The sequence below is a fragment of the Indicator indicator genome, chromosome 9 (assembly GCF_027791375.1).
Source record: "Indicator indicator isolate 239-I01 chromosome 9, UM_Iind_1.1, whole genome shotgun sequence".
Taxonomy (NCBI): Eukaryota; Metazoa; Chordata; class Aves; order Piciformes; family Indicatoridae; genus Indicator; species Indicator indicator.
Genome location: NC_072018.1, coordinates 32,068,493 through 32,211,534, shown reverse-complemented (window position 1 = coordinate 32,211,534; position 143,042 = coordinate 32,068,493). Strand labels below are relative to the sequence as shown.

Genomic DNA, 143,042 nt, shown 5'->3' with positions numbered 1-143,042 from the left:
GTTTTATTTTACTTTATTTCATTTTATTTTGCTTTTTAATTTAATTTAATTTAATTTAATTTAATATTTTTATTTCATTTTATTTTATGCTAGATTTTATTTTCTTTCATTTTATTTAGTTTTATTTTACTTTATTTCATTTTATTTTGCTTTTTAATTTAATTTAATTTAATTTAATATTTTTATTTCATTTTATTTTATTTTATTTCATTTTAATTTTAAATTTTATTTAATTTAATTTTTATTATTTTTATGCTATATTTTATTTTATTTTATTTTATTTTATTTTATTTTATTTTATTTTATTTTATTTTATTTTATTTATTAATGGTCGAAGCAATATTTTCTTCCTCCACCCCCGCAATAGTTGGTCCTACTCACTCTTGACTTTGGAGACCTGTGCTCTAGAGGAAAAGGAAGACTTTCAGGAATGACAGCCTCTGAGGCATGGGGCAGAAATGCAAACACTAAGTAGGTCACTGTCTAGCTGGAAAATTTGTAAAAATTTTTTGGTTTGCTTAGAAAACTCAAGATGTTCTGTAAAAGCCATGCTCACTTCTTGTAATTACAGAGAGAAAATAGACTGTGAAAAAATTAGGAATGCTATAAAATCCAGGCCACCTTCAGGGACTCTTGCACACCTAAGCTAAGCATCAAAGGAGTTCCTCTCATCTCAGGTCTCCATCTCGTTGGACTCCATGGTTCCCTTGAGAGTCAGAAGAACAGTCTCTGTGTAGCAAAAAAATGATGTCCTACAAAGGTTTTCTTATCTCTGTAGATAGCAATGGAGCCCAGGGTGATCCAACACCACGGAGACACTTCTGCTGGTCAAATCACAGAATGGTGGGGGCTGGAAGGGACCTCTGGAGATCATCCAGTCCAAACCACCTGATAAAGCAGGGTCACCTCACAGGTTGCACAAGATCACGTCCAGATGGGTTTGGAATCTCTCCAGAGAAGGAGACTCCACAACTTTTCTGGGCAACCTGTGCCAGGGCTCTGTCACCCTCACATGAAAGAAGTTTTTCCTCATGATCAGATAGAACCTCCTGGGTTCTAGGTTGTGCCCATTGCCCTGTGTCCTGTCACTGGACACCACTGAAAAGAGCCTGGTCCCATCCTCTTGCCACCTGTCCTTTAGATATTGCTAAGCATTGAGAAGCTCCCCTCTCAGCCTTCTCCAGGCTAAACACCCCCAGGTCTTTCATCCTTTCCTTGTAAGAGGGAAATGTCAGCCAAACCTTGGCACGTTTTTATGTGCCTAAATTGATGTCCTGTTGGTATGCACCTACAAGGGGACTAAGATAAGATGTAACCACCAGGACTGCCCGAAGGTGACCCTGCCTGTGTCCACGTCAGAGCGAAACTCTGCCAGCTGCTCACCTTTAAGGCCTCAGAGGCTGTACATTTTTTTTTTCTGGGTGTAAATAGATGACTTCACCCTCCTGGAGAGGCTCAGGCCTCTTTCAGCATCCTCACGTGGAAGAATAGCAGTGCTGGAGCTTCTCCCCAGGGAGGGAGTGCTGGCCGGCGGGGATGCTCCAAAATAAACACCATGGTGAGGAGCAGCTGCTGGGTTGCTCCCCAGTGCACCAGCAAAGCCACCTGCAGCCAAAAGCTTGTGGCTCTTAGTCTGAAGACACCCCAGGGATGAAAAGCAAGGCTGAATTTGGGGAAAGTGAAGGGGAAAGGCTTTGCATCCCAGATAAGGGAGGATAAAGGACCACTTTCTCCTCACCATCCTCCTCCCCAGGGCCACCACTTGCAGAACTCTTTCTCAAGCCCTGCAAGCACTCAGACCTCCCTCCAGAACCAGGCCCCTGTGCCTGGGATGGACACGAAAGCTGTCAGGAGGCTTTTATTGTCCAGATCTTCATGCCACTATCAGCAACTCCCACACACTGGAAGTGAGATATGTGTGACAACATTTTTTCCATCAGTGACCTTATCGTTACTGAGAAGAGGGGAAGGAGCTGGGAGGGTGATGAGGAGGACTGGGGAAGCAAGGGAGGTGCATGGGCATGAACATCCACCTACCCCATCCTTCACTCATCCCATCCTTCACTCATCTCTTCCTTCACCCACCCCATCCTTCACCCACCCTATGCTCCCCCAAACCTAGGAAAGAAGGAGATGAAGGAATAGGGCTTTGGAGGAATGTGTTGACAAAGCAGTTGACCTACAACCCCCTGGCCCACTTGAGACCGACCTAAGTAAATTCCTTGGGTGAGAGCCGAAAACACTCTTCCTGAAAACATCTCTCTTACTTCATCTGGGTGTACACACAAATGGAGAGACCTTCTGTGAGGATGCTGGCTGGGCTAGCAAGAGCCCAAGTGGTTATGACCTCTCCTTGGTGTCAGACTGATCCTTCCCAGGGCTGGGGGATACTCCAGCCAGTGGGAAAGATATTAATGCATTTAAATCTCAGCTGTATCAGGCATGGACAGAGGAACTGTTATGGGGTGCATAACTGTGGCTGCAGTTGTGAACTGTGTTTTGCATCTCATTGGGTTTTTGTAGCAGTCACTTTTATCAAGCCATATGAAGGCAAAGCCTTGGCCCATGCCCCTGTTTTGCAGAACAGAACCTGAAACCTGATTTTCTAGGTCTTCTTTGTCTGGACAAGACAGAGTAAGAAGAAGCCAGGCATGCTTCTTCAAATCCAGCAGTCCATCTTCAGTCTGGAGGACCTGATGCCATGATCCTGAGGCATTAGGAAATAGCAAGGTCTGTGCAGCTACAGAAGCTGTGGGGACAAAAACCAAGCCTACAGCTAAGTGTAAAAGGCTCTAGGGAGCTACAGGATTTGGTGAGTCTTCTGATAGAGATCTGAAGCTGGCAGTCAGTCTCAGTCATATCTTGCAGAACAAGGAGCTGTGGATAAAAGTGTGATTTCAGGAGGTCTCTTCATTTCCTCTGGAAACCACTCAATTTATTTCAGGGTAGGCAAGTTCAAGCATAGCCCAAGTTTGCCTTTCCTCCCAGGTGCTGGGTTTTTGCTTGGCCCATAGCAGCCTTTGAAGTGGTCTCCTCAAATAAAACATTATTCCTGTGATGAAAAAAAATATATATATAGATTAAATAACCTCTTCAGCCAAGCTGCTGCTTCCAAGGAAAACCCAAAACAACACAGCCCTGGTTTTGCTCCAAGACAAGAAGTTTGGCAATGCTATCTTAGGACCATGGGGATGTGATTGTCCAAAGCAGCCATCTCTGAAGACAGAGGTGAAGCTGAGGTCCCCCCCTTGCTGGCATGTGAATAGATTTATCTTCCCAAGGACAGTTATGGATTTGTCTGGCTTTGTTATGGACTCTCCAGGCTGGTGTTTCCCAGGATGGGGCTGGGTGACAGTACAATCTCGTAATGTATGGTCCACAGTCAAGGGGCAGCCCTATCTGAGCAGCAGACATCTCCTGGCACTGAGCACATGGAAGACAAAACACATGGAAGCTCATGGTGGGGGGAAAAAATGTACTCATTTTGTCTGCTTAGTGATGTGATTCCTTCTGGTAGCTGGCGTGGGGAGGTGTTGGTTGTGCTTCTGTGATCGATGGGAGGTTTCACCATCGGCATCCTTGCTCTCAGGCCCCTGGGGAGCTGCTATCTGCTCAAAGATTATGGGTCTTCAAGCACAGTTCATTAGCACAGTCCCCTTGGGAGTGACTGCCTGTGGTGGGTTAAGCACAGGCTGGAACAGGGTCACTTGCATTTAGTGAGCTGACACCGTGGGGGACGAACCAAGGTCCTGCTGATTTTAGGCAGAAGCAATTTGGGCTGGAGCTAATCCAGTTATCAGCCCCCACAACAGCCCTGTCACTCACCAGTCACATGATGAAAACCTTCCAAATGCCTGCAGAGAAAGGCAGGATCACCCCATCAGCCTGTGCCAGCCTCCAAGCCATCAGCTGGACCATCCTGAGATAAAAAATGGATCTTGAAAGATGTGTGGAGACCTTCTGTGACTTGAGCGTCAGACAGAGATGAGTGGGTTTCTCATGGATGAGTCTGCAGCAGTAATGCTCTCATGAGGGCAGTGGTCATCCTTAGACAGATAAATGTGGTTTGCAAAGGAAGGTGGAACTAGAAGTCCAACAAATATCCTACAGTAAACTGGGAAAGGAGAAGGTGCCTTAAAACTGCTGGAGTGGGTCCAGAGGAAGGCCACAAAGATGATCAGAGGGCTGGAGTACCTCATCTATAGGGACAGGCTGAGAGAGTTGGGGCTGTTCAGCCTGGGGAAAAGAAGGCTCCAGGGAGACCTTACAGTGACCTTCCAGTACCTGAAGGGGGCTACAAGAAAGCCAGGAAGGGACTTTTTACAAAGGCTTGTGGTGATGGGATGAGAGGGAATGGATTGAAGCTTGAGGAGGGCAGATTTAGACTGGAGATTAGGAAGAAATTCTTTACAGTGAGGGTAGTGAGAGACTGTAACAGGCTGCCCAGGAAGGTCATGGATGTCCCATTCCTGGAGATGTTCAAGGCCAGGCTGGATGAGGGCTTGAGCACCCCTGGGCTAGTGGAAGGTGCCCCTGCCCATGTCAGGGGATTGGAACTAGATAATCTTTAAGATCCCTTCCAACCAAAGCCATTCTATGATTCCTCTGATGATTTGTGCTCCTTGGGGACTAACCCAGATCTTTTGGACTCATTTAGTCAAAAACCACCCACACAGGTGCCTCCACCAATGTCTCCTGTCAGGGAGGTGATGCCTGTCTGGGGGCGTGCAGGCACTAGTCCAGAAATGTTCAGAAATGCTCCTTCCAGACTGCAACAGAAATGCTGCATGAAAAACTCAGTGAGTTTTTTTTTTTTTTTCTGATCTGTGCCTGTCTGAGGCAGCATCCCAGCAACCAGGAGGTCAGCACAGGCTTGCTGTGGGAAACAACCCTGTTGAAGGTTTGGTAGATGTTCAACTTAAGAACAGAGCTTTTCCTACAGCATCTGACCAGGCACCTGGAGAGCTGGTCTCTACTCCAACCTCTGAGCAGCTTCACAAGCATTTCTGCCTCAGTTTACCCATCTGTAAGATGGTAACTCTTTCTCCCAGAGGTGAATGTTGGAGAACAGCTCATGAAGACACTCAGGACATTTGTAACCCATCCCCTGCTCCAGCTAGGGCAACCTAAATCAGCTGATTTGGGGGCAAGTTGAAGGAGATGCCCCAGGGTCTCAAACACCATCTATTAGATTTTGTAAGAAATATCTGATGTGCTATTGTGGCCAAGAAGGCAAATGCCATTCTGAGGTACATTAGAAGGGCTGTGGTTAGTAGGTTGAAAGAGGTTCTCCTGCCCCTCTACTCTGCCCTGGTGAGGCTGCATATGGAATATTGTGTCCAGTTCTGGGCCTCTCAGTTCAAGAAGGACCTCAGGGAATTGCTTGAAAGAATCCAGCACAGAGCCACAAAAATGATGAAGGGAGTGGAACATCTTCCTTATGAGGAGAGACTGAGGGAGCTGGGGCTCTTCAATGTGGAGAAAAGGAGACTGAGAGGTGACCTCATTCATGTTTATAAATGTGTAAAGGGTGAGTGCCAAGAGGATGGAGCCAGGCTCTGCTTGGTGATGCCCAATGACAGCACAAGGGGCAGTGGGTGGAAGCTGAAGCATAGGAAGTTCCATGTGCACAAGAGGAAAACTTTTTTTCACTGTGAGAGTGATGGGACGCTGGAACAGGCTGCCCAAGGGAATTGTGGAGTCTCCTTCTCTGGAGATATTTAAAACCCACCTGGATGCATTCCTGTGTGATCTGGTACAGGTGATCCTGCTCTGGCAGGGGGGTTGGACTGGATGATCTTTCGAGGTCACTTCCAGCCCATAACATTCTGTGATTCTGGGATTCTCTTTCTAATAATTTACAATATGATATTACCAAGGCGGGGGGGAGGGAACAGTTTATCAAGGAGTGCAGTGAAAGTATGAGGGGTAACAGTTTGAAGCTTCCTCTTGCAGCCAAATGTCTGCTGTAGAAGTCATGATCTTCATTTCCCTCCTACCCTTCATTATTCCTCTATATTCTTCTTCCAGGATCTTTTCCTTATCTGCCACCACCTTCCTGTTTTTCTTCCTTGCCCAGCACCCTCCAGCCTCCCTGGCTCCTAGACCACAGGCTCCTGTCGAAGTGCTTCCTCCTTCTCCTTTGGCTGATGTCCTCCCAGCGATAGCCCCAAGCACCCCGGGGGCCCGCAGGCATCCCACAGGGCCCCATCAGGAGAGGGTGGTGGTGCTGACCCCACACCGAAGGAAATGGTGCTGGCAGGAAACGACAGCACTGGGCTCCCAGAATATCTCCACGAGGGGTTACCCCAGGGATGCAGAGATAAGCAGAAAAAGCCTCATTTGTGGGGAAGGAGGAGGAGGTCAGGGCTGTTTGTCTGAGATGTTTGTGTGTCTTTGGCATAAACACTGGTCTGGGCTGTCCCAGTGGGCTCAGCATCCTTTTTGGAGTGGGGGCAATTGTTTATTCAGCCTCTGCTCACCTTGGGACGTGCAGCTCAGCACCGTGGTGGCAAGGGAAACAATATTAGGAGGGCTGAGCCCTGACACAGCAGTTCCTAAGAGAGACTCTCCTCTTTTTTGATGATTGTTGCCTTGGGTGGGTGCCAATTCAGAGTCAGAACCTCACTGTGCCTGAGGCTGAAAAGATTCAGGGCTAACCTTTGCTCCTCAGGTGGGACCTAGAGGCACTTGGTGCATGCATTGGACCACAGGGACACAGCCCATCCCATGGGACAGCTGCCTGCTTTGTGAGGGCTAGCACAGGTGGTGTCCACCATGCACCTTGGTGGGCCAGTCTCAGGAGCCCATGGTTCTTGCAAACACCAGCACACAGTATCTGTTGGCTACAAGTCTTCAGAGAGGCTGAAGATGCTCCCTGAGCTTGGAACATGCAGTGAGACCCCTCTGGGAAGACCTCACACTGTTTTCTCAGCCCTCAAACACTGAGGTCCATCCTCCCATGGGAAACTGGGTGCCTCAGTATAGTAGAGGCTGCAGCCAGAATACACAACCACCTCTTTCCCAGAGGATCTCCATCCCAAGAATCTCCTGAAGCCAAGTGGTGCCTCAGGATGGGGAACAGGAATGAGGACCCGTGGGAAAATCCCTTTGGCCTTCACTGCACAGGTACAGTTGGAGATACCAGCAGGAGTGAGTACCAAGGCTATGCTAGGACACCTGCCTCCCTTTTCCCAGGTTGAGGAGGCCACTTCATAGCAAAAGAAAACCCCTTTCATGTGGTTATGGAATGGTTCGGGTTGGAAGGGACCTTTAAAGGACAATTAGTCCAAACACACTGCAATGAGCAGGGACAGCTTCCACCAGTTCAGTTTGCTGACATCCTCATCCAACCTAATCTGGAATGTTTCCAGGGATGTGGCTTCTACCACCTCTCTGGGGACTCTGTGCCAGTGTTTCACCACCCTCAGCACAAAAAAATGCCTTCCTTCTGTCTAGTCTGAATCTCCACTCTTTTAGTTTAAAGTCTTGTTCTGTCTCTACAAGCCCTTCTAAAAAGATTGTTCCCATCTTTCTTGCAGGGCCCCTTGAAGTACTGGAAGGCTACAATAAGGTCTCCATGGAGCCTTCTTTTCTCTAGGCTGAACAACCTCAAATCTCTCAGCCTGTCCTCACAGCAGAGGTGTTCCAACCCTCTGATTGTTTTTTGTGGCCTCTTGTTTACCTGCTCCAACAGGTCCATGTCTTTCTTGTGCATTTGAATCCATCTGACTTGCTCCATCATCAGCTAGGAAATAACCCAGCAGCCAACTTCCCCTCTAAATCCCAGGACTTCTCCAAAGTCCCAGAACAGCCTAGTTTTACACTCAGGTCTCAGTTTAAACACACATGTGTGACTCCATTGCAACGAGCACAAAGCACACTCCATGTCTCTGAGCCAACCCCATCCACTCCTCCCAAGCCAAACCTGCTGCCTTCCTCCTGCTATATTTATCAGTAAGATTTGGCTGGTTGGAAAGTGCTTGGGGAGGTAGCAGGGGTGGAGAGAACTTGGAAAGCAGCCATGGGAGAAAACTTGCAGCCGCCCCCATCCTGATGTGGCTGTTGCAAGATGCTCTCACAACCCCCTCGGGGTAATTCCAGTCTAAAGCTGGGAGGCTGCTCATCATTTGTTGAGTTGCTTGTGTTCTGCAGATAATTTTTGTCTTTAGAGTCAGCTAAAGACAACAGCTGGGCTTGTTGTCCTTGGGCTGGAGACTTGCTCTCCTCCCAAACCTTCACAATCCTCATCTCTAACTCCAGGTTTCCAGTATGAGCTGCTGCCACTTTTCTTCTGCCTAGGAGATGGTCCAAAGCAATCTGATGTCTCCCTGTTCTTTGAACCCAGATTGGGAATCCTTACTAATGCAAGTGGGATTTAAGTTCCTAAACCAGTTTTGACACCTCCACGCCATCCTGTAGCAGTGAAACCAGAGGAGAGCAACAGAGGAAACCACCCCAAAACCCACAGTGAGAAAGGACATTGGGAAGCTGCCTTTTTTCTCCTCACTTTTTTGCACCCCTTAGTAAGAACTGTTCCCACCTGTGCCAGCCAGGAAGTACTCACTCAAATCTCTGCAGCTGCAGATGTTGAGCAAGCTTCAGGAATGATTTCTGCTGTACACCACAGCACGTGGACTCCTGTTGGGCAACCAGGCTTGCAGCAAAAAGGGTTGAATCCTCTCTGCTGCGGAGATTTTACAGTGCTCAGCTTCCTCTTCATTCCCGAAGCACCCCTTGCACTTGGGTCACTGTTGTAGCTTTTTCTTTCTGTGCTGTGATGAAGCAGGGCTCTGCAGAACCCACTTTAAATGCTTCCCACCAACACTACTTGCTAAATGCTGTGTGAGGAGCCTGGGCAGCTCTTCATACAACTTGAATATTGGGTTCAGTTTTGGGCCCCTCGATACAAGAAAGGCATTGAGCTGCCCAAGCATGTCCAAAGAAGGGCAAAAAAACTGGTGAGAGGTCTAGAGCTTGTCTGCTGAGGAATAGCTGAGGGAACTGGGATTCTGGACACCTTCTCACTCTCTACAGCTACCTGAAAGGAGGTTGTAGAGAAGTGGAGGCTGATCTCTTCTTCCCAGATACAAACCATAGGACAATAGGAAAGAGCCTCAAGTTGCACCAGGGGAGGTTCAGGTTGGACACTAGGAAAAAGGTCTTCACAGAAAGGATTGTCAAGCCCTGGAACAGGCTGCCCAGGGAAGTGGTGAAGTCACCATTCCTGGAGGGATTTAGAAGCTGTGTAGACATGGTGCTGAGGAACGTGGTTGGTGGTGTCATGGCAGTGGTGGCTAACAGTTGGACTTGATAATCTTAACATTCTCTTCCAACCAAAACGGTTCTTTGATTCTGTGATGGGGCTGGGGTTTGCTTGAGTCTCTGTAGACACAGATAAGGATACTGAAGCTCCAGTATCTCATCACCTCCTGATTTTCCTCACCTCTGAAATGGATTTGCCTTTGTCTCATTTAGAGAAGGGCAGAAAGGGGAGGGGAACATCCAAACCCTCTCTGTAGGGATAGAGGTCGTCTGGAGAGGGCTAGGATTGAAGGTGAGGTGAACACTTCCTGCCCATCTTTCTCCACTCCCTTGGAGGGATGTTGGAGTGAAGAACCTTCCCCTGTAGGAGCTTAAAAAGAAATGGAAGGAGTGAGCCATGCTCCCTAGGACGGCAGTTCTCAGATATGAGATGAGGTGGTGCAAATCATCCTTCAGGAATGAGACACGGTGAAAGTGAAGGGGCCAGGGCCAGCTTTCACAATGCCCTGGGGAGTAGCAACAAGAGCTGCCTGACCGCAGTTTTCTGCCTAACCAAGGAAATTTGCTCCACGCCCCCCTTTGTAAAGCCTTCGCGGACCACGAGATGGCATCCAAAACCAGCGCAGCCTCATTGGTTTCGCCTCTGAACTGGCCTCATCCAGCAAGCCCAGAGGTCCTGAGCGACATCCTGCTGGGGTGGACGGTGCAGGGTGTCTCTCCGCTCAGGGACACCCCTTCTGCCCGTGGGAAACTGCCCACCAGCTTCCTTACCCTACACTATTTTTTTTTTCTAAATAAATTAAAACGAAATAAAAAGTCCTTCCAGTTTCCCCTATACCCCAAACAGGCTCAGGCTGCCTTCTAAGTACCCATCTCACCCAGTCCACAGACCCTCACTGCTGACCCTTAGAAACCCCTCCAAGCACTTTGCCCTTCCTGCCCCAGCTCCTCACAAATGACTCTGATTTCCAGTCCCACCAGTCCTCCTCCTATTTCCATTTCCCCCCTGAGGTTTGTGTATAAACAAAGCAAAGAAGAGGGTAGAACAGGGTTACCAGGGAAAAACAGGTCCCAGGCGGCCCGGCAGCATGTGATGGACCCTCACACGTCACTGAGTGCCTGGCATGATGCCTGCTGAGATAACCTTTCACTGGAGCACACACAAACACCCATTCCTGAAGAACCTTGGGAGGGTTCCCTTCCTTGCAGGAGCCAACAACCCTTCTAGCTTTGCAGACAGCAGAAGGGTGTAGGCAGCATGATCAGGTGGTTGCAGCAGGACTTCTGCTTGCACCATCTGGGCTCATCATGAGGTGGACTCTTTATGCCTCAATTTCCCTTCTGCAGAGTGGACAATGGTAATGGCTCTGCAGAAAAACTGATACCTCCCTGAACCTGAATTACAGAATGGTGGGGGTTGGAAGGGACCTCTGGAGATCATCTAGTCCAACCTCCCTGCTAAAGCAGGGTCACCCAGAGCAGGATGCCCAGGATCACATCCAAGGGGGTTTGGAATCTCTCCAGAGAAGGAGACTCCACAACCTTCCTGGGCAGCCTGGTCAAGTGCTCTGGAATTCTCAAAGGACAAAAGTTTTTCCTCATGTTCAGATGGAATTTCCTGTGTTCCAGTTTGTGCTCATTGCCATTTCCTGGAACATCCCTGAAAAGAGCATTGGTGAGATCTTCTCTTAGTCTTTTCTTCTCCAGGCTAAACTATAGGACACAGCCTTCATCCCTAGATCACCTACCAAACCCAAAGCCAATGCTGGACAAATATTTTGGCCTAAGGAACCCTCCACAATGTGTGTTTCATGCTGGAACAGGAGAGACCAAATGATGGAGATAAATTCAGTGGCACAGACAAGGGACCTCAAGGATCATCCAGTTCCAACCTCCCTGCCATGGGCAGGGACACCTCACACTACATCAGGTTGCCCACAGCCACATCCAGCCTGGCTGCAAACACCTCCAGGGGTGAGGCTTCCACCACCTCCCTGGGCAACCTGTTCCAGTGTCTCACTACCCTCATGGTGAAAAACTTCTTCCTAACATCCATTCTGAATCTCCCTACTTCTAGGTTTTTTTTTTCATTCCCCCTAGCCCTATCACTACCTGACACCCTAAAAAGTCCCTCCCCAGCTTCCTTGTAGCCCCCTTCAGATACTGGAAGGCCACAAGAAGGTCTCCTCAGAGCCTTCTTTTCTCCAGACTGAACAGCCCCAACTCTTTCAGTCTCACCTCATAGGAGAGGAGCTCCAGCCCTCTGATCATCCTCGTGGCCCTTCTCTGGACACCTTCCAGCACCTCCAGATCCTTCCTGTAAGAGGGGCTCCAGAACTGGATGCAGTACTCCAGGTGGGATCTCACCAGAGCTGAGTAGAGGGGGAGAATCACCTCCCTTGACCTGCTGGCTATGCTTCCCTTGATGCAACCCAGGCTCTGGTTGGCTTTCTGGGCTGCAAGTGCACACTGGTGGCTCATGTTGAGCTTCTCATCCACCAGCACCCCCAAGCCCTTTGCTTCAGGGCTGCTCTCAAGCCAGTCCCTGCCCAGCCTATATCAGTGCTTGGGATTGCCTCGACCCAGATGCAGGACCTTGCATTTGGTCCTGTTGAACCTCGTGAGGTTGGCTTGGGTGCAGCTCTCCAGCCTGTCCAGGTCCCTCTGGATGGATCCCTTCCCTCCAGCCTGTCTGCTGCACCACACAGCTTGGTGTCATCAGCAAACTTGCTGAGGGTGCACTCAATGCCTCTGTCCATGGCACCAACAAAGATGTTGAACAAGACTGGTCCCAGGACTCATCCCTGAAGGACTCCACTTGTCACTGGCCTCCACTGGGACATGGACCCATTGACAGCCACTCTTTGGGTGCAGCCATCAAGCCAGTTCTTTACCCACCCAGTGGTCCATCCATCAAGCCCAGACTTTACCAGCTTGGAGGCCAGGATGTGGTGCAGGACAGTGTCAAAGGCTTTGCTCAGGTCCAGGTAAATCATATCAGTTGCTTGCCCCTCATCTATTAATGTTGTGAGGTTGTCATAGAAGGCCACCAGGTTTGTCAGGCAGGATAGACAAGGGCAAGCAAAGCCCCATTCCTTAGCCAGATCCTTTGGGAAAACATCCTTCCAACCCTGAATTGGGAGGGAAGACTTCCATGGGCATAGGAACAACCAAGAGCCCAGGTGCTCACCTTGCTTATGCTCGTCTTGGCCGTGGCCAACCTCTGAGCCTTCAGAGAAAGGCAAAATTGTTAAATACTCCCCCAAAATGCTGTAAAGTCAAGAGACCAAAGCTGCTCTCAATAAGAGGCACTGGCACACTGGTCCTGCAGAACAGCAAAGAACATGAAAGTGTAGGCTTGGCATTTTTTTGCTTGTTTATCTGTCCCCCTGTGCAGCACCCACAGAAAAATGCTTCGGATGCAAATGTTCGTGGTGCATGTCAGCGTCCTGCTTTCCCTCTCACTTCTTCTTTTCACTGAATTTCCTTCTCCAGGGACAGCTGGAGGTTTCTTTTTGAAGCACAAGAGCTGTTGCCAACTGTGGTTTTTCTTACACAAGTCTGTCATCTGAGTGGGGGATGACCACAGAGTGTGATGGAGGGGAAGTCAGCTCCCACATTCCATCCCAAGCTGGGGCAGATCTGATGGACAGAGATTGCAACTGAGCAGCTCGAAATTACAGGCTCAGCAAGTGATGTGAGGAGGTCAGGATCAGGTGCCCAGGGAGATCTAAGAACTTGCAACTGCTCTTGAATTTCTTGCAGGCTGGGGTACACAAGGAGCAAAACCAGGCAAGTCTGTATCACAGTGGGAAACGAGGCCACAACATCTGCTCCACACTGTCTGAACCTGCCTGATATCTCCTATGGAAAGCACAAGGGACAGGTTTCCTGGAGGTAGGATGTTTCCCAAGAGATTGGACATCCTGGTCTACCTGGGACCCTCTCAGCTACTGAAGTCCCCTTCTGTCCCCCTCTGAAGGGAGGACAGCACTGGAGAGCTGGCCCAACCCAAATGGCTGAGGAAGAAGACCCTTTCCTGGAGGACAGAGTAGATGTAAAGAGTTCCCATAGACTAAAAAAATCACCCAGACTCATGGAGGAAAAATAGTAAGTCCTGGACTGCTAAACACAGAGGTCAACTGCTAAACACAGAGGTCAACTTCTGGGTCCAAGAGTATCCCAGCCAAAAATTGCTGGGAGAGTTAGCAAGACAGGTCTGGTAATGTTGAATAAATGAGCAGCAATGTCAACACCTGGATCATAAAACTATAGAATTATTTAGGTTTGAAAAGACCTTTAAGATTCAGTTCAGTTGTTAAGCCAGCACTGTCAAGTCCACCACTAAACCATGTCCCTCAGCACCACATCTACACAGGTTTTAAATACCTCCAGGGATGGTGACTCTACCACTAAGCCTCTTCCAGGGCTTGACAACCCTTTCTGTGAAGAAAGTTTTCCTAATGTCCATTCTAATCTTCTCCTGGTGCAACCTGAGGTTGTTTCCTCTTGTCCTATTGCTTATTACCTGGAAGAAGAGACCAACTCCCACCTCACTGCAACATTCTTTCAGAAGGTTGTAGGGAGCAAGACGGTTTCCCCTGGGCATCCTTTCCTCCAAGCTGAACAAGCCCAGTTCCCTCAGCCACTCCTCATAAGACCTGTGCTCTAGACCCTTCACAAGCTTCATTGCTCCAGCTCCACTGTAGTGAGAACTCCAAAACTGGATGCAATATTTGAGGTAAAAAGGTCTGTCTCAAACTAGACGTAGGAAGTTTTGCTCTCCGCCTCTCCTACACACCACACATGGATAAAGACATTTCCACCTTCAGATGGGAGCAATTTTGCAGCTCCTCTGGTGCAGCACAGACTTAGCACAGCTGATTGTGCTTGCTTCAATCACAGAATGTTAATGGCTGGAAGGGACCTCAAAGGATCATCCAGTCCAACCCCCCTGTCAGAGCAGGATCACCTATGCCAGATTACACAGCAATGCATCCAGGTTGGTCTTGAGTATTTCCAGAGAGGGAGATGTCAAAGGAGGGGAGACACCCCAGTTAGGACAAGATGGATGAAGCAAGGGAACCAAGGAGAGCTTTTCAATAGAAAATATGAACAATTCTATTAATGTTTAGTTTAGAGAAGGATTTTGCCTTGAGGGGAAGCCAAGATTCAATTTTGTCTCTGTGCAAAGAGACACAAATCCTCCAGGAGGAAATGACAGCCCTGCCATTGCCTTCCCACATCCCGCTAGGGTCATCTCTCTGCTCACCCAGATCTGAATTCAGTCTGGGCCAGTAATGGCAGAGGCAGCTTTTTGCTTATGTCACCCATCCCTGAGTCCCCCCTTGGCAAAGTCAGCAGCTCCCTCGTGAGCTCGTCTGAGTCACCAGGTGCCGTGGGGTTGCACAACTGGAGTTTCCCGTTTGTGAGAATTTGCAAGGGAGCAGGAGGGAGGATGGTGCATGATCCTCCAGGGCTAGAAGGAGCCTTCCATCTCTTAAAGAATGTCAGCAGCATAAGGCAAAAATGGTGCACAGGGGTTGGAGGACCCCAAGACCCCCAGGTGTCACCTGTCTTGCTGCATGGATGGAATGTGTCCAAAGAAAGGCAACAAAGCTGGGGAGGGGTCTGGAGCACAGCCCTATGAGGAGAGGCTGAAGGACCTGGGGGTGTTTAGCCTGGAGAAGAGGAGGCTCAGGGGACACCTTATTGCTCTCTACAACTACCTGAAGGGTGATTGTAGCCAAATGGGGATTGGTGTCTTCTCCCAGACAACCAGCAACAGAACAAGAGGACACAGTCTCAAGCTGTGCAGGGGGAAGTTTAGGCTCTGTCTTAGAAAGAAGTCCTTCACAGAGAGATTGCCCATTGGAATGGGCTGCCCAGGGAGGGGGTGGGGTCGACATCCCTGGAGGTGTTTAAGAAGAGACTGGATGAGGCACTTAGTGCCATGGTCTAGTTGATTAGTTAGGGCTAGGTAATTGGTTGGAGTTGATGATCTTGGAGGTCTTTTCCAACCTGGTTGATTCTGTGTTTCCATGGTTCTGAGGTCGGTGAAATCCAGGCTCAGCGTTGGATTTAGTTCTTCTGATGCCTTCATGGCACAGCCAAGCTCTGCTGCCTCTTGCTCAGATATTCTCGGGGATAGATATGAACCAAACATGCAAACAGGGAAGGAGCAGAGCTGCAAAGCCAAGGTCTGCTCTCAGAGCAACCCACCCTATCACAGGCTCACAGGATGTTAGGAGTTGGAAGGGACCTCTGGAGATCTTCAAGTCCAACTCCCCTGCCAGAGCAGGACCATCTAGTGCAGGTCACATAGGAATGCATCCAGACAGGTCTTGAAAGTCCCCAGAGAAGAAGACATCTCTCCCCCATGGCCAAAGAGACATCACCATGGCATTGGGGCAATTTACTTATCTCTTATCAACAGGAGCATGCAGCACCCTCACCTGGCCAGCAGCCGGGGCACTCTGAACAGCTTCTTGCTCAATGCAGGCAGCAAAGCTCATTTTCTGTCTGAGCCAAAAAAATCTGGTCAACAAAGTCCCAGCTGCCAATGGTCAGGCCAGTAGAATCAGGCAACAATTGGTGCAAGGCAAACTTCAGTGATTTTTTTTTAAAGCCATAGAATCATAGAATCATTTTGATTGGAAAAGACCTTTAAGATCATTGAGTTCAGTTGTTAACCCAGTACTGCCAGGTCACTGCTAAACCATGTTCTTCAGCACCACATCTACAGATCTTTTCAATCCCTCCAGGGGTGGTGACCCCACCACTCCCTGGGCAGCCTGTTCCAGGCCTTGACAGCCCTTTCCATGAAGGAATTTTCCCTAATATCCAACCTAAATCTACCCTGGTGCAACCTGAGGTAATTTCCTCTTACTGCTTTTTACTTGGGCAAACAGAGCCACCTCCACTTTGCTACAACCTCCTTTCAGGCAGTTGGAGAGGGAGAGAGAAGGTCTCCCCTCACCCTCCTTTTCTCCAGGCTAAACAACCCCAGTTCCCTCAGCCTCTCTTCACAAGACTTGTGCTCTAGACCCTTCACCATCTTTGCTGCCCTTCTCTGGACACACTCCAGGATGCCAATGTCTTTCTTGTAGTGAGGGGCCCAAAACTGAACCCAGTATTTGAAGTGCAGCTTCACCAGTGCCAACTACATGGCCATGATCACTTCCCTAATCCTGCTGGCCACACTATTTCTGATACAAGGCAGGACAGTGGCCTTCTTTGCCACTTGGTCACACTGCTGGCTCATCAAAGTCTTAGTGTCAACTAAAACCCCTAGGTCCTTTTCCAGTGGGCAGCTTTCCAGCCACTCTTCCCCAGGCTTCTGGTGACCCTAGTGCAGGACCTGGCACTTGGCCCTTGCTGAGCAGATTCAGAGGAGGCCACAGAAATGATCCAAAGGCTGGAAAACCTCTGCTGTGAGGACAGGCTGAGAGTGCTGTGGTTGTTCAGCCTGAAGAAGGGAAGGCTCTGGGGAGACTTTATTGTGGCTTTCCATTACCTAAAGGGGGCTTACAGGAAAGCTGGAGAGGGACTACTTATATGAGCATTTAGTGACAGGACAAGGGGTGATGAAGAAGGGTAGACTTAAATTAGATACAAGAGAGAAATTCTTCACTGTGAGGGTGGTGAAACACTTAAACAGAATTCACAGAGAAGTTGTGGATGTCCCATCACTGGAAGTGTTCAAGTCAAGGCTGGATGGGGCTCTGAGCAACTTGATCTGGTTGAAGATGTCCCTGCTCACTGCAGAGGTTGGAATGAGATGATCTTTAAAGGTCCTTTTCAACCAAAATCATCTTATGACAAACTGGCATGTTCCTAGCCCAAGGAAACTGAGAAGGGGATGGGAACTTCAACATTTCCCCATGGAGGTCAGGAAGACCAGCAGCACATTGTGCAAAGTTTTACTTCATCCATTTGGTTCTTGAAAAAGCTGCAAAAGAGTTGCAGAAAAAAACCAGGTGGCTTCTCCTCCTGGAGAAACAGCAGAGGATATTGATATATCCCAAAGGACAGGCTCCATGATGCCCCAGAAAAAAAATGACAGATCTTTCATAGGTCTGCACAGGTTTAAAATGGCTAATATGCAACTTCCAAGCAAAAACCTGTTTGGAAATAAAGCAGAATTGGGAATAAAGAGGTAACTGCAGCAAGTTATGGGGGAAAATAAACATTGTGATGTCTTCTCTGCAGCTCCCTGGCATCACACAACATTCTCAAATGGCTGGAGGCACCGAGGACCTCTGAGCCACATTGTACAAAGGGCAGGACAAAAATCAGGTTCATCTACCTGTGCTTCATGGCAACAGAACCTCACAGGCAAGACAGAAAACTACAAACTCAAAAGAGTAATGAGCAGAGCAGAGGAATCCTGTGTGAGTCAGGGGGAGGTCAGGAAGGTTTACAAGTGATTTATTTACTTTTTTATTATTATTTTAATTGCCAAAGCACAACTGAAAACAGCAAAGAGCTTTAATCTTTACTGGTTAAATATTATATGTGAAGGTGGACAACGGTCCAAGGGTCTTTGCAGACTGTGTATTGGAACATAATACTGAAGAAGGGATTCAGTGGATTAAATATTATTATTCTGATTTTTTTTCAAGCTTTCTAAATCAAAATCGATCTTTAAAATATGAAAGTGACGAAAAGAATGATTGCATATAAATGGCAGTAAGACAGAGAAAAACCAAACCAAAAAACCCCAACTCATTGATTTGTGAGGGAGGTGATTCCGCCCCTCTTGCTCCACAAAAATTACCAGAAGGCAGAAACACTTCTCCTATGAGGACAGGCTGAGAGAGTTGGGGTTGGAGTTGGAGATGGGAAGGCTCCAGGGAGACCTTATTGTGGTCTTTCAGTACTTAAAAGGGCCAATAAGAAAGGTGGGGACAACCTTTCAGCAAGGTCTGTTGCCAAAGGACAAGGAGTGATGGTTTTAAACTAAAAGAGGGAAGATTTAGACTAGATAAAAAGATTTTTTTTTTTTTTTACACTGAGACTGATGAAACACTGGCACAGGCTGCCTGGAGAGGTGGTAGAAGCCCCATCCCTGGAAATATTCCAGGTCAGGTTGGATGAGGCTCTGAGCAACCTGATCTAGTTGAAGATGTCCCTACTCCAGTACCAGGTGTTTGGACTAGGTGAGCTTTAAAGGCCCCTTCCAACTCAAAAGAATCTATGATTTTCTAGATAAAATATACAACAAACCTCCCAAGCAGCAGAATGCCAGTACTAAAACATATGTAAAAATATGCCTGTGAGGCCCAGTACTCATAAAAACCCAACAGAGAGAGAGGGATCCCACCAGCTGTCAAGGGATGCATTTGTTACCTTGCAGAAATGGTGAGTGGAAAGTTTGGAGCAGCCTTGCCTATGCACCACAGATGAAGCTGAGAAGAAATGAGAATGTATCACCTACTTTTATTCCATCCTGCCTGGCATTTGCTTGTGTCCTGCCATAAAGCCTAAGCTCCTACAAGGCATGGGAAGCTTCCTGAATGTCTTGAGAAGCTGGCCAGTAGCACTGCATCTCTCTGGCTTTTGCAGTCTAGCCCTCCTGCTCCATCCATGCAGTACCATGGACTATCCCTGCTGCTCTCTGTTCCTGCTAAGGAGGCCTGAGAGTTTCCCTTTTCAGGGAGATTCCCTCTGCCAGTTTAGGTTTTCCACACTGGCTGCTGGATGTCAGCAGACCTCTGTAGATTTTTTATTTCCTATTCCAAGTGGTCTGTCCATTTCTGAGGGTGGTGGTGAACATGTTTTATCCCTATCAAAGGAAAAAAGTGGATGGTCTTTCTCATTAAAGGGAAGCTTTAGCATCATTGTGCTTTAGAAAGGGCTTGAAACTGGCTTTCAAGATGACCTTTGTATTGCTGTTCATACTTCTGAAAATCAGTCAAAACCACAGAATCATAAAAAGGGACCTTTAAAGGACAACTTTTCCAAACTGTGGTGAGTAGGGACAGTTTCCACTACATCAGGTTTCTCAGAGCCCCATCCAACCTGGCCTGGAATGACTCCAGGGATGGGGCTTCTATCACCTCTCTGGGCAACCTGTACCAGTGTCTCACCATCCTCAGTGTGAACAATTTCTTCCTTCTGTCTAGTCTGAATTTCCCCTCTTTCAGTTTAAAACCATCACCTCTTGTCCCATCACAACAAGCCCTGTTAAAAAGTTGTCTCTTTCTTTCTTACAGGCCCCCTTCACATACTGAAAGGTTCCAACAAGGTCTCTCTGGAGCCTTCTCTTCTCCAGGCTGCACAACCCCAACTCTCTCAGCCTGTACTCACAGCAGAGGTGTTCCAGCTCCCTGATCATTTTTTGTGGCCTCCTCTGGACCCACTTCAACAGATCCATGTTAACACAGCAACAGCAAAAACTTGCTGTACTTCCTCATGGAAACATCAAAGGACTCTATCAGAGTCCTTTGAATTTGATAGAATGGAGGTGGGATGGGCAGCGGAGGGAGATTGGATACAGGAAAGGAGCAGGCAGGATGGAGGCTGGTTAGAGGTGGAAAGATGTCAGGATGGAGTAGGGATTCAGGTGCGATGGAGGCAGAATGGAGACAGGATGCAGGTGGGAAAAACGCAGGATGGCAGAGAAAAGCAGGTTAGATGAGAGTGGGATTGAGAGAACACTTGATGGAAGGAAGGCAGGCTGGCAAAGGGAAGCAGGAGAGATGTAGATGAGATGCGGAGAGGTGAGATGGAGGTTGGATGGAGGTGAGATGAGGCGGGATGGAGGTGAGATGAGGTGTGATGGAGGTGGGATGCAGGAGGGAAGGAGATGGGATGCAGGAGGGAAGGAGATGGGATGCAGGAGGGAAGGAGACAGGATGCAGGAGGGAAGGAGACAGGATGCAGGAGGGAAGCAGATGGGATGCAGGAGGGAAGGAGACAGGATGCAGGAGGGAAGGAGGTGGGATGGAAGTAGTATGAGGTGGGACGTCAGTGGGATGAGGTGAGATGGAGGTAGGATGGAAGTAGGATGGAGGTGCGATGCAGGAGGCATGCAGGCGGGCCTGAGGTGGGATGGGAGCTGGCTGCAGCAGGAAAGCAGGAAGGGAGTAGAAGGGAAGCAGGAGAGAAGCAGGCGGGCCAGAGGCGGAGAGCCGGCAGGATGCAGTCACGCCGGGGGCGGGCCGGGCCGCGAATGACTCAGCCGCCGGGAGCTGCCCCTTCCGCGGCCACCGAAGAAGAGCGGGGCCGGTGAGGACCGTTCGGGGCTGTGCGGGGCGGTGAGTCCCGGCGGGCGTGGGTGGGCCGGGGCCGGGCCGGGCTGGGCTGGGCTTCGAGGGCATAAGGAGCGGAACGGGGCACGGGTGCGGACACTGCAGCGGGGGGCAGGTAAGGGCGGGGAGGGAAGGGGGGTGCTGCGCTGCGCGCCCCCGGGGGCACACGCGTGGGGAGGGTGGCGGTGGGACATCTACTACTGTGGTGGGGGAGCGGGTGGGGGGAACTCCAGCCCGGATCCCACGGGGGGCTTCGAAACACCCTGTTGGACCCGCAGCAGCAGCATTTGCCATGTTTCCCAGCTATATTTTGGGGTATTTTTGCCTCCAGGAGGGATGCTTCTGGGCTCGGGGGTGAGGTTTGGGTGCAGGGAAAATGCCATTAACCCTCCACAAAGCGGCCACCTTCCTGGAAGTGGCAGGGGAGGGGAGAGGAAGCCTTGTTTTCATGATCAAGATGGCAAAAACAAAACCCCAACCACGCCGTCCCTGCTGTCAGCTGACGCTGAGGAGGTCGTTTTGGCACCGGCTTGGAGCGCTTCTGGGAACATCCCGTGATGTGCGGCCAAGCTTGGTCTGGCACCGGCACCACGGCTCGGAGATGGTGCTGGATCTGTCCGTCCTGTCTGTGATATATATCTCTCGTCCCCATAGCTCACTTCCAGGGTCGTGCTGCGGGCAGGCTGCAGCAAAGATCGGCTTCCTTCTGGTGTTTATTACCTCCAGGTTGCAAAAGTGGAATGCGAGGGCAAAGGATTTGGGTAGCCCAGGGTGCCTTCTGCAGCTGCTGGGGTCTTGTGCAAGGCTGTGGTTTATGGAGTGGTTTGTAAGCAGAAGAGAAAAAAAAAAAAATCAGTGCAGCCCCATTGGGGAGGAATCTTGTGCTTGTGGTGAATGCAAGCTGGAGAGGTGAGCCATGCAGCTTGTCTCACGGTATGTTTGTTTTGCCAGATATCTGCTCAGTCTGGAGAAGAGAAGGCTTCAAGGAGACCTCATTGTGGCCTTCCGGTATCTGAAGGGGGCCTACAAGAAAGCTGGGGAGGGACGTTTTAGGATGTCAAGGAGTGATAGGACTAGGGGGAATGGAACAAAACTAGAAATGGGTAGATTCAGATTGGATGTTAGGAAGAAATTCTTCCCCATGAGGGTGGTGAGACACTGGCACAGGTTGCCCAGGCAGGTGGTAGAAGCCTCATCCCTGGAGGTTTTTAAAGCCAGGCTGGATGTGTCTCTGAGCAACCTGCTGTAGTGTGAGGTGACCCTGCCCATGGCAGGGGGGTTGGAACTGGATGATCCTTGACATCCCTTCCAGCCCTAACAATTCTATGATTTCACTCTGTGCTGATAATTTGGCTTTCCTGGGAAGGAATGGGGGAAAAGGTGCCTCATGCTGCTTTCTATTTATTTTTTCCCTTTTCTAAAAAGGCCAACAAAATCAAGCTCTGATAGTGGCTATAATGGAATCACCAGACCATGAGTTTAGGGCCACCAAGCTAACCCAGTGTTGCAGCAAGCCAAACCGGATTGGATGGTTCATAGGCTTGCTTTATTGTGGTTTAAAGTCACCAACTGGCAGCTAGAACAAAGGACAAAGCTCAGCTTGGGGAAAGGGCTGCTTGCAGGAGGAGGACACATGACTTGGGCTTTTGCTGAGTAGCTCTGACTCTGGAGGGGTTGGGAGGGTTACAGCTATGAGGTTGGGAAGGTTTTTATCTTCCTTAATCTCTTGCAGAAGGGTGTGTGAGTGCTTCTGTCTGTGCCTGGAGGGCTTTGGCCCAGACGGTGAGGAGCTGAGAGGTGCCTGAGGGCTGTGACTTATCTCATGACCTACTGAAACTGAGTCATGTGAGCTGGGCTTTGAATAGCCTGTTCGCAGGGTTTTATTGACTCTGCTGAGAAATGCCCAGGTAAAAAGCTTTGCTTCCTGGGTGATAAAGAGAAGACCTTTGTGGTGGGACTCTGCAGTGGTGAGCTGCAGAGGGGTTTGCTCCTGGGGCACTGGGCTGCTGCTTCGAGACCTTGCTGATCTGTGGCATAATGTGGTACAGCAAGTGGGAGCCCTGTCCCTGAGAAAGCAGGTGGGCAGCTGCCTCTGCCTGCAAGATCTCCTGCTCAGGATGGATGGAGAAGGCATCTGGGTGATGTCACCACCTTCCCTCCTCCCCATCCCTCGGTGCAGAGGGACTGCGGGTGGGTGGTGCAGCATCAGCTGCAGCCATCTCGCTCCCGAGCTGCAGCTGCTCTGCTCAGAGCAGCTCATGTTGGAGAGCCTTCAGCCTCGGTGCTTCCTCCTCACTAGCTGAGGGGGGCTGCACTCGGGTGGCCCAAATGCCCTCTTTTTAAGCAACCAGCTGGCTGAAGTTTGAGAGTCCTGCCCAAGGTCAGGCATGCTGGTGGGTAGCAGCTTCCTGGAGTTTTATCTTGCTCATCATTCAAGGAGTTGTTCTATCGGATAATTCAGATCACAAAGCAGGGAGCAGGGGCCTCGTTCTAAGCTTCCAGGTCTGCAAAAGAGGTGGAGCAGCTTGGGGGACTCTTTGCAAGCCCCAAACATCCTCCTACCACCTGGAGAGTTTGCTGGGGTGAAGCTGATCTGTCTTAAGAAGTTCGACAGCTGAGCTTTGCTTAGATTTTCAGGTTACTAAGGTATGGTGGGATGTGACCTGTGAGAACAGCTTTTGCTAGGGTCATCCTGAAGCTGCAAGGGACATCCAGAGCCTTGGAGGGTGCACAAGGAAGGGATCTTCTGGCCTGTGCACTATGCAGAGAGAGAAGCAGATATCTGCCAGGTGCAGCAGCTGTTATGTGGGTTTTGGTGCTGTTTTTTATTGGTGGCATTTAAAACAGACGTGGGGGTTGAGGGGGAGGGAGGCCTGTGTGGAAGAGATAGCAGTGGTGGGGGAAGCTTGTGCATGATAACACCAGGATGGGAAGCATCTTGCTGGTGGAAACCAGCAGCCTTTTCTTACTGGCTCTGTTGCTGCTGGGGTCAGTGTGACTTCATGTTGGTGGAAATTCATCTTGAAAGTCTCATCCCTGTGCTCTCTCTCTCTATACATTTGCTATGCACAGGGTGCTTGCTGAAATCATGGGGTGGGCAGAGAGGAAGAGATGGGCATGAGATGGAGGATCACCACTTCTTTCTCCACACAGCTCTTGGGATGCTCTCTGCTGTCCACAAAGTATCAGCTCCCCTCCTGAAACTTCAAGCTCATAGGAGACTTCACAGCATCATAGAGTGGTTTGGGTTGGAAGACACCTCTAAAGGTCATCTAGTCTAAGCCCTCTGCAGTCTGCAGGGACATCTTCAACTAGATCAGGTTGCTCAAAGCCCCATCCAACCTGTCCTTTAATTATTTTCAAGGATGGGGCTTTTACCACCTCTCTGGGCAACCTGTGCCAGTGTTTCACCACCCTCAGCATAAGCAATGTCTTTTATTTAGTCTGTCTCCTCTCTTTTAATTTCAAACCATCACCCCTTTTCCTGTCACAGCAGGCCCTGCTACAAAGCCTGTCCCCATCTTTTCTTATAGGCCCCCTTTAAGCACTGGAAGGCTGCAATAAAATCTCCCTGGAACCTTCTCAAGGCTGAACAACCCCAGCTCTCTCAGGGGCTGTAGGGAGGTTTCATGCCCATAGCAGGCTTGCCAAGAGGCTTGTTTGTTGGAACAACCAACTGGCTCCCAGCTCTCTGGGTTGCACTGGGCAACGTCTCGCTGCTGCTGCTGCTGCTGCTGGGTGTGCTGGCTGACAGCCACCTGGTGGGAGGGATCTGATGCAGCAGAGCTTAAAAGGCGAGCGGCTGTCAGAGGAGAAACTGCCTGGTATCTGTTTCCAGCTCGGGCTCAAGTTGCCTGGAACTTGCAGTCTGCAGCCAGCGTGGTCTGGTAACCTGAGGCTGTGAGATCTCTTGTGTCCATCCATCAGGAGCTCGGTGCAAGGAGGGTTAGCTGGGAGAGTTTCAGTATGTCAGCAAACTTGGAAGCATCCTGCTGAGAACAAAAGTGTGGCTTCTGGCCTCCCTTCTGTGCTACAGGGATACAAAGTCAAAGACAGGAAGTACAGAGGATTTAGGGGGTTGGTTTGGTGGTGTGGAGTGTTTTTAAGTTTTTTTTTTTTATTTTTTCGTGGTTAGAAAAGGTGCTTCAGCTCAGGCTGGTCACTGCAGGCTTCCTATGGCCCTGTGGAAGGGGCACCTGCAAAAAAACACAGTAGGAATGTGTATTGGTTTTTCTGTGCATAGCCTCCTGTGTGGGGACACCAGCAGTGCCACCGAGTCTCATGTCTGCAAGAGTGACAGAATCTCAGCATGGTAAGGCTTGGAAGGGACCCTCTGAAGATTATCTAGTCCAGTCCACCTGCTAAGCAGGTTCACCTAGAGCAGGTTGCACAGGATCGTGTCCAGACAGGTTTGGACAGTCCACAACCTCTCAGGGCAGCCTGTCCCAATCCTGCATTGCTCTCCCAGGGGAGAAGTTTTTCTTCATGTTCAGGTTTGTGCCTTCTGGTTTGTGCCCATTGCCCCTTGTTCTGTCTCTGGGCACCACTAAAAAGAGTCTGGCTCCATCCTCTTGACCCCTCTCCTTTAGATATTGATAAGCATTGATAAGATCCCCTCTCAGCCTTCTCTTCTCCAGGCTAAACATCCCCAGATCTCACAGCCTTTCTTCATAAGAGGGATGTTCCATCTCCCTCATCATCTTCTTACCCCCCTACTGGATTCCTTCCAGTAGCTCCTTGGAGAGTGAGAAACCTCTAAGCAAGCAAATGTACATGAAACCTTTTCAAAAAGGTGAGATTTAGGGGCAGGAGGACTCGAGTGCTGGTGAAACTCAACAAGCTGTTGGTCCAAGCATCTTGCTGAAAGTGCAGAGTGGGAAGAAAAATAAATAAATGGTGGGAGGAGGAGAAGGAAGTTAAAAAAAAAACAAAACCCAAACCTTTTTATACAGTTAGCTGCAGCTGCCTGGGCTTGTTGCTGGCAGAAAGTAGGACACTCCTGCTGGGTTTTCTTCTCTGGGAAGACTAAACTTGGCTGTGTGTGGGTGGCAGCAGCCTGTGTGGAAATGTGTGTGGATCTCTCCATCCCCTGCTATGCTGTCACAGAACCAGAGAGCTGCTGGCAAGAGCTGCATGCCTGGCTCAGGCATATCTGTCCAGAAGGGTTTAAGCCCAGGCTTGCAAAGGTGATTATATGTTGGGATGATTGCTGAGGTGTCTAGGAATTAAGGTCTAAATATCTGCTCTTCAGGCTACTGTGGAATATTTGAGGTCTTGGATCGCTCACCAGGCTTGGAGCTCGTCAGGGTGGATATGGATATGGTAGAAGAAGAGCCCTGGAATTGTTGAAGGCCAAGCTGGATCTGGATTTCAGCATCCTGGTCTAGTGGAAGGTGTCTCTGCCCAGGCAGGGGGAGGTTGGAAGTTGGTCAAACCATTCTATGTTTGTAGAGATCAAGCAGCTCATGGTCTGGCTGGGTGTCTGAGTCAGGGGAATGTGTAGCAGGCAGGGGCTGCTGGTGTAGGGAATTAAGCTGGAGTTGGGCAATTTCCTGTGAATCAGGTTAAAGGAGGCAGGAGAACCACAGAGTCAGGCAGCATTTTTGGACTGGATGATGCTTGTGCTCCTTCGTGGGAAGCTGTGGACCATTCTTGCTGTGCTCCTGGATTTCAGGGGTGACAGGACACTGGATGAGGATGCCCAGAGAAGTTGCAGAATCTCCTCTGGAGAGATTCCAAACCTGTCTGGATGTGATCCTGTGCAACCTGCTTTAGGTGACCCTGCTTTAATAGAGGGGTTGGACTAGATGATCTCCAGAGGTCTCTTTCAACCCTACCATGCTGTGATTTCCCCAGCATCTCTGTTCCCTGAGCTGGGAGTTTCCTGGTGCCCCATGCCAAGGAATGGGGCTTCCCCCAGCCTCCATCATGAACAGGAAGAGAGCACAGCAGCTTTGGTGCATGCAGACCCACCTCTGTGTGGGTAGTGTGTCACTACCCCACTGCTGTGACCCTGGTCAGACTCCCTGGCTGGCCAAAATGAGGCCATAAAGTCCAGAAATGTGGTTTGGTGTGACACCTTCCAAAGAAAGAGCACTGCAGTGGGGCAGGGGCTAGCAAGCCCCCAGGGCTGCAATCCCTGCCTGCAGTTTGCCATGGAGGTTGGCTGTCACTTAGTCCTTCTAGACTCTCTTCTCCATTTTTGTGGAAGTAAACACAGCTTGTAATACCCTCCAAATCCCTTGGATCTACTTCAGAAGATATCTTCCTGCTGCTACTAATCCTTCAGTGCTCAGCAAACAGGGTTGCCTCACCTAGTTTCTTCTGAGCTGCAGGACAGGGTTATTAGCCTGCTCCTGTGGCTCTCCTGACCTCTGGAGCAAATCTGGATCATGAGGGACATTGTGCAGCCACATGTTTATGTACTGCCATGTGGTGCTGAGGCAGTTTTCCTGGCAAGCCCTTCTCTTGCAGTCTGAGCCCTGCTTGGGAAGGTTTTCAGTTATGTCCAAATCTGACTGCAGGTGGAGTGTCCTGCTCTGTAGCCAAGATGTGGCCGTCCCTGTCCATCCTGTGTGTCCTGCTGGCCTTTGCCAATGCTCGCAGCATTCCTTACTTCCCTCCTCTCTCCAGTGATTTAGTCAACCACATAAACAAGCTCAACACCACCTGGAAGGTGAGTACTGCCTTGGTTTGTTTTTTTTTTTTTTTTTTTGGGGGGGGGGAATGCATTACTCAGCAGTCTCATTTTAGGACTCAGCAGCTGAGCCTTGCAAGTTTCATCACAGTAATTGCATTAAGCCAGCTGTCCTGGTTGGAGACCCTGACCCATGACACCAGCCTTGGTCTCAATTGACTTCTCCAATGAGTTGTTATGGTCAGGGATTCTTGTGGTGACTGTAACTGTGGAGTTTCTCCTCTTTGGAGCCAAGCACTAATGAATTTATTGAGTAGGAGCAATGCTAAGAGGAGGAAACTAGAGGCTAGGAACAAGCAGCAAGAGTCAAGCTGCATTGATGACCTTGGCCAAACCTTCCTTGACTGGGCTGCTGTGGCCAAAGCCTAGGGTTGGACTTACTGGTCATGATGCAGTGATTCTGAGTTTTATAGCAAGTGTTAGACACTGGCTGGTTTTGAGGGAGATCTGGAGCACCAGGCTGGTCCCAGCACTGCACTGGATGGTTGTGAAGAGTCATGTCCCATTTCTCTGTGTTTCTTCCCAGGCAGGGCACAACTTCCGCAACACTGACATGAGCTATGTGAAGAAACTCTGTGGCACCTTCCTGGGTGGGCCCAAGCTGCCTGAGAGGTGAGTGCTGGGAGAGGATGCAAGCCCTGTAAAAGCTTGTGTGGATGCTCCTGGTGCATCTGGAGTGGGTGAGGCTGTGAGTGAGATTCCCCTGGGTGCAGCTTGGTAGACATCTTGCATGGAATGAAGCAGAGAAGCATGGAATGAAGCAGGGAAGCGTGGAATGAAGCAGAGAACCATGCATGGGAGGAGTATCTGTCCTGCCAGATACTTGACCAGTTGTGCAATTTGTGCTCCTTAAACTACTGAAGGAGCTGCTGATCTGCTCTGAGAACTTCAGAAGCATTTATTCTCCTTCAGTAAGCAAACCAAAGAACCCTCATGCTTCAGGTTTCCTTTAGAAGAGGTTGGAGAGAGTCCTGTGCACCCAGAGGTGTTCCTGTAACAGGGCTTCCCTCTTGTCACTTGCAGGGTAGATTTTGCTGCAGACATGGAGCTGCCTGATAGCTTTGACTCACGGACGCAGTGGCCTAACTGTCCTACCATCAGTGAGATAAGAGATCAGGGCTCTTGTGGCTCTTGCTGGGTAAGAACATGGGTGGCTTTAAGATCATACTGATAGAGAGCTTGCTGGACAAAAAAACATGCCAATGAGTTTGCTACTGAACTGCAGAAGCTGGGGAGGCATGGGGGGATCCTTCACCAATCTATTCTTGGTGCAAACAAAATTGCCCCTCTGGTGGTAATGAGCACAGAGGCTCCTCTGCTGCTCCTCTGGCATCTGGGAATGCTTCCCTTTAGCTTCCTGGTGACAGCTGAATGATAGTGAAGTTATTTAACAATTATTATTTCTATGACATTGGAGTAACAGTTGTAAGGCATATTGTTAAGTGCTGCCTGATGCAGCTCGTTATCAGTCAATCCTTTTAAACCAAAAAGATTGACAGCAGACTTCTCCTGAGCACCAAACCCACCACAAGGCTTTGTGTTCCTACTGGGGGTTAGCACATGAGAAATCCGTTTCCAAAATTAGGAAGAAGAGGTTTTCTTATGCATGAGCAATGTAGTTTTGGGTGGAACATCAGCAGGGAGCTCTTCTCATTGAAGGTGGTGAAATACTGAAACAGGTTGCTCAGAGATGTGGTGGAGGTCCCATCCATGGAAGCATTCAAGGTGTAACTTGATGGGACTCTGATCTGGTTGGAGATGTCCCTGCTCACTGCAGGGGGTTTGGACAAGATGACCTTTGAAGGTCCCTTCCAGCCCAGTGCATTCTGTGATTCTGTTACCCTGCAGCATCTGAGCTTCTCAAGGGTTTCTCCCAGCCAGGCACATGCCTGTTGCCAGAAGGTTGTGTGGTTTCTCTACTACAGCCAGCTCTAATGGTTTTCTCTTGGGTTTTGGGGGCTGTCCACAGGCTTTTGGTGCTGTAGAAGCAATTTCAGACAGAATCTGTGTGCACACAAATGCCAAGGTGAGCGTGGAGGTCTCTGCAGAGGACTTGCTGTCGTGCTGTGGCTTCGAATGTGGCATGGGGTGAGTTGCTTTTGGTTCTTGTGCACTTCAAAGGTGGGAGGAGCAGGGGCACAACCAGGGGATGCTGACTGTTTCAGCCCTGTCTTCCTGATCTTCCTAGTGAGCAGGAAGCCCTACCAGTGCTTTGTGCTGTAGCTGCTGGGGTTAGGTGGGAACATAAAGGTGACTGCATGGACTGAAAGTCTCACTGGGCCACAACCAGCCCTCAGTAGCAGTGGATGATGGTGGCTGGGGGAACAGTGGTTTGTGCTGTAGCTGCTGGGGTTAGGTGGGAACATAAAGGTGACTGCATGGACTGAAAGTCTCACTGGGCCACAACCAGCCCTCAGGAGAAGTGGCTGGTGGAGAGAGGGCAAGCACATAACAATGCTTTCCCATACAGAGCTGGCAGCTGCCTAAGTCAAAGGATGGATCTTTTAATAGCTCCAAAGCCTTGGTCTGCAGGCACAAAACTTTTGCCTGTGGCTTTTGCAGTTGCTGAGAGAAGGGTAGGGAGTTGAATCTTCAAGTTGTGTGGCCTCTGCTGCTCCTGGCAGCATGGGCTGACCAGGGCCTTGGTAAGGAGGCACCATTGCTTTGGGGTTTGGAGGCATGGATGCATTTAGCTCCTTCTTGCCCCCAGGCTTTGGTTTCTCAAGGCTTAGAAAAGCCTGGAGAAGGCAGGGACAAACTTGAAAATGTTCAGTGTGCTGAAAGCTTCCCCTTAGCCATCCCAAGCTGGCTGCATTGCCCCCTGCCTCACCCCAAAGGGGATGGCTGTGATCAGGCTGAAGCTGGAAGTGCTGCTTCTTTCCCCAGGTGCAATGGGGGTTACCCCTCCGGCGCGTGGAGGTACTGGACAGAGAGGGGCCTTGTGTCTGGGGGTCTCTACGATTCCCATGTGGGTAAGTCCTGGCAGACAGCCTTGTGAAGCAAAGAGGAGCATCTCTGCTATTGGAGGTTCATGTGCTTTGGGGTACTTCTCTCCTGCTCTACATCCATGTGGCTGCTCCTTCTCCTCTGCTTATCCCAGCTGGCTTCTCTTGTTCCTAGTGGCTCCATCTTTGGGGGTTGAACTAGATGACCTTTAAAGGTCCCTTTCAACCCAAAAAGTTCTATGATTCTGGTCACTCTTTTTGGACAATGGTCCCTGAGCAGCACCTAGTGTCTGGAGACCCATCTAGGAAAGGAGCACAGCAGCTAGACTTAACCACCTCACAAGGTTCTTGCTTCCATAGCAAGAATGAATCAAACTGTGATTTGTTGTCATTGCTGGTTTTGGACCAGTTCAATACACTTTGGATGAGGGTGGGAGTCTTCCTGGTGTCTTTCCCCTTCAAAAGGTAACTTCCATGTTGGAAACCTCTGCTTCTACCTAGCCTGGCCATGAGCTGGTTCATGTCTCCATCTTTTCAATCACTCTGTCAAGAGGAAGGTGGTAGGAAGCAGGTTCAGAGGGAAACTCCTTGCTGATGGGTTTCCACAGCAGGAGCTCCATTGTGGGTTTCCATGATGATTGCTCATCTGGTGGGGACACATCTCACTGATCTGTAGAGTCATAGACTCATAGAATCATAGAACAGTAGAGGTTGGAAGGGACCTTCAGAGATCATGGAGTCCAACCCCCTGCCAAAGCAGGATCACCCAGGGTAGTCTGCACAGGAATGCATCCAGATGGGGTTTGAATGTGTCCAGAGAAGAAGACTCCACAACTCCCCTGGGCAGCCTGTTCCAGGGCTCTGTCACCCTCACTGCAAAGAAGTTTCTCCTCATCTTGAGGTGAAAACTTCTATGCTCAGGTTTGTATCCATTGTTCCTTGTCTTAGTACAGCACACCACCAAAAAGAGCCTGGCCCCCTCCACTTGACACCCACCCCTCAGATATTGATAGACATTGATCAGATCCCTTCTCAATCTTCTCAAGACCAAATGTAGGGTTTCTGGGTCAGAAAAGTCATGCACTTTCTCTAGACCATTTACCAACTTCAGTGCCCTTCTTTGGACCTTCTCCATCATGGCTGTTGGGGACAGGGATGCTTAGGGACAGCCAGTTCACAGGATCACAGGATATTAGGGGATGGAAGGGACCTTTGCAGATCGAGTCCAACCCATCTGCCAAAGCAGGGCCATAGAATCCAGCACAGGTCACACAGGAACACATCCAGATGGGTCTTGAAAATCTCCAGAGGAGGAGACTCCACAATCTCTCTGGGCAGCCTGTTCCAGTGCTCTGTGACCCTCACAGTGAAGAAGTTCCTCCTCCTGTGGAGGTGGAACCTCCTGTGCTGTAGTTGATATCCACTGCCCTTTGTCCTGTCACAGGGTTCAAGTGAGCAGAGCCTGTCCCCTGCCTCTTGACCCCCAGTTCATGCTGCCTCTGTCCTCCCCAGGCTGCCGTCCCTACTCCATCCCTCCTTGTGAGCACCACGTCAACGGCTCTCGGCCCCCCTGCAGCGGGGAGGGTGGGGAGACCCCCAGGTGCAGCCGGCACTGTGAACCTGGCTACTCCCCGTCCTACAAGGAGGACAAGCACTACGGTAAGGAAGGTGGCCTCCAGCACTGCTGGATGATGCACAGCAGCTCCAGAGCTTGGGGGAGGTTTGCAGGGCTGGACCTCTCTCTCTTTCCAAGCAGCTTTCTGGTGGTTAGCTTCTGCGCCCTCAGGAGAGGTGGTCCTGGAGCAAATGTAAGCCTGGCTGAGGCACAGTTGTGTTGGCTGAGATCTCAGCTGGTGTGGGGAGAACTGATCTGAGTCGTCACAGTGCACATGCCTGAGTTGAAGAGCCTGGTGCTGAGCCCTGTGGTGTCAAAGCCAGCTTCTTGTTGCTCCTTGGTGGTAGCCAGATCCATATATGAAGGCTAGTCTGGCTGCAGCTTGGAGATTTGTCTTGAGCAATTTGGATCATTACAGAAATGAGGATATACAGAGGGAAAACTTCCCATGGAAGGTGTCTGGAGTAGGTCTTTGGGTACAGAACAGGACTCAGGTTAAACCATTCCCTCAGGAAGGGAGATGCTTGTAGCCCACTTCTCTTGCCTGGCTGTGTGAGTGCCTCTGGAGCAGCTGGGTGTGAACTTAACCTTGAAGTGGAGCAGGCCTCATGCAGGGGCACACTGAGCACTCTTTGTCCAGCTGTCCCAAGACCCATGTGGCCTGACAATGCTGTCCTAATGGTGGAACTTTTTTCCTCCCTAGGCATCACATCCTATGGTGTCCCTAGCAGTGAGAAGGAAATCATGGCTGAGATCTACAAGAATGGCCCAGTGGAAGGAGCCTTTATTGTCTTTGAGGACTTCCTGATGTACAAGTCTGGTGAGCATCAGCAGTGGGGCTGTAAGGAGTCCTGTTGCCTACTTCATCCCTTAGGGTCTGTCATTTATGGCCCTTGTCCCTCTCTTCAAGTCTGAAAGGAGACCTCAAGGTCACACTTGAGTATCTGGCATTGCAAGAAGATGGGCAGGTACCATCTCCTTGGTTTGTAAGAAGGGGAATAGGTTGTTTGGGAATGGTTAAGGGAAGAAACCCCAGGGAAGAGCCCTCAGAACTGCAGCTGACAGCTGGGATTTAAGGTGAAATCCTAGGAGATGGTATGGACCCCCGTTCCCTGTCCTGAGTTTCTGGGGGTGTGCTACCTATGGGACCTTCTCCAAGTGTTTCTGGGTATGCAGTGTGCTGAGCTGACACTTGACATCAGTCTTTCCTCCAAACTCCACACTAAACTTCAGGTTTACAGAATCACAGAAACATTCAGGTTGGAAAAGACCCTCAGGATCACCAAGTCCAACCAAGAACTCTGCAGGGTTCACCCCTAAACCATATCCCCTAGCACCACATCCAAACCACCTTTAAATACATCCAGGGTTGGTGACTCCTCCACCTCCCTGGGCAGCACATTCCAATGCCTGACTACTCTTACTGGGAAAAACTTCTTCCTAATGTCCAGCCTAAACCTACCCAGTTGTAGCTTGAGGCCATTCCCTCTTGTTCTATCACTAATTACCTGTGAGAAGAGACCAGCACAAGCCTCTCTACACTGTCCTTTCAGGTAGCTGTAGAGAGCAATGAGGTCTTCCCTCAGCCTCCTCTTCTCCAAACTAAACAGCCCCAGCTGCCTCAATCATTCCTCATAAGATTTATCCTTCAGGCCCTTCACCAGCTTTGTTGCCTTCCATTTAGCATCCCCCCACCCCCCAAAAAATCTTCTCAGCTGGTCTCTGGGCTTTGATCTCACATGTTTCACAAGCTGGCATGTTCTGAATCATAGAATTGTTAGGGCTGGAAGGGACCTCAGGGATCATCCAGTTCCAACCTCTCTGCCATGGGCAGGGACACCTCACACTACATCAGGTTGCTCAGAGACACATCCAACCTGGCTGCAAAAACTTCCAGGGATGAGGCTTCCACCACCTGCCTGGGCAACCTGTTCCAGTGTCTCATCACCCTCATGGGGAAGAATTTCTTCCTAATATCCAATCTGAATTTACCCATTTCTAGTTTTGCTCCATTCCCCCTAGTCCTATCACTCCCTGACACCCTAAAAAGTCCCTCCCCAGCTTTCTTGTAGCCCCCTTCAGATGCTGGAAGGCCTCAATAAGGTCTCCTGGGAGCCTTCTCTTCTCCAAACTGAACAGCCCCAGTCTGTCCTCACAGGAGAGCAGTTCCAACCCTCTGCTCATCCTCGTGGCCCTCCTCTGGACATGCTCCAGCACCTCCAGACCTTCCCTGTGATCGGGGCTCCAGAACTGGCCGCAGTACTCGTGGTGGGGTCTCAGCAGGAGGGGGAGAGGTGGTGCCTGTTGACATGTGGGCCTGTTGCCTTGCAGGGATCTACCAGCACGTGACTGGCGAGCAGGTTGGAGGCCATGCCATCCGCATCCTGGGCTGGGGGGTGGAAAACAACACTCCCTACTGGCTGGTCGCCAACTCCTGGAACACCGACTGGGGGGACAACGGTGAGGCACACCCCCCAGATCCTGCGGCTGCTGCTGCTGCTGCTGCTGCTGCTGCTGCAGGGAGCCCCTCCCCTGCTCTGGGCACGATGGGGAGGTTGACCTTTTTTGTTTTTTGTTCTTGATGTGCTCCCAGGTTTCTTCAAAATCCTCCGAGGAGAGGACCACTGTGGCATCGAGTCTGAGGTGGTGGCTGGAGTGCCCCGGACGGAGCAGTACTGGAAGAGGATGTAACCTCCTCCTTGAGCAGACCACACATAATTCTGAGCCCCTGATGCTTTTAACAGATAGTGGGTTGGGTGCAGAGCTCCCCCCCCTTCTAAGAGACTATAGTTGAGGTTACTTTATTAAAGCTTTTTATCCTTTGGGTGGGGTTTTTTGGTTTGGTTTGGTCCTGTTTTATTTTTTTTTTAATGGTATGGTGGAGCTGGGGGTAGACCTGCTCTCTGCAAGCCCTCTTCTCCTGGTGAGTTGCAGCTCTGGCACATTCCCTGCTCAAAGGACTGCTGGAGAGCTTGCTGGCCTCTTGCCATGTGGTATTGGGTTAGCCTGGACCCCTTCCAGCCCAGTCTGTTACTAGGAGGGGAGGAAGCAGTAGCTTTGTGCTGGAAATAGGGACTAGGAGGGGGACCCTGCTGGGGGAGGCCATGGCCAGGTGTGATTTGTGCAGCCTTGGCTGGGTTGATCTGACTGTTAGCACCCAAACCAAGGAGGGTGTGTTAGTGTGTGCCTTGAATTGGCTAACCTTAGACCTATTAATGACAAAATACTGATGGACTTGATGTGGGGCCAGCTTTGGCTGGACCTGCAGTGAGGCTCTCCTGCCTGCAACAAGTCCTTTGTGCATCACTTGCTCTACTCCATCCATTGGGCTGCTGTTTTAAAAACCACTCGTTGTTCCTCAACTGTTCATTTGCTTTTATTCTGCTGTAGTCTGGGGCTGTTGATCTTAAGGGAAAGGCCTGCCTGGAGCTCCATGAGCCATTGATCAGATGTTCTATAAGCATCTAAGAGGATGCTGGAAAGAGCAAACCACTTCTCCTCCAGCTTGGGGTGAGCAGCAGCAGGGTCACTGTGTGTTGCATCCCAAAGTAGTGTGGTGCTGGAGGTGGACTGGAGGTGCTGAATGCTTAGCAGAGATAAGGAATGGGCCCCAAGGTCTGCTGCAGGGAACTCATGCAGATGCTTGGAGGTATCTTTTCTTTTAATTTTCTTCTTTTTTTTTGAGCCACAGGCACTAAGGAAGAAGATAAAACCCCTCATTTTTGTAACTAGGGGGAGGTATAATAGCTGTGTGGGAGGAATCGTGATTTGCCAACACTGATAGAGTAGAAGAGCTTTTCTTTTTTTTTTTTTTTTTAAACCCCCTCAATTAGAGCACAAAGTACATTACTGAGGCTACAAGCTTGAAATATGTGCTGCAGGCTCTCCCTTGCACTGTAAAATATCCCTTTCCCTCTGCTTCCCTGGCCACCAGTGAGACAGCCATGGTGTATGTGAGTGGAACAACTGTGCCAATAAATGGTTTCTCCACTGTCTCATCTCCTGGCCCTTGGTTGCTTCTGCTTGACTCTAAACCACCTCAAACTGTTCTTCTGTGTGTGGGGGAAGCCAGGTAAGAAACCTTTCTGTCTTTATGCAAGTGTGGTCAGTCCCAGCCCTGTCCCCTGGCTGTGCCTTGTGATGTGACTTGTGCTGATTGCCAAGGAGCCCCTGGGTATTGCTTAGTGCTGGTGATGGGGAAGGTGTTTCAGCATGGACTAGAATGCAGCCAGGACTACCTCCATAGACCCATAAAATCAGTTAGGCTGGAAGAGACCTTTAAGATCATCAAGTTCAACTGTTAACCCAGCACTGCCACGTCCAGCACTAACCAGTGTCCCTCAGCACCACATCTACATGTCTTTTAAGTCTCTCCAGGGATGGCAATGTCATCACTTCCTTGGGCAGCCTATTCCAGGGCCTAGCAACCCTTTTGTGGGAGAAATTGTTCACAATGGCCAACCTAAACCTCCCCTTGTGCAACTTGAGGCTGTTTCCTCTTGTCCTATCACTTGTTAGTTGGGAGAAGAGACCAACCCCCACCTTGCTACAACCTCCTTTCAAGTACTTGTAGAGAGCCAGGTCTCCCCTTTACCTCTTTCTCTCCACTTCAACCCCAGCTCCCTCAAATCTTGTTCTCTAGACCATTCACCAACCTCAGTGCCCTTCTTTGGACCTTCTCCAGCACCTCAATATCCTTGTAGTGAGGGGTCCAAAACTGAACCCAGTATTTGAGGTGCAGCCTCAGCAGTGCTGACTCTAGGGGGATGATCACTGCCCTGGTCCTGCTGGGCACACTATTGCTGATACAAGCCAGGATGCTTGTATTCAAAAAGCATTTTAAAACAAAAAGCATTTTGGTGAAGCTTCACTGGAACTTAATGTAAATATTTATTCCTTTGTCTTTTTGTTTGGTGGTATTTTTTTTTCCCTTATGACCTTGGAATTGAAGATCCTAGCATCACAACTTGGAGAGCATTGGTAGTGGTGATAAGCAGAGGAGGGTCTTCAAAAATCACAGAGTGTATAAAAATTAAGCTTTTTCTCCATGAATTCAGCAGAGGGAAAGCCAGCTGCACTCAGAGCAGATCTTGTGGGGGTGGTTTTTGAACACAGCATGAGTTTTTGCATTTCTAAAGCCAAGCTTGGTTGGTTTTATCCTTAAAGGCTGTTTTCAAGGACACGAGGTGAAATCCAGTAGAAACCAGAAAAAATAAAATTAGGAGAAGGTTGTGTTTTGTCCTTTATAGAATGGTTTGGCTTGAAAGCAACCTTTAAAGATCACCTAGTTAAATTACCCTGCAGTAAGCAGGGACATCTTTAACTAGATGAGGTTGCTTAAAGCTCTGTCCAACCTGGTCTGGAATATTTCCAGGGATGAGGCATCTGCCACCTCTCTGGGCAACCTGGGCCAGTGTCTCACCACCCTCAGAGTAAACAATTTCTTCCTTCTCTCTAGTCTGGATCTTGCCACTTTTAGTTTAAAACCATCACCCCTTGTCCTGTCACAACAGGCCCTGCTAAAAACTCTGTCCTCATCTTTCTCCTTTAAGTGCTGAAAGGCCATAAGGTCTCCATGGAGCTTTCTCCAGGCTGAACCCCAACTCTCAGCCTATCCTCACAGCAGAGGGGTTCCAGCCCTCTGACCATTCTTCTGTCCTCTGGACCCACTCCAACAGGTCCATGTCTTTGCTGTGCTAAGGACCCCAGAGCTGGACACAGCATTGAAGTGAGGTCATACCAGAGCAGAATCCCCTTCCTCACCCTGCTGGCCACAGTGCTTTGGATGCAGCCCAGGATATGGTTGGCTTCAGGTGTGAGCACACTTTGCTGGCTCATGTCCAGCTTTTCACCCACCAGTACCCCCAAGTCCTTCTCTGCAGGGCTGCTCTCAATCCCTTCCTCTCCCAGCCTGTATGATACCACCACACAGGTGTAGGACCTTACACTTGACCTTGTTGAGCTTCACAAGGTTCACACTTCCCAAGTTTCTCCAGGTCCCTCTGGATGGATCCCATCCCTCAGCTGCACCACTCGCTTTGGGTTCATCTGCAAACTTGCTGAGGGTGTAAAAGAAGTGACAACTGAAAAAAGTAATGACTATGAAACATGCTTTGTTGTTGTGGGGTTTTTTCCCCCAAAGAAAACTTTGATTTCCACAAGACAGGAAGCTGCACAAAGGGAGCTACCACAAGTTTCTTTTCAACAACAGCTTAAAACTATTTACATTGGTACTTGTCTGTCCACAGGGGCTTGACCTTCTGAAGGCCACTGAACTGCACCTGGTAGACAGCTTTGCCCTGCACCTGAACATAGCCTGTCCTTCCCTTCACAGAGGCAAAGCAGCATTTGAGGGGTGAGGGAGGGTACTGAGTAGGGACCCTGAAAAGAAAAATCTACCCCAGGGAAAGAGGACTTGCCTTTTAAGTGTTCTTTTGTCTTGAAGTCCAGCCTGATGTGTTTCATAAACAGCAGTGGAAGGCTCTTCCAGTTTGCACATCAGTCTAACCCTGATGCTTTCATCATCCCAAGCAAGAGCCATGTGGGCTGGGGAATGCTGCCCTCACTACCTCTCAGTGGCTTAAGCTTTCCCAGCCATTGGCAGGGATCACCACTGCCTTTCAGGATGGCCAGTACACACAGGTTCCCCCAGAAGCATCCCATGAAAGACAGCATGGTCCAAATCCTCATTCCTCAGCTTTGCAGAGGCACCTGGTACTGCTGCCATGATGCTGTTCTGCCATGGCATCTTGTCTTGGGCTGAAGAGAGGTGGAGCCCAGACCCTGCAGCAGGCAGGCACAGGGTTATGAGCTTGGGGCCACACAAACAACTCCCTTCTTTAAACAACCTTCCCAGCTGCTAAAACACAGAAGCTTTGCAAGTGCCACATACCATCTGCTACAGCATGGAGCTGCAGGAAATGGCTTTCAGCTGGGAGCATGCTGGAGGTGCATGCCACCCCCTATTTTTTGTTTAAAGGGCTTGTTTTAAGCCTAGGAGCCACCTTCAGCAAAACAGAAACCTGAAGGTTGCTTCTGCCCGTGTCCAGGATATCAACCAGCCTGGGCTGAGAGCCAGAAAGTGGCCAGAACTTCTCTTCCCTGAGTGAGGAAGGATGTTCCTCTCCCAGATGAAGCACCCACCAGAGACAATAGGGATGAGGATGGAGGCAAAACCCAGAAGGTTTTGCTCAGCTCTGAGCTGGAAAGGTGTCTCAAACGTCAAGCAAGGGGAGAGTCAACTGAGTTCCTATATAAACCAAAAGAAGATGAAGTTGGATCCATGGTCCAAAGGGAAAGAAGTGATGAACACCTATTCAACCTCAAGCAGCAGGACTCTGATTGGCGTTTGGAGCCATCCAAGAGGATGGCAAGGGCGGTGAGGAGCAGGGTCCAGCAACACTGCACCATCACCCCGGGCTGCAGCTCACCACTGACCCATCCTCGTCGCTGTCCCAGGCCCTGTGGTGCCCTGGTGTCCATCCATCCATCCATCCCCACCGGCAGGGGACGAGGAGCCTCCTGCCTCCATCCATTGCCCACCTCTCCCCCTGCCCACCTGCTGCCCCTCAGTTCTCGCCCGCCTGCACGTACTCCTCGGTGGCCTTGGAGATGGTGCTGAGGTACTGCCAGCTTAGGGCAGCCAAGAGCATGGCACAGGACAGATAGATGGGGGAGTAGTGGTGGCGGGAGGCCATGGGGCTGCCCGGCAAGCTCATGGCCCGGATGGAGGAGATGATCTGCTGAGTCTTGTTGGATGATGGATCTGTGCTTGGGATCTTCTGGTAGATCTGGAGAGAGAGAAGGGTTATGGTTCCTACCCAAGGTTGTGGAGACAAATCACAGGACCACAGAGTGTTAGGGGCTGGAAGGGACCTTGAGAGATCATCCAGTCCAACCCCCCTGCCAGAGCAGGATCACCTGTACCAGATCACACAGGAACTCATCCAGGTGGGTCTTGAATATCTCCAGAGAAGGAGACTCCACAACCCCTCTGGGCAGCCTGTTCCAATGTTCTGTCACTCTCACACTGAAATAATTCTTCCTCCTGTTTCCACCCATTGCCCCTTGTCCTGTCCTTGGGCATTGCCAAGAAGAGCCTGGCTCCAGCCTCTTGGCATGGCTACATGGAAAAGGAAGCCTTAACAGCTACTGGCCTCAAGAGTAACCTCAGTGGTAGACTGCCATGGAGCAAGGATTACCTGCAAGGGATGCCTGGATGGGGCCAGGACCCATTTCCCTTGAGAAGTGCATTAAGCCAAGCAGCCTCTTGAGGGCACCCCATGATGGGAGATGGGCCACACAGCCTCAGACAAGCCCTCAGCCACAGCTGGTGTTACTAGGACCCAGGGTTCTTGTCCATCAATCCTCACTCATTACCAGTGTTCTGCAGCCCACCCCAAGCTAGTGAGGACACCCCAGTGTGATCAGTGCGAGGGAAATCCTGCACTATGACAACTGACTCCTCTGGGTCTCTAACAGAAGGACAGTAGGATCATGGTCTCTGCTTCTTAAGAGAGGCACAGACCCGTGGCATCTTCAAGCACTCAGTTTGGTCCAAGCCAAAAGCATATCAGGGTCACTATGCCCTGCCACCACTCAACTGAGAGATACAAGGAAAGGATTAACACACTCAAATGTCTTCCCAATTCCACACCTTGAACGAGCATGGGACCAGCCAGAAACGACTCAAAGCAAGTTATTCCACATACCTCTTCCACATACTGGTACATGATGGCTTTGACAGCTTGTATGCTTGTGGCATCCATCATCAGAGTGACAGCTTGTCCCTTCCGGATCTTCACAACACCCCTGAACACCTGCTTGTTGTTATAGCAGGCAGCCAGCGTGGCAATAGCCATCACCTAAGGAGGAACACCAACAGCTCTTACTGCACTGTGAGGAGCTTGCCAGAGGAGGAACCTTGCCCCTAGTGAGAGCCGTGGCAAAACACTCCAGAGTGAAGCCACGGTCTCACTGACAGCAGAAAAGGCAGGAACAGGAAAGAAGGAAGAGACAGAAGACATGGAGAATAAAACAGGCGAATACCAACATGATAGATAACCTCCTTCACCTCCAGCTTCTCATGCAGACAATGAAGAACCACTGGAAAGCACAACTCACCTGGGGGATGGCACAGAAGTTGAAGACACTTTGGTTTTTCAGGCGGGATAAGTAGGTGAGGACATCGGGGACGTGGCGGAGGGCGTTGGTGATGAGCTCGTTCAGACACTGCACAGCCACATCAATGTTCTCTGCTTGGGCAAAATCTGACAGCTTCTTGGCATATCTGCTCCAGACCTGAACATCAAGATAAGGACTCACAGGTTGGAGGGTACATTCATGCCAGAGAAGAGGCATCAGCAACACTCGGAGGTCTAGGAGAGTAACAAAAACCACCAGAGACCCACAACAGCCTTGATGGCTTGGGGTTTATTAGACCAAAGGAAAGAAGGCTGCAGGCTGCAGAGACAGGACAGTGGCCTACCAAGGACTGTAAAGAACAAGGATGGAACTCATCTCCACATGTTCTCTAGACAGGACAAGTAAAAGATGACACACATCAGGCTAACATCAAGAAATGCTCTGTGTGTATTGAGACAGATAAGCCACATGGAAAAGGGAGAGAAAAATACTTGGGAGGCATCAAGAACCTGGTCTAATTGGGGCTGTCCCTGCTGACTGCAGGGAGGTCAGACTAGATGACCTTTGGAGGTTCCAGCCTGGACCATTCTATGATTCTAAGAGTGGATAAGCATTCACCAGGCACAGGCAGAGCTGATCCTGCCTTTAGTAACAGACTGGATCTCACTCAGACTTATTTTCCCTCATTCCCCAAACCAACCTAACAGAGAGAGGGAAAAGCTGCTCAGGCAGTTCTTGGCAGTATGGGGAGATACCACCTTATCTCCACATCTGCACCCAGACAGCTGAAGATAGATGTAGAACTGTTCAGCCAGTTGCCATTAAAAGAATTCTTATTATCAGGAACATCTACAACTCAGGCTGCATCCAAAGCAGTGCAGCCAGCAGGTTGTGGGAGGGGATTCTGCCCCTCTGCTTCACTCTGGTAAGGCCCCAGTTGTGGTGCTGTGGCCAGTTCTCAGGTCCTCAGCACAAGTGAGACATGGACCTGCTGAAGCAGGGTCCAGAGGAGGCCACAAAAATGATCTGAGGGCTGGAAGACCTCTGCTATGAAAGCAGGCTGAGAGTTGGGGGTGTTCAGCTGGAGAAGAGAAGGCTCCAGGGAGATCTTATTGCAGCCTTCTAGTACTTAAAAGAGGCCTACAGGAAAGGTGGAGAGGGACTTTTTACCAAGGCCTGTAGTGACAGAACAAGAGGTAATGGATTTAAACTGAAAGAAGGCAGATTTAGGTTAGATATTAGAAAAAAAAAAAACTTTTTACTGCAAGGGTGGTGAAAAATGTTGCTCAGAGAAGTTATGGATACCCGGAAGTGCTCAAGACCAGGCTGGATGGGGCTCTGAGCAACCTGACTTAATGAATGATGTCCCTACTTACTGCAGGGAGGCTGGACTAGATGACCTTTAAGGTTCCTTCCAACCCAAACCCTTCTATGGTTCTATCACCTTACACAGCATAGCTTTACTGCAGGGTTTTAATAAAATGAAAAGCTGATTGTCAAGTCTCTCCTGTTAACTTGGATTTAAAGGGGCCTGAGAGGCAACACAATCTTAGCTGTGCACCTTCCACTATGCTCCCTGTAAGGCATTCCTGAGACAGATGTCCTGGGAAGCACTGACAGTTGGCTCCATCCATTACAGGTCTTGGGACAGAACCATCAAAGACTGTCAAGAGACACCAACCCCTGGCTTTGGGGATTTCAAAGGGAATCCCAGCAGGAACCCTTCTAATGAGAAGATGGAACTCACTGTATCAGAGCAGCAACAACAGCACCTTCAGCCTTGGTGCACTTCTCAGAGAGGCACAGCAGAAAAGCTCACCCCAAGGCAGCACTGTCCCTCACCTCTCTGGGCCAGAACTCCCTTCCCTCCAGCTGGTCCTCCAGGTAGTCACGGATGATGTTGGTTTTCTGCAGGAAGAGGCCCATGGAGTTGGCCAGCTCTGTGTCCTGCCCCACGATTGGATCTTCCAGCTCTGATGCAGAGAAGAGACGGGAAAGGCCGATGCCCACCAGCCCAGCAACGTAGTGACAATACTGCAGGGCACCCAGAGGGGAGAGGACAGGAGACAGACAAGAGGAGCAGTTACACAGAGCTGCCTGTTTGCTGCAGGGGCCTCTACAGAAATGATGCTCAGAAGTTACTGGCAGTGTGTTTTCTGCAAGCCCCTCCCCAGGAGTCTCAGCTTTCCCATGCCCAGCAAACATCTCACACCAAGGATGTCCCCCCAAGGTGCCACTCGGCCTCTGGCAGCCAAACGAACCACCCACATGGGGACAGCTTATGTGACGAGTCACCCACAACGTGCCAGGGGGCAACACCCACGACCTGTGCCACCCTCCTGTTACCCACAGGACCTGCAGCCTCTCAAGGCCTTCCCAGGCCCACACAGCCTTCCTCGTCCAGCTGAACCTTCTTCCCACATGGATGCTCTCCCCTCTTGCACAGAGACAAGGCAGACCCTGCTCATGTTCAGTCCACTCCTCTGTCCAGGCTGACTTACCGTATCCCACTCAAGCTCAGAGTCTACCTTCTTCTCCAAGAACTCTGCCATCCCAATGCCCATCTTGTGGCAAACATCTGAGATCACATCCTGATAGACCTTTGACAGATTCCTGAACTCCATGGAGATCTGCAGCACAACACCACCACCAGGAAAAATACAGACATCATCAGGAGAGAAGAGCAGAGCTCAGTATTTATTAAGAGCTCAGAAAATGACTGTTCACCTGGCTTCTATCCCCACCCTGGCTGGAGATCCAGGACAACTCCCACAGCCAGAGCTGTTTCAAGGCCCTTAAAGCACAGGCTCAGTCTCTTCCCAGTCTAAATGGTCTGGTGTCTGGCATGAGATCATACACAGCAGTAGCTTTGGGAAGGCTCTGCGACCTTGGACTGGTATCATCTGGGAGCTGCAGGACAAAACTAGCTATGCCTGGTGCACAGACTTGGTTTTGTTGTAATCTGTGAGTACCCTCTCCATCATGACAACCATGGGGAAAGGCAGGGGGGGTGTTCTGTTCTCCTGAGCCCTCTCCAGCTCTGGCTCCACATGTTCAGATGGAATGTCCTGTGTTTGTGCCTGTTGCTGCTTGTCCTGTCACTGGGCACCACTGAGAAGAGTCTGTCCCCATCCTCCTGCCACCTGTCCTTTAGATATAGACAAGCATTGAGAAGATCCCCTCTCAGCCTTCTCCAGGCTAAACAGCCACAAGTCTTTCAGCCTTCCCTTGTAAAAAAGATGTTCCAGACCCCTCAGCATCTTTGCAAAAGGATCCTTAGAAGCAATAAGCTACTTGAGAAGGATGCTAAGAGCAGTAAGACTTTGGGCAGTATTGCTACTAGCAGCAAGGCTGCTTTTTGTGTTATATGCATGTCACAGATCTGCAAACAGACTCCTGCAGCACTAGAGCAGACCCTGCAGGGCCACTGCAAATGCTGGTCCATCCATAAGCCAGATCCCAGACAAGCTTTCCTCCTCTCCCTATCTGGAGGGGTCAGAGGGCACCCAACCCAGGGAATATACATTGTTGGGCAACAAATGGGCAACAAATCCAAACTTCCCTTCACAAGACAACAGTGATCTGCTCTTCCAACAAGGCTGATAAAAAGCCATGGCACTCTTCCACAGCCAGGTTATCTCTGGATAGAGCATTGCACAGTATTTGCCTTTCTCACCCTACCTCTGCAGCCAGCCTCACATGCTACAGGCTCACCAGAGACTGAATGAGCTCAGGTGCAACACAGAGAGACACAAAGGTGACAGAAGGCAGCTGGAGCAAGGAGGTAGATGTCCTACCGTTGGGAAGTCCTCGAGCACCTGCCGGTCCTTCTCCTTGCTCTCTGTGTATTTCCACTCTGGCTGATAGAGATAGGAGTGGAACTCATGCAGCATTGGGACCTTCACATCTAAGCTGATGGTCATGTCGTCCTCTATAGTGTCCAGGGCACGGAGAACTAGATAGAAGATGCAGACAGCATGGCTGGAAAAGGAGAGAATAAAAAAAAACCAATCATCCCTTACTTGGGATCACCTATGAGGCAGGACAGTTTAGATTAACCACACAGCCCTCAGCAGATGTGCTTCCAGCTCAACATGGCACACACTGACACCACAAGGTTGTTGATACCTTGGAAGATACAACTTCCAGCACAATTTGCTTTGATGTTTCAAGTGATACAGTACTTCAGCCACCACAAGTGGTGATGCAGAAGCCTTCTCCCTTCCCACCACTGTATCTCTGTGTCTCCTGGAGTTTGGAAACAAGCACTGGTCAAGGGATGCTCACATCCAATCCCTCCTCCATCAAATCAAACCACCTCCAATTCCAGGATTTATATAAACCATTCTATAATAGTTTGAACCAGAAGGGGCCTTTAAAGGTCACCTAGTTCAACCCCCCCTGCTGTGAGCAGGGACATCTTCAACTAGATCCAGGGTTCAGCTTACTGGAAAAAGCAAATGCAAAATAAGGAAGGGGAAAAGGTACTTTTCCTACCACTTCCCCTTCTCCACACCCAGCACCCTTTTATCCCATTTGTGGGGGAGTAAGAGGCTGCCTTACTGGGCAACAGGAATATTCAGACTGGCAGACAAAGCCAAAACTACCCCATATTTTTTATCTCCAGGCACAAATCACTGGAGCCAGCCCACATGTGGAAAGCTGCTGGAGAAGAGCTGCTTCTCCCACCACTCCTGCCTTCCCCACCTGGGCTCCACCATTTCTGCAGCTGAAGCGAAAAGTAAGTCCTGATGTCAAGAAATACCAGCTCAGACTCCAGGATTTATCTAAAATAAATCTTCTATCTCTAAAATGAGCAGAGTGATACTTTGAGGAGATGAAGAGTTCATTAGCTGCTTGACAAATGGCAATGAGCTCGGGCTGCTGACACGCTAATTAGCAGGCAAAAGCGTGGCTCTTCTGGGATGACAACGTGCAAGCAGTGATTAAGCAGCCAGGGAAAATTGACTGGCTCTTGGAGACAGCACTGTTACATTGGGCATTTTTTTTTTCCCTTAATTGCAGAGTATTTAATGCCTCTGTCAAACCACACATCCGAGTGCTCACAAGCAGCTATCTTGTGCCCTCCTGCTCCTTCGCACCACTGAGTTTTTCCATTCCGGGCATCTGTTCAGCCAACACACTGCCAGTGCCCACGACTTCCCTTTCAGCAGCAGCAGCCAAGAGAAGAAGAGCAGAACAGACTCACACAGAAACATTCAGGTTGGAAAAGACTCTCAGCATCACCAAGTCCAACCCAGAACCCTACCCTACAAGGTTCACCTCTAAACCATATCCCCAAGCACCACATCCAAACCACCTTGAAACACATCCAGGGTTGGTGACTCCTCCAGCTCCCTGGGCAGCACATTCCAAGGCCTGACCACTCTTGCTGGGAAAAAGCTTTTCCTAATGTCCAGTCTAAACCTACCCAGTTGTAGCTTGAGGCCATTCCCTCTTGTTCTATCATTAATTACCTGTCAGAAGAACCTACAATGCCATCCCAGAAGCACCTCCAACACTGATACCATGCCCAAGGAAGGGCTGTCACTAACTCCAGAGCCCAGCATAGTTAAAACATTTTAGATCTATTCTCACTTATGCATCCAAACCTTAACTGCATCCCCAACTTCCATCACACACTGCATTCAGCTCTGTGGTAATTTGGGCAAATCAAAGGAATTTTGATGATGAGAGTGGTGAAACACTGCCACAGAGTACCCAGAAAGATGATAGATGACCTATTCCTGGCAACATTCCCAGTCAGGTTGGATGGGGCTATAAGCCACCTGATCTAGTTGAAGATGCCCCTGCTCACTGCAGGGGGTTTGGACTAGATGACCTTTAAAGGTCCCTTCCAACCCAAATCATTCTGTGATTCTATGAAATACAATCATAAAAACAACTATGCAGTGAGCATGGCCTGCCTGCAGCTCCCCATTTCTCTGCATGATGCCTAGGCACCATAAACCCAGCTGTTCTCCAAGCTGAGATCCATGGGGATGACAGGGGCCAACCAAATCCACACACTCTTCACCAGAAAATGTGTGTGATGATGCCAGGAAGAGGCCACTCCAACATGACCTCCCCTTCACACAACTGCAAGCACCCACTTCCAAAGAGCAAGCCTGGTTTCATCTCAGGGCTCAATCTCCAGTCCTGTCCTGGCTGTAGTTCCCTCCTTCCCAACCAAAGTGGTCTCTTTTCTCCTTTCTCTTTGCCACCACATTCCTAGCATAAGGCTGGTTCTTTCCACAAAGCAGCAGGACCTGCAGGAATTGATCCTGAAGGGTCGAAGAGGCAGGCAGGATCATGGGGCTGGCAGCAGAAGGCTTCTCTTCACCAGCAGGACAGGAGTTAGCAAGTTGGCTTGTAACTCCTGTCCATTACCAGGACTCAAGATGTTGGCTTAGCTGCAGTTTTCCTCCAACCTTCCACAAATATGCCCTAACCATGTAGCAATGGACTGGACATGGTCCTAGCCAGCAAAACAAAGTTTATGGGGCCAAAAAAAATAAGCAAGAAGGAACCAAACACTTTAGCTCAACTACCAATACTCTGGCCTGGGAAGCATTGCTCCAAGCACTTACCCAGCTCTCCATTTTCTAGCAGTCTTTGGGAACTCTCCCAGGAAAAGCGATGTGAAACAGTGAGAGCTTCCCCAGCCTGCTAGCAGGAGATTTCACCCCAAAGAATCTGCAGCAGGAGAGGGGACCAGGCTGTGGCATAGGACACCACACTTGGGAGCAGTGCTTATATCTCAGCATGCTGTGGTTGTTTTAATGCTTGAATCCTCGGAACCAGCAGTTCCTCCAACCAACAAACAAACAAGAAGCAGTCTGTAACCAGAGGGGTTCAGTTTAACTCCCCTAATGAGGTTAACACCAGTGGGAGCACTCCTTTGAGGCCATCAATCCTTTCATGAGCTCGCTGTTCTACTTGTTTCTGTATTCTCTTTTTATTTACCCTATGAAGAAAGCCCATGAGAGAGTTGGGGTTGTTCAACCTGGAGAAGAGAAGGCTCCAGGGACACCTTATTGCAGCCTTTCAGTACTTAAAGGGACCTATAAGAAGGATGGAGATGGACTTTTTAGCAAGGTCTGTTGTGACAGGACAAGGAGTGATGGTTTTAAACTGAAAGTGTGGAGATCTAGATTAGCTAGAAGGAACTGTTTATGCTTAAGGTGGTGAAACATTGACCCAGGTTGCCCAGAGAGGTGTTAGATGCTCCATCCCTGGAAACATTTCAGATCAGGTTGGATGGAGCTCTGAGCAACCTGATCTAGTTGAAGATGTCCCTGCTCAGTGCAGAGGGGGTTGAATTATATGACCTTTAAAGGTCCCTTCCAACCCAAATCATTCTGGGATTCTATGATTTTTCTTTCCCTCTTTTGTCCCTGAACTCTCCAGCAGAGCCACTGTGGTTTGAAAAATGGCTTTGTCCTGTTCCACTCTGCTGAGCTCCACTGTAGCTCAGCAGGGATCCCTACACAGTTATAGGTTGCAATAATCCAGCACTTTTAGGATGCCAGACAGAATTTCTGTGCCCTGAGGGATGGGAGCCTTCCTGATTGGAGCAAGCTGCAATGCAAGGATTAAAGAGCAACAAAAAAAGTTAACTGCACACAGATCAAAGCAAGCACATCACATGCAGACACTGCTAACAGGTTTCAATGTGTTTTATTGACTGACCTTTTTTTTTCCCCCCCCTTAATTTCTACATTAGCTAATATGGAAACACACAAAAAAAGAAGTTTCATTCTTGGCTCTACTTGTACCTTTCCACACAACCCCAGCCAAGCCGCTGAATTTCTTTGCCTTTCCTGTAAAACAGGCTGCAGAACATTTCATAAATGCTGGATGCCAGCTACAAGACAACATCCCAACTGCCAACTCAGGGCTCAACAGATAACCCAGTGTTCAGGCTGGTGCCTGCAACTGGACTCAACCACAGCACTGGATGCATCTGGTGCAACTTCTGGGAAGCCCTAACATTGACAATTAGCCCATTTTAAGATTGACTGGAGACATCTACGTGCTGCAATCAGTAATTACCTTGTGGATAGAGCATATACTATCTGCATGAGGCCCCAGGCCAGCTCAGCTTTGTGCCATCTGAAGCTTTCCTGCACAGGTCAGCAAAATTTGAACAGGAAAAAAAAAAAAAAAACCAAGGGTGCAGCAAACTCCCTCTGATGATCCCCATAGGTCTGGAGGCAGCTGCTTCCAAAAGCACTTTCCAGGCAGGGGCCAGACTCTCAGTCAGCCCTGGGTATTTGCTCACCTCGTCCCTCCAGCCAGAAATCCAGCGACAGCCTTGGCACTGCTGGGACACATTCTCAAGGTGTCACAAATAGCACATGGCCAGGAACTGTGCTGGACTGGCCAAGAAGCTGTAGTGCCCATTCCCAGGCCTGCTCAGCCAAGGAACCCAGCTCAGGGAGGGGGCACAAATTACATCTACTCAGCTGGGACATGAAAGACCTCACGTCCAGCTGCATGGGGTGGGACTAGTCACACGGAGTGTCTCCCAGCCACCTCACCCAGCACCCTGGCAGTCTGCTGCACTGCACGGGGGTGGAAGACAAAGCACTTCCCAGCTGCTCAGCTGAAGGAACGCAGCACAGGGGGGCACTGAATGGGCCATCTGGCCAGCTCTGCCAGGACACCCCACTGTCAGGGGCCCATTGCACCTGCCACCTCCCAAGGAGCCCCGGTGCTACGGGACCACCACACTCCTTAGTCCCCCACAACTCACCGCAGCTCTCCGTCCAGGGCCTGAATGACAGAGGCGAAGCTTCGGCTGGTCTGATTGAGGTATCGGTAGCAGGTTCGGAGGCCTCCTCCCAGCGAGTCCTGCAGGCACATTGGGGTGCAGGGGGGCGGCTGAAGGCGAGGGGCTGTGGCCGGCGGGGAGGGCGTGGGGACACCCGGCTGCCGAGCCCCCTGCCCGCCGCTTCGCAGCCCCCCCAAAGCCCTAGGGGAGCCCCGAGGTGGCGAAAAGGCCAGCGTCCGCTTGAAGAGGGACACGGCTTTGGTGCTGGCCGCCATGGGGGGCTACGGCCCGGCCCGCTCCGCCTCTCCCTCCTCGTCCCGGCCCATCCCAGCCCGCCGCCCGCCCCCTTAACCCGAGAGGGGACCGCCCGGGGGCCGGACAGTGCCCGCAGAGGGGCTGGGCACGGGAAGCACCGGAAGCATGCACGGGAAGCACGAAGCCGGTGGGAGGCATTGGGACCGTGCATCACTCGGAACCGATGCAAGGCACCGGGCCAGTGCGACAGCCGGAGCTGTGCAACGAACAGCTGTGCAACGACCGGGAAGCCTGAAGCCGGTGCAGAGCATCAGGACAGTCCAGCGCCTAGAGACGCTGCGGTGCACAACGGGTACCGGCCCTACGCAATGCACGGGAAACGAGAAGCTGGGTCAAAGCACCGAGCCCGTGCAATACCCGGAGCCGTGCAATGAACGGGAAGCCTGAAGTCGGCTTTATACAAAACACTGGAGCTGTGCAATGCTCGGAGATGGTGCAACGCACGCAAAGTACCCGGGTTGGGGCATCACTCGGAGTCAGCGCAATGCACGCAGGGTAGCAGCTCCGAGCGAGGCACGGTAAGGACAGACCCGCAGCGATTACACGGGAAGCCATCACCTGGTGCGATGTTATGTTAAGGGGGCCCACCAGTATCTTAAGGGAGCCTACAAGAAAGCTGGAGAGGGACGTTTTAGGGTGTCAGGTAATAATAGGACTAGGGGGAATGGAACAAACATAGAAATGGGTAGATTCAGAATGGATGTTAGGAAGAAATTCTTTCCCATGAGGGTGGTGAGACACTGGAACAGGTTGCCCAGGGAGGGAGTGGAGGTTTTTAAGGCCAGGCTGGATGTGTCTCTGAGCAACCTGATGTAGCGTGAGGTGTCCCTGCCCATGGCAGGGGGGTTGGAACTAGATGATCCTTGAGGTCCCTTCCAGCCCTAACAATTCCATGATTCTATGAATGAGACGCCCGAGCCGGTGTTGCCCTCGGCTTAACACGGAGCTGGTGCTACGCACGGCCGTGCAACGTCCCCCTCCCCCCCACTCCCCCGCAACGCTGCAGCCCCCCCAAGGCACAGTGCACCGCCCGATCGCCAGTGACCCGGATCGCATCCCCCGTCACCGCCCGGCCCCCTCACCGGGTCGATCCGCGGCATGACGACCCGGTAGCCTCCCATTTTGAACCGCAGTAGGTTGTAGATCTCCTCAGGGTGGCCCAGCCATTTCTTTAACAGCTCCATGGGGGCCACGCTCATCACCCCGCATCCGACCTGTCCGCTGTCACCCGGTGCTTAACCGTACTCGGGTGGGGCCGCCTCTTCTCCGCCCCTCAGCCAATCAGCTTGCTCGTCCCATCGCTCGGCGGGTCGGTTGGGCCGCTTATTGGTCTTAGCGCGCTCGCACCAGGGGAGCGTCAGCCAATGGAGAGACGGCAGGGCTGGTGTGACGGCAGCTGGCGGGCGCTGATTGGGTGGCGGCGCCCGTGGGCACACGCGGAGCGGGAAGGCGGTGGCTGGAGGAGCGGGAGGTCCCACGCATAGCGGAGGCTGGTGGAGACACCCCCTCGGGCCCGTGGGGTGCCGGGGAGGTCACTTGCCCAGCTCGCGAGACCTCCAGCCCTGCTCTACAGCTGCTTTTCTAACCCTACCTGCCTCGGTTGCAGCCCCTGGGGTAAAAGCAACCCCTCCCTGCCCCAGCCAGAGGAGTCTGCATTTGTTTGTGTCACCTGCCCTTTTCCCCACTGAGGCTTCTCTGGAGTCACCCTTGTCAGCAGGGTCATCCCAGTGAGTCAGGATGAAATCTCACCCAGCAACCTCTGTGTTCCACTCAGCCATCTCCACTAAGCCAGCAGTGTGCTCAGGTGGCCAAGAAAGCCAAGAGCAGCCTGGCTTGGATGGGAAATAGCAAGGCCAGCAGGAGTAGAGAAGTGACCATCCCCCTGTACTCAGCACTGATAAGGCCACACCTCAAACACTGGGGTCAGTTTGGAGCCTCTCAAATCAACAAAGGACACTGAGGTGCTGGAACATACCCAGAGAAAGGCAATGATGGTGGTGAAGGGTAGAGAGCACAAGACTGATGAGGAACCCCTGAAGAAACCAAGTGGGATTGTTCAGCCTGGAGAAAAAGAGGTTTGGGGAGACCTTATCACTCTCTGCAACTACTTGAAAGCAGGTTGAAGCAAGGGGAGGGTCAGTCCCTTCTCTCAAGTAATAAGCAATAGGACAAGAGGAAACTGCCCCTAGTTGTGCCAGGAGGTTTTTAGGAAGGCTTTTTATCAACAAAAAGGTTGTCAATCCCTGGAATAGGATTCCCAGAGAAATGGAGCCCCCATCCCTGGAGTTATTTGAAAGACATGCAGATGTGGTGTTGAGGGGAATGGTTTAGAGGTGGACTTGGCTGTGCTAATGACTTGACGATTTTAAAGGTCTCTTCCAACTAAAATGATTCTATTCCCTAAAGATACCCACCCACCCATCCTTTGAGGTGCAAGTTTCACCTTTTTGGAATTGGTTTTGGCTTTTTGTTTGTTCTGCAAAGTTTGCTTCTTTTAGAAGGGCACTGGAAATAGAATTCCTCATTCCCAGGCCTTTACTATCACAGAATCCCAGCACAGTAGAGGTTGGAAGGGACCTCTGGAGACAATCTAGTCCACCCTCTCCTGCTAAAGCAGGGTCACCCAGAGCAGGTTGCACAAGATCACATCCAGGCTGGTTTGGAATCTCTCCAGAGGAGAGTCCACAAACTCCCTGGGCAGTCTGTTCCAAGTGGTCCATCACCCTCAAAGGAAAGAAGTTCTTCCTCATATTTATGTGGAACTTTGTGTTCCAGTTTGTGCCTCTTGCTCCTTGTCCTGTTACTGGGCACAACGGAAATCAGTCTGACTCCATCTTCTTGATCCCTGCTCTTTAGATACTGATGAGCATTGATAAGATCCACTCTCTTCTCCAGGCTAAATAGATTTAGGTCTCCCAGCCACATTTAGGACATAAGACCTCACCTCATCTAGCCTTCTGCATTTGTCTCAGACACCTTCTGTCCCCTACTCATCCTTCAATGTGTGAGGGGTTATGTGGGTTCTTTTCTTGCAGGTTGTTTTCTCTGGTTCAGTAGTGGATTAAAAATACCATTCCTAATTTTCAGGCCTTTACATTCTGCAGGATACACTCAGAAGTGGCTGTAAGCATCTTCTTTGGCATCATAACCCCAATAACTGGATTATCCAGCAATCCTATAACCAGCACCCACTCAAGGGTGTCACACTTCACAGGGGAGTGGCTGTGCAAGTCCTGTTTGGGAAGCAGCCTACCACAGAGATGTTGGGGTTTACAATCCAGCTTTAAATCCACTTCCTATGAAGAGAGTTTTCCTGATGAGCCATCCTTACCGAACTGAGGAAAGCTGCTGGAACCAATCTCTACAGGACAGCTCCAAAGGCTGGAAGTTTCCCTGTACACTTCAGTTCAACCACGTAACTATCAGACTAGATACACTGAACATCAACTCTTAACTCCAGCTTTTATTTTTCAATCAAGTCAAAAATCTATTTTTAAATCAAAGCCAGATCCAGGGAGAGAGGACAGCAACACCTCACTACATGTTGTGACAAGGTTGGTGTTGGTCTGTTCTTCCAAGTGGCAGGTGAAAGCATAGGAGGAAATAGTCTCAAGTTCACTAGGGGAGGTCTAGGCTGGACATTAAGAAACATTTCTTCACTGAAAGGGTTGTCAAGCACTGGAACAGGCTGCCCAGGGAAGTGGAGGAGTCACCATCCCTGGAGAGATGTAAAAGATGTGTAGCTGTGGTGCTGAGGGACATGGTTTAGCAGCCAATTCAGTGGTGTTGTGTTAATGGTTAGATGATCACCTTACAGGTCTTCTCCAGCCTACTGCAGAGGGACACAGCTCAGAGAAGAAGAGACCACATTGCTTCTATCTCCAGACCATTCTGCTTTCATGTTACCTTGGAGATCATAATTTTATGCAATCCAAATCACAAGCACTACTTTTAATGATTGGCTTTTATTTTTACAGTGAGATCTGGGAACTGACAGCTTGCCACAAACCCAGTAAACCTGTGGGTGCAGAGATGAACTCCACCATGCACTGCTAAGGTTTATTTTCTCCCCTTGGAAGGAGGCTCCTCTGAGAGCTGACAGAGGGAACAGCCTCACTTTTAACCACATCTAATCACAGTCCAACACACAGGTACTGGGCTACAGGTTGAGCAGGATTATCCAATACTGAATTAATCTGAATGTTAGGCAGAGGGATATGTTCCTTTCTCCTAACTCCACCATAAGCTATTGCATCCACACCAGGGTCAAGGGACAGGGTCACTTCAGACCACAGTAATCACCTGCTCAACACCTTACACTTCCCATTCACTAGTCTGAATTGGGGTCAAAGACACCTCAGAAATGGTCAAACTATTTACACTGTGACAAGAAGTGACAGACATGCACAACCACTTTGCTTTTTGCATCCAGAGGCACAGAGTACTTCAAGGATTCCTGTAACCTCCACTGAGCACCAAACTCTACCAACTCACTGTCCCAGAGAAGCAAACAACAGCCTCAAAGAAACCACAAAGATCTCCTTGGGACAACTAAGACCATGATTCAGAGACCACCTAGACACTCTCCAGAAAAGGATGAGCACAGAAAGCCAGGTCACTCAGTGACTGAGGAATGATCCCCATCCCCTGACAGCAACACAGGCTGGCACTGAGGACACCACCATGTAAGTCTCTTAAAGCCACCTGGGGGTCCAAAGGTTCCCTTCATCACCGCATGCCCGAGGGGACACTGCTGCTTCTGGTAGATCTGAAGGTGCAGCCCTTCACCACGCAGCTTGCTGTGCAGCCAGTCAGAGCTGAACTGAATGGCACAGTCCAGCAGATGTTCCAGATCTGAGCGAGCCAAGAGAGAGCCTGGTGTTAATGGATGGACCTTGGCCAGGTACAGGATCTCATTCTTGATGATATTTCCTGGAAAGAAACAATAAAGGTGTTTCTTGTACAAGATGATGCAAACCTATGGCTCCAGTCTGACTTTTGCCTCAAGCTATGTCATTCCCTGTATCAAATGTGCCATGCAACAAGTAGACTTACAGCTGGGACTGGACTGGAAGATGTTCTCTTCCCACTACACCTGAAGCAGACCTTCCTTTCTTCCAAGCCACAAGCCAAAACACAGCTACCCACGCTAATCATAGAATGGTCCAGGCCAGAAGGGACCTCCAAAGGTCATCCAGTCCAACATCCCCACAGTCAGCAGGGACATCCCCAACCAGATCAGGTTGCCCAGGGCCTCGTTGAGCTTTACCTTCAATAACTCCAGGGAAGGGACCTCAACCACCTCCCTGGGCAACCTGTTCCAGTGTTCCACCACCCTCATAGTAAAGAGCTTCTTCCCGATATCCAAACTAAATCTGCCCTTCTCTAGTTTGAAGCCATTGCTCCTTGTCCTGTCAATGCAGACCTTTGTAAACAGTCTCTCTCCAGGCTTCATGTAGGCTCCCTTCAGGTACTGGCAGGCTGCTATTAGGTCTCCCTGGAGCCTCCTCTTCTTCAGGGTGAGCACTCCCAGCTCCCTCAGCCTGTCCTTGTAGCAGAGGTGCTCCAACCCCTGGTCATTTTCATGGCCCTCCCCTGGACCCTCTCCATCAGGTCCACGTCCTGCCTGTATTGAGGACTGCAGATGTGCACTGGGGCTGGAGATGGCTCACTAAGCACTGCACCATTGGCCTTACACAGTCCACTCAAGCATCTGAAGCCTGTGGCTACAGACTGCAAGCCTCTTCCTCATCAAGATCAACCAGAAGCCACAAGGCTAAGGAATAAAAGGTTCAGCCATCCACAAGCTCTGGAGCTGTAGACATCTCACCCACCTTCTTCCATTTCTTACTCTGCCCTGGAACTCACCCAACCCTGAAAAATATCTTTGGTCTAAGAGGATGTAGCAGATGGGACTGGGTTTGTGGAGAGCATCCAACGCCTGGCCACGGTGGAACTCCACAGACAAGATGTCAGAAGCAGGATCAGCCCTGGGAGAGGAGCACCAGTTCATCTGGCAGTTGTAGAAAGCAAGGAACCCTCCATTCTCAAAGTGCAGAACCAGTCTGGGAAAAGCAGAGAACCGCAGAATGGTGAGAATAGGAAAGGACCTCTGGGAATCATCTGTCTAGCCCACCCTCCCTGCTAAAATTAAAACTGGCATTTTCAGGGTATGATTCAGCCTGGCTTTCTCTAGAAGTTCTCTTGGAATAAAAATCTCATCTAAGGTGGTGCCATGACCCTCAGGCTGGCAGGCAACATGCATCCCACAAGTGCACTGTGGATTCCCCAGCTGAAAACATCCCCACACCCACTCCATCTCTCATGGGGTAGCAGAGAAAAGACAGGGCTGAGAGCATCCCCACACATTCAGTGCCTCTCCAGAGCAAGAGGCAAGGAGAGAGCAGAGCTTGTGAGGACTTGACTAAATACCTGGGTGTAGGGTCCTTCCAGTCCCCCCTCTTATTGGCTTTGTTTGCTCTGGAGAATTCATTTGCCCGAACGCTGCCAAACAAGCCGAAGTGGAACCGCAGCCAGTGGCCCTGCCCCTCTGCTGCAGCTGGGATTTCAGACCTGGTGTGCTGGAGCTCCTGCACTTCCTCATCCTGGGGATGGGTCTGTGCAGCACAAACCTGTTCTTGCCCTTCCTGGCCAGGAGAACTTGCCCCATTAGCAGCCTCTCTTCGCAGCACTCTCTCTTCTGCAGTTGGTGCTAAGGGACTTTCAGCTGCCACAAATGCCAGGTACAAGTTCTTCCCATGAACCTGACAAAAAGGGTGGGATGCACGGAGGATCCATGTAACTTCTGACTGTTTCCATACAAACATGACTATTGTCTACCTCTTTTAGATAGAAGGCACATCACCCCACCCAAAAAATTAGATTGGCATCTGAGCAATGCCCATCAAAGCTGCAGTCATCTTCTCAGCATCCTTTCTTTGCCTACATGAAACAAGGTGTTCAGATGCCACTCCAGTGCAAAGTCCTCTTAGAAGCTCCTATGAAGCCAAAGGGACACACCAGGACAGACACTCAAGGTTTCAAAGTACCATCACTGCTTCTCCTTTGCCTCCTTCACTTTGAGCTGGCCTCAAGTGTCTCAAGACAGGGCAGCCTAACTCAGAGGTGGCACCAAAGCCATAGGCTAGGCACAAATGAGTGTTGAGCAGTCTATGTCTGTGCCCCCAGCTGAGACTATCATGTTATCAGAGATGAGGCTGCCCTAGCATGTGACCAGGCAAGGTCAAATCATTGTCTGACAGAAATGAGACAGGTGAAGCTGACCCACTGTGACTATCTCACAGCACAGACATTGCAGAGAGTCATGGAATAGTAGAGGTTGGAAAGAACCTCTGAAGATCTAGTCCAAACCCCCTGCTAAAGCAGGTCCATGCAGAGCAAGCTGCACAGGATCCCATCCAGGCAGGTCTGAATCTTTCCAAAGAAGGAGACCACATCTTCTCTGGGCAGCCTGTCCCAGTTCTCTGTCACCCTCACAGGAAAAGTTGTTCCTCATGTTCAGATGGAACTTCCTGTGTTCCAGTTTGTGCCTACTGCCCCTTGTCCTGTCACTGGGTACCACAGAAAAGAGTCTGGACTTGCCCTTTAGATATTGATAAGCATTTAGAAGATCCCTTCTTCTCCAGACTAAACAGCCTCAGGTCTCTCAGCCTTTCCTTGTCAGAGAGGTGCTCCAGTCCCCTCCTCACCTTCATAGCCTCTGCTGGACCATCTCCAGTAGTTCCCTGTCTCTCTTGAAGGGGAGAGCCCAGAACTGGACACAATACTCCAGATGTGACCTCACTAGAACAGAGTAGGGGGGAAGGAAAACCTTCCTCAACTTGCTGCCCTTGCTCTTAACACTCCCCAAGACACCACTGACCTTTCGGGCCACAAGAACATAGTGCTGGCTCATGGTTAACTTGTCCAGCTGTCAACCTAGCCTTCTGGTTTAAGATGAGCAACTGTAAAAGTTTGAAGCTGAGGGAAATAAGCCTGCTGCTTCCAGCACCCCCATACTGAAGAAACCAACTCTCATCTCTCACCACCATCAGCTCCTCATCCCTTGAGAGGCAGAGAACCAGCGCATTAGCACTACTGACTCAAAATGCAAACGATTCTGCGCACCTCCATGTGCAGTCACATCACTGCAACATCCTCTCCTTGCAGGATCTGATCCCAAACTCTGCAGTACTCCAAGAAAGGGCATTCCTACACTGGTGGCTACAAACAAAGCCAGTGGTCCACCCCAAACAAACTTGGTGCCATTCTCAGGTTCTGCACCTTCTGTGATCCAGATGCAGGACAATAGTGGTTTGCCTCAAACTTACCCTGGTCCAATAAGCTCATCTTTAGTACAGCTCACCTGGGAGTCCTGGAGCCTCAGGGCATTCAGGCCATTCACATTGATCTTCCTTGTGCTTCCCCCCACCTTGGACACCACTTGCCCCACAAAAGGGGAGGTCAGCAGCTGGAACTTCCTCACTGAGGGGCCCTCTGGCATCTCCAGTAGCTGTTAAGGGAACAGCAGCTCCTTCTCACACTCAGTGCCCTAGACTTGAAGAAAAGTTGCAACTGTGAAAGACACAAAACCACCCAGAGGCTGAGCTTGCCACAAGCTACTCACAACACCTCCACTCTCTGTAACCTACCCACCCTAAAAAAATCACCCTCTCAAGCCTCTCTTTTATAGAGGGGGAAGACCCTCCCCCACAATGAGCTCAGGAGTTCTCCAATTGGCTGGTGGGGAGGAAGGGATGGGGTTTCAAATATGATCAACACTCTCTCCCACCAATTGCAATGGTGTCTAAGGACAATTTGAAGTGGGAAGGAAGTTAGGCACAAACAAGGAGGGTTGGATGCTTGTGAGAGTGCTGTGCTCAGTCATTTCCACCCTTTGCAGAAGCACAGGGCTTGCTGGTGCCTGGTTTTGGCTTGAGGGTGGTGTCTCAATCTTCAGCTGAGAGCAGTTAGACTGAAAACAGCCTACTGCACAAAACCATGTTGGTAAGCAGACCAAAAAGAGAAATCAGGCTGCTGTTAAAGTGCCCTGAGGAGCTTTCCCCTCTCCACTGTGCTAGGGGAATTACCTGCTGCATGGAGAACATGCTGAGTACCTCAGTATGAGCAAAGTCTTCCTTCTATCTAGTCTGTTTCCCCCCTTAATTTCAAACCATCACCCTTTGTCCTGTCACAACAGGCCTTGCTACAAAGTCTGTCCCCATCTTTCTTACAGGCCCCTTTTAAAAGGTGAAAGGCCACAATGAGATCTCCCTGGAGCCTTCTCCAGGCTAAACATCTCCAACTCTCTCAGCCTGTCCTCACAGCAGAGGGGTTCCAGCCCTCTCATCATTTTAGTGGCTTCTTGTGGACCTGCTGCAACATCTTCCCTGTGCTGAGGACCTCCATTCCCAACATGAGGGTGGTCAAACACTGGAAAGAGGAACCCAGGATAGTTCTAGGATTTCCATCCTTGGGGATATTCAGCACTTGACTGCATGAAACCTATTCTAGTCCCTTCTGCTTTAATTACCTTGCAATTCTATCCTTATGAGCCCCTTAGAAGATGGACTTATTGCACCATTGCTTCATATGTGATCTTTCATCCCCAGCCCACTCCAAGAAGCCCCCAGGGGTAGTCAGAGACAAGCAGCAGCCTTCTAGTTTTATTATCATTGTTTTATTTTCATTAGTTCCAAAAGTGTAGAAGTTAGGTAGATTGGTAGCCATACTACTTCATAATAGATAGGTTTTTACATTTTTAAATAATTACAGCTTGTTCAGTTGGTTGGTTTCCCTCTCCCCCTTAGCAGTAAGCATCTGTTTCCATGAGACCTTTCCCAGGTGACCCAGGAAGCTTCAAACTTTGTACATGGTGGGGAGGGGGAGGAAGAAAAAAAAAAAGGCAAAATAAAACACCACCCCTGACCTAGTCACAGCTTCAAGGTTGTATTAAGAGTTGCTGATGGGTTTTCAAAGCTCCCTAACAATATTTTGGAGCTCCTCCTGATTGCACCCTCTCCATGAGAGAAGCGTGGAACTCTTCAGATCAACTTACAAAAGAAGAACTGAAGCAGTTGGAGATACTGCCCTTCCACAGAGAGGAAAGACATTTAGAAGTGGTTAAATCACCTTTCTACCCCTCTGGCTCCCCATCCTGGTTCTCATCCACTCATTTTACTCAGGTGACCACTGGGCTGTTGCAAAGGTCTGGCTTGGTGTGGTCAAACTTTGTGCTGCAAACGAGTTCTCAACATCAAAAATTTGCATGTGTGATTAGTGGTGACCTCTGAGGGAGCAAATCCCAGGTATTTATATATGGGCTTAAGTGTTTCACAGGACTGGGCCCTTCCCTCTTACTCCTTTGGGCTGGAATGGTTCTTTGTGTAGGGCCAACACTAGGTTCCTCAGCCACACCTCAATGAAATAAATTACAGCCATAATAATAGCAGTAATTATCTTGCCTAATAGCTGTATCAAATTTCATTAGCAAAACAGGCTCTGAATGGCTCCTCCACCATGGGAAGGAAACCAGGGCTCAGATGGAAGCCAGAATTGTGTAGGTTGCTTCTCCTGAGCATCCTGAAACTGGTAGCACTTTGATCCTCTTGTCCTGTCTGTATCCCTTCATCCACCACTTCAGGTGTTTGTGATCCTACCCCCCAGCTCCTACCTAGAAGAAGGGTCTCTGTGTGACTCCAGGGCTCCAGTCTTCTGCAGTGACTTATTACTTGGGAGTCTTCAAGTCTGAGCAATTAATTTATTGATTATTTTGCCTCTCATTAGAACCTAACATTTATTTGTGGAAACATTTCCTCCGTGAGGGTGGTCAGTAGCTCTACAACAGCTTTAGGTGATTGAAAAGGACAGAACCAAGCATACCTGAACTTCTACTGCTTGTGGTGCAAAAGGGCTCAGTTCTACCACCACAGAGAGCTAAGTCATCCTCAGAGCCCCCAGAGCTTCACCTTCTTAATGCAGACATCTTGTTCTGTTATCAGGGTCCTCATAAGTGCTCCTCATTGTGTTTCAATGATTAGTTTTAAGGCTTTGAGGAAGACTGAAAACCAATTAATAAATCTCTCCCATGGTCATGAAGAAGCACGAAGCAGACTTATGTCCTGCAAGGGTTTCCCCCTCTTGCATTGCAAGCAGACTCCTTTATGGGATTTCAGAGTGTGCTCTAAGGGCAAGGGAAAAATTCAGCCAGGGAATTCAGCTTGGAGGCCAATAGGAGGAGTACAATGGTGAGGCAAGGTAGACAGAGCCTCTGGGAGCATCTGTATGGAAAAGGAAGCCACCTGCTCCCCTCCATCTCAGGTTGTCCAGGATAGTTCTAGGCGTCTCAAAGGTGTGCATTAGCCAAGTGGCATCTCTATGGTGCATGCTTCTCTGCTACAGACAGGAATTCACAGCCAGATCCCCAGAGTTCAACTGCCATTTACAAAGGAATAGAGTTCACAGAATCATAAAGTGGTTTGGGTTGGAAGGGACATTTAAAGGGACCTTCAATCCCCTCTGCAGTCAGCAGGGACACCTTCCACTAGATCAGGTTGCTCAGAGTTGCATCCAGCCTGACCTGTAATGGTTCCAGGGATGGGGCATCTATCACCTCTCTAGGCAACCTGTGCCAGTCTTTCAGCCCCTTCAGTGTAAATCTTTTTTTTCTTTCTCTCTAGTCTAAATCTCCCATCTTTTAGTTAAAGCCATCACCCCTTGTTCCTTTCACAACAGGCCCTGCTAAAAAACTCTGTCCCCATCTTTCCTCTGGGCCATTTTAAGTACTGAAAGGCCTCAATAAGGTCTCCCTGGAGCCTTCTCTTCTCCAGGCTGAACTACCCCAACACTCTCAGCCTGTCCTCCCAGCAGAGGAGTTCCAGCCCTCTGATCTTTTTTTTTTTTTTGACATTCTCTGGACCTGCTCCAACAGATCCATGTCCTTCTTGTGCTGAGTACCCCAGCTAAGCTCTCACCAGAGTGGAGTAGAGAGGCAGAATCACTTCCCTCAACCTGCTGGCCATGCTTCATTTGATGCTGCCTGGGAGGAGGATGGTGGCTGAAGACCTCCATGCCCAGGGGAAAATACCTTTAGGTTTTCACCCCAAATTCATTATTTTTGGCCTCTTCACTGCAGCCAACCAGGCCTGAGCAGAATCATGCATTTAATTTAATTTTATTCATGTTTCATAAACGTCTTTTTGTTGTCCTTAATTAACACTAATGAGGCTGGACCCTGCATTACCTCAGCAAGACAGAGTGGAAACTCTGGTGCAAGCACCATCCAGCCCTTCTCATGACATCACTGCCATGGTGTTTTTCTCTGAGGAGCACAGGGGCTTCATCACCCCTCCACAACCTTCAAATCTGAGTTATGCACAGCATTAAGGAATGTAGAAAGGTCCAGATCCTACTGTGGCTCCAGTCCCAGTCTTTATCACAACAGGTCCAGTTGAATCCTTCTCCTTAAAGAAGTTTTTCTGCCATCAGGAGGAAAACGCCAGGTTCAAAGAAAGGCAAAGCAATGCCAGTCTTTTGCTTCAGACAGGTGTGTGGCTTTCCTCTTCTCCAAGCCATGGCTCTTGTTCTTTGTTTGGAAACATGCTTTGTGGGAATGTTAAACAGTGGGAGATGGCACATTTGGGAGGGATGCACAGTCCCCCTCATGGGCTTTCACTTGGTAGTTCTGTACTCGAGTTCTGGATGCAGGAAGGAAAGAGAGGAGCTGGGAAGGCAAGAAAGGTAACAGAGTTTGGGAGTGGACAGAAACAAAAGCGGAGAATCTTGTAGGGTAAGTTCTCCCAGAAAAAGCTGAGAGGTCTCTCAGGCAAAGCTGTCTCCTCAGAAATGTTGATGAAAATGCCATGGCAGGTGTCTGGTGAAGTGCTTAGCCTGCACAGGGGAGCTGTGAGGATGGAGTTTGTTAAGCACATGCTAGAGAAAGAGCAGTCAGGGCTAGGTTAGGTAGAATCGATCCCTTTGGGGAAAGGGAATGAGTCAGTGAGCTCTCAGCATTTCTTCCGACTCCTTTTGCTGGGTTTCCCTGGTTGCTGAGAGCCTCATGGACAAGAAAAACTATGAATCTTGTTTAACTCTCATACATAACTGGAGTTATGCCCCTCTTGCAGGCAAGCAAGTCTGTGTACATGCTTAGTAGAGAAAATGACCCCTGCCCACCTCCAGGAGAGGCTGAAGCCTCTGTTGTTGCAAATGGTGGAATCCTAAAGGGTTAGATGTGTCTAATGGTTGTGAGCCAGCTGTTAGGGGGGGAAGCAGGCACTCACAGTACAGCCAAAAAGAAAGGACAATGAAACTGCATGAGTGACATCAAACCCAACACAGAAGTACACAAAATAATTAAATTAAGAGTCTCAAAAGCAATGGCACAGCAGCACTGGAAGAGCATCTTTCACTTGCTATGCTCTTCAATACTCTTGTAGCTATCCATAGGGGAAGATCCCAGCAATTTCCTCCAGGATTTGATGACTAACATGGGTCTCCTCTACCCGCTTCCAGAAGGTTCCTTCTTCCAAAATCCCCCTTTAACTTTGGACAGATCTTCTCCAGGCTCAGCCAACAACCTTTTGGAAACACAGTCCCATGATTTTGTCATGATAAATAGGAAAGGAGTTACTATTAAATATGGACTTCCATTGGCTTCTCAGACCATCTAGGAAAATGAAGGCAATGCATTTGGTTGTTGTTTGTTTGTCTGGGGGTTTTTTGTTTGTTGTTTTTTTTTTTTTCTCTTCTCTTCTCTAGGTCATGTCAAATCCACTAAAGCCACCACAGCATGTCTACTGAAGTCTGTTCAACAAACTGTTCTGGAACTGGCTCCATTTGGTGGAAGCTCACTGAAATTTGCCTACTAAGAAGATGGTGGCATGGCATTTTCTTCCGGTCAGGAAAGAAATGGATGGTAACAGAAGAAAAAAAAAAAACAAACCTATCTCTGCCCCACCACTGTCTGAGTCTTAAATGCCAGATATTTTTAAATAGAATTCAAGAACTGTGTCCATCTTTGTGTTTCTGTGGCTATTTCACAGAAGGTGGTGACAGTCAAATAGAGAGTCTCATTTAAAGTGGGAAGGAAAGTTTCAAAGCCATTAGTTACTCTGAGATTTGAGTCTTCTCCATTGGTTTGGTAAGAGCTCTCCTACACCTCAGGTAAGTCCTCTTTACCTCTTTGCTGGAACATATCACAAGGGGAGAGAAGACAGGAGAACAGGGGAGGTGGGAAACAACATTGACTTGATGATTATGTTGTGCCTTCTTCATCTCTCAAGTGGAAAATCCTGAAGTTCATGGGTGGAAGACCAGGTTATGCAGTTATGATGTCCCCATGGTTTTCAGCTAAGACCAGGCTGTTCCAGGAGTCCTGTTTGGAGCTGGTTTGTGGAGACTGACTGATAGCTGACTGATAAGCCTGTGGAGAAAGCTTCAGAGCTGAAATTGTAGGATGAATAGATGATCCATGTCCAGACATGGCAGAGACTGAGAATGCCTATGGAAAAAGGAGAATCCTGTGAGCAAAGCTTCAAACCAGAGAGGACCATCTGAATCCCTGCTTCAAGGCTGATGCTGATGTCTGTGAATTTGCTATAGAGCTGCAAATTACAGCTTAGGTGCAATGCTTTGGACAGCCTCTTTCTTTCTTCTTCTAGATCCTGGCTCTTCCTACTACTGCACATAGGCTATTATGTTCTCTTCTAAATGTCAGAAGTGATTATTTTACCTCCCAAGGCTTAAGATTTCTTTGGCTTTGGGCTTTCCTAGCTTTCACATAGCCTCATGTGCATTGCAAGCCACATTAACAGTGCTGCAGTGCTGCAGATGCTGGATCAGTCCAGCACAACACTGAACCACTTTTGTTTTTTCTCCAGGGAGAAAACTGGACTTCCCTGTATGAACCCAAAAGAAGAGCAGCTTTGATATCATATTGATGACACCAAGATGGGTAGAAGTGTTGATCTGCTTGAGGCTAGGAAGGGTCTACAGAGGGATTTAGACAGGCTGGATTGATGGGCCAGGGCTAGTGCAATGAGGTTGAAAAAGGCCAAGGGCTGGGTCCTGCACTTGGGTCACAACAACCTCATGAATGCTCCAGGCTTGGGAAAGAGTGTCTGAAAAGATGCTCAGTGGAAAAGAATGAAATATGAGCCAACAGTGTGCCCAGGTGGCCAAGAAGGCAAATAGAATCCTGGTCTGTATCAGAAATACTACAGCCAGCAGGACTAAGGCAGTGATTGTCCACTGTAGTTGGCACTGGTGAGGCCACATCTCAAATACTGGGTTCAGTTTTGGGCCCCTTACTACAAGAATGACATTGAGGTGCTGGAGAATGTCCAGAGAAGGGCAATGAAGCTGATGTGCTGTCTGCAGCACAAGTCTTATGAGGAATAGCTGAAGGAAATGGGGTTGTTTAGCCTGGAGCAAAGGAGGCTGAGGGAAGACCTTCTCACTCTCTACAACTATCTGAAAGCAGGTTGGAGTGAGGTGAGGGTTGGTCTATTCTCTGAAGTAACAAGTGATGGGACAAAACCAAATGGCCTCAAGTTGCAGCAGGGAAGGTTTAGGTTGGATGTTTGGAAAAAATTCTTCCCCAACAGGGTTTTCAAGCCCTGGAATAGACTTCCTAGGGAACTGCTAGAATCAGCATCCCTGAATGGATTCAAAAGATATGTAGATGTAGTGTTGAGGGACATGGTTTAGTGGTAGACTTTGGCAGTCCTGGACGAACAGTTGAACTTGATGACCTGAGAAGTCTTTTTCAGCCTGCACAGTTCTGGGATTCTATGGTTCTATGATTCTGATTCTCTGGTTCTGTATACTGCTGTCTCTTAGTCCTGCTATGCAATGGGGATCCTTAACCAAGGCACAGCCATGAAATCTGCTTCCAGATCAGATTCAGGGTGTTGCTCAGCAGGATACACACACCTCGTGTGGAGGCAGAGCTGCTCTCAAGACATCTAGTGGTGGATATGGTACAGAGCACACCACCCTGCAGCTCTCTCCTGTCGTGCTGGTTTGCTCTGCCTTGGCAAGGGTTCAGCTCAGTTAGACTTGAGCAGTGTGAGCTAATTCTCCTCACACTGCATTTCTCCCATTCTCCTCACACATCCGGGTAGCACAGAGAAAGGTCAGCAATGAAAACAAATCAAATCATGAAAATGGGCATGGCTATTTTCTTCCTGTGAGACCTATATAGCTAGAAGGAATTTCATGTTTTCAGCAAAGCTGCTACTTCTTGTTATGCATTCAGAACTGCCACACATCATTTAAAAGCTATATTTAACTGTGCACATGGTGACAAGAAGGTGGATTTTGCTCCATCCTGGAGAAAGATCTCTTATTGTGAATTCCTAAGCCCTTGGGTTGAAAAGAGGATCCAACAGAGGTTCACAGAATCACAGGATCTTGGGGGTTGGAAGGAACCTCTGGAGATCATCCAGTCCAACCCCCCTGCCAGAGCAGGACCAGAGAATCTAGCACAGGTCACACAGGAACATATCCAGATGGGTCTTGAAAGTCTCCAGAGAAGGAGATTTCACAACCCCTCTGGGGAGCCTGTTCCAGGGCTCTGTGACCCTCACAGTGAAGAAGTTCCTCCTCGTGTTGAGGTGGAACCTCCTGTGCTGGAGTTTATAGCCGTTGCCCCTTGTTGTAGATTCCAAGGATATTCTTCTCACCACGTCTACTGTCCTAGTTCCAATCTTCCTCCCACTGCCACACCCTCCCCACTGTACCTGAGAAACTGGGCTGGAGTGCCCATAATGAGATGACAGCTCAGGTTCTGTTTTTATGGGGCGCATTTCCTCGGTGGTCGTGGCGCTGCTGCTGCTGCTGCTGGTGGAGCTGGTGGTCGGGGTAAGACTCGCACTGCTGGATGGACCTGTAAGGAAGCAGACAGTAAATCAGACTCTTCCCAAAAACCTTTCAGTACAGAATTGTACACACCCACTCAAAGTTAGTACATGTAGTGGGTTGAAAATTCCCCCCAGCCACAGTATAATAAAAAATAAATGGAAAAAAAAAAAAAGGTGGGAAGGGCTTGGTTACTGCTGCAAGGCATCCAGACCCTCCCCAGTGTGTGAAGAATCAGCCCATGTGGTGGTTGGGTGTCTGAGTCACAGGACAGGATGGTCAGAAGCACCAGGGCACACACCTCCATGTACAATACACTCCCTTGTCCAACGCTTACCTGCTGGTGGTTTTGTTTTGTTAAGGTTCTTCGGCTTGCGCTTCCTCGTCTGAATGCCCTCTTTTCTCATTGCTAAAGGCCTTGGAACCTGCACAACCAAATATAAACCCACGTTGGTTTCTGTATGACCATAAGGTCATGTAAAAGAACATGGTTCCAGCTCTTCCTTGTAGGCTTCATGAGAACAAGAGTCACAGAACCACAGGAGGTTAGGGGTTGGAAAGGACCTCTAGAGATCATTGAGTCCAACCTCCCTGCCAAAAGCAGGATCACCTTGGGCAGGCCTCATGGGAATGCGTCCAGTCAAGTCTACAAAGTCTCCAGAGAAGGAGACTTCACAACCTCTCTGGGCAGCCTGTTTCAGGGTTCCATCACCCTCACCATAAAGAAGCTCCTCCTCATGTTGAGGTGGAACCTCCTGTGTACCCATTGTTCCTTGTACTGAAAAGAGCCTGGCTCCTTCATCCTGACACCCACCCCTCAGGTATTTGTAGACACTGATAAGGTCCCCTCTCAGCTTCTCTTCTCAGTTGTCTCAGCCTTTCTTCATAGGAGAGACGTCCAGTTCCCCCAGTCACCCTCATAGCTCTCCATTGGACAGTTCCCTGTTTACTCTGTCATAGAATCATAGAATTGTCAGGGTTGGAAGGGACCTCAAGGATCATCCAGTTCCAACCCCTCTGCCATGGGCAGGGATGTCTCACACTATATCAGGCTGCACAGAGCCACATCCAGCCTGGCCTTAAAAACCTCCGGGGATGAGGCTTCCACCACCTCCCTGGACAACCTGTTCCAGTGTCCCACCACCCTCATGGGGAAGAATTTCTTCCTAACATTCAATCTGGATCTACCCATTTCCTGTTTTGCTCCATTCCCCCTAATCCTATCACTCCCTGACACCCTAAAAAGTCCCTCCCCAGCTTTCTTGTAGCCCCCTTCAGATACTAGAAGGCCACAATAAGGTCTCCTCGGAGCCTTCTCTGTCAGTGCCCTCCTCATGCAGAGCAGAGCCCAGTGAGGACCTTACCCCATGGAGCTTCATGTAGAGCCCGCAGGCGTTACAGACAGGCTCTCCCTCGGCGTTCCTGCGCCAGAGTGTGGTGGTTGTGGTGTGGCAGTTGGCACAAGAGAGGCCAACGCGGCGGGAAGCCGACTGCAAGAAAATGCAGAGGAAGAAAACACATCAGCCCTCCACTGCTACCACCAGGAGCACCTCACATCCCAACGAGCTTGCTCCAGCATGCCTCATGTTTTCCTCTCCTCTTATCTTCCTTGTTTCCCTGCCTCTTTCTCTTCTTGCCTTGCTGCAGTGGATAACACAACTTGCCTTTTTCTCCCTCTCTTGCAGAGCTTCTGCTCTGCTGCCTTTCCACTGTCTCCTGCCTGCCACTGCTGTGTGGACATCTCAGCTCTCCTGAGGCATTTCAGATGGTACCAGAGACATCACTTCAACAGAGCCTCAGACCTCCAGCAGCTCTAGTAGCAGCTTAGAGACCCACTGTATGTACACACACTGTATATACACGTACTGCATGTACACACACTGCCAGTACACACACTGCTTGTACACACACTGCCTGTACACACACTGCTTGTACACACACTGCATGTACACACACTGTATATACACGTACTGCATGTACACACACTGCCTGTACACACACTGCATGTACACACACTGCCTGTACACACACTGCCTGTACACACACTGCCTGTACACACACTGCATGTACACACACTGTATGTACACACACTGCCTGTACACACACTGCCTGTACACACACTGCATGTACACACACTGTATGTACACACACTGCCTGTACACACACTGCTTGTACACACACTGCATGTACACACACTGCCTGTACACACACAGCCTGTACACACACTGCATGTACACACACTGCTTGTACACACACTGCATGTACACACACTGCCTGTACACACAGTGCTTGTACACACACTGCATGTACACACACTGCTTGTACACACACTGCTTGTACACACACTGCATGTACACACACTGCCTGTACACACACTGCTTGTACACACACTGCCTGTACACACACTGCTTGTACACACACTGCATGTACACACACTGCATGTACACACACTGCCTGTACACACACTGCTTGTACACACACTGCATGTACACACACTGCATGTACACACACTGCCTGTACACACACTGCCTGTACACACACTGCTTGTACACACACTGTATGTACACACACTGCTTGTACACACACTGCCTGTACACACACTGTATGTACACACACTGCTTGTACACACACTGCATGTACACACACTGCCTGTACACACACTGCATGTACACACACTGTATGTACACACACTGCTTGTACACACACTGCCTGTACACACACTGCTTGTACACACACTGTATGTACACACACTGCCTGTACACACACTGCCTGTACACACAGTGCTTGTACACACACTGTATGTACACACACTGCTTGTACACACACTGCATGTACACACACTGCCTGTACACACACTGCTTGTACACACACTGCATGTACACACACTGTATATACACGTACTGCATGTACACACACTGCCTGTACACACACTGCATGTACACACACTGCCTGTACACACACTGCATGTACACACACTGCCTGTACACACACTGCTTGTACACACACTGCATGTACACACACTGCCTGTACACACACTGCCTGTACACACACTGTATGTACACACACTGCTTGTACACACACTGCCTGTACACACACTGCATGTACACACACTGCCTGTACACACACTGCCTGTACACACATGCTTGTACACACACTGTATGTACACACACTGCTTGTACACACACTGCCTGTACACACACTGTATGTACACACACTGCTTGTACACACACTGCATGTACACACACTGCCTGTACACACACTGCCTGTACACACACTGTATGTACACACAATGCTTGTACACACACTGCCTGTACACACACTGCTTGTACACACACTGTATGTACACACACTGCCTGTACACACACTGCCTGTACACACACTGCTTGTACACACACTGTATGTACACACACTGCTTGTACACACACTGCATGTACACACACTGCCTGTACACACACTGCTTGTACACACACTGCATGTACACACACTGTATATACACGTACTGCATGTACACACACTGCCTGTACACACACTGCATGTACACACACTGCATGTACACACACTGCCTGTACACACACTGCTTGTACACACACTGCCTGTACACACACTGCATGTACACACACTGCCTGTACACACACTGCTTGTACACACACTGTATGTACACACACTGCTTGTATACACACTGTATGTACACACACTGCTTGTACACACACTGCATGTACACACACTGCCTGTACACACACTGCTTGTACACACACTGCATGTACACACACTGCCTGTACACACACTGCTTGTACACACACTGCATGTACACACACTGTATGTACACACACTGCCTGTACACACACTGCCTGTACACACACTGCTTGTACACACACTGCCTGTACACACACTGCCTGTACACACACTGCATGTACACACACTGCTTGTACACACACTGCCTGTACACACACTGCTTGTACACACACTGCCTGTACACACACTGCATGTACACACACTGCCTGTACACACACTGCATGTACACACACTGCCTGTACACACACTGCTTGTACACACACTGCATGTACACACACTGCCTGTACACACACTGCCTGTACACACACTGTATGTACACACACTGCTTGTACACACACTGCCTGTACACACACTGCATGTACACACACTGCCTGTACACACACTGCCTGTACACACAGTGCTTGTACACACACTGTATGTACACACACTGCTTGTACACACACTGCCTGTACACACACTGTATGTACACACACTGCTTGTACACACACTGCATGTACACACACTGCCTGTACACACACTGCCTGTACACACACTGTATGTACACACACTGCCTGTACACACACTGCCTGTACACACACTGCTTGTACACACACTGTATGTACACACACTGCCTGTACACACACTGCCTGTACACACACTGCTTGTACACACACTGCATGTACACACACTGCCTGTACACACACTGTATGTACACACACTGCCTGTACACACACTGCTTGTACACACACTGCATGTACACACACTGCCTGTACACACACTGTATGTACACACACTGCCTGTACACACAGTGCTTGTACACACACTGTATGTACACACACTGCTTGTACACACACTGCATGTACACACACTGCCTGTACACACACTGCTTGTACACACACTGCATGTACACACACTGTATATACACGTACTGCATGTACACACACTGCCTGTACACACACTGCATGTACACACATTGTATGTACACACACTGCCTGTACACACACTGCTTGTACACACACTGCATGTACACACACTGCTTGTACACACACTGCCTGTACACACACTGCCTGTACACACACTGCTTGTACACACACTGTATGTACACACACTGTATGTACACACACTGCTTGTACACACACTGCCTGTACACACACTGCCTGTACACACACTGTATGTACACACACTGCTTGTACACACACTGCTTGTACACACACTGTATGTACACACACTGCTTGTACACACACTGCCTGTACACACACTGCCTGTACACACACTGCTTGTACACACACTGCATGTACACACACTGCCTGTACACACACTGCTTGTACACACACTGCATGTACACACACTGTATGTACACACACTGCTTGTACACACACTGCATGTACACACACTGTATGTACACACACTGCCTGTACACACACTGCTTGTACACACACTGCATGTACACACACTGTATGTACACACACTGCATGTACACACACTGCTTGTACACACACTGCATGTACACACACTGTATGTACACACACTGCATGTACACACACTGCATGTACACACACTGCATGTACACACACTGTATGTACACACACTGCATGTACACATACTGCTTGTACACACACTGTATGTACACACACTGTATATACACGCACTGCATGTACACGCACTGCATGTACACACACTGCATGTACACACACTGCTTGTACACACACTGCTTGTACACACACTGTATGTACACACACTGCATGTACACACACTGCTTGTACACACACTGCTTGTACACACACTGCTTGTACACACACTGCCTGTACACACACTGCTTGTACACACACTGTATGTACACACACTGCTTGTACACACTGTATGTACACACACTGCATGTACACACACTGCCTGTACACACACTGCTTGTACACACACTTCATGTACACACACTGCCTGTACACACACTGCATGTACACACACTGCATGTACACACACTGCATGTACACACACTGTATATACACGTACTGCATGTACACACACTGCTTGTACACACACTGCCTGTACACACACTGCCTGTACACACACTGCATGTACACACACTGCTTGTACACACACTGCCTGTACACACACTGCTTGTACACACACTGCTTGTACACACACTGCCTGTACACACACTGCCTGTACACACACTGCTGGTACACACACTGCTTGTACACACACTGTATGTACACGCACTGTATACACGCACTGCATGTACACACACTGCCTGTACACACACTGCCTGTACACACACTGCTTGTACACACACTGTATGTACACACACTGCCTGTACACACACTGCCTGTACACACACTGCTTGTACACACACTGTATGTACACACACTGCTTGTACACACACTGCATGTACACACACTGCCTGTACACACACTGCCTGTACACACACTGCATGTACACACACTGCCTGTACACACACTGCATGTACACACACTGCTTGTACACACACTGCTTGTACACACACTGTATGTATACACACTGCATGTACACACACTGTATGTACACACACTGCCTGTACACACACTGCTTGTACACACACTGCCTGTACACACACTGCCTGTACACACACTGCTTGTACACACACTGCATGTACACACACTGCCTGTACACACACTGCTTGTACACACTGTATGTACACACACTGCATGTACACACACTGCTTGTACACACACTGCTTGTACACACACTGTATGTACACACACTGCATGTACACACACTGCTTGTACACACACTGCTTGTACACACACTGTATGTACACACACTGCCTGTACACACACTGCTTGTACACACACTTCATGTACACAAACTGCTTGTACACACACTGCTTGTACACACACTGCTTGTACACACACTGCATGTACACACACTGCCTGTACACACACTGCTTGTACACACACTTCATGTACACACACTGCCTGTACACACACTGCTGTACACACACTGCTGTACACACACTGCTTGTACACACACTGCTGTACACACACTGCCTGTACACACACTGCTTGTACACACACTGCCTGTGCACACACTGCTTGTACACACACTGCTTGTACACACACTGCATGTACACACACTGCTTGTACACACACTGCTGTACACACACTGCTGTACACACACTGCCTGTACACACACTGCATGTACACACACTGCATGTACACACACTGCTTGTACACACACTGCTGTACACACACTGCATGTACACACACTGCATGTACACACACTGCCTGTACACACACTGCTGTACACACACTGCATGTACACACACTGCCTGTGCACACACTGCTTGTACACACACTGCTTGTACACACACTGCATGTACACACACTGCTTGTACACACACTGTGTGTACACACACTGCCTGTACACACACTGCTGTACACACACGGCCTGTACACACACTGTATGTACACACACTGTATGTACACACACTACCTGTACACACACTGCTTGTACACACACTGCTTGTACACACACTGCATGTACACACACTGCCTGTACACACACTGCTTGTACACACACTGCCTGTACACACACTGGATGTACACACACTGTATGTACACACACTGCTTGTACACACACTGCATGTACACACACTGCCTGTACACACACTGCTTGTACACACTGTATGTACACACACTGCTGTACACACACTGCATGTACACACACTGCTGTACACACACTGCTGTACACACACTGCCTGTACACACACTGCTTGTACACACACTGCATGTACACACACTGCTGTACACACACTGCTGTACACACACTGCTGTACACACACTGTACACACTGCTGTACACACACTGCTGTACACACACTGCTGTACACACACTGCTGTACACACACTGCATGTACACACACTGCCTGTACACACACTGCTGTACACACACTGTACGTACACACACTGCTTGTACACACACTGCATGTACACACACTGCCTGTACACACACTGCATGTACACACACTGCCTGTACACACACTGCTTGTACACACACTGCCTGTACACACACTGCATGTACACACACTGCCTGTACACACACTGTATGTACACACACTGCCTGTACACACACTGCTTGTACACACACTGCATGTACACACACTGCCTGTACACACACTGCATGTACACACACTGCCTGTACACACACTGCTTGTACACACACTGCATGTACACACACTGCTGTACACACACTGCCTGTACACACACTGTATGTACACACACTGCTGTACACACACTGCCTGTACACACACTGCATGTACACACACTGCCTGTACACACACTGCCTGTACACACACTGCTTGTACACACACTGTATGTACACACACTGCTGTACACACACTGCCTGTACACACACTGCATGTACACACACTGCTTGTACACACACTGCATGTACACACACTGCCTGTACACACACTGCTGTACACACACTGCATGTACACACACTGCTTGTACACACACTGCCTGTACACACACTGCTTGTACACACACTGTATGTACACACACTGCCTGTACACACACTGCTGTACACACACTGCTGTACACACACTTGTACACACACTCCTTGTACACACACTGCCTGTACACACACTGTATGTACACACACTGCTTGTACACACACTGCATGTACACACACTGCCTGTACACACACTGCATGTACACACACTGCTTGTACACACACTGCCTGTACACACACTGCTTGTACACACACTGTATGTACACACACTGCCTGTACACACACTGCCTGTACACACAGTGCTTGTACACACACTGTATGTACACACACTGCTTGTACACACACTGCCTGTACACACACTGCTTGTACACACACTGCATGTACACACACTGCCTGTACACACACTGCTTGTACACACTGTATGTACACATACTGCATGTACACACACTGCTTGTACACACACTGCTTGTACACACACTGTATGTACACACACTGCCTGTACACACACTGCTTGTACACACACTGCATGTACACACACTGCATGTACACACACTGCCTGTACACACACTGCATGTACACACACTGCATGTACACACACTGCTTGTACACACACTGCTTGTACACACACTGTATGTATACACACTGCATGTACACACACTGCATGTACACACACTGCCTGTACACACACTGCTTGTACACACACTGCCTGTACACACACTGTATGTACACACACTGCCTGTACACACACTGCTTGTACACACACTTCATGTAAACACACTGCATGTACACACACTGCCTGTACACACACTGCATGTACACACACTGCATGTACACACACTGCTTGTACACACACTGCTTGTACACACACTGTATGTATACACACTGCATGTACACACACTGTATGTACACACACTGCCTGTACACACACTGCTTGTACACACACTGTATGTACACACACTGCTTGTACACACACTGCTTGTACACACACTGCCTGTACACACACTGCTTGTACACACACTGCCTGTACACACACTGCTTGTACACACAGTGCTTGTACACACACTGTATGTACACACACTGCTTGTACACACACTGCATGTACACACACTGCCTGTACACACAGTGCTTGTACACACACTGTATGTACACACACTGCTTGTACACACACTGCATGTACACACACTGCCTGTACACACACTGCATGTACACACACTGCCTGTACACACACTGCTTGTACACACACTGCCTGTACACACACTGCTGTACACACACTGCATGTACACACACTGCTGTACACACACTGCATGTACACACACTGCCTGTACACACACTGCATGTACACACACTGCTTGTACACACACTGCATGTACACACACTGCCTGTACACACACTGCTGTACACACACTGCCTGTACACACACTGCTGTACACACACTGCTTGTACACACACTGCATGTACACACACTGCTTGTACACACACTGCCTGTACACACACTGCATGTACACACACTGCTGTACACACACTGCTTGTACACACACTGCATGTACACACACTGCCTGTACACACACTGCATGTACACACACTGCCTGTACACACACTGCTTGTACACACACTGCATGTACACACACTGCCTGTACACACACTGCCTGTACACACACTGTATGTACACACACTGCCTGTACACACACTGCCTGTACACACACTGCATGTACACACACTGCCTGTACACACACTGCCTGTACACACACTGCTTGTACACACACTGCTGTACACACACTGCTGTACACACACTGCCTGTACACACACTGTATGTACACACACTGCTGTACACACACTGCATGTACACACACTGCCTGTACACACACTGCCTGTACACACACTGCATGTACACACACTGCTTGTACACACACTGCCTGTACACACACTGCTTGTACACACACTGTATGTACACACACTGCTGTACACGCACTGCCTGTACACACACTGCTTGTACACACACTGTATGTACACACACTGCTTGTACACACACTGCCTGTACACACACTGCTTGTACACACACTGCATGTACACACACTGTATACACACTGCATGTACACACACTGCCTGTACACACACTGCATGTACACACACTGCTTGTACACACACTGCCTGTACACACACTGCCTGTACACACACTGCTTGTACACACACTGTATGTACACACACTGCCTGTACACACACTGCCTGTACACACACTGTATGTACACACACTGCCTGTACACACACTGCATGTACACACACTGCTTGTACACACACTGCCTGTACACACACTGCCTGTACACACACTGCATGTACACACACTGCCTGTACACACACTGCTGTACACACACTGCTTGTACACACACTGCATGTACACACACTGCCTGTACACACACTGTATGTACACACACTGCCTGTACACACAGTGCTTGTACACACACTGTATGTACACACACTGCTTGTACACACACTGCATGTACACACACTGTATGTACACACACTGCCTGTACACACACTGCTTGTACACACACTGCATGTACACACACTGTATGTACACACACTGCCTGTACACACACTGCTTGTACACACACTGCCTGTACACACACTGCATGTACACACACTGCCTGTACACACACTGCTTGTACACACACTGCTTGTACACACACTGCCTGTACACACACTGCCTGTACACACACTGCTTGTACACACACTGCATGTACACACACTGCATGTACACACACTGCCTGTACACACACTGCATGTACACACACTGCATGTACACACACTGCTTGTACACACACTGCATGTACACACACTGCATGTACACACACTGCTTGTACACACACTGCCTGTACACACACTGCTTGTACACACTGTATGTACACACACTGCATGTACGCACACTGCTTGTACACACACTGCTTGTACACACACTGTATGTACACACACTGCCTGTACACACACTGCTTGTACACACACTTCATGTACACACACTGCATGTACACACACTGCCTGTACACACACTGCATGTACACACACTGCTTGTACACACACTGCTTGTACACACACTGCTTGTACACACACTGTATGTATACACACTGCATGTACACACACTGTATGTACACACACTGCCTGTACACACACTGCCTGTACACACACTGCATGTACACACACTGCTTGTACACACACTGCTTGTACACACACTGTATGTATACACACTGCCTGTACACACACTGTATGTACACACACTGCCTGTACACACACTGCTTGTACACACACTGCCTGTACACACACTGTATGTACACACACTGCCTGTACACACACTGCTTGTACACACACTTCATGTACACACACTGCATGTACACACACTGCCTGTACACACACTGCATGTACACACACTGCATGTACACACACTGCTTGTACACACACTGCTGTACACACACTGTATGTATACACACTGCATGTACACACACTGTATGTACACACACTGCCTGTACACACACTGCTTGTACACACACTGTATGTACACACACTGCTTGTACACACACTGCTTGTACACACACTGCCTGTACACACACTGCCTGTACACACACTGCTTGTACACACACTGCCTGTACACACACTGCATGTACACACACTGCATGTACACACACTGTATGTACACACACTGCATGTACACACACTGCCTGTACACACACTGCATGTACACACACTGCATGTACACACACTGCATGTACACACACTGCCTGTACACACACTGCTTGTACACACACTGCATGTACACAGACTGCCTGTACACACACTGCTTGTACACACTGTATGTACACACACTGCATGTACACACACTGCATGTACACACACTGCCTGTACACACACTGCTTGTACACACACTGCATGTACACACACTGCCTGTACACACACTGCTTGTACACACTGTATGTACACACACTGCATGTACACACACACACTATGTACACACATTGCTTGTACACACACTGTGTGTACACACACCTGCACTAAGCTGCCTGGATCTCAGATTGTCCTGCCCTTTCAGACTGCCATGTCCTTCACCTCCCAAGCATCATGCCATGCACCCCAGAAGATGGTATCAATGCCGTGAATGTCACATGCTCCTCAGTAGCTTTGCTTGATGTTGCTCAGATAAGGAAAAAAAAAGAAAAAAATGCTTCCATCAGCATCATCTTCCTGGAGATAAGTGGGATAATTCAGAGGGAATCCCCACTAATGGAGCAGTACAAGGTAACAGGCCTTTTGAAGTTCCTTTCCTGGCTGAATTGGTTTAGCCAGGCTCAAAAGGTCACAAGAGAAAGACAATGGACTTGAAAGATCTAAAATTCAGGTTTTGAGTTTGGCACCATAATGGGAAGTGGAGGAAGAAAAAGACACATCCTCCACACCTGCCTAACTCCTCTAGATTGGAAACGACCTCTAAGGTCATCGAGTCCAAGTGTTAAGCCAGCGTTGCCAAGTCCACCACTAAACCATATCACTAAGCACCACATCTGCACATCTTCCCAGCATCCTTCAAAGCTCGGGGCTTAAGAGGCTGGGGATAAAGTCTGGATGGGCTGGGGTCAGATTCCCTCTTTGCTTGCTGATAAACTGGGGACTGAGCTGAAGTGCTGGAGCTGTGTGAAGATGCCAGCTCTCATGGTGCCTGAAGAGGAGCCTGCAGGGAGGAAATCTGGTGGTCCTGGACGTCTCCTCAGCCCTGCAGAACTGAACATAATAGCTGGCAGCTGTGTAATGGGGTAAAAGCCTGAGAGATGAGAAACTGGCAGAAAAAACAGAATTTTTCTCAGTGATCTTGCTATGTTTTTCCCTCTGTGTCTTCTCCCGCCTTATAAAACAGAATCAGTTAATCTACAGCTGCAAGACCATAGAACGTGAAATTCAAGTGCTTCCTGAGACTGGAAGCTGGAAGTCTCTTTGCTGCAGAGAAACCAAATGCTCCTTTAGTTGTAACCTCACCATGTATTAGGTTCAATCATCAGCTTCTGTAAGTGGACTAAGAGGTTAAATGAGAGCTTGAAGCAAAGGCAAATATCTCTCCTTCTAGGGGTCTCTGGCATATCTTAGTCTCCAAAAAAAAAAAAAGGGTTACACAGTGACAGAATCAAACTTCTCCAGTATATAGTGGCCCAGCTCCCTCAACCTTTCCTCATAAGGGAGATGTTGCACTCCTTTCATCATCTTTGTGACTCTGCACTGGACTCTTTGAAGCAGTCCCCTGAGGTCCTGCTTGAACTGAGGGGCCCAGAACTGGACACAATATTCTAGATGTGGCCTCACCAGGGCAGAGTAGAGGGGGAGAAGAACCTCTCTGATCTCCTAACCACACCTTACTAATCCAGCCCAGGATGCCCTTGGCCTTCTTGGCCACAAGGACACATTGCTGGCCCATGGTCATCCTTCTGTCCACCAGGACCCCCTAGGTCTCTTTCCTCTATGTTGCTCTCTAAGAGGTCAGTCCCCTACCTATACTGGTGCATGGGGTTGTTCTTTATGATCTTAAGGATTTGTTCCAGCCTAAATGATTCTGTGATTCCATGATTCTAGGGTACCCAATGGACCATTCCTGACAACACAGACAAGCCCAAGGAAAATGTATAGACCAGTGAATGAAAGAGGGCAAGATCCTTGGTGCCAAGGTACAGTCACTGCCTGGCTCGGTCCGTGCAGAGCCTAGGAAGAGTTCCTCACAAGAGGGCGCTGGGTAGTTGTGGCTGGTGGCTGCTGATGTTCAAGCTGCCAGTGTCCTACTGACATGTGCAGGAGAAGGCTGAGCTTCAGCTGAGACAGGTCTGAGCGATGCAAAGAGGAGTAGCATGTTGGGGCTCATGGAGGACAAGGAGCGTCCCTAAGAGGTGGCTTGCTGGTTCCCTTCTGCATTGGACCGTGATGGATCTGTGCCTCAAGGCACAGATGACAGAGACCTTCCCTCAGCAAAACAAGCAGGGACAGTCAGGATTTCAACACTGAGAGGATGGAATCACAGAATGTTTGGGGTTGAAAAAGACCTTTAAAGGTCATCTAGTCCAACCCCCTACAGTCAGGAGGGACATCTTGAAGTAGATCAGGTTGCTCCAAGCCCCATCCAACCTGACCTGGAAAGTTTCCAGGGATGGGGCATCTACCACTTCTCTGAGCAACTTGTGCCAGTGTTTCACTACCTTCATTATAAAGTTTCTTCCTTCTATCTAATCTGAATCTCCCCTCTTTTAGTTTAAAACCATCACCCATTGTGGTCTTACTATAACATCCATCCCCATCTCTCCTACAGGCCTCAAGATGTGTCCCCTAGGTTCCCCATACATGCACCATCTTGACTCCACAAGTATTGGGATACCCTGAACTGCTCCACAAGCTCACCAAATGAAATGCAACGGGTCACCCAGCAGTGACTGGAGAATGAGGACCCTAAAATAAGACAGATTAGTAGTGTGGTGGAGCCATAAAAGGTTTGCATTGATCCTAATACACCTACAGAGGTGCTAAAGCCAAGACTGCCTTTTGCTAAACTAACTCTGAAGTACTGCCTCTGTGTCCTACAGCCCCTTCCACTGCCTGGCCTGAGTGTCTGCAGAACTGATCTGGACAGCACAAGGTTTTTGAAGTGTACCAAGCACAAGGCAGTCTGTCCTGTTTTGGAAATCTGGACCCAAACCAGCTCACAGAATCAACCAGGTTGGAAGAAACCTCAAGATCATCAAGTCCAACCCATCACCCAACCCTGTCTGATCACCTAGACCTTGGCACTAAGTGCCTTATTCAGGCTTTTCTTAATACCTTCAGGGATGCTGACCCCACCACCTCCCTGGGCATCCCATTCCCATCTCTCTTTCTGTGAAGAACTTCTTTCTCAGATCAAGCCTAAACTTCCCCCTGGCACAGCTTGAGACCGTGTCCTCTTGTTCTGGTGCTGGTTGCCTGGGAGAAGAGACCAACCCCCACCTGGCCACAACCACCCTTCAGGTAGCTGTAGACAGCAATGAGGTCTCCCCTGAGCCTCCTAATCTGTCTGCCTGAGCTAAGGTAGACAGATGGTGACCCAGGGAGCTGAGACGCCCCTGCCATTTCCACCTAGGCAAGCTCTTTTTGCCTCATCCTGACACACAGCCTTGCCCAGCAGGCCAGCCCTGTGTGGTGCTGACTTACCAGCCTCCTCTGAGGTTTGAACAAGGGCCGGTTGATGCCGTTCATCTTGTGGTAGAGCCCACAGGCGTTGCAGAGGTAGTGCCCTGTGCCGTCTCTCCTCCAGAGCGGGGTGGACATGGCCCCGCAGTTGACACATTCTCGCCCCTCTGAGTAATCATCAAAAAATTCTGCTGCCATGATGGGAGAGAAAGGAAAAACTTTGGTTAGTTAGGTGGCTGTCATTTAAGTTCTGGGCTGGGGCTGGGTTGAGCCTGGAAGTGACATTTCGAGAAATCACAAACGTGCAAATTTTGATCGGTGGCAAGAAACAGCTCTTCTTTACCCCAGGAAGACCTGGGGGTTAGTGGGAAAAGGAACCCCTTTCCCTGCCATAGAGTGTTGGCTGCAGGACTTCTGTGGCAGCAGGGATGTGCTGGGACACGGATACAAGGAGACAGAAATAGAAACCTTCCCTTCTGCTCTGACGTTATCCAATTTTCAACACTGGACACAGCCAGGACAAGCAGATTGGGGCAGGCAAAGAGCCATGTTTGCAATCAAGACAAATTCCCTCTGACCTGTACATCCCTTGCTCTCCCTCACCCAGCCCAGGCCAGCTCCCACCCAGCCCCTCTGTGAGAGAAGCAGCTGCAGAGAGCCAAGGAGGAGGAACGTTCATGGACCTTCACCCTATTCTGTTCATGAGAAGCATCTCCTGAACTGCAAGAATCTACCTTCTTAGGCTGTCAGACATCACTGCAAAACCTCTCTCTTGTGAGGGTGACAGGAGAGCTGTGGCAGGTCCATACCATGCGCCAAGTGATGCAGAGGCCAATACAGCACACCTCAGCTACACCATCATCTGGAGACAGAGCTTGGTTCACCCTTGAATACAATGCCTTCAAGAAGCCAAGAACTTTGCTTAATAAAACACAAGCCCCTTCCAACCCTAACAATTCTATGATTCTATAAGCATCAGCTCTAGGCCTTGGTGAGATGAAAATGCAGCTGCATCCAGCTGGCATGGCCCTTGAAATGATGTGTGGCTGCTGGTCATCCCACCTGGAGAGTGTCAGCTACTGAATTCACCTTGGGGATGCATTTCTTCTGTTATAAAACCATTCCTCCCTGCATGTGGGCATAATGTTGGGGACACCAAAAAGGCAACTCTAGATGGATGTCCCTGCTCACTGCCAAGGGGCTGGACTAGATGACAGGCTGAGGGAGTTGGGGTTGTTCAGCCTGGAGAAGAGAAGGCTCTGGGGTCACCTAATAGCAGCCTTCCAATACCTGAAGGGGGCCTACAAGAAGGCTGCAGAGGGACTGTTTAGAAAAGCCTGGAGTGATAGGATGAGGGGCAATGATTTGAAATTAGAGAAGAGGAGATTTAGATTGGATGTTAGGAACAAGTTCTTTACCATCAGGGTGGTGGAACACTGGAACAACGGAGGTAGTTGAGGCCCCATCCCTGAAGGTATTCAAGGACAGGTTTGTCAGGGCTCTGAGCAACCTGATCTAGTGGAGAATGTGGCTGCAGACTGCAGGGGTGTTGGACTAGATGACCTCTGGAGGTCCCTAACAATGCAAACCATTCTATGATTCTATGACCTTCAGAGGTCCCTTCCAATCCAAACCATTCTGTGATGCTGTGGTAAAATAACTGGGGAGGTGAAATGACAGCAAAGGGCTCCATTACTTAGCATAGGCTGGGAATAAACCAAAACATTCCCAACAAACTGCAGCACATAGGAGATGTTTGCAGGACAGCAAGATTTTTTTCATCAAGACATTCAGCCATTCCAGAGCAGCATAACATTATACTCTTAAAATGTTACTCTGCATTGTGCTCTATTTTGTGCTTGTCCACCTGCTTGTTTTAGGAGTATCTCAGCTTTATGCTGGAAGATAACAGTTCCCAAAACAGCAAACCAACAAAATCTGTCTTCTTGCCAATTTGTGTCTCCATTCCCTGTGGATTCTCTGATATCTAAGAAGGGTTATGTTCAAACACCAGACTTATTTTCTCTTTCCTCCAGACTATTTTTGGAAAATCTGTAAGAAACATTACTGTGAAACAGCCAAAGGATTAAAACGTGACTAAAGTGGTGTTAGAAAAGAGAGACACAGAGATAAAGATTAATGTGAGCCCAGTTCTTCCTAAAAAGCAGCCTAAAACTGGCAAGAGGTTACACCCTGTGCCCATGGGGAAAAGCTAGGAGACAGTAAATGAATGTACCCAAAGGACTATGGAGCCAGAAGAGAAAGAATCCAGAAAGCTGGGAAGGGACTTTTTGCAAGGGCAAGTTGTGAGAGGGAGTGATTTGAAGCTCGAGGAGGGGAGATTTAGGCTGGAGTTTAGGAAGAAATTCTTTGCAGTGAGGGTGGTGAGACATTGGAACAGGTTGCCCACGGAGGTGGTGGAAGCCTCATCCCTGGAGGTTTTTAAGGCCAGGATGGATGTGGCTGTGAGCAACTTGATGCAGTGTGAGGTGTCTCTGCCCATGGCAGGGGGTTGGAACTGAATGATCTTCAGGGTCCCTTCCAATCCAAACCATTCTTTGAAGTTATGAATCTCTGAATCTTCTCAGCAACTTAGGAAACTCTCATTACTTTTTGAGCACTTGTGGTGGTTTAGGAAAGATGGGAATCCCTCCAGGTAATTTTGTTTTGTAGGTGTGAATTCAGTGATACTGTAACCACAACGCCTCACTTTCCCCTTTAAAATCACCAATTGAGCTGCAGCCAAAATCTAGATCAAATAAACTTCCTTTGAGAAAAAAAATAAAAGGAGAAAAAAAAGAAGGGATTGGAACAGCTGGTCAGGAAAGACCTCATTTCCTTGAAAAATCTCATGAAAGGAAAACATTTCACTACTATTTTTTAATTTTTATTTATTTATTTTTAACTTTAGAAGTTGAGGGTTTTGGAATATCATTTTCCAAAGGAAAAGCCAAATGATTTTCACAGTCGTTTTTCGCCCTGTGAGAAACTCCCATCCCCCTTGAAAATATTTCAGTGCAAAGTTGTTGACATAATCCAGGGAGAATTTAGCAGAACAGAGGTAGTCCAAAGGTAACAGTGAAAACTCTTGAGTGATTCGAGTTGTGCCTGTAACTAATTACTAATGCTCATATTTCCTTGAGTGATGGTTTTAAACCAGGAGAGAGGAGGTTTAGACTAGACAGAAGGAAGAAATTGTTTACAATGAGGGTGGTGAAACACTGGCACAGGGTGAGCAGAAAGGTGGTAGAAGCCTCATCCCTGGAAACATTTCAGGTCAGCTTGGATGGGGCTCTGAGCAGCCTGATCTAGTTGAAGATGTCCCTGCTTACTGCAGGGGAAGTTGGACTGGATAACCTTAAAGGTCCTTTCTCATCCAAAGCATTCTATGCCTCTATGGTTGTATGATTTCTCCTCCAGAAAAATCAAAATATGAAAGTTTTTAATCAAAGAAAAAGGAGAAAATTACTAACAGTCTCAGAAATGTTGAGTTGGACTACCTCTTGAATAAGAAGGTCCTTCAAGGTGGGTCTGATAAGAACAAAATGCCAGGTATGGGAATACTTGTGCTTTTAGAAAACAAACAATCACAAAACCCCAACCCAAAACAAAACAAAAAAAAACAGGATGTGGAACTGAAATTGGGAAAAGTGTCAATCTCTTATTTTCTGACAATAATTACATTTGCTACTAAATATTGAGTGTTATTTCTTAATCATAGAATTGTTAGGATTGGAAGGGACCTCAAGGATCATCCAGTTCCAACCCCCGTGCTGTGGACAGGGACACCTCACACTTCAGCAGGTTTCTCAGAGCCACATCCAGCCTGGCCTTAAAAACCTCCAGGCATGAGGCTTCCACCACCTCCCTGGGCAACCTGTGCCAGTGTCTCACCACCCTCATGGGCAAGAATTTCTTCCTAACATCCAATCTGAATCTACCCACTTCTAATTTTGCTCCATCCCCTCTAATCCTATCACTACATGACACCCTAAAAAGTCCCTCCCCAGCTTTTTATAGCCCCCTTCAGATACTGGAAGTGACACTCCACTCTCCACCTTGTTTTCAAGGTTGATTTGCCACCAGGGTTCTCAAACTCCAGCAGAAAGCATTCTTGAGTCCCTTTGCTCTCCTTTTCCATCCAGATTTATTTGAGCTATTTTCTTCACTACTTGCTTGGGGCTTGGTTCTTGGGGGGATTTTATGTTTGTTTTCATGAGATTCGGACTGGAGCTTCTCTGTTGACAGACTTTCCCTGTTTATGTTTCAAAACAAAAATCTCTTCTGCTTTTGTAGTAGTAACATTTGTGTGACTTCTCCCTCTCAGAGCAGTCAAAGGTGATCCTTGTGAATGTTAACAAGCAGGAACTGTTGGTGCTCAAGATGGTGAAGGAATAGACTTTGCTCCAAAACTCCACGCAGTGGGTGACTCTCCCTAATCATAGCCCTCGTGGGGTGATATCAAATGGGTGAGTCCTTTGTGTGCACCACCCAATGACGAATCAGAAGATGACATCTGCAGAGTGCAACCTCATTAAAACTATTCCTGGAGCCCTGTCAGAGCAGAGGGAACTACCTGACCTTGAAAGATCTCACCTGGAGGAGAACTAGTCTCTCCTGCTTCAAAGTATGCTTGATGATGGCAAAAGATGAGTCTTGGACACCACTGGGATACTGGCTTAGAGAAAATAGGCCCCAAGAGAGAGGTGGAAGACAAGGGACTCGATTTCTGTCTAAAAGAGGTGCTGTAATTTCACAGCATCACTAAACTCAGGGATGAAGTTGCTTGAGGTGCAATTTCTGAGCTGACCTTCTGGCCACACAGATGAATCATCTTGAAAACAAGTCTACCAAAGGAAAAAATAACAACAACAACAACTCTGCAACAACAACTGGCTCTGGACAGCCTGATCTAGTGTGAGGTGTCCCTGCCCATGGCAGGGGGGTTGGAACTAGATGATCTTTGTGGTCCCTTCCAACCCTGACTGATTCTATGATTCTAACAACAACAAAAAAGGAGCGAGAGAAAGTATCACCTGCAGAGCTGCAGCACCATGCAGTTTGATGTGGATGTGTGTCCAAGATCTAAGAAACCCCAAGTTTTCCAGGGCTCAGAGCCCAAGGAACCATGGTCTACTAACAGGCTGAGCTATATTGGGCTTGGAGGTCACTAGGCTCCAAGTGGACTAATTGTTTCATTTGCCATTGTTATTAACAATGGGGATTAAGGAGGCTCCCCGGAAAAAAAAAAAAAAAAAAAAAAAAAAAAGCAAAGTGTTTTCTTGGCTCCCATCTCGGGGCTGGAGCTCTAAATCCTGGCATTATGAGATCCCCTGACACTTATTCCTTGTGCTTAGCAGGCGGGAAAGGAAACATTTATCCAGGCAGCAAATTGCCCGAGCGGCTCCCGGAGGGCCCTGAACAATGGTGGGGGAAGGAAAGGCTCCCCCCAGCCACACTCAGGGCAATAATTTCCGTCCCGTGGCACAGGAGCCGCTGCCTGATAATGGAGATTTATGGGTCCCTCCGCTGACCTCTGCCACAGCCTTTCTGCTGCAAAGATTTACTCCCTCTCCCCACGCCAGGTACGGCCAGCACTGGCACGTGGTGGAGGAAAGGATGATGCTTGCTGGATAGGCTGAGAGGGACACTGGCCTGTGGCTGGAGTGGGTGTGCTGGGTGGCCTCCTCGTCTTCTTTGAACATACAGCTCCTCCCAAGTGCCTTTGCATAGACCTTATCAGAGAGAGGGCTGGAGCACCTCTCCTGTGGAGACAGACTGAGAGACTTGGGGCTGTTCAGTATGGAGAAGAGAAAGCTCCCAGAAGACCTTATTGTGGCCTTCCAGTATCTGAAGGGGGCTACAAGAAAACTGGGGAGGGACTTTTTAGGGTGTCAGGTGAGGATAGGGCTAGGGGGAATGGAGCAAAACTAGAAAAGGGTAGATTCAGATTGGATGTTAGGAAGAAGTTCTTGCCCATGAGGGTGGTGAGACACTGGAACAGGTTGTCCAGGGAGGTGGTGGAAGCCTCATCCCTGGAAGTTTTTGCAGCCAGGTTGGATGTGGCTCTGAGCAACCTGATGTAGTGTGAGGTGTCCCTGCTCATGGCAGAGAGGTTGGAAGTAGATGATCCTTGAGGTCCCTTCCAACCCTAAAATTCTGTGATTCTGTGAATCAGAGTCATAGCATGGTCTGGGTTAGAAGAGACCTTTAAAGCTTCTCTAGTCCAACCCCTCTTGAAATGAGCAGAGGCATATTTACCTGGATCAGGCTTCTCAGAGCTCTGTCCACTCTTACCTGGAATATTTCTAAGGATGGGCTTTCTACCACTTCTCTGGGCAACCTGTGACAATGTTTCACCAGCCTCAGTGTAAACAATTTCTTCCTTCTATCTGCTCCAAGTCTTCCATCTTTTAGTTTAAAACCATCACCCCTTATCTTAGATAATACCAGTCTTAGGATCATTCAGTCCTTTTTATCATTTGGGTGCTGACTAATGCTAATGACCTTCTACTTAGCTCTTCAGAAGACCCTACTTCTAGTCCATGAAGGAGCTTCTCACTTGAGAGCAAATCTTGGAATCTTGCTCAATGACCTGGCTATTGGAGACAATGCATTGGGTCCTATACCTGGTCATAAACTTGCTATGTAAGAGATCTTTTTCCCCTCACACCTCCAGTTTATGAGAACTACAAGGTCCCCAGGGCAGGAAATGTCACTTGGGTGTTGCACAACAGGCTCCTAATCTTGGGTGAGGCCTTGAGCATGCTAATGTCAAAAATACTTTCCACAATGGGACATTCAGTCCCCAGGGAGCCAGGAGTAACTCCTAAGTGGAGCACTGGGCTCTAGTAAGGAAAAAGCATTCTTGGATACGACCCTTCATGGCTCTCAGTCACTGGGAGTGGTCCTTCACATCCACCACCAGGTCCACAGAGATCAAGTGGTACAGACAATGCAGGGCTGAGCACTTCCAGCCAGCCCACACCTACAGGCTGCTGCTTTTCCAACACGTGTTGGACGTGACAGCATCTCTGGCCATGGATATGGCGCACCCAAAGCCTACGTTCGACTTCCCAATCATCTGATCACCCTCTTGCAACCAAGTCAGCTGGGAGACTGCCCAAGGTTTGAGTCTGAAGAGTGGCTTGAACTGCCTGAGGATCATTTAGGTCAGATCTTTAAGATCATCAAGTTCAACGATTAACCCAGAGCTGCCAAGTCACCATAAACCATGTCCCTCTGCACCGTATCTACGTGTCTTTGAACTGCCTCCAGGGATGGGAACTCAACCACTTCCCTGGGCAGCTTTCTCTGGGTCTTTCCACCATCTCAGCAAATAACCAACTCTTCCAGCCTGACAATATGTCAGTCCTAGGTCCAGACCTTCTGGGTTTCTTTGGGCTTTTCTTTAACAACCCTAAACCTGTTAACCCTGGAGAGGTCATCTTGAACATGTAAACCTGATGGATCAGGACCCAAAAGAATAATAACAGTAAATGCACCTCTCATAGATTTTGAATCCATCACTTCAGAGCCAGCAACCAGTTTATAAGTTTCTGTTCCTGATCAGGCCCTAGAAGGGGGTAACAAGCAAGTTGCCTACCTTCTTCTGCCCTCCATCCCCCTCTTGCTTTCACCCCCTCTGGGTGAAGAGGAATGGAGAATTCCATTAATATATAGCACTGGAGTTCTGTTTACAGATAGAGGGATATTTGATATCAACATTTCCCCCTGAAGAAATGTCTTCTCAACCCAGTGAAGCAACTCAGCAAAGGAGAAACTGTCCTTCAAATACATCCAGGCACTTAGAGGCTCTAAACAGACCCTGAGAGCAGTTTCCCCCACAGAGAAGCAGTTTCCTGAAACAATTTGTTATGATAAGAGGTGAGAGCCATGATCCTATGTATACACTATGCCCAAATGGAGTCTCAGGGGCACTCATAGATGAGGCAAAGGACATTGGCCCCTTGGACACATGGAGGCCCTGGGATCCCACCCAAGACACCCTCACCTTCTGTTTCAAGGGACAACCATGATGGCACAACAGGGGTAAACAGCATTTGCCTTTCCCAGCTACACAGGATGGTTTGTCACAGAATGGCAGGGATTGGAAAGGACCTCTGAAGATCATCTAGTCCAACCAGGAGGGCTAAAGCAGTGTCATCTACAGCAGGTTGTACAGGATCGTGCCCAGGCAGATTTTGAATCTCTCCAGAGAAGGATCCACAAACTCTATCTGGGCAGCCTGTTCCAGGGCTCTGTCACCCTGACATGAAAGAAGTTTTTCCTCATGTTCAGATGGAACTTCCTGTCTTCCAGTTTGTGCCCATTACCCCTCGTCCTATCACTGAGCACTACTGATAAGAGTCTGGCCCCATTTTCTTGCCATCTGCCCTATAGATATTGATCAGCATTGAGAAGATCCCCTCTTGGTCTTCTCCAGGCTAAACAGCATCAGGTCTCTCAGCCTTTCCTTGTCAAAGAGATGCTCCACTGTCCTCATCATCTTTGTAGCCTCTGCTGGACTCTTTCCAGTAGTTCCTTGTCTCTGTTGGACTGGGGAGCCCAGAACTGGGCCAAATACTCCAGATATGGCCTCACTAGGGCAGATCAGAGAGGGAGGAGAACCTCCCTTGACCTGCACTCTTCTTAATGCACCCAAATTGTCTGAAATCCCAAGACTGCTTCCATTAAAAGGTGATAGTTGGAGCATCCTTCCTATGGTTCAAGCCTTTAGGATTCATTTTCCCATACCTGAAAGCCACATCTTCTATTTCTTTTGAATAGGATGAGATACTCCCAGGAACTATGCAATTCCAGAAGCTGAGGTTTCAAGGGGCAAAACCCATCAAAAGGGTTTCTGATCTGATCACATCAGTTAAAAGTGCTGGTTGGTCCAGGCCTGTGGCAGAGCAGGGCTCAACTGGAAAGGAAGGCAGCAGCAAAAGCCAAGTAGAGACAAAGATACAAGGGGCAGGGAATGACTGCTGTGTGGGGGAGAGATCTGTAGCCCAAAGCAAGCTGTCAGCTGAGCCTTTTCTTTTACAACAGGGACATCATCAGCTGAGCACACAGGCGGGGCTCAGAAAGTCCATGTGCATTAATTTACCCTTCAGCTCATGGAGCTGAGGATGTTTCTGTACAAAAAAGGTTCTGCCCTTAATCTTCCCCCTTCCTGCCCTTCCCTCTTCTCTGCCTGTTTCTCCTCTGAATGAATTTGGGGGAAACTCATTGAGGGCCCCACTATTTTAGAGGCTGATGGAGTTTAGACATATGGAGAGCAGGGCAGTGGCTTTCTGAGCAATGTGAATCACTAGGTTGGTTGCTGGTTTGAATGTGGCTCCCTTTTCTCCTCTGATCTGGATTAACATGACCTGAGTGGTTGCTGATCTGCAGGAAATGGAGAAGCAGGTAAATTCCCTATGCTCAGCCAAAACCACAGTGCATCATTGTGCAGCTGCACAGAAATGGCTTGATGCTTGTCCCACAATGTTTTGGGGTTTGTCTGACACATCTATGGTGGAGAAAGTCACAGAATCACACAGAAACATTCAGGTTGGAAAAGACCCTCAGGATCACCAAGTCCAACCAAGATCCCTACTCTACAAGGTTCACCCCTAAACCATATCCCCAAGCACCACATCCAAACCACCTTTAAACACATCCAGGGTTGGTGACTCCACCACCTCCCTGGGCAGCACATTCCAATGTCTGACCACTCTTGCTGGGAAAATTTTTTTTCCTAATGTCCAAGTTGAGTACTTGACCAAACCTAAAGACCCTGTTTGAAGCTTAGGGAACATTCAACCTGCAGTCTGTCTGAGCCACGTGGTCCTTTCCAAAAGGCAAATAAATGTTTGTTGTTTTTTTTTTTCACTTGCTTCAGAAACACTGTGGTGAGACTGTTCCTGTGCAACCCTTCCCAGGCCAAATGTTTCTCATCAAGGCAAAGGGAACATTGTGTCCCTCCCCTGCAAAGCTCCCTCCTCTGCCTGTGGCAAGCCAAGGTCTATGGCACACACCACTGCCAACAGCCAAGAATACTCCTTCCCTTTGTGCATATGTTTTCCCTGGTCTGAAGGACAGTGGAGGTAGAAGCAGCCAAGGGTCCAGCTGAGAACATGTGCAAGAGGGACACGATGGGAAGGTTGGTCAAACCCTGGGCCTGGATTTGAGTTCAGTCTTGGCTCTGCAATAGGCCTCCCTCGAGCAAGGCTTTTCATCTCCTTGCAGCATTGTTCTTCCCCTGTGAGACGGAGCAAAGGCTCTCCCCTGCCACACTGGAGCAGGGCAACAGCACAACTTTGAAAGGCCACAGTCAGAGACATGGAGACACACAGAGGATAAGAAGAGGGGTGGGTGGAAATGGGCTGGATTCCTTTAAAGCAGTTCACACAAACTACCTCTTTCAGGAATGGGCAGGAGGTGGCCCTGAGAGATTGGCCAAGCTGGTTGCTTGGGAAAACATGGACACTAGACCCCAAACCATCAAGCCCAGTGGTTGTGCCAGAGCTGGCTGGAGTGACTGTGGACCTACACTCTTGAAGTACCAGTTCCCACATCCAAAAGATCTACAGTCTGCTATACAGGAGACAGGCATGCAAACATCCCCAAGGATGTAGGATGCTTTTGGTCAGAGCACTTGCTGGCCACCCTTTTTGATAGCAACTTCTGCTGACTGTCAAGCTGTGCATGAGTGAACTCCATGTTCTGCTTTCTTTTGCTGGGATCCCACCCACCAAGGTGACCTCCCCTTCCTTACTCCTACTTACAATTCTTACACTTGTAAATATCTGGGGCTCTTTTGATAAACAGGAGATTCCTCTGCTAGCAACTGTCCAAATATTTTTTAACAAATCTTAGATTAGCATGGAGAGTCCAGGAATTGGTCAGGATGGGACTATCCACAGCCAGGGGTCTGCTTGGCAGAAGGTACCTGGAAATGGTCTTTCTTTGGACAAGGCAAAACCAACTACAGCATTCTTCTTCTTGAAGTATGCTCCATCTCCAAATGGATGTGCCTTTGCAAGGGCAAGGGTCACAGAATCACAAAAGGGTTTATGTTGGAGAAGACCTCTGAAGTTCAACTAGTGCAACCCCCAGAAGATCTAGTGCATGAAGGGGAAAAAAAGTGGATGATCAGGAAAGCTTGGGATTTCCAATGTCATGATCCCACCTGGGCAGCTGTTTCTGAGCTGGCCACAGGCAGTGGATCACCTCTGGCACGTGTGACCATGTCCAATGTACCCACAGGGGACCACAAGCAGGTGTGCTGTGGAGGCATGCCAAGCTGCTGCTCTACGGCTGAGTCATGGGAAGTGGCCTTATGCTTCCTGGGGAACTGGTGAACCCTGACTCTAAGCCCAGCTAGCAGAGTTTGGCCCTGGTCAGATGCTCTTGGGCCCCAGTCTACAATGGTCACATCCAAACTGCCTCCCATGATCTTTACTAGGAGATGCTTGGGGCAGGCTGAGACGGTCTGTGCTTGGACCATGCCAGGGGCCATGCTGGTGATTGAAGAGCATAGTCCCTCCTGTTCCTGGGGCTGGCATCTGGTGCTAGTTCATCATCAAGCATGACACAGCCATCATATGCTTGTGACCTGCTCAGGGTTCTACAGAGCAGCTGGTGAGCTGACTCCTTAAAACATGGGAACCTAATGGTTTATGGTTGTATGTCCTACTGCATCATCTGTCTGTCTGATGGTGACCATCTGTCTGTCTGTAGAGGTGACTACCAGCACCCAGGTAGATCAAAACCAAAGGTAGCTCTGGGACAAAGGGAAATTGCTGCTGTTTGGGATCATTACAAGGACATCAGCTGGGCAAATGTTTGCAAACAACAGAGCCAAACTCTTCTCAGCAGTGGGAGATGACACAAGGTGACACAGCATAAACCACAGGCTGGGCATTAGGGAAAGCATTTTGATTAGGATGGGAAGGAGTTTCCATCCCTGGGCTTTTACAGGCTTCATCCAGGTAAAACCACAACAGACCTCAGCTGCTGCTAGTGGTTGTCCTGCTTCAGGCAGGAGGGTAAAGCAGACATCATCCAACCTACATTTTTACAGTCCTGCAGCTCCAGAATCTCAGAGTTGTTTGTTTGTTTGTTTGTTTGTTTCATTCCAGGCTGGTGCAGATTAGACGAAAAAGACATTTCTCCAAGTCACCTGCTTGTAGGAATATAATTAATTGTATTATAGTTAGCATATGTCTATATTATGTATGTGTATAGAAACACAGAATGATTTGGGTTGAAAGGGATTTCCAAAGGTCATCCAGTCTCACCCCCCTGCAGTCAGCAGGGACATCCTTCTCTAGATCAGGTTGCTCAGAGCCTTGTCGAGCCTGACCTTGAATACCTCCAGGGATGGGGCCTCAACCACCTCCCTGAGCAACCTGTTCCAGTGTTCCACCATCCTGATGGTAAAGAACTTGTTCCTAACATCCAATCTAAATCTACTCTTTAATTTCAAACCATTGCCCCTCATCCTATCACTGCAGGCCTCTGTAAACAGTCCCTCTGCAGCCTTCTTGGAAGACCCCTCCAGGTACTGGAAGGCTGTTGTTAGGTCTTCCCAGAGCCTTCTCTTTTCCAGGCTGAACAAGCCCAGCTCCTTTAACCTGTCCTTGTAGCAGAGGTGTTCCAGTTCTGATCATTTTTGTGGCCCTCCTCTGGATGTGCTCCATGGGGTTCATGTCCTTCCTGTGTTGAGGGTTCCAGAGCTGGACACAGTATTCCAGGTGAGGTCTTAGCAGAGCAAAGTGGCAGAATCACCTATTTCAACCTGCTGTATGTATATATATATATATATATATATATATATACACACACACACATTTGTATATATACTCAGATACTGTGTCCTAAAGAATGCCATTGTAGCAAGCCAGGAGTTATCTCTAATCAATTCTCAATTGGTTGTGCTATTAGAATTATAATTCTATAGCTATATAGAACACAAGTATATAGAATTCTGTGTGTGAATGTATATGTTCATCACACACACACACACACACACACACATATATATATAAGAATTCATTTTACATCCCTGAAATATTCCAGGTCAGGTTGGAAGGGGTTCTGAGCAACCTGAATGTAGTAGAAGATGTCCCTGCTCAATGCAAGGTGGTTGGACTAGATGAACTTCAAAGGTTATAGAATCATATTGTTTTGGTTGGAAAAGGCCTTTAAGATCATCAAATCCAACCAGTATCCAACTCTATAAAATCTCAGGCTAAGCCTTGTCCTTTAGCTCTGCATCTCTGCCTCTTTTAGACTCTTCCAGGCTTGGTGATTCAACCACTTCCCAGGGGAGCCTATTTCAGTGTTTGAGAAAGCTTTCAGGGAAAAAGTTTCTTCTAATACTGAATCTAAACCTCCTCTGGTGCAACTTGAGGCCATTTCCTCTCATCTTGTTACTAGAGAGAAGAGACCAATATCTCTTTTCAAGTAATTGTAGAGACTGTGATAAGGTTTCCCCTGAGCCTCCTTTTCTCTAGACTAAACAACAGTTCCCTCAGCCACTCCTCACAAGAACTTTTTCTGAGACCAAGGCCCTTCACCAGCTTTGTTGCCCTTCTCTAGTCCTGCTCCAGGACCTCAACGTCTTTAAGATCCCTTCCCACCCAAACCTTTCTATACTTCTATGATAAATAAAACATATTTATACATATACACATGAGATATGTAGAGTATATACTGCTCCTCATATCAAAGCCCTCTCTGAGCACAACAGCACTAAGCAATGCTGATGATCATGGGCAGATCCCCACTCCTAGCCCTATTTTTCTTTAGCTCACTAATTTAGATCACAGAATCAATCACATTGGAAAAGATCTCCAAGACCATCAAGTCCAGCTGACCACCCAACCCTATCTAATCAACCAAACCATGGCACTAAGCACCTCATCTAGTCTCAGAGACCTCCAGGGACGTCGACCCCACCACCTCCCTGGGCAGCCCATTCCAATGGCCAATCTCTCTTTCTGTGAAGAACTTTTCTTCTAAGATCAAGCCTAAACATCCCCTTGCACAGCTTGAGACTGTGTCCTCTTGTTCTGAAGATGATGGCAGTGATTCTAGTGCAGGGATGTTATTTAGACACAGGCAGTGACTCCAGTTCAGGGGTGTCACACTGATAAAACCTGCTCAGAAGAGTTACACCAAAATAAGTTAGGCCAGATCCTGGCCTCTCAGTGGGATGCCAGCCAGGGGCAAACACAAAGGTGTTTACTACAGTTCATCATGTTGTAGGGGACAGTCAGTTTGTCTAACCCCTGGCCCTTCTCTTTTCCTCTTTTATTAGTCATTCTGGACGTTAAGTCAACTCAGCCCCTGAATGGGGTGGGAGGATGGAGTGATTCTGCTGCCTGCCAGTAAAGGTCAGTTTGCACAGAAACTTCAGCCCAGGCCAATAAACCAGCAGGTACCGAACTTATCAGGGCAACATATAACTTGCAGTTTTTCTAACTCAATTGATTGGACTTTTTATCTAAAATAACAGGCATTATAAGATAGGGGAAAGTTGAGATAAGGAAGAAAATTGAGTAGGTCTTGAATCAAGATCAGCGTGGGGACAGGTTCAAACTCCCACACCTGCCCCGCAGGAATCAATGAAAGTTTCTTGTCGTCGTCCACTCGTTTTGAAACGCTGCTGAAGTTGAGTGAACTTTGAGACTGTGGCGTTTATTCTGTGATTATAATTAACCTGCTCACCCGTTGTTATTGATTTGGCATGAAAAGGGAGGTGACAGAGCCTGACTGGGATGTTGGTTTAGGGATAGAAATGGTTGGGGAGGGCAGGCAGGTAGCCCTGCGGTGGTGAGACCCTTCCTTGGCTGGGGGCAAAGGGAAGGGGGGTGATCAAGAGGGATTTCATCCTCCTGCTTCTGATGGGAACTGGAAAAAACCCTCGAGGCCAGATCTTTTTACACCTTGAAAGCTCACAGCATCGATGACCAGCCCCCTTGAAACAAGGAAAGATTCAACATGGGAAGTCCCTTGAGAAAAGCCTCAGTGGTGCCTACAATCCAGCCCAAAGAGGCATGAAGAGGAGACATCCCTTCCAAGCCAGCTGCCCCATTTCGTGCTTCACATCACCAAGGTATATCCCAACTTGGTGTCCTTCCCAGCAGTCAGGCCCCTGAGCAGCCAGCCCCAGGGGCCAGCACTCCCTTCCCAAAATAATCTCAGACATCTGGGGCCGAACACGTCATTCAGAGGAGTCCTGATGTCTGGGGCTCACCGCCTCGCTGATTTTCTACAGCTCCAGTGCTGCAAGCCCTGAATATTAAATACTGATGGCTCCCTGGCTTGCAAACCCAACAGCCTGGCTTAGAAACTCCTAGGAGTTTAAATAATAAATATTAGGTTATTTTTCCTGTCCCTTCTAGAATTTCAGCAGATAGGAATCAAGGTTTCCCAGCTTTTCTCTTGCTCCTTCCCTTCCTGCAAAACCAGAGCCTGACAAATGATAACATGACTCCGGAAGCTGGAGCTTGAAGGAAAACTGAGGCACATGGAGGCACAATGGCTGGCAGCAGTCAAAGGCAGGCAGCTGAGGAGCAGACAAGAGGGAGATGCCTCCCAAACTGTTTGGAGGTGTTTGAAGAGCCAAAGGAGGCAGCCCACTCCCCACCGTCGCTCAAGGCCAGGGGATGACCTGAAACTTGCTTACATATTATAAATACAGTCAGAGAGCACCATGCAAGCAGGAGCTAAAGAAGAAAAAAACAACCAAGAATTGGCAAAATCTGGCTCTGAGGGAGCAGTGTGATCCCCTTCTCTCTTCCTGCTCCAGCTCTGGGGCAGGAGCTGCAACATGATTCAGTAGCAGACTTGGCAGTCCTAGGTTAACAGTTGGACTTGATATCTCAAAGGTCTTTTCCAACCAAAGTGGTTCTTCGATTCTGCCCTCAACTTCTTCTGCTGGGCTGAGTTTTAACTTTTTAGGAGACCCTGACAGCAAGAGGCACCCAGCCCTAGCCAGAACCCCTGTAAATACGCCACACTAAGGCTGGAAGCATCAGCTGTAGGAAAATGGCTGAGCTTCAGGAAGAAGAGAGAGAGAGAGTGAGAGAGAGAGCAGGCAGCGGCATCCCACTGTGGGACCTCTCCTGAAATGCTTCCCTAGCAGACACCGACCTAATTCCCAGAGATTAGGAGGAAACATTTCCAGGCAGTGATTTTGTTATGCCAGACTCAGAAGTGTCCAGTACCAGTCCCTGGTGGAGACGGGAGATCAGCCCTGCTGCAGCTCTCTTCTGGCTGCCCTCACCCCACCTCTAGTGGAAAGCTTATTTTTGCTTGACTTTCCATGAATTATTTTTTTTCCCTCTTTCACAAAAAAAAAAAAAAAAAAAAAAAAAAAAAAGGCAAATTTCCAACTCTTCTCCCAAGGCTGTTGCAAGCTGTTCAAGCCCCGCCGGCTTCAGTAAGAAGCTCAGCAGCTTTGTGGTTCATCGAAAATAATGTAATAAAAAGACACAAATCCCCCTTTATGCTGCAACATGTAAACCAAGTGGCCACTTTCTAGAAAGAAAAAAAAAAAAGAAAAAAAAAAGAAAAAAAAAAAAAAAGATCTCACTGACTTTTGGAGCTTCACCTCTCCCCAATAAAACCTGTAGGTCCCCAGAGGTGCTGCGTTTCTTCTCTACTGAAGCTTCTTTCCTGGGCCTGATCCTGCACCAGCTCCCAGCAAACCTCCCTTTGCTTTTAAATAGGAATGGTTTCAGCTCTGAGCAATCAAAGTGGAGGTTTTGAGGATGCTTGGTTGGTTTGTTTTTTTTTCACAGTCCGTAGTAAATCTTTTTAATCTTTTTCTTTTTTTGGGGGAGGGAGAGGGGCTTGATTCTGGAAGCTTTCTCTGGGTGAATCATCAGGATTGAGACAGACAGAGAAAAAGAGCAAAAAGACATGAGAAAGACTCAACTTCATCCCACTCCAATCAAACTGTGCATTCTACATATAGGTGTCCACCTAACTGAGCAAAAAAACCCCAAAAACAAAACCCCTTTGTGCCAGCAATTCATCAAGAACAAAATATCACCCTGCACTTCATGGAACAGAAAAAAATTCTTTTTGCTTCCAGTTGACACTACCCCAAACTTGGCTTTAAAACTCAGGCCTTGCCAAAACCCGAAGGCTGAAATGTTTCATCGCCGATGGCGGGGTCAAATATCTGCCCAGCTTTGAAAATCTTTGCCCAGAGATTTTGTTTTCCTAGCAGACTTTTTTTGGGGGAGGGGGGTGAGAAAATCCAGCTCCGGTTTATCATATTGAACCAGAAATCAGCGCCGAGAGCTCCGCGTGTTTGAACGAGTGCAACAGCACAAGGGAATGCGGCAAACTCAAGCGTACCCCAGCAAGGAACCTTCTGAAAAACCAGAAGGGAAAAAAGAAAATCCTCACATTTCTGCCATAAGAGACTTTAAAATGGCATTGCTTAGCACAACAGAAACATGAAGGGTTTCAAAACAGCCTTTCATGCCCCTCGTACCAGCCGCCACAAAGCCAACAATGATCAAATTATTTTCAAGTGCTGTCACATATGTCTGTGCCTATGTCTAAAGACCTCACTGCTCAGGCATGGCAGATAATTGGGTTTAATTTGTCATTACAGATGTATTTACAGCTTGGACAGGTCACTGTGACCCATGATGTGGAGAAGACTTGTAAAAGGCAGAGGAATTTTAATATTTTGCTGTAACGCTGGATGCTGTCATCAACAACTGCAAGATTTTTTGCTCCGTGAAGGGGACCCAAAAAGGTTTTTTTATTTCCCCTCTAAAAACAAAAAAAAAATTAAAAAAAAAAGCTTAATCCTACCTGGTGATGAAATTTGCTTTTATAATTGAAGTTACTTTTGGAAGTAAGCACACATTCTCACGTATTTGCCTGGTTATTCAGGCAGCATTTCACACCCGCGCACCAAAGGGGTATTTGCACCTTCCTGCCAGACAGCAGCGTGAATTCGGGATTCACCAACAAGGTGAATATTTGGCTTTTCCAACCACCCTTTTTTGCAGTCCTACAGGCATAATTACACACATCCCCCACACCTCCAAAGCAAACTCTACCTGTGACAACCCACCCTTACCATTACAGCTGGTTTTGGCCACGTAATTGCATTATTCGGGGGTCACACATCGCTGTAAGATGGGGCTGGCACAGCCGGCCGGGCAAAAACCAATCTGCATTTCTGCCTCTGCCCTCCCAGTGTGAACAAAACCAGCCACTTAAACCCCATGGTCTGAGCTCTTGACACAGATCCCTGCCTGGTTTCGCAGCCAGCAGTGAACCCCAAATGGGAGGCAAGACACTTCATGAAGTCTTCCTATAACAAGGGTTGCAAAAACGCCAGGAAGGCCCAAGGAGTTCAGCTGCATCCCCACACCTTCCTCTGCCCCTTCCTTCCCGGACGCATCGCCGAGCGAGGATGAGATCCCTGAATGTCCCATTTCTGCACCTCCTTTTCAGCAAGGAAATGGGAGAGTGGGGAGGACATGCCAGGCTAGCATGTGAAACTGGGGGACAAAAATGCCCGAAAGAGGATGTATTATTTTTGCAGCCCTTTCTCCGACGCATGCAAAGCTCTGCAGGGCTCGGGCAGCAGAAGTTTCCACCTCGTGCCGATGAGAAGTCTCTGCATTTTTCAGAAGTACACTGGCAAAACTTTTTGAACTGGATTTTCCTTTAAAATTACATTTTTCTGCCTGTGTTTTAACAGCTAGTGCACATATCCTTCCCCAGCAGCAACAAGCTGCCGACCTTCAGGCAGAGAACTTGCTCACCTCACTGCTTTTTCACCAAGTTGGGGATTTTATTTGATGGTTGGTGCTTTGTTGGTGGGTTTTATTTTTTGTTGGATTTGGGGTTTTGTTTGGGTTTTGGGTTTTTTGGGGGTCATTCCTTCATATTTCTAAATGAGATGTTTTACTCATTCTAAATACTCATCTGTGTTTGGGCTAACCAGTTTTGGGGACCCCCCCTCTCTGCTGGCCAAGCTAAGGTTTGTCCATCATTAGAAAAGCACAGAGGCAGCAGGATCAGGCCAAATTTCCTTTGGGAAACACTGCCTGATAAACACTCGTCTGTTACCAAGGATTTCATGTCTTTCCCTCCAAATTGGTGGAAATAAATAGGGAAAGAATAAAATCCAAACTGTTTCTTAAAGAAAATATTGCTGTTATTGTTATAAGGGTAAAGTCACATAGGTGAGTGTGTGTGTGGAGGAGAAAAAAAGTAATTAATCCTGGCTTAATAAAGTCTTAGATTCAGTGCCACTGTCCATTGCCTTGACTTTTACTGCTCTACAAAAACTCATGTGGATTTATAATGGATCATACACTACCACCACGGCTGTTCTGTGCAGGACATGGACTTGTCTTGGGTAATAAAGTGCAGTTTTCAATTAGAGACTTGTATTATTAATAAGAGTGACACAGTGCCCATGCTGATGATAATTCTGGTTACTGGTCTTGCTTTATTGACAGTTTCAAATGTGCTGTTTGTGGATTTGGGCTGGTGTGTTTGAGCTTGATCTTGCTGAAAGATTAGAAACCCTCATTCTGTGGGTTTCATCTAAAAACCCAGACTGACTGGTGACAATTAAATTAGGCAGGAGAGCAGAAGGTGGCTTGAGACTCGCAGCGGGGAACAAAGCCCTGGGCCAACCTTCCCCGCCAGTGGAGTTGAGGTGAGAAGCCAAATCACTTGCAAAGCAGGGGAGGTAGGGTCCTCTGCAAAGGGCAGACACGTACTACACCCTCATCCTTCTGTCCTGCTGCTCCATCCTTCTGTCCTGCATCTCCAACTCTCCATTGTATAGCTCCATCCCTCCATCCTGTAGTTTCATTCCTCCATCCTAGCCCTATGGCCCCATCCCTCCATCCTATGGTCTCATCCCTCTCAGGGCAGGGACAGCACAGATGTCCCACAGGGAGCAGCTACCTTGTCCTTAGGTGCATGGGGAAGGTCAGGGGCTGCTCGTAGGGCAGAGGATTTGTAACAAATGCCGATGAGTCACTGGAAATTCCTGCCTCGAGGATGCTTCAGAGCAAATCTTTTAGCATCCCTATGGGAAATCTTAAGATCTGATTCACAATCTCCCCCACCAGCAGTGGAGAAGACGTTTTCCAAACCCGTGCCTGCTCCAGGCTTTGATCTTCCCAGATGCTGCTGGTGGGTGCCTGTTTGGGGAACCCTGCCTTCGGCTGAGTCAAAACAAAAAGCAAAGTACTCTTCAGAAATGTCCACAGCCCCTCACCCCAACTTGTTCCCAACCACATCAACCTCCTCGATGACTCTGCAAAAGAAAAACCCTGCTGCTTCTTAGTCAAAAGCAAAATGACCACGGGTGAGAATGGCAAAGCAGGATCTGGCCCTCCAACCACAGCCTGGAATCATCCAGGAGGCAGCAAGCGGCAGCGAGCTGGATGCACTTGGGCTCCTGTGCCACCATTAGTCCCCACTCCTCTCTGCCCGAGGAAAGGGGAAGCAGAAAGCTGCCTGTCCATGCTAATTTTAGGACAGCTTTTAAGTGGTTTTGGGCTCTGGCAGGGGAGTATCCTGCAAGGGGACTTTGCAGTGGGTCCTTTTCATGCCTCATTAAGTTGAGAATTCACTGTAACACCATCCCAGGGAATGCCTGGAGCAAGTTCACGTCCTCACGGGGTCTGATGCTGCCCTTCAGGGTAATGAAATCATTTGCCAAACTTACCCTTGAAAAGCCCAAATTTGGCAGTTTGAACTCACACCGGGGAAAAATGTTCAAATCGTGTGATTTAGGCACTCATCCTTCCCAGCACTTTATATCATAAAGCTGCATTGGCACATTTTAACCCAGCCCAAGATACCTTTTATCAGGGAAAACAAAACAAAACAAAACAAAACAAAACAAAACAAAACAAAACAAAACAAAAACAAAACAAAACAAAAAACCAACATGAAGATCTTTACTTCTTTTAGTACCATTTTCTTTGAACACAATTTCACTAAACTTCTTTCCCCAGAGCATTGCTATACAGCAGGGCAAAAAAATGCTATGCCCACTTGCACAGACTGCAGATGTGTGCCTGCATATACAACTACACCTGCACAGACTTGCTCTTCATTATTAAAAACAAATAATTAATATTCTAATCATCCCAGAGGTGCTCTGCATTTAGCACTGGAAAGGTGACTGTTCTCCAGGCAGCAAAATCCCTGGAGGTAACTGAGAGCTCTGCAAAGCCCACTTGATTTAATACAGCCTTGTGTGAGGGATTTTGCTTCTACCTCAAGATTCCTGGTTGTGCAGCGAATAAAAATATCTTTAGTCCTAAGGAAAGGCAGAGGAAGGAGCCTGGGCTCCGTCGTGCCAACGGCTGCTTGGATGCTGAGCCATGCTTGCATTTAATAGTGGGTCTGGGATGGTGCTTCCCTTAGGCTAAATCTTTCAGCCCATCAGAGCTTGCTCATCAGAAAGAAATCTTTCTCCCCGCTCGGAAACCAGCAGCCAGCTTTTACGTGCCTCATACAGCCCCTCTCAGTACCGTCTACCCGGTCGAAAAGGAGCCCGGCGGGGAGCAGCCCGGCAGCACCCGCGTCCTAACTCAGGGAGAAGAGGGAAAGGGACAGACAGATCGGGAGATCGGGATCTTAAACTGCTTGCTGGGGGAGCTGCCTTCCGAAAAATCCTGACTTTAACACTCGCCGACTTTCAGGCAGTTTCTTTTTCTCTTATGTTCTTTTTTTCTTTTTTCTTTTTTTTTTTCTTTTCACCAAAATTCAAGCACTTTTTATTTAAAACCCAAGTAGCAGAAACATAATTAGACCCATGCTAATGAATTCCCGGAGATCTGCCGCTTTGCCTTCAGCAATAGCCTGAATCCAGCCCCCGAATCAGGACCCGACGATGGAAAAGGATCCTGGCTCCTTTCGTTAGCAAGCGCTAAGGTCTTCTGAACTCAACGCATCCCATCTGCCCTGTGCTATTTCAGAGCCCAGATAAAAACCACTTTTTCTCTTTTTCCTTTTTTTTTCTTTTTGCCATCACATTGCAGGCTGTGAGACCTGCAACGCAAACTGCTGCTGAACGCAGGATTCAAACCTCCCCAAATCACTGAGCTCTGTCTCTGGCACCTCAAAAGCCGCTGGCTGGTTTTGCAACTGAAATTCTTCATCTGCATTATTTTGGGTTTAGCTTGTTTTTATGGCCAACAGCCCTTTTAAGACCACTGCAAAAAGGTACATTTATTTTTTCCCCCCAAGAAAGCTCTCCGTAGTTAAATGTAAATGTGTCTCTTGTTGATAATATACAATTATTATTTAATTATTCAATTCCTCCTGCTTCCCCCCCCCCCCCATACTTTCTACCTTCACAAAAAACGTTATCTGATAGACCAAAACTTTATCCTTAAAGAGAATCTGTTCCCTGGTTTAAGCCATTTCCGAACATCCAAAGAAAAGCAAAAGGCATTGGCAAGGCCAAGCTTCCACCAGCGTCCTACTGTCCTTGTTTTCATGTCTTAAAATAATGCTAAACATAAAGCAAATCTAGTGAGACATGATGGAAAAATCACCCTCCAAAATTCAGGTTAAAAACCATGGTCTTAAAATGTAACTACAGATGTGTTTGAGTCTTTTTCTTTGCTAACCCAAACCCCTAAGTCGACAGAAATACCTTCAGGGAGAGAAGGCAGGCTTATGAAGCAGCGATGCAAAGATGTGCCCTGCATTTCTCTCCTCCTTTCTCCCTCTTCCACCTTACCAAATATAAAAACAATATTTTAAGCCACTTGGTACAATTTCTGGTTGTAGAAGCCAGGAGTGCTCAATTAAATGAAATGAAAGGCTCTGAGATTGAGGTTGGTACAAGCGATCAGGGATGAGATTTTTGGGCCAAAGAGACGCTGAAATACAGGGCTAGGTCCTTCAGATGTGCCTGTAAGGCCTCTAAAAGATGTGATAATAAATGTGGACACATTTCTTTCTCTCCTCTATTGTCTCTCTCACCTCAGCATTGAATTTCTCTTCACTTTCCCTTTTTCCACTCTGAATAACCTCCCCAAAAATTAACACCGAAGCCATAACATAAAACGACCCAAAGAGAAGATCCAGGATTCACTGGCCAAATTTTGATTTCCCCACTTTCAAAACAAAATTTTGCCCATTTTTACAGCTGAAGCAAGGTGGGGAAGAAGCTGCCTGCATGCCTATGGAGCACCCTGGTCGTGGACACTATGCTCATCCCCATCCCAGCCTTGAAACCCCCAGTGAGCAGTTTGTGGAGCCAGCAGGCCTTTGCATGGGAGCTGGACACATCTTGTCTTGCTGCTCCAGGCCTACCCCTAAATGATATTTATCTTTTTATAGATGGTGGTCCTTAAAGATATTTGGAAATGGTAATTTTTGTAGAGAGACTATGTGTGCAGGGAAGGGAAACCACAGCACCGCAGGGCCCCCCATGTTCTGCAGCCAGAGAGGTGGCTCGGGCAGCAACGATCCAAGTATCCCGAATTTCTCTGTCCTGCCCTTCATACCACCTTGCCCTACCCAAAGAGGGGTGTGCTCAGAAAAATTCGGGGGTGGACAGCAGGGTAAAACCTTCCCTCCCATACCCCAACCCTGGCTAACACTCACCGATGTTGGCATGGCGGGCGGCTGCGGGCGTCCCCCGGCCCTGTAGATTGTGCAGCATGGAGCTGTCGAAGGGCGAAGAAGTCCAGGTGGTGGCCATTTCGGGGCTCATATAAGCCGGGTAGGGGCTGGAATAGGAGCTGCCGAAGCCCCTGCTGTACTGCTCCCTCCCGTTCGTAGAAAGGTTCAAGGAGCTGCTGTAGGCTGCCGCGGCTTCCCGGGAAGAGGTGGCAGGGATGTGTGTGCTGGTGGAGAAGGAGAACCGAGGTGACACGGGAGGGTGAGATGATCCGGGATTGTAAGCGGCGCTTTCGGCTCCGGGTTGAGTCCAGATGGAGTGGCTGGAGACGGGACTGCCTTGCTGGGAAGAGGCGCTGCTCTGGAGGTACGGCAGGCTGGGGAGCATGGAGGTGACTCTCGTGGTGGGCACATAGACGGGAGATGCTGCTGCGGCCGCGCTGTGCATGAAGCCACCTGCCCCCTCGTACGCTGGAGGGCCGGGGTTAGCTGCCATTGCTAAACTCTGGTACATCTCGTGATGGGCCTTCCCAAACCCCAGCCGGGTCCCCGGCCACAATCCAGAGCGATGGGAGCCGGCGAAAAACCCCAGGCTCCACTTTCCCTGCAGCGAGCGGTGGCTGGAGTGATCTCGCGTGGGCACAGCCTTCCAGACAAAACCAAAACACCACCAACGATACAATTTTCCTCCACACGCCCTCCCCTGTTTCCCCGCCACCCACCTTCCCCACCTTCAGCAGGTCCAAAGGCCTCTTCGAGACCCCAAGAAAGAAGTCCAGGTCCCTTCGGAGGAGAGATTTAGCTCTCGCCTGGATTTAGCTTCTCCCACCGCGCTCCATCCGTCACCTCCCGCCCCCCCCACCCCCACCCCTCTACGATGGGGCTGGGCTGCTTAAAACCCTCGCCAGTCTCCTCCCCGCCTTTCTCCTTAACCCCCCCACCCCGCCCCGTCCAACAACACCTCCGGGGGAGGCAGCGGGGGGATGCGGCCGGGATGCGGGAGGAGGCGGCGGCGGGGCCGGGACCGGGACCCCCCCTCCCCGGGCGGAGGAGATAAGGAGGTTAGAGCAGTTTGGGGTAGGGGGAGGAAGGTGTAAGGGGAGGGCTACACAGCCTGGAAGGTGAGAGACAGCGATGCTCTCTCCTACAGCCCGGAGCAAACCCCCTTTGTCCAGCAGGTACGATCGGTGCTTTAAGTTGTTAATGGCCCTTGAGGCGGGCGTTTGATGTGGGCTTGGGGGGGAGGGAGGGGGGAATTAAATTAGACAGTCGGTGGGGAAAGGGGGAAAGGAGGAGAAAGAAGGCTGGTTCGACCCTACCTCTCACCCCGCGCCTACCCCAGGCATGTCTACATCCTCAAAAAGTCAGCCACGCGTGGAGAGATGCTTAAAAGGGGAGAGGAGGGTGCTCAAAATGGGAAGTGGGCGACTAAAGAGGGAGAAGGGACATTAATCGCTGCCCCTTCCACCCCACCCCTCCCCGCCTTAATTGTGCCCAGAACCTCTGGCAAGTGATGGCATGTGCGCAACAGACCCACGAAACTCCCCCTTCGGGGTGGCATTACCACCCTCACTGCCCCACTGCACCCTTCACTTTTCCTGCGTGGGAACTGGGAGAAGCTGGAATCACAGCAGGCTGACCCACTGGGGAGCAGGGACGGCCTGGGTGCGGGTGGGGAGGCATTCCCGCAAGGCAGAGTGGATGTGATGGGTGCTTTTTACCCGTGTTGGGTTGATTTCTGAACTGAGGTCCTTCTTTGGTGGGGGCCTGGAGTGGAGGGCTTGGTTTTGGGGCAAGGCACAGGCCACGAGATGACATTGGAGCCTTTTGAGTGGTTTTCAAGGGTGAGACCTCAAAAAATACTTGTGAAAAGGATTCAGGGTGAAATAGCTTTCCCCAAGGAGGGTCCAGGAGGGACATGAGACAATCTGAGTTGCTGTTTTCTCTGCACCCTAGAAAAACCTTCTCACACCCAGAGAAGGGCTAGACCCGGGGGGTGTGGAGAGGGAGAATTATGGTCAAAGAAATAACTCTTGGGCCTGATTTAGATTTAACTAGCAGATTCCCCAGGCTGAACCCCTGCGCTGGGCTGAATTTAGCAGCAGAAGAGATAACCAGGAGATAAGGGCTGATACCCGGGAGGACAGCAGGAGAGCGGCCGAGGAAAAGGGGGAGAAGCCGGAGACAGCCTCGGAAAGGGGTAAGGATGGAAGGGAGCAGGGCAGAAAGGGTTTTCAGGAAAAAGGAGGTTCTGAGGAGCTCTTTTTTACCCCCAAAACTTGGGGGACTTTCGTGTAGCATAACCAATCTAGGATGGAGCATTCCCACAGGGCACTCCGAAGAGGAGTGGGAGCCACAGGAGGGAAAAAGAAGCAAATTCTGCTCCAACCCCCCACCCCTGCCCCCAAAAGATAGAGATGATTAAAAAAAAAAAAAAAAAGCCAAAACCAAACCAAACAAACAAAAAAATCAAAATCGAGTTTTCAAGCCCGATGAGACAATAGGAGGAAGTTTTCAGGGGAGATCTGTAGGAAGGGACTGTGTAACAGCGAGGAAGAGGAGCGAGGGGACAGAGAAGTGCTACCCACCTTTGGTACTGGGGGGGGCAAGGGGTGGAAGGGGGCAAGGCCATGGCGCAGGACACCCCCTCGCTGTGGGGCAGGCTGAGGGCTACGAGATGCTTGGCTCCAATTCCTGCTTCATGGAGCGGGGGGAGGAGGAGGTTGGGGATAGTGGGACTCTGTCTTCCTCCCCCCCCACCCCCCAACCTTAGCTCCCCAGTGTGACCAGACTCCCCAGCTGCACTCGCTGACTGGTTTGCCCACGTCACGTGGAACTGGGCGGCGATGGGAGCCGGGGGTGGGTAAGAGTGGGGTGGCTGGTATCTGTTGCACCATCAGCAGGGCGCCAGCTTTCATTGCCATGGAAAAAAAAAAAAAAAAGAGGAAAAAAAAATCAAACCACCCCCACCCCCGCCCCGGGCACGGCCACAGGCTGCAGGCAAAGTCCAGCCAAGCAGCCTTGCTCCGCACACCCCCCACGCACCCAAGAAGGTGCTCGCAGAAATAATAAGGAGTATTTACTGGGAGCGGGTGTGTGTGTGTGTGTGTGGGGTGTCCCTACCCTTCCCCCCAGCTCCTGAATCCCTTTGGAAGCAACCGCTTTCCTTAAAGGTATTCCACAAAAGGAATTAATCCGAGCTCCTGCTTCGTGATCCTTCATCGCCCAAGCAGAGCGAAGAGGTCGCAGCTGCTGTCCCAGCCTATTTGGGGGTACACCTTTGCAAAAGTGGACACCCATCCCTTGCCTTCCGCCCCTACCCCCGCCTCCCTGTGTGCTGCAGAGGGTCTAAAGGTCGATGGTGCAGCATTGGGACAGCCCAGAGTTGGCTGCACCCCTACTGCAAAGCGGGGTCCCACCAGGCACCGAACCCAAGGGGAGGGTCCAGCCTCCCACAACCCCTTCCTCTCCCAGGGAGCTCATTCTGCCCTGGGGTAGCTCCAGCGTGTGAGAGCTTCTGAGGAGGGGTGTTCTCCAGCCCTGCTCCTCGGATTGGATTTAAGTAGATATAAGAAATACCCTTCATATTTCCTGCACCCTGGCTCCGGGGTTCCCCTTGGAAATTTGGGGGGATCCTACTCGAGCAGGGAGTGCGGGCAGCGGCTTTTGGGGCTCTGAAATAAAAACAAACAAACAAGCAACCAAACCAACCAACCAAAAAACCCCAACAAACCCCCCAAACCTCCAAGGAAATTAAAAATCTCGGTATTAAAGAAGTGGAGGGAGTAAGGGGGGAGGGGGGGGGAAATAAATGGGGAAGCAATTTATTGAAGGCAAAGGGAGCTCTGAGGGAGCCCCTGCCCTGGAACTGGAGATCACGAAGAGCTGTGAGATGGGATACAGGGACTCTGTGGCCAGAAAATCCGAGAAAAGGAGGATCCAGCCCAGCGGGAATGTGTGCATGAAGCAGCCCGGGGGAAAAAAAAAAAATCTCCAGGCAAATACACAAATACGAAGCCACAAAGGTAGAAATAGAATGGAGAAATCCAATACAAAAAAAATCACAGAAATAAAACTATAGGCGCAGACATACAACACAGGGAAATATGGCCAACTGTGGTACTATGTGTGAGGCAGATGTCTGTGTTTTAAGGACATGGGAAATATATATATATGTAATAACAAGTCTGGAGTTATGTACATGGCAACGTGGACATCTCCTGTAGGTGGGAGTTAGTGGGTAATAGACACGGGAATGTGTGTTAACATGCAAACATCTGTCCCACACAAACATGTTTATTCTCCCACACCTAAATAATGTAATTTATACCACACCGAGTGCGTGTGTGTCTGTCTTTATGTCTATATAGACACACCTAGAAGCTTATAAATATATATCGAGATAGAAGCTTATAAACAGGGGGCTGTCGGCAAGCAGAGGAAGAAGGGAGAATAAAATGTATTTAATCTGAGGCTTGGACTAAATGAACTTTAAGGTGTTTTCCAACCCAAACCATTCCATGATTGGATGAAATGTATCGATACATTTTTTATTTTCCTCTCTTTTTTTTTCTTTCTCTTTCCCTCCCCCCACCCCCCATCCCCACCCCCCCCCCCCTTCCCCAAAGCAGCTGCGTACCCCAGATGTGCAGGGCTTGGGATACGCATCTCCCTCTCGATTCCTTGCAAAATCCCTGCCGATTTTTTTCTGAAGCTTCGTTGAATTCCTACTGAATACCAGCGCTTGCCTTTAAAACAAAACCAAAACCAACAAAAATCGAATTAAAACCGATTCAAAAACCGCCCAAGCAGCTCTATGGTTTCAAGGACCAGCTTGGATTTGCCTCTTCCAAGAAAAACAAGAAACAAGCCAAACAAAATCGTGTTTTTGTCCGTGCGTGGCCGGTTCCAGCCTCTTTCAGCGGGAAATGCGGCTCCTTAGTGCCGAGCATCTCACGGCGGGGAGGGATTTGTGCCCCGAAAAAGCAATTCCTGAACCCCAGCCTGGTATAAACGAACAGCTGAGAGGGAGCAGATGGATCCAGGACACTTTTTATCCCTCCAAAAAGCAAAGAATGTGACACAACAGAGCGCAGAGACAGCGAAAAATCTCTTCTCGCATTCGGAGGCGTTTTTTTTGCCCCTGCGACTGGGGACAGCAAAGCCAAACCGCTAACGAAATCGAGCTGAAAATCATCCTGCGGAATAAGCCTCAGCCTTTCCTCTCGCCTTTCCAGCCTCCTTTCCCACCCCCCACCCCACCCCCCCGGCAGGAAATAAATCCATATGATGCTGGCTTGGGTTTATTTTTTCCCGCATCCAAGTTAATTCTGCGGCGGTTTTAAAATTAAATCTCTGAGTGTTTGTTAAGATGCACCCTAGAGTGAAACCCCAATCCCCAAAACCACAAGGAGATGGGGAGAGGAAGGGAGTAAAAGTCGATTAAAAAAAAAAAAAGATTTAAAAATCTCTGGTTTGAAAACAGAATTTTTAAAGAAAAGGTAAAAAAAAAAAATGTTGAAAAAATTCGAAACAAACAAGTGTGGGTTTAGCAGGGGAAAATAAAAAAAAAAACAATAAAAAAAAAAAAACCCACAAAAAACCCAGAGGGAGAAACGAACTGGAGGCTTCTAGTGTGGCTTTGATGTTTTCCTTTAAAATTATTTATTTTTACTTATTTATTCCACGTCTTGGCCGCCGGGAAGGGGACGAGGTGGGGATGCGGGCTGCTGCGAGAGGTGAGGAGCTAGGCTCCAAAACATTGTCCTCGGCTGGGTTCCGTCTGCGGGCACTATATAGGCATCTCTCTAGGTATATCTATAGGTGTAGGGAGTGTGGAGACGCAGCCGACGGCGTCTGCACGGCCCCGGCTGGTGTTAGAGCAAGCGGTCAGGTCTGGCGTCTGGGGAAGGGTTTGCAGGGGGTGTTGTTTCTCAAGCCGAGTGGGCTGAGCCCGGCTGCATCCCTGTTTTTCCGGTGGGTAGCACGGCAGGATCAGTCCCCGGGATGTGTGCGGTGAGGGGGAAGGGGGGAGGGGGGCGCTGGGGGAGGTTGTCCAGGGAAAGGGTTCCTGCGATCCCGGAGAGGTCCCGGGGGGGAGCGCAGCCGCCTCCCCCAGACTCCCTCGCCTGTCTTTGGGGAGGTTTGGGGGATGGAGGAGGCGAGTGGGGTGGATGGATGATGGTTCCATCCCTGCCGTCCTCCGATCTGGCTGACACAGAGCAAGAAGTGACCCCCGAGCATCAGACCCTGAGTGGGTGATGCCGATGTTGGGGGCTGAATCAGGGCTCCCCATCGAGGGGACTGATGCTGGCCAACCCGGGGAGGGTAGCCCCACAACACCCCTACGACATGTTGGAACATACCAGCCCAAGAAAAACCTCAGGAGACTGTGGGCAGCCCACCCCACAGCCTGGGGAGACCAGCAGGACAACTTCCCCCATCCACAACAGAGGGAGCAGGAAGGTGTCAGACTCGGGAAGGGACTGATTTTGGCTACCACTTGCCTCTTTCTCCCCCTGACATACCAAAGTCTCTTGTCCCACCTTCAGCCACACCTTCCTAAACAAACTTCACATCTGTTTATTGGACAACAGTGGTCCTAAAATGCCACCAACCTTCCATTGCCTACACCTTCCCCAGCCCCAGGCCAGGTATTACTGCTTAGGAGAAGGGTCCATCAAAGAGCATCATGGTTCAGTGGTGCTCCATGGGCATTACTGAACCCTTTCTGACTGCCTCCAAATGTTATGTTACTGATTTTTCTTCCTTTCCCCTCCCCCTTTTTATTTTTCCCCAAAGCAAGTAAATGCAAAGCAGTTTTGTCAAGGACAAAGCTGTGGGATGCAGAGATGTGTGGAGCAGCACTTAGGACTCGGAGACAGCAAGGAGGAGAGGCTGAGTGGTGAGGAGTAGTGCTGGGATGTTTTGGAGGGAGTTGCAATCTGAAACCCACCTGGAAGTGGGATATTTAACAAAATCTTTAGATCCTGAGAGATTTTTAGAGATCTTTAGATACAGGAAGAGGGTGCTCAGACCTGTTGTGGATGTCCCATTCATGAAATTGTTCAAGAACACGTTGGCTGTGTCTTAATGTGTCCTTAAAAGAAGGACGGGGACAATCTTTTTATTAGAACCTGTTGTCACAAGACAAGGGGTGGTGGTTTGAAACCCAAAGAGGAAGATTTAGGCTAGAGAGAAGAATTAAATTGTTTATGCAGAGGATGGTGAGACTCCGGCACAAGCTGTCCAAAGAGGTGTGAGAAACCCATCCCTGGAAACATTTCAGATCAGGTTGGATGGGACTGTGAGAAACCTGACCTAGTTGAAAATGCCCCTGCTCACTGCACAGGGTTTGGACTAAATGCCTTTAAGGATCCATTCCAATACAAACAGTTCTGTGATTCTCTGTCAGAGAGGCTGGAAAAGGCTCCTGCAACAGACAGAAGGCTGAGCTGCCTGGGTATGCATGGGCTGCAGTCCTGGCAGTGCAGAACCTGCAGAAACCATCTCCCCATTTTTCCACCTACCCCAATATCCATATATCCTTTTATCCATGCCAGATATCAGCCTGTGCATCTAGGCATATATCCATATATCTATGTAACTCTCTAGTTATTTCTGTGTATCAGTGTCTGCCTACTTGCTGAAATACCAATCCATTTATCTCTACATAGCTATCCATGTGCCTCACTTAAGTGTCTCTCTGCCCATATCTTGTCAGTGTATGTCCTGATCTGTCATTGTATCTTCACATGTGGCTGTGTTGGGCTCTGTGGATGTCTGTTATGGGTCTGCCTGTTGTGACCCTGGACCCACAGTCCTGTGTGCACCTCAGATCCATGGGGCTGCCTGCACCTGGACCCACAGCCCTGCCTGCACCTCAGACCCATGGGGCTGCCTGCACCTGGACCCACAGCCTTGCCTGCACCTCAGACCCATGGGGCTGCCTGCACCTGGACCCACAGCCTTGCCTGCACCTCAGACCCATGGGGCTGCCTGCACCTGGACCCACAGCCTTGCCTGCACCTCAGACCCATGGGGCTGCCTGCACCTGGACCCACAGCCTTGCCTGCACCTCAGACCCATGGGGCTGCCTGCACCTGGACCCACAGCCCTGCCTGTTCTCCACCCGATATAGCTGCCTGTGTCTCAAAACTGTTGGTCTCCTTCCATCTCAGACTGATGGGGCTTCTTGCACCTCAGACTCTCGGGGCTTCCTGCCACCCCGACCTGGGGGGCTGCCTGCTTGCAGCCCCGACTCCCGGCCGTGCCGAGCCGTGTCGTGCCGTCAGCGGTGCCGTCGGGGCGGTGAGGCTGTGGCTGTCAGCCCCTATTGATGAGGTGTGGGCTGACGGCGGCTGCTGGCTCCACTCCAGACTCCCCGGCGCTGGGGTCAGTGCCCCCACCAGCCCCGTTGCCGCCGGGAAAGGAAGGGCTGGACCCGGAGGAGATGCCCCTGCTCCCCCTCTGAGCATTATGCACCGGTCACCGGGCTTTTGGTACTTCAGCAGTGAGGTTGGGTGTGATGAAAAAGGGCCAAACTTGGCCCAAATCCTCTGCCCCTGGATAGTGGAGTCAGGATGGAGGTGTCATCACTGATTTCCTTCTGGGATGAAAAAAAAAAACCCAACCCCTTCTCTTTCTGTACTGACACATTAGGGAGCTGCACAGGGTTGAATCAGTCCACCTATTCTGGAGAAGTCAAGGGAAAAAAAAAAAGAAAAAAAAAAGGAAGAGAAACAAAAGTGAAACCACACATCCAAAGGGTCGTTTTTCATACTCCAACCACAGAGCTTCCAAGTGCCAAACCCACGTGAAATGCTCTCACGTGAACAAAGGACTGAATGGTAAGGCAGGAGGTTGGTTTGACCTTGGGCTAGATTACCCATCAAAACCCACAAAATATTGATAGTGTTAGAAACTGGGGAGGGGAAGGCATAAAAATGCCAAGTCTTTTTCAACAAGTGGAAAAAAAATCCTCTGATGCAGACCGTGTGTGTGATCTGAGGTGGACAGTGTCCTCCAGCACGGGGTAGTGGAGGCAGCTGGGAGCTCTCTGGCAGTCTTCCTATGAATCTGTCACAGAAAGAATCTGCTGGGCTCAGGACACTAGTCTGGGACTCAGAGGATGGTCACACAGCTTCCCCTGAACCCCCCAGCCTCAGCTCTGTAAAGGCAAGCAGGCCCTGAACTTCTATGGGAGCTGGGGGCCTAAGAGCCTCAGACAGCCTGTGAGGTGTTAGGACAAATGCATGTGGGAAGGACTTGGCTCCTTCAGTGCTAGGGATATTCAGGCTCAGAGGCTGGATAAGCAGAGCTGGTGCTAATGAGTAATTACTCATTAATCTCCAAGCCTTGCTGGGGCTCATTTGGATTGTATATAATTTCTATGTGATCTGCATGGCAGTTTCTGGAGCTGAGGTGACATAAAGAGAATTTTCTTCTTTCCTAATTATAGGTCCATCCATCTTTCTAGAAATAGCCCACCAAAAAGACACTTGGAGCACCCTGTGTGCTGCTCTTCTCTAGCCAAGTGAACGTTGCAGCCTTCCATAGTTCATAGCAGCAGGAATTCAGACTATGCTGATGAGATTCCTATGGCTGCATAAATAAAGCTTCCAGCTTCCCTTAACCACTGGGAAGAGCCTCCTCAATCCCCTGCTTCTCCTGTTTTGGGTCTGTACTGTAAAAAAAAAAAAAAAAAAATCACTGCTGTTAATCATAGAATGGTTTGGTTTGGAAGGGATCTTCAAAAGGTATCTAATCCAAACCCCCTGCACTGAGTGGGGACATCTTCAACTAGAGCAGGTTGCTCAGAGTCCCTTCCAACCTCACCTGGGATGTTGCCAGGGATGGGACATCTACCACCTCTCTGGGCAACTACCAGTGTCTTTCCACCCTCATTGTAAACAGTTTTTTCCTTCTATCTAGTCTGAATCTCCATTCTTTTAGTTTAAAACTATCACCCTTTGTCCTTTCACTACAGGTCCTCTGAGTAAGATTGTCCCCATCTTTCTTAGGAGGCCCTTTAAGTACTGAATGGCTGCAATAAGGTCTCCCTAGAGTCTTCTCCAAGCTGAACAACCCCAACTCTGATTTTTTCATGCATCAGACAAATCAGGAGGAACACTGACTGTGAGTCCTGGGGCTGGTAGTGTAGGAGAGGGAGACTCCTGAGTATCAGTTGAGTTTTGGAGGCTTTTATTGGAATTGGAAAAAAATAAAAAGGCCCAGTTGGAGGCAGCAGGAGCCTGGGTTTGAATATCTGTGTTGTTCTAGCTATCACCTGTCAATCAATCCATCAACCCCAATTTAGCTATTGCTGCAGGTAGAAGAAATGTATATATTGATTTAGATAAAGCCTAATGAGCTGCTTGTGCACAGACCTGTTTGAGTTTGCAGCTGAACAGTCAATGCTTTGAAAGTTGTATGTAGCTCCTGGCTTGCAGGAGAGAGCAGCTTGGGCTCAGCCCCATGTTCTCCTACCATGACCAGGTACCAGGGACTGGATGGACACCATAAGGAGGGTGATGGGAGACCTTCATCTGTTGTCATTAAGGAAAGTGAAACCTCTGGCTGAGCTGGACAGCATGAACTTCATCATGCATCCACACTACTTGGGGTCTTGCCTTGTAACCAGTTGGAGCTGTCTCTGACTTAACATTCTGGCTGGTAACATATAAAAAGTGATGAAGGAGCAGAAGTGTAGGGAGAGGTTGTGCCTTGTGATAGACCATCTTTTGGGAGAAAGAAGAGTATGCTTTTGGTGGAACCCCCCATCTCTTTTAGGGTGAGCAGGGTTTTCTATCCCTTCAGAAGCTTCCCATCTATGTGGCCACTATCTTCAAGGTTGACTTTGAGGGCAATATTGCACTGGTGAGAAGATGTGCTGGCAGCATTTCAAGGAAGGGGGACAAAAGAGAGTTTGGTTTAGTACATAACCACACAGACATTAGGCCTTCATGTGGGCTGGACAAACATGTGCCACTGCAGTGTCACTCTTGCTAGTACCAAGAGGCTAAATGAAGGATGGCTCCTGTGCTCTCCAAGACAGACAGTGGATCTTGGGCTTTCTCATGTCATAGTCATAGAATTAATTATTCAGGCTGAAAAAGACCTTTAAGATCACTGAGTCCAACTGTGAACACAGCACTGCCAGCTCACCACTGAACCATCTCCCTCAGCACTAAACCTACACATCTTTTAAATCCCTCCAGGAATGATGACTTCACAATTTTCCTGGGCAGCCTCTTCCAGGGCTTGACAACCCTTTGAGGGAAGAAATGGTTCCTAATATGCAACCTGACACAACTTGAGGCTGTTTGCAGCCTTTGCAGTATCACAGAATCACAGAATTGTTAGGGTTTGAAGGGACCTCAAGGATCATCCAGTTCCTACTCCCCTGCCTTGGGCCGGGACACCTCACACTACATCAGGTTGCTCACAGCCACATCCAGCCTGGCCTTAAAAACCTCCAGAAATGAGGCTTCCACCACCTCCCTGGGCAACCTGTTCCAGTCTCTCACCACCCTCATGGGGAAGGACTTCTTCCTAATATCTAATCTGAAAACCTACCCTCCTCTAGCTTCCTAGCAGTCACTCCTTGGCCATATGAGACCAGAATCAGTCTGGATTATATTTATTTTTTATTTTTTCTTCTTTTTCTTTTCTCTTTTACAAAGAAACCCTGGGCACTTCATGAAGATTACTCAGCCAAGCCTCAGGACAACACTACGGGGTAGGTAGATCTCATTATCAGGGGAGACAAGGGAAAGGATGATTAAAAGGCTTGTGGGGGAAGGAGCTTCAGGACAGGACCTGCCTCTCAGAGAGCACTTAGACCTGTGCCTTAACACAGGCTTACATGTTTTTGGCAGAACAGCTGTGAAGTCTCACTGTAATGCCAGCAGGACATCAGAGCATGTTCCAGTTGTTAACACCCAAACACACCACGTGAAGCACCACGGAGAAATGGCTGCAGAGACACACAGAGGGCTCCTCCAGGAAACAGTTTTGATTTACTGTCTACCTCTGATATGCTAAAAGGACCATTTTTACCCCCTTCCCATGCTGAGCTGTACATCTAATGTTCAGATCACAAGTAGAACCCGTTGGGAAATAGATATTTTTTTTGGTTCAGTGGAAAACCCTCCCCTGAATCAAGAAAAATGTCATTTGTGTTTCACCTGGAAGGGGCAGAAAACCTAAATCAGCAAACTTTTCATTTTTTTATTCAGTACTTTTTAATGCTTCATAGTACTGTTTATTTTTTTATTCAGTACTTTCCATTTCTCTCTGAACGAAGCTCCAAAGCACAAGAGTTAAGTTAGATTTAGAAAATTTAGTTTAATTTCACTTTAATTTTTTGGGTTAGACTTAGTTTGCTTGCTTTAAGAAGACCTGAAGTAATTTCCAGATGAATGGCTGCTTGAACTCAGTAAGAAGCAAAGTTGGGCTTGGACACAAAGTTTTGACATATTTAGTTGTTCTCAGCTGCATTTAGGGATGAGATTTTTGTTCTTGAAGGGGCAATGTAACAGGAGTATGAATCCAGAAGGGTTTTACTCATTATACTGGAAAAAAAAAGAAGAAGAAATATTTTCTTTAGCTTGCAGTAAAAATCTATTCCTTCCTTCTTTTTTTTTGTTGGATGTTCACATAGAGAATAAAGAATATTGTCAAAATTCTGTCTTCCTATTGCACACCCATCAGCCTTGGCTGTTAACAGCTCACAGTGGGAACACCACAGAGTGGGCAAAAATGTTACACTTTATGTTGTTTCGGGCTAAAAAGCAAACCATCCATACATAAAAAATAAAACCAAACCCAAACCCAACAACAGGGCTTTTGTTGGTTAACTCTTTATTTCCTGGCTTTTCATTTTCCATGGAAAATCATGAAATGATTTGGGTTGGAAGCAATCTTTAAAGGTCAGCATTCAGCCTGGAGAAGAAAAGGCCCTGGGGAGACCTCACAAAGTCATTTCAACATCTGAAAGTGACCCAGAGGAAGGCTGGGGAAGGACCTGTGGTGATAGCACGAGGGGCAATGGTTTGCAAGTGGAGCAGGGTAGGTTTAGGTTGGACATCAGGAAGAAGTTCTTCACAGTGAGAGTGGTGAAATACTGGAACAGATTGCCCAGGAATAATCTGGAGGTCCCATCCCTGGAGACATTCAAGGTCAAACTTGATGGAGCCTTGAGCAATGTGATCTAGTTGGAGATGTCCCTGCTCAGTTCAGGGAGTTGGACAAGGTGACCTCCAAGGGCACCTTCCAACCTGATGCATTCTATGATCTAGTCCTACCCTCCTCTAGTGCTTCTCAGGTGGTGGAACTATCCCCCTTCATCAGTTTACTGGCAATAAATTAGATACCCCTGGGAAGCATCTGAAGTAGGTGTAGCTGGGCCTCCAGGCCAGATTCTCCTTCTGAAAATGGACTTTGTTTCCTTCTCTTGCATAAAGTTGGTCACCTGTGTTAAACACACGGCTGAGAATGAGGACATCTTCACCTTGGATTTCACTTCTGAATTCTTTATCCATGTAACATTTTTCATGTTTGAGGGCAGAAAAAAAAAGGTGAAAATATAGAAAGTTTTCCCCTAATTTTATCCATTTTCCCTGGTTTCTCTTTCCCCTGTACTTTTTTTCTTTCTTCTCTGTTGCTGTTTCAATGCTGAAGGCCAAATACCTCACATTGCCATTTTGGGAAAAAAAAAACAACCCAAAACTCTACCCTTCAGATTTGATCTGATTTGGAGCCTGGATCATCAATGAGCTTTTCACTTTTACTTTTTTTTCTTTCTTCTTCTCCACCCTATTGTTTTCCTGTCAGATGAGTCCTGATCTCATCACAATCTCCACATTGCTTATCTCCACTCCGTTGACTGGAAGAGGGTTGCTCAGTAAATAAAGCTAAGCAAATGGTCACGTCTACAAAAGGCATCAAGGCTTCAGATGGAGAAGTGTCACTGCCCAAGGCTCCTGTGTTTGACTTTCAGCACAATGAACATGGAATCACAGAATGGTTTAGGTTGGAAGAGACCTTTAAAGGTCCTCTAGTGCCCCGACTTGTTCTGTTATTTACAGAGCTATCAGAGGAGAAGGATGTCCTCAAGGCTTAGGAAGCTTTAGTTCAGTTCTCAGCTGAACTGAGTCTTTGCAGAGGCCACTGCAAGTCTCTTGGGACCTCACTGCCCATCTGCTAGCACAGGAGTAATAAATCCCCATGGGTAAATCCTTGACTGTGTTGTGCTCACCACGTAGCCAGGCTCTGAGAGGGCAGGAGCCGAAGGGACGTTCATCCCAACGTCCAGCTTGTAGACAAGGGAGGGAGGGATCTGACCATGCAAACAGAGATTAAGCCATTGAGCAAAACAATCCTGAATGGGCCTATAGATAGGTCTATCAGCAGCTAGAGCTTGATGCCTGCCCTGTGAAACGTGGAGGGCTGATGCCGCTGTGGAGATAAGATGATAGTGTTTGGTTCATGGTGATAAGCCAAGGAACAATGGGTTCAAACTTGGACAGAGAAGATTTCAGCTCAACATGAGGAGAAACTTCTTTCCAGTGAGGGTGATGGAGCACTGGAACAGGCTGCCCAGGGAGGTTGTGGAGTTTCCTTCTCTGGTTTCCGAACCCACCTGGATGCATTCCTGTGCAGACTCCCCTAAGTGATGCTGCTCTGGCAGGGGGGTTGGACCTGATGATCTCTGGAGGTCCCTTCCAACCTCTGATATACTGTGAGACTGTGATAGAATGGTCTGGGTGGAAAGGGACCTTTAAAGGTCTTCTTGTCAAAGCCCCTACAGTAAGCAGGATCATCTTCAGCTATAGCTGGTTGCTCAGAGCCCTGTCCACCCTGATCTGGAATGTTTCCAGGGAAAGGGCAGACTTTGTGTAAGTTTGGGCCAGGGCAGACTGTTGGAAAACAGGCTCAGAGTTGTCTCTGAGTCTACAGCTTCCTGTATGAAGATGAAAATCCAAGAGTGTGCTGGCTGCAGGTTTGTCCAGAAACATTTAATTTTACTAATTAATTCAAACAAGTTTTGGCAGAGAGGTGGAGGTCTGTAGGTAAGAGAAGGAGTAGGTGCCAGTTATCAGGATTCATAGATTCTGGTTAGAAACAATGCTGAGCAAGCTGCTCTTTGCATGGCTAAGCTACGGGCAGGCTGCAAAACTGACTAAAGATGAAGTAGATCTTCTGGTCTGTGGAAAACAGAACCCTAGAAATGTTGTGGTTGGAAGAGACCCTTAAGAACATCAAGTCCAAGCATTACTCCAACACTGCCAGGTCACCACTAAACCATGGCCCTCAGCACCACATCTACATGTCTCTTAAATCCCTCCAGTGATGGTGGCTCCACCACTGCCCTGGGCAGCCTGTTCCAGGGCTTGACAACCCTTTTAGGGAAGAAATTGTACCCACTATCCAACCTAAAGCCACCTTGCTGTTGAAGCTGTTTCCTCTTGTCCTGTGGTTTGTTACTTGGGAGAATAGATCAGCTCCCATCTTGCTACAACCTCCTTTCAGGTGGTTGTAAAGTATGAAAAGGTCTCCCCTGAGCCTCCTTTTTCTCCAGTGTGAAATGGCACTGTTTAATTTCCCTCCCTCTCCCCAAATGAAAGGATTCAATCTTTCTCATTAAGAGAAACCTGCTTGCTCAAACTGATGGGTAGAGACAACCACTTTTCACCTAATTCCACTGGGTCTATATTTAAAATGAGATTCCAGAGCTGAGAGCTGTCAGCCAGCCCCTGCAGACTTCACACATTTAAATGTTCCCATCAAAGCAAAAGGAAGGTCCAGAAACTTGGCAGTAATTGGATCACAAAGTGCAAGCTCCTGTGATTAGATCAGGAGCACTCTGCCAGATTTATACTAAATCAAAAGAAATAATCAGGCAGCTAGAAAAGGGAGCAGCTCTTCATTTAAACTTCATTAATTTCCTGTCCACTTGGCAGAGCCCACAGATTTTGCACTTAAAGTTGCAGGGGTGAGCATGGACCCTTGCTTCACAACCCACACAATGTGGAGAAGCAAAGTCTGGGCTCCAGCTGTCCTCAGCATGCCTTGGCTAAAGAAAATATTTAGCTGCCTGTTGTATTTTCTGTTCAGCTTTGCAGGTATCTTGCTCTGCTTTCCAGGGTTCCTGGCTCAGCTGAGGTCCTAAGGGTGAGAGGAGGGAGATAAAGGCTTTGATGACAGCTGGTTGGACAGTGATGAGCTAGAAGAAATGCCAAGAACTGACTGTATTGAGGGACATGGCTTAGCAGTGGACTCTCTGGTGTTGGGTTAATGCTTGATCTTGAGATCTTTAAGGCCTTTTCCAGACAAAACACTTCCACGATTTTTTTTTTTTTAATGGGAAAATCTAAAGGTGTCCAGAAAAGTTTTGGAGGTCTCCAGCTCATGCTCTGCTAGATGGAGGGCTGTCAGCTCTCATGCTGATCTCTGGGCCTAGTTGGTTGGAAGAGACCTTTAAGATCAAGTCCAAGAGTTAACCCAGCACTAAGCCATGTCCCTCAGCACCACATCTGCATGGCTTTTAAAAACTTCCAGGGTTGATGACTGCACCACTTCCCCGAGCAGCCTATTCCAATCCTTGACACCTCTTTCTGTGAATGGATTGTTCTCAATATCCAACCTAAGCCTCTCCTGGGTACACCAGGGGGATATTTACATAGAGTTACAGCCATGTGTTTCCTGTTGAGCAAGACTTTTGCTAGGAAATGCTGGACATCCACATGCTGAACACTGCTTAGCTGTTGCTGAGATTGTTTTTCACCAGTGACCATTTGTTTACATTCTCATCTAAACCAAGTAAGCCAGGAAGTCTTCCTGGTGATGTTACCTCTTGGGAAAGTGGACAGCACTAATGTGAGCCACCCCCTCTGTGCTGTGCATCTGTGAAGGCCATACTGCCCACACCTCTCCAAGGCTGGTTTTGAACTGAATTTACAGATTCAGGGTTCAAAGATTGCATTGGGTTGGAAGGCACCCTCAAAGATCATCTTGTCCAGCCCCCCTGCACTCAGCAGGAACACCTCCAACTAGATCAGGCTGCCCAAGGCCACATCAAGTCTGATCTTGAATGATGCCAGGCATGGGGCCTCAACCATATCCCTGGACAAACTGTTCCAATATTTTACCTCTCTTTGTAAAGAACTTCCTCCTGATGTCCAGCCTAACTCTCCCCTGCTCCAGTTTCAAACCATTGTCCCTCATCCTATTGCTACAAGCCCTTCTAAACAGTCCCTTCCCAGCTTTCCTGTAGGTCCCCTTCAGATTTTAAAAGGTAGCCCTAAGGTCTCTCTGGAGCCTTCTCTTCTCCAGGCTGGACAGCCCCAGTTCTTTCAGTCTCTCTTCCTAGGTGGCTCCAGTCCTCTGACCATCTTTGTGGCCCTTTTCTGGACCTGCTGCACCAGGTCCATGTCTCTCTTGTGCTGAGGGCCCCAGAGCTGGATGCAGTACTCCAGGTGAGGTCTGATGAGGGCAGAGTGGCAGAATCACCTCTCTCAACCTGCTGGCCACACTTCTTTTGATGCAGCCCAGGATGCAGTTTGCTTTCTGGGCTGCAGGTGAGCATCGTTGCCTCGTGCCCACCAAATTTGCAACTGACTTGTCATGTCCAAGTGAGTAGCCCCACAGAGTAGCCCCTGGAGGTGTTTAAGGCCAGGCTGGATGAGGCTCTGGCCAGCCTGATCTAGTGTGGAGTGTCCCTGCCCATGGCAGGGGGGTTGGAACTAGATGTTCCTGGTGGTCCCTTCCAACCCTGACTGATTCTATGATTCCCATGGGAGGCCTTGAGAGAAGGGAGGTTGATGAGGCTGAGCTCATTGTTTTGGAGCTATCACCAGGTGGTGCTGCTATGTGCTCCCCTTCTGGCAGTGTGCAAGCAAGTGCTCAGTCTCAGGCAGACATATTCCATGGCAAGGCTTAATGGACCAAGATGTGTGTCTTAGAGGCAGAGTTTCCTGGAGCTTGGGTGGCAAACCACACTTAGGTGGCACTGGCCAAGGTACACACCATCTGCTTCACCACAACTTTAAAGAGGGCCAAGCCCTGATTAGTGCATTGTGGCAGATAGGTGCAGGGCTGCTGACCTGGTCCTTGGCACCCTAAAGCTACCCTTAACCATAGCTTGAATTTGTGTCAGAGAAGGAGAGACCAGAAATGTGTTCTACCTCACCACAAGGGCAGTGTGATTTTAGCTGAAGTGTTTCAGGACAGCAGCTGAACACACTATGAGGAATGTTTTGTTTTGTTTTGTTTTGTTTTGTTTTGTTTTGGTTTGGTTTGGTTTGGTTTGGTTTGGTTTGGTTTGCTTTGTTTTGTTTTGTTTTGTTTTGGTTTGGTTTTTTTTTTTGCTTTGTTTTGTTTTGCTTTGTTTTGTTTTGTTGTTTTTTTTTTTTTAAATAGAAAATCCCCTAAAATCCCATCAATTTGGGTCTGGAAGCAAAAAGTAAGGGAGTTGCAATCAGCAGAAGGTTCATTCATCTTGAAAGACAGACATTCCAGCCAAATTAAATAATAAAAGAAGTGATAAACCCCACCTGCTTCTGAGTTCCAGGTTTCTGTTTCTTTTTAAATCAGATCAAGGTTATTAAAGTTCTTCAGACCAACATTTTTTTGTTTTGTTTCTGGTGGGATTGTTGGGCCAGATGTGTATCTGTTTCACATGGGAAGGAGCATGGCATTCTAATCACCATCATTTTATGATGCTGCACATCCCTTTTCACTAGCCAAGCTCAGAGGATGCAGATTTCAGTCCTATTTTACAGGAGGGAAAAATGAAAGCAAGAAACTTTCTGGAAGTTCCCCAGGAGGGGAGGGAGAGGGCTGGGATGACAAGCAGGGCTCTTTGTTGATCTAGGCATGAGATCATGCTTCAAACCAAGACTTCTTAGCTCCCTCAGAGATGAATCTGCCAGTTTCCATTTCCTGAGATTTATTGCCTTCCTGGTCTACAGGTGAACAGCAGTTGTGCAAGAAATCTTTTCCAACCTAAACAATTCTATGATTCTGTGAAGAGGTTCAGTTGGAAGTAGGAGCTTTGGTTATGTGTGATGCTGGACAAACCCATCTTGCTCCCCTGAAACTGGAAACCTTCACAGCCAAGACAGAGACTTCGCTGAAGGTGGAGAAAGAGGAGAAAATAAGTGGAGAGACTTATAGAACCATAGAACAGTCAGGATTGGAAGGGACCTCAAGGATCATCCAGTTCCAACCCCCCTGCCATGAGCAGGGACACCTCACACTACATCAGGTTGCTCAGAGCCACATCCAGCCTGGCCTTAAACACCTCCTTGCCCAGGGTTGTGCTGTAAGTCAGGGAGGGAGCTCAGGTCTCTCTGGATGAATTAGCCTGGCTCAGGAACTAGAAAAAAAAGTAGTGACAGTAAACAATGAATGAGGTTAGTGCTTTCTCTTCCTTCTCTTGTCACTATACACTTGAGGCTTGCACAAATGAATGACTCTGGACTACACAACGAAAAGCATGGACCTCCAGAGAGGTCACAGTGCAACCACTTCACTGGAGTTGGTAGATTTTTTTGGAGAACCTCCTAAAACAAATAAACAAAGAAAGAAATCCAGTTATAGAATTGTAGAATCATTCAGATTGGAAAAGACCTTTAAAAACATTGAGCCCAACCATTACAGTCTCACAGTGTATCAGAGGTTGGAAGGGACCTCCAGAGATCATCAGGTCCAACCCCCCTGCCAGAGCAGGATCACTTAGGGTAGTCTGCACAGGAATGCATCCAGGTGGGTTTGGAAAGGCTCCAGAGAAGGAGATTCCACAACCCCCCTGGGCAGCCTGTTCCAGGGCTCTGTCACCCTCACTGCAAAGAAGTTTCTCCTCATGTTGAGCTGAAATCTTCTATGTTCAAGCTTGTACCTGTTGTTCCTCATCTGATTATTGTGCTCCACCCAAAAGAGCCTGGCCCCCTCCCCTTGACACCCACCCCTCAGCTATTGATAGACATTGATCAGATCCCCTCTCAGCCTTCTCTTCTCCACACTAAACAGCCCCAGGGCTCTCAGTCTCTCTTCATAGGGGAGATGCTCAAGTCCCCTAAGCATCCTCCTGGCTCTCTGTTGGATTCTCTCCAGCAGGTCTCTGTCTCTCTTGAACTGGGGAGCCCCAAACTGGACACAGTATTCCAGGTCTGGTCTCACCAGGGCAGAGTGGAGAGGGTGAAGAACCTCCCTAGACCTGCTGGACACACTTTTGCACTCCAGCACTGCCAAGGCCACCATTAAACCATGCCACTGAACCCCACATGTCCAGGTGACAGATGTCACATGCAAGTGACCTGTTCTGTGGCTTTCTCCTTGCTGTTCCCCCTGCATGACTGAACTGAGAATGCCAGGCTGGTTTTTAACAAATCTTCCTGGCATTTGATGCCAAGCCAGGGGACCTGTGGGAAGGCAAGTTGTAAGATGGCATGCCCTGGCTGCCTCTCAGCCACTAGACTTTGCCTTGGAGTTAGATAACAGGCACAGCAGCAGATAAGAGGAAAAGTGCTGCTTTAGTTCACCCAGAATTTCACTTAGTGTGAAGGAAAACATCTAGTGAGAGAATTAGACTAAGCCAGGAAATAGCCTCTTAAATCTCAGCTCTCCTGAGCTAAAAGTATATTTAGCATTAAGCATTATATATATATATATATACATATAAAACACCACAAAATCACTGTCCTCTAACAGTGTAGTGGCCAAGAAATTCTTTTAACCTCATAAACCCAAGCCAACACAATCAGCTGCCTTTACAACTGTGTAAGCAGGAGCATTTTTTTCAGGTCTCTCCCGACATCAAAGATTCCCAGCCTTAGAGGACACCAACAGAGCCATGATCTCCACTTGCCAAGAGCTGCCCACCCAACCTGGAGCTAGCTTCAGAGAGAGGAGCCCTGCCCAAGCATGGCCAGGGTGATGTTTTAGGTGGAACATGACCCTGGATGTGGGGGTTCAGTCAAGACTTTGCACTGAGCAGAACCTTTTGGGTGAGCTGAGGAGGGACCAGGCTTTGAGGCTCCCTCTTTTTTAAGGCCTGGCTCCAGCTGTGTATGCTCACAGGATGTTAGGGGTTGGAAGGGACCTCCAAAGATCATCAAGTCCAACCCCCCTTCCAGAGCAGGACCATGGAATCCAGCACAGGTCACACAGGAACACATCCAGATGGGGTTTGAATGTCTCCAGAGAAGGAGACTCCACAACCCCTCTGGGGAGCCTGTTCCAGTGCTCTGTGACCCTCACAGTGAAGAAGTTCCTCCCCTACTCTGATGCTTTTCTTACTTATCCAGCCCTGAGCATTTGCTGACAGGAAGGAATGTTGCTCCCAATTGGGCAGAGGTGCAGGTGTAGCACGTGGGGACAAGGGGCAGTGGGTGGAAGTTGAGGCACAGGAAATTTCATGGAAACATAAGGAAAAAGTTTTTCACTGTGAGGGTGACAGAACACTGGAACAGGCTGCACAGGGAGGTTGTGGAGTCTCCTTCTCTGGAGATATTCAGAACCCACCTGGATGTGTTCCTGTGTGATCTGGTACAGGTGATCCTGCTCTGGCAGGGGGGTTGGACTGGATGAGCTCTCAAGGTCCCTTCCAGTCCCTAACATTCTGTGATTCTGTAATTATGTGATCCCTCTAACTTGAGAAGATCTGCCATGAACAGCCCTTTCATGCCAACTGCACCTTCCCAGCAATCAGGTGGGGTCATACCAAGAAGAGAATTTAGCCTAATAAAAGATATTTGGGGATTCCAGCTAGGAGCTGGCAAATCACTCAGCTTCACAAAAATCACAGAAGGAAATTGGAAAAGACCTCTGGGGGTCATCTAGTCCAACCCCTCTGTAAAGTGAGATCACCCAGAGGATGCTGCCTAAGAGCAAATCCAGGCAGGTTTTGAATGTCTCCAGAGAAGGAGACTCCACCACCTCTCTGGGAAGCCTGTTCCAGTGCTCCATCACCCCCAGAGGAAAGTTTTCCTTATGTTCAGATGGGACCTCCTGTGTTCCAGTTTGTGTCTGTTCCCCTTGTCCTATCACTGGGCACCACTGAAAAGAGTCTGGCCCCCTCCTCTTGACACTTGCACTTTAGATATTGATAAGCATTGATAAGGTCCTCTCTTAATCTTCTCTTCTCCAGGCTAAACAGCCCCAGGGCTCTCAGCCTTTGCTCACAAGAGAGATGCTCCAGTCCTGTCAGCATCCTCACAGCCTCCACTGGACTCCCTCCAGCATTTTCTTGTTTCTCCTGAACTGGGGAGCCCAGAACTGGACACAGTAGTCCAAGTGTGTCCTCACTTGAGCAGGATAGAGGGAGAGGAAAACCTCCCTCAACCACCCATTTTGGGAGGGAAATGCATCCAAAGATGCCTTTATATCCTTTGGATGGGATCTTCCCATCACAGACTGATGGTCTTCTGGTCCCTCTGGCAGCAGTTCCTGAGAGATCCCTGCATTCCTCTGCTGCTGCCTGCATTCCTGTGCTGCTGCCCACACCTCTGCTGCTCCAGGGGGGAGTTGGGGAAATCATGAAAAGTTTTAGGCTGACATTAAAACTTGGGATGGAAGCAGAGGAGATCATCTTGCTGCTCATGGCTGACTTCCACACTGCTTCTCCAGTTCAGGTTCCTCAGTGTGGCTCTGCTAAAGATGTCAGGCAGAGAGAGAGCAAACACTGGGCAGCATCTTGGGGATTCCTCCTCCAAAATTAATGTTTTAAATGTTTGCATTGCAGTTCTTCAGTCCTCTGTCTCTCAAAGCCTGCAGATGGGAGATTCAAGCTGTTCATGGTCTTTTGCTCTTTTTTTTGGTTGTTCCTAGTTATTCTTGTGTGAGGAAATCAGCTGCTCTTGTCTTTGTTACAAGTAAATCAGTTGTCTCCTGGAGCACTGGCATCTAATTAAAGGTGGTATGGTTGAAGGCAACCCTGCCCATGGCAGGGAGGTTGGAGCAGATGATCTCTGAGGTCCCTTCCAACCTAAGCCCATCTGCAATTCTATGATTTCATGACATGCCCTACTAAAAGGTCTGTCCCCATCTTTCTTACAGGCTCCCTTTAAGTACTGAAAGACCACAAGGAGGTCTTCCCAGAGTCTTCTGTTCTCCAGGGTGAACAACCACAACCCTTTCAGCAGAGGGGTTGCAGCCCTCTGATCATTTTTGTTACCTCCTTTGAACATGGTCCAATAGGTCCATGTCTTCCAAGAAGTCTTGATATGCTGAGGGTCAGAGCTTGCTGTCATGCACATCAGTAGTGTCATTTTTATATTATGGGCATGAAACGATCACAATATGACAGTCTCACAGTATCACAGAGGTTGGAAGGGACCTCAAGGGATCATCAGGTCCAACCCCCCTGCCAGAGCAGCATCACTTAGGGTAGTCTGCACAGGAATGCATCCAGGTGGGTTTGGAAAGGCTCCAGAGAAGGAGACTCCACAACCCCCCTGGGCAGCCTGTTCCAGGGCTCTGGCACCCTCACTGGAAAGAAGTTTCTCCTCATGTTGAGCTGAAATCTTCTATGTTCAAGTCTGAACCCATTGTTCCTTGTCTTATCACTGTGCACCACCCAAAAGAGCCTGGCCCCCTCCACTTGACACCCACCCCTCAGCTATTGATAGACATTGATCAGATCCCCTCTCAGTCTTCTCTTCTCCACACTAAACAGCCCCAGGGCTCTCAGTCTCTCTTCACAGGGGAGATGCTCAAGTCCCCTAAGCATCCTCGTGGCTCTCCATTGGATGCTCATTAAGAGAAATTATGACATCAGCAAGACAAGGCTCTGATAGGAGCTCCTTGCTGGCCTGAACCATCTCCACCAGTCTGTGGCCAGGGAGCATGCTGAACCTGAAGTGGTGACTTTGGGTTTAACTGGGGATGTTTGCTTCTCTCAGTTTCTGCCACCACTGAATGCACATTGACTTTTAGCACCTACAACATCCTGTGGCCACCTCTGCTAGACTAAAGAGCAAAGACAGGATCACAGAATCATTTTGGCTGGGAAGGGACTTGGCATGGCACAGGCTGCTGCCTCCTCTGCCCCCTCTTATTTAACTTGAGATCCAAAAGACAGCAAGTCAACAGAGCTGAGCTCTACCACCTGAGAACATACCTGTGCACAAAGCAGTCCTCCTACACCCTGGCAAAATGCAACTGCTCAGTGAGTAACTTATTAATATCATGCACAATGAAATTTAAAACTCCATTGTAGTCCTTTTTACCCCCATACCAGCACCTTGAATTTCCTTCCTCCATTTTTTTTCAACCCAAGATTCATTCCAGGAGTGGGCAAAGTCAACAAGCAAGACCAGACTGGAAAGAATTAAAAAAAAAAAAAATCTTGGCTGGGATGTGTGGTGTGGAAAGTGCATGTGGTAAGTATCACAGAACCATAGAATCAGTCAGGGTTGGAAGGGACCACAAGGATCATCCAGTTCCAACCCCCCTGCCATGGGCAGGGACACCTCACACTACATCAGGCTGGCCAGAGCCTCATCCAGCCTGGCTGCAAACACCTCCAGGGATGGGGCCTCAACCACCTCCCTGCACAACCCATTCCAGGCTCTCACCACTCTCATGGGGAAGAACTTCTTCCTCACGTCCAGCCTGAATCTCCCCACTTCCAGCTTTATTCCATTCCCCCTAGTCCTGTCACTACCTGATACCCTAAAAAGTCCCTCCCCAGCTTTCTTGTAGCCCCCTTCAGATACTGGAAGACCACAAGAAGGTCACCTCTGAGCCTTCTTTTCTCCAGACTGAACAGCCTAACTCCCTCAGTCTGTCCTCATAGGAAGTAGCCTTCAGACATATCATCAAACCCAACCCAGCACTGCCAAGTCCACCACTAAACCATGCCCCTCAGCACCACATCTACACCTCCTTTAAATCCCTCCAGGAATGATGATTCCACCACTTCCCTGGGCAGCCTGTTCCAGGCTTGACAACCCTGGCACAAAGCCCTTTCTCTTTGTCCTTTGAAGAAAAGCAGAGATGCTTCCAAGCAGCCCTGTTGCAACACCTGGGGGCCAGTGCAAGCCCAAGAGACATTCTCTGTGCACCAAGCACAGAAAGGTAAAGCTGAGCTTGCCTGTGGACTGATGCTGAGATAGCAGTTCAGTATCTAAACAGGTAACACCCAATTACAACAGAACTGTGTTGACTTACACTTTCCCTTATCAGAAGAATCAGGTATTCATCTAAATCACAAAAGAGTTTGATGGATGCCAGCTCACAGTGAGCCCCACACCAAGGAACAAGAGCCTAGTTAAACAAAATGTAGGTTGTTCTTATCTTGAAGCTGTGACTATTGCTATGAAATAAAAAACTATCAAAGAAAGTTCCTTATCCTTGGGGTTGTAATTCTTTAATGTTCTCCAGGGGCTGTGCCTGTGCTGGAATCAGGCCCTTGGGACCACTTTCTGAGCCCCCACAGAAGTCATTTTCTTGCAGACAGATGATCTTTCCTTATCACACGTTGTCTTGGCAATAAAAAAAAAAGTCTCTTTCTTGAGATGCATGTTTAGACTGAGCTCAGTGAGGAAAAAGGGAAAAAAAAGAGAAAAGGGAAGGAAGGGGCAGCTAAATTGGTCTTAATACTGATGCTTGCCTAAAAGTAAACAGTGAGGTCCAGGGACAATCTTCATTAGACCCTCCTGGGCCTGGAAGTGTGGCGTGGAAAGTGCATGTGGTAAGTAGCCTTCAGACAGCTGTGCTGGAGACTAGCTCAGAGCCTGGTCTGAATGCTGCCCCTAATCAGACTCTCTTATCACATTTACTGGGAGATGGGTGATGCCAATAAAACCAAGTCGAGCTGAGTGCACTTAGTGGAGCCAAAAAGCTAATTGCTAATAGATGCCTCCAGCTCATGGCTTGGGAAAGCCAGCTGGCCCCTTCTGCTCTCCTGCCTTGTCCTGGTGGGACCTCAGATTTAGGTTGCTGGTGGATTTCCTTAGGCATGCTGCAGACCCCAAGCTCTACCAGGAGTGCAGGACTGAATGCTTATGGGGTTATTGCTATTGAGCCATATTATGGGGTGCATAAGTGTTCTACTTGAGATCACCACCTGATTGATATGAGAGGGGTTCAGCTGCCTGGGATCTTCAAGGGTGACTGTAAAACCAAGCTCGTGCTTTGCACCAGGGCTGTGCTGAGCTCTGATTTTGCCAGCCATGGAACACTGAAATCCATCCTTTGTGACAGTGATTGGGCTGTGTCTGCATCTCCTTCCTCCAAACTGAAAGCAGAGCCTGCTAGGAAACCTTTGTGGAACAAGAGAAAAATGAAGTGAGGTGATTTTCTACAGGGACAGACCCTTTGCCACTAGAAAGTTGCAGGTGGTGGATATCCAGAACTGGAATGGATATAATTGTGTTTTAATCTTCAGTGATCTTTTTTTATTTTCCCCCAAGAAAGCTTTTTCTGCTCCATACACATGCCAGTAGTTTTAACAGGGATGTTAAAACCTCACTGCAATATTCATCTTCTGTAGGACAGGACACAGTCTCACCTTGGAGATCTTACAGCTTAACTGAATGCCTGTGTAGCTAGCTAGATTTATCCATACATACTTTAATAGGCCTTTAAAAACCAGCACCAGAACTCTAGGGCTCAGAGGTGAATGGTAGGTAGAGTTCTTCATCTGTGTGCTCTCCCTGCAGACTCACAGACTCCAGTGAATGCCTCCTCCACCTCCACAGCAATCAACTCCTTTCCCACTCTGGGAGATCCTCAGACACAAGTCCTTTGTTTTGCATCTTTGAAGGTCTTCCCTTGTGCCTCTGTGAGTTTGAGCCTGCCAAATATTCTGTATCACAGAGTCACAGGATTACAGTGTAGTAGGGGTTGGAAGGGACCTCTGGGGATCATCTGCTGGAACCCCCCAGCTAAAGCAGGGTCACCAAGAGCAGGTTGCCCAGGGTCACACCCAGCTGGGTCTGGAATCTGTCCAGAGAGGAAGACTCCACAACCTCCCTGGGCAGCCTGTTCCAGTGCTCTGGCACCCTCACAGGAAAGAAGTTTTACTGTCAGTCTGCATCCCTCCATGATGTGTGCCCAGCAGAGAGAGGAGGTGGGGAAGCTTTTCCTGGCTCAGCTGATGCTGATTTTGGCAATGGGCACAAGATGTTAGCAGAGGGCACAGACCTCTGTTTGCTGAAGCATCCTTGGGTGCCTGACATGGACATAGGTTAAGGGCTGTGATTTTGAAAGGCAATCACTTTGCAATTTCACTTCTCCTTGCCTTGCTGATGACCCCCAAGGCTGCCTTCATTTCTGAACCCTAGAAATTCTTCACTCTGAAGGTGGTGAGACACTGGAACAGGCTGCCCAGAGATGTGGTGGATTCCAGTCAAGCAGGATGGGGCTTTGAGCAACCTGGTCCATGGAAGGTGTTCCTGTCCATGGCAGGAGGGTTGGAACTAGATGATTTTTAATGTCCTTTCCAACCCAAACCAGTCTATGATTCTATGAAGCCTCTTCATTATGAGGTACATAACAAACAAGTGGTGGAGAGCTTGAAGTGGTTCTTGGAGAAAAATAGCAGGGCTCTCCTTCAGGTACACCACAGAAGGAAGCCAGGTGGCCTCTGCAGAAGCTTTGCAGAATTATTTCCCATCCCTGAGGCCCTAGTTTGTTGGAGATCATGCTACTGTTTGAACCTCAAGGGATCACAGGCTCACAGGATGTTAGAGGTTGGAAGGGATCTCTGAAGATCATTGAGTCCAACCTCCCTGCCAGAGCAGGACCAGAGAATCTAGCAACCTCCTTCCCATTTCACTCCATCACTAGGTCTGAAATCTGGAACTCTGATGCAGAGATCTGGTGAGCTCAAGACATCAACCTGCAAAAGGGGAACCAGAAAAGCAGCTGATGGGAAAGGGAAGGGACCTGTGAGTTTATGACCATCAGCATGGGAGGGAGCTCAGCTGCAGGTGTGCAAATACAGCTTGTCCCTGGCATCTGCTGGGAACAGAGCTGACCAGGGGCCTGCTGCATTTATCTCTTGACCTCTTGCTCCCCTGCCTTGAGGATACAAATGCTGTGGGTCTAGCTGTATCCCAGCTGACCTGGATGGTTCCCACTCCATGGGGAATGAGACACCTCGAGGGATCCCTTGGATCCCTGCTGAGGAGAACTGTGGTGGGATTACTCTGCCCCAGTGAGGCCACATCTTGAGTGCTGTGTGCAGTTCTGGGCTCCCCAGTTCAAGAAAGACAGGGAACTACTGGAGAGAGTCCAGCAGAGGGCTGTAAAGATGATCAGGGGTCTGAAGCATCCCTCTGAGGCTGAGAAATCTGAGGCTGTTTAGCCTGGAGGAGAGCAGACTGAGAGGGAATCTTCTCAGTGTTTGTCAATACCTAAAGAGCAGGGTGCAAGAGCAAGCAGCTAGACTTTTTTTCAGTATTACCCACTGACAGGACAAGGGGCAATGGGCACAAAGTGGAAGACAGGAGGTTCCATCTGAGCAGAAGGAAAAAATTATTTCCTATGAGCATGCCAGAGAACAGGATTGCAGTGCCCAGAGAGGCTGTGGCACATCTGGGGAGATTCAAAACCCATCTGGATGTGATCCTGTGAAACCTGCTCTGGGTGACCCTTCTTTAGCCACAGGAGGGGGTTGGACTATGTCATCTCCAGATGTCCCTTCTAACCTCTACCATCCTGTGATTCTGTGGGATGCTGCTTCCAAAACCCCCCTATTTGCTCCCAGTCCCAGAGGATCACAGTCCTCTGGGTTCATCTGTACCAGCCCCAGGGCTTTGTGCCAGCACATCTGCATCATCTGGGTGCAACACATCTACCTGGATGCGTGAAGACTCTGCCAGTGGGCACCTTCTGAGCCTACTGCTCTCAGGGGCTAAGCTGCCTTTGTTTCAGGCCACACACCCTTTCCAACAGCAGTGGATTTGGGTGCCATAAACCCCGTGCTCTGACACACCCTGAGAGTTCCCTAGGGTGCAAAAGCATCCTTCACCCTTTGCCAGCAGTGCTCCGTGTGCCGTTCAGCAGCCCAGGAAACTCCAGCAGCCCACAGATCCCTCTTGCTCCCTCTCTGCTGTGAACTGTGTTGATTCTGAGGCCTCCTTGTTTTAATTTTCTGGCAACAGAGATAAAAATAACTCCTGTGAAAATTATTTATTTCATATTAATAGCCCAGAGTCAAAGCCTCAGCAGACACTTGGAATAAACAGGATCACGGAGAACGCAGTTGTTTAAAATCAGAGCTTTGCTCTGACCCTGGGGTTTCTAACCAAAGCCAGGAAAACTGTGTATATATAGAATCCCTTAATTTTTTTCCCCCCTTCCCTTTGTTAATCCACAGTACAACAAGCCTTGCCTGTCACCAGAGGACTTTGACCAGGATGATTAAGCCAACATTTCATTCAGGCGGTCTCACGCGTGGTCGTATAGGTGGCTGTGATGTAAAATAATCCTCCCTGTCTGACTAATAACCCCCTTGGCACTTCCAGCACCATTTGTATTCAAGCACATCCCTTTTCTCCTCAGCTGTTCCCTCTCCTCTCATTGTCCCTCCCAAAAATACATATTTTGAAGAGGGGGCAGCTGTCAGGGAAAAAAACCCAAAACATCTGTATTTTGGGGAAAAAAAAATATTCTGGAGTTGTTTTGTTGAGAAGGAAAAAAAGAAATCCAGCACTTTTGGTTTGGGGTTTTCCTTCCTCTTTCTTTCTTTTTTTTTTTCTTCCTCTTTCTTTTGTTTTCTCCTTCATCTTTCTTTTTTTTTCCCTTCCTCTTTCTTTTCTTTCCTCCTTCCTTTTTAGTTTTTCTCTTTTCTCTTTCTTTTCTCCTTCCTCTTTCTTTTGTTTTCTCCTTCCTCTTTCTTTTGGTTTTTTCCTTCCTCTCTGTTTTGTTTTCTTTTACTCTCTGTCCTGCACACTCAGTTTTCCAGCCAGATAAAAGGAAGAAAAAAGGGGTAATAAAGCAACCATCACATCTGGATTTTTATCTGTCTTTGGTGTAGATTTCTTCTCTTCCCCCTCCCCCCTCCCCCCCCCCCCCCCCTTTTTTTTTTTAAACCAAATGATAGAAACAATCTCAGCTGAGAGTTAGGACAACTCAGGTCATTTAAACTGAGCTGCCTAGAGCAGCCCAATCTAGTTGAGAGGCACCCCTGCCCATGGCAGGGAAGTTGGAGTAGATGATCTCTAAGGTCCCTTCCAACCTAAACCATTCTATGATTCTATAGTGATTCTACGAAATTGTTGTGCAATGTTGGACCAGATGTGCCTTGAGGTCCCTCACAACCTGACATTTTATGATTCTATGGTTCTCTGAAACCACAGTGCAGTGGCAGTGCAGACTCCATGGACAAAGAGCAGTGCATGGGATCCCTTGCAGGGTCTTGACAGTGCAGCCAGTGGGGCATCTGCAGGCAAAGCAGAGGCAACCAGGCAGAGATGCTCCCTGAGCAGCTCTCATAAGGTACCTCAACCTTTCCTTCTTTGCAGCATTTCATTATTCCACCTTTGGGCCACAACTAAAAGACTTTCAAGGGGTGGGTGCTGGCTTTGTTCATCACTCCCCCTGCATCTTGCAGCATCCTGGAGTGTGCCCAGAGAAGGGCAACAAAGTTGGTGAGGGGTCTAGAGAGCAAGTCTTGTGAGGAGTGGGTGAAGGAACTGGGATTGTTTAGTCTGGAGAAGAGGAGGCTGAGGGGAGACCTCATTGCTCTCTGCAACCATCTGACAGGAGGTTGTACTGAGGTGGGGGCTGGTCTCTTCTCCCTAGTATCAGGTGATAGCAGGAGAAGAAATAACCTGAAATTGTGCCAGGGGAGGTTTAGATTGGATATTAGGAAAAAAAAAATCTTTACAGAAAGAGTGGTTAGGCATTGGAACAGGCTGCCCAGGGAGGTGGTGGAGTCCCCATCCCTGGAGGTGTTCAAGAAACCTGTGGAAATGGCACTTGGGGACATGGTTTAACACCCACGGTGGTGCTGGGATGAAGGTTGGAACTGATGCTCTTGGGGGACTTTGCCAACCAAAGCTGTTCTATGATTCTACAGTCCCTGATGAAGACAGCTCCTGTGGGGTGGACTGCCAGGCTGCTGAGCCTTCACATTCACTGGGAAGCCTCAGCTCATGGCTCTCCCTACCCCAGTCTCCTTTTGTAATCACACTTTGTTCCTGGTCGCTGCCTCGTCGCTTAACAGCACTTGGAAAATGTCAAATGTGGGAGTCCGGCAGCCTTAGGTTCGAGTAAAAACTCCCAAACATATTTGGAAGGCTGCCAGCACTTTGCAAACCCTCTGCAAACTCAGATAAGGGGCGACCTTGCAGCCTGTGGGCTAGGCCAGGAGTTTATAAATTCTCCTTTTGCTTGGGTTGAGCTTTCTCAATATTGTGATCATCCTGTCCGCTCCCAACGCCGAGCGGTGCCACGAGGTGGGAAAGCAGCGGGGCCAGAGCAGGCACTGCTCAGACCTGGTGACCTTCACCAAGAGCACTGGCAGCTCGAGGTGGAAGAACTCATCCAGAACCCCCACGTGTATGAGAATGCAGAGGGGTGCTTGGTCACAGAATCACAGAATGTTAGGGGCTGGAAGGGACCTCAAAAGATCATCCAGTCCAACCCCTCTGCAAGGGCAGGATCACCTATAGCACATCACACAGGAACACATCCAGGTGGGTTCTGAATATCTCCGGAAAGGGAGACTCCACCACCTCCCTGCTTCCATAGAACTTCCTATCCTTCAACTTCCACCCACTGCCCCTTGTGCTGTCATTGGGCATCACTGAGCAGAGCCTGGCTCCATCCTCTTGGCACTCACCCTTTACATATTTATGAACATGAATGAGGTCACCTCTCAGTCTCCTCCTCTCCGAGCTAAGCAGCCCCAGCTCCCTCAGTCTCTCCTCATAAGGAAGATGTTCCACTTTCTTCATCATCTTTGTGTCTCTGTGCTGGACTCTGTCAAGCAGTTCCCTAAAGTCCTTGACCTGAGGGGCCCAGAAGTGGACACAATATTCCAGATGCAGCCTCGCCAGGGCAGAGTAGGGGGGGAGGAGAACCTCTTTCAACCTACTAAGCACAGCCCTTCTAATACACCCCAGAATGGTGCTGGCCTTCTTGGCCACAAGAGCACATTACCTGAGTGAGAAAGTCCAGTTTAGGGTTGTTTGACCTGGAGGTTTTAGACATCACTCCAAAAACTTTGCAATAGCAAAGTGAGGTCCTGAAAGCGTTGCTGGGGAAGGATGGCAAAGGCCTCTTGGTGAGGAGAGGGAGGAAGGGTTGAGTTTGAGGCTTCATTTTGAACTGTAAGGAAATCTAAACATTTTGAAATTCTTCCCCAAATGACAAATAATGTCAAATACTGAGATAGCACTGGGCTGGATTTGAGCAGCGAGGCACCTGGTGTTGGGCAGTTCATGAGGTGTTTTTGGTGGGTTCTGTGTGGGGAGGAGGGACGAGCGGGAAGCCTGACGTTCCTTTCCTTTCCTTTTCCTTTCATTCCTTTCCTTTCCTTTCCTTTCCTTCCTTTCTTTTTTCCTTTTCTTTTCTTTTCTTTTCTTTTCTTTTCTTTTCTTTTTCTTTTCTTTTCTTTTCCTTTTCTTTTCTTTTCTTTTTCTTTTCTTTTCTTTCTTTTCTTTTCTCTTTTCTTTTCTTTTCTTTTCTTTTCTTTTCTTTTCTTTTCTTTTCTTTTCTTTTCTTTTCTTTTCTTTTCTTTTCTTTTCTTTTCTTTTCTTTTTTTTTTTCTTTTCCTTTTCTTTTCCTTTTCTTTTCTTTTCACACCACACCACACCACACCAAAACCTCAGTCAAATCAGTAACATATCCTGAACTGTCCCAGTTTGGATGGGAGAACCTTTTGCAACAGGAAATGTTTCCCTCTGGGTTTTCCTGGCCAGCTCTGGTTGACAGCACATCCTCAGTCTGCTGCTGTCAGGCTTGGGGTTCAGCCTGGCTATGGCAGCCCAGCATAAGGGTGAACAAAGAAACCCCAAAAATCAGCTTTTGGGGATCTGGTACCTCCATGCACACAGCAGAGAGGAAAGAATTTGAATTGTCATTAATTGACAAGGTTAATTAGCTCAGAGGCAGCACAGTAACTGTACTAATGAAGGATGTTGGTTATTAAAAACTGACAATGATTTTAGCAGGGCCTGTTGGGGCTGGACCAGGGGTAATGGTTTTAAAGTAAAAGAGGGGAGAGATTCAGACTAGAGAGGAGGAAGAAATTCTTTATACTGAGGGTGGTGAAACGCTGGCACAGGTTGCCCAGAGAGGTGGTAGAAGCCCCATCCCTGGAAACCTTCCAGGTCAGGTTGAACCAGGCTCTAAGCAATCTGATCTAGTTGAAGATGTCTCTGTGGACTGGATACCCCTTAAAGGTCCCTTCCAACCCAAACCATTCTATGATTCTATTGAGTAATAATTAGCATTCCCCCCTCTTTGTTCCTTTGCCTTAGACTCAGGGCTTTCTGGTAAAAGCTTTGCAGGTCACTTAAGCAATATTTATATATTTTTGGGTCATGGGTCATTTACAAACCCTCTCACCCTATATCCTTTTCCCTATTCTGCACAGTTGGATGTGGCTGAATTATTCCTTGCCCATCCATACATCATCTACTGACTCTGGGCTCTTATAGTCTCTGTTTGCAGTTTGTTGGCAGCTGACACTTTCTTGCTTGCAAACTTATTTGTTCTCTCTTCAGGTTAAGTAAGTCATGTGAAAACCTCAGTGTGTGGATTACCTGTGAGCTATTTACCACTCTGCATCCCACCAGGCACCCTCTGAGCTTCCCAATCCACCTGCAACACCACAAAAATGCTTGGGGTAAAGCAGGATAAATGGCCAGCAAAGCATCCAGGTGGATTATTGTTTGCTTTCCCCTTTGCAAGAAAAACAAGAGCTGTTTTCCTGGACAAATTCCTGGCTCCCAAACCTAATTAAGCTCAATGCTTTTATGGGTAAAAATATTCATAGCCATCTTTTGGGGCTGCTCAAATGAGCTGGGCTTTCCCTAGTTTTCCTTAGACCCTCTCAGCAGATGAGATTTTTGGTTTGGTTTTCTTTTTGGCTCTCCAGTGTGGAAGAAAATCCTGCTATTAGGATGGGGTTTAGCTTCCTGTTTCTTTTTCCACTGTGCCCTCTGTGTCTCAGCCCTTTCTGGGCAAAGTGCAAATCCCAAGTTGTGCATGGGGCTAATAACCCCCAGCCTGTTATGACGTGGACACAGTCTCTGCTTGCAATTCCATCAGGAAGGGTGAAGGAAAGACCCAGATCCAGCCTTCCAGTACCTGAAAGGGGCCTACAAAAAGGCTGGAGGGAGGCTGTTTACAAAAGCCTGCAGTGACAGGACAAGAGGCAATGGCTTCAAACTACAGAAGAGCAGGTTGAGATTGGATATTAGGAATGAGATCTTTACTATGAGGGTGGTGGAACATTGGAATGGGTTGCCCAGGGACCTGGTTGGGGCCCCGTCCCTGGAGATATTCAAAGTGGGGCTCAACAGGGCTCTGGGCAGCTTGACCTAGTTGAGGATGCCCCTGCTGACTGCAGAGGGGTTGGAATGGATGACCTTCAGATTCTATGATCATAGAATGGCTTGGCTTGGAAGGGACCTTTCAAGGTCATCTAGTTCATCCTTCCTGCAACATCTGCAATTAGATTAGGCTGCTCACCTGCTGTCATCCTGGGCAGGGATATCACAGAATAACAGAATCAACCAGGTTGGAAAAGACCTCAGAGATCATCAAGTCCAACCTATTACCTAATACCTCCTGACAACTAAACCATGGCTCCAAGTGCCACATCCAAGCTTTTTGTGAACACCTCCAGGGCTGGTGACTCCACCACCTCCCTGGGCAGCACATTCCACTGACCAGTTACTCTTTCTGTGAAGAACTTTCTCCTCACCTCGAGCCTAAACTTCCCTCTGCACAGCTTGAGACTGTGTCCTGTTGTTCTGGTGCTGGTTGGCTGGGAGGAGAGACCAACCCCCACCTGGCTACAACCTCCCTTCAGGTAGTTGTAGACAGCAGTAAGGTCTCCCCTGAGCCTCCTCTTTTCCAGTCTAAACACCCCCAGCTCCCTCAGCCTCTCCTATATGATGCAAGTTAAACACTCAAATACCCTAAGTCTGGGTTTTTAATTCCCTTGGGTCAGGATGGCAAAACCAACCCCAGTTGCAGGATCTCCAGAAGGAAAAAGAGACAAGACCCAAAGCAGGCACCTGCTCCTCTCCTTGTACAACCCAACCTGCCTTGCCCACCTTTTTTTGGTCTTTCTGCCTTGTGTTGTCTCTCCTCCCCTCTCCCAGGCCAGCAGTGGAGCATTCAGCAGTTAATGTCCTTCTGCCTCCAATTGTGCTTTAAGAGGTGTAAGGTTTGATAAGCCTCATTTAACTTGGCTGTACTACATTGTTTAAATAATTCAAATACAGATTGGCCCTTTAGAAGGATTTCTGCTCTATTGACCCTGCTGGTCATGAGTTACCAGGAAGTCAGGGAGGGGCTTCTAAGGCTGAAAAGCCTGAAAAAAAAAAAAAAAAAAGAAAGAAAATCAATTCCAGCTCTTTAGTGCCCCAATCACACCCCATTATTCCTGGGTAATTGCAGGTCTGCTTTGCTGTTAACTCTTTGGGAACAATACAGCCTTGGAGGGAAAGCAAGAAGCATTTTCTTCTCCAGCAGGGTCCTAATCTGCATGGACATTGTCATGCTCTTATCACTAAGGTTTGGATGAATAATTATTTACAGGCAGAAGTGTGAAATTACTTAATTTTCACCCCCTCCCCTTCCCTTTCTTAATACCTAATTTACTGGAAGTTGGTTGGACTGAAGAACTCAGAATGTATTTTTTTTTCTGTTCAAATCTCCTTCTCTCCATGAGTTGGTCAGTCAGGAGCAAAGATTCTGATCCTGCTTAGTTCTGAGGGTGGTGAAACACTGTCACAGGTTGCCCAGAGAGATGGTGAGTGCCCTAACCCTGGAAACATTTGAGGTCAGTTTGGACAGGGCTCTGAGCAACCTGCTCTAGCTGCCCATGCTCACTGAAATAGAGTTGGGCTAGATGACCTTTAAAGGTCTCTTCCAACCCAAACCATTCTATGATTCTATAATTCTGTGATTCTTATTAGTTCTTTGTCTTTCATGCCTCAGACACAGGAGGTCCTTCTGCTTTAGGCGCTTCACAGATACACAGCAAGTCCTACACAAGTAGGTTGTGGAAGAGCAAGAAGAAACACTGCATCAGTGGGGTGGCCATGGAGAAGTGGGTCAAGGGAGCCAAATGGTTTGCACAGAATCACAGAACATTAGGAGTTCAAAGGGACCTCAAAAGATCATCCAGTCCAACCCCCCTGCCAGGGCAGGATCACCTGTACCAGATCACACAGGAACACATCCAGATGGGTTTTGAATGTCTCCAGAGAAAGTGACTCCCCAACCTCTCTGGGCAGCCTGTTCCAGTGTTTTGTCAACCTCACAGTGAAAAAGTTTTTCCTTATGTTCACATGGAACCTTCTATGCTCCAGCTTGCACATACTGCCCCTTGTCCTATCACTAAGCATCCCTGAGAAGAGCCTGGCTCCATTCTCCTGACACTATGGGCAAGCCCTGCTCTGATCACATAGACAAGAAAAAAAAATCTTTTATCAGATGTAGTGCATCTTTTGGGTTAGTTTCACTGAAAAGGAATCCAGGATTTTTTTCAGGCAGAGTTGGATCTTTTTTCAAGGCTCAAAAGAGATTGGAGTGTGGTGATGCTTCAGAAATGAACTGACTCAACTCAAGGAGATGTGCTTGGTTCTTTGACAGCTAGAAGAACCCCAGAATTTGCATGCCTAAAAATGCCGATTGCTGATAGCAATGGCTTTTGCCTCCAACACTGTCCTCAACAGGACAGTGCCCTGATGAGATAGGGGCTGTTGTCCTGGCACCTTTGGCTTGTGAAAGCCTGGGAGCCAAGCCTGGAAGATTCCAATGATTAGGCTAGGAACTCACTTGCAGGTAAAAATACCTGAAATCCCACCTCTGGGGTGATGCCTTCCATCCTCATTCAAGCTCCTTCCTTACCTCACGCTCCTCCTCTTGGCACAAGGTAAACAGGACAG

General features: G+C 48.7%; 4 protein-coding genes across 5 annotated transcripts; 1 reads left to right on the top strand and 3 right to left on the bottom strand.

Annotated features, from left to right (window-relative positions):
* The first annotated feature begins 20,485 nt into the window (after positions 1 to 20,485).
* Positions 20,486 to 35,759, top strand: CTSB (cathepsin B). The gene is made up of 10 exons (XM_054383459.1): positions 20,486 to 20,525; positions 27,044 to 27,195; positions 27,743 to 27,828; positions 28,240 to 28,354; positions 29,186 to 29,304; positions 30,103 to 30,188; positions 31,674 to 31,820; positions 32,480 to 32,596; positions 34,108 to 34,236; positions 34,370 to 35,759. Exons 2-10 carry the CDS (start codon positions 27,070 to 27,072, stop codon positions 34,465 to 34,467), a joined length of 1,023 nt encoding a protein of 340 aa, XP_054239434.1. The 5' UTR covers positions 20,486 to 20,525; positions 27,044 to 27,069; the 3' UTR covers positions 34,468 to 35,759.
* Positions 35,760 to 39,344: 3,585 nt separating this feature from the next.
* Positions 39,345 to 51,195, bottom strand: FDFT1 (farnesyl-diphosphate farnesyltransferase 1). Its single transcript, XM_054383696.1, has 8 exons — positions 51,094 to 51,195; positions 49,679 to 49,776; positions 44,718 to 44,901; positions 43,422 to 43,550; positions 42,763 to 42,954; positions 40,900 to 41,076; positions 40,488 to 40,640; positions 39,345 to 39,566 (listed from the first exon to the last, which is right to left on the bottom strand). The coding sequence occupies exons 1-8, from the start codon at positions 51,193 to 51,195 to the stop codon at positions 39,345 to 39,347; spliced, it is 1,257 nt and encodes a 418-aa protein (XP_054239671.1).
* Positions 51,196 to 54,626: 3,431 nt separating this feature from the next.
* On the bottom strand, positions 54,627 to 58,514 carry NEIL2 (nei like DNA glycosylase 2). The gene is made up of 4 exons (XM_054383814.1): positions 58,377 to 58,514; positions 56,444 to 56,775; positions 55,880 to 56,076; positions 54,627 to 54,943 (listed from the first exon to the last, which is right to left on the bottom strand). Exons 1-4 carry the CDS (start codon positions 58,512 to 58,514, stop codon positions 54,627 to 54,629), a joined length of 984 nt encoding a protein of 327 aa, XP_054239789.1.
* A 5,814-nt stretch (positions 58,515 to 64,328) lies between these two features.
* On the bottom strand, positions 64,329 to 106,465 carry GATA4 (GATA binding protein 4). Of its 2 annotated transcripts, none has more exons than XM_054383536.1 (6): positions 105,937 to 106,465; positions 82,327 to 82,496; positions 68,236 to 68,361; positions 67,209 to 67,296; positions 66,754 to 66,899; positions 64,329 to 64,511 (listed from the first exon to the last, which is right to left on the bottom strand). In XM_054383536.1, the coding sequence occupies exons 1-6, from the start codon at positions 106,463 to 106,465 to the stop codon at positions 64,329 to 64,331; spliced, it is 1,242 nt and encodes a 413-aa protein (XP_054239511.1). The 2 variants fall into 2 exon arrangements, with proteins under 2 accessions (XP_054239511.1, XP_054239512.1); XM_054383537.1 differs by having other exon boundaries at positions 82,327 to 82,493.
* Positions 106,466 to 143,042: the final 36,577 nt, after the last annotated feature.

What these genes read in the sequence shown, in the direction of transcription:
- CTSB (XM_054383459.1), top strand. Translation starts at nt 27,070, where the DNA reads ATGTGGCCGTCCCTGTCCATCCTGTGTGTCCTGCTGGCCTTTGCCAAT. An exon ending in GGCTTCGAATGTGGCATGGG is followed by an intron (nt 29,305 to 30,102) that starts GTGAGTTGCTTT and finishes TTCTTTCCCCAG; the next exon opens with GTGCAATGGGGGTTACCCCT. An exon ending in TCTCTACGATTCCCATGTGG is followed by an intron (nt 30,189 to 31,673) that starts GTAAGTCCTGGC and finishes TGTCCTCCCCAG; the next exon opens with GCTGCCGTCCCTACTCCATC.
- FDFT1 (XM_054383696.1), bottom strand. Translation starts at nt 51,195, where the DNA reads ATGGAGCTGTTAAAGAAATGGCTGGGCCACCCTGAGGAGATCTACAAC. An exon ending in GGGAGTTCTGGCCCAGAGAG is followed by an intron (nt 41,077 to 42,762) that starts GTGAGGGACAGT and finishes CTTGATGTTCAG; the next exon opens with GTCTGGAGCAGATATGCCAA. An exon ending in ACTTCTGTGCCATCCCCCAG is followed by an intron (nt 40,641 to 40,899) that starts GTGAGTTGTGCT and finishes GTTCCTCCTTAG; the next exon opens with GTGATGGCTATTGCCACGCT.
- NEIL2 (XM_054383814.1), bottom strand. Translation starts at nt 58,514, where the DNA reads ATGCCAGAGGGCCCCTCAGTGAGGAAGTTCCAGCTGCTGACCTCCCCT. An exon ending in TGGAAGGACCCTACACCCAG is followed by an intron (nt 56,077 to 56,443) that starts GTATTTAGTCAA and finishes TGCTTTTCCCAG; the next exon opens with ACTGGTTCTGCACTTTGAGA. An exon ending in AAGATATTTTTCAGGGTTGG is followed by an intron (nt 54,944 to 55,879) that starts GTGAGTTCCAGG and finishes GTTTCTTTCCAG; the next exon opens with GAAATATCATCAAGAATGAG.
- GATA4 (XM_054383536.1), bottom strand. Translation starts at nt 106,465, where the DNA reads ATGTACCAGAGTTTAGCAATGGCAGCTAACCCCGGCCCTCCAGCGTAC. An exon ending in TCAAACCTCAGAGGAGGCTG is followed by an intron (nt 68,362 to 82,326) that starts GTAAGTCAGCAC and finishes ATTTTCTTGCAG; the next exon opens with TCGGCTTCCCGCCGCGTTGG. An exon ending in ACTCCAGCCCAGTTTCTCAG is followed by an intron (nt 64,512 to 66,753) that starts GTACAGTGGGGA and finishes CTTTTTCCATAG; the next exon opens with GCATTCTCAGTCTCTGCCAT.